This window comes from Dipodomys spectabilis, unplaced genomic scaffold (genome assembly GCF_019054845.1).
Source record: "Dipodomys spectabilis isolate Male_0828 unplaced genomic scaffold, ASM1905484v1 ptg000075l, whole genome shotgun sequence".
In the NCBI taxonomy this organism is placed as follows: domain Eukaryota; kingdom Metazoa; phylum Chordata; class Mammalia; order Rodentia; family Heteromyidae; genus Dipodomys; species Dipodomys spectabilis.
The window spans coordinates 6,952,035-7,096,213 of NW_024870752.1; the positions used below are offsets into that span (position 1 = coordinate 6,952,035).

General features: G+C 34.2%; 1 pseudogene; it reads right to left on the reverse strand.

The window, feature by feature from the left end:
* Positions 1–225, reverse strand: part of LOC122110152 — a 900-nt pseudogene extending 675 nt beyond the window's left edge.
* Positions 226–144,179: the final 143,954 nt, after the last annotated feature.

Genomic DNA, 144,179 nt, shown 5'->3' on the forward strand with positions numbered 1-144,179 from the left:
CAATCATTCTGCTATCTTGGCCTGCTAGAGCAGGCCGAGCATTTGTCTCATTAAGATAAGGCACAAAGGCAAAGCCCTTATGAACAGAGCAACTCACAGTTTTGCCATACTTCCAGAAGATTGCTTTCATGTCAGACTTCTTGACCACAAGTGTATTGAGATTCCCAATAAATACCGGGAGTTCATGGAATGAGGATTTGTCTTGTTGGTAACATTGCTAGCCATTGTGTCTGATAGTCTGGATCCTCACAAAGCTGAAGGCAGAGGGAAAGAGAGATTCGATTCAAATCTCAGACTCCCAGGTTCTGTGAAAAGTCTACTGCTCCTTGAGGTCGACAACAAGGAAACAACCATCCAGTCTCATCTCTTCACCAAAATCTCACACACTCTTACAAACTCTTATACATATTCTTGCCAGCATGTGTTATTTCCTGATTACTGTCATTCTGACTGGGGTAAGATAAAATCATGTGTAGTTTTGATTCAAGTTTCTTTTATGGCTAAGGATATTGAACTTCTTTTATCTGTGTTTATTGTAAGAACTGTCTTATCGATAAAATTAGGTTAATATTAATAGTAAATTAGGTTAATATTAGTAAATTGGATTGATTTTTCTATTATTATTTGGTCTATTATTTTTGAAGTCATTGTTTATTCTGTAGTTTAATTATAATTCCTTGCTGGATGATCTGCATAAAAAGAAATTAGCCTTGGCTAATACCAACAATACTGCTTTCTCAGGAGGTTGAGATCTGAAGACAGTGACTTAAATTCAGGCTGAACAGAAAAATCTTAGAGATTCTTACCTCCAATAAACCCCAACTATTTTGGATGTGGAGGTGTGCTTCAAGAGATAAAGCACTGGCCCTGATCAAAAGAGTTCTGTCCCTGAATTCAAACCCCAGTCCTGGCACCAAACAAAACAAGCAAACAAAATGTAGCATTCAGTCCTACCCAGGAACAGTCACCATACCTTTGGATGAGGGACTCTGAGGCTTCCTCCACAGAGTACAAAGCTAATAACAACGCAGCCTGTCATTTCCTGAGCAAAGACCTCCTTACTTCATCTTTCATAGTAGCTCTATATCAGTCATTCCCCTCTACATAACACTCATTGTATCCATTCCCCAGATACACTCTGTATCTAGATGCTCTTCTGTCTCCTTTGTTTCTTCTTTGTTTTGGGGACCCTCAAAGAACCCAGCCTACAGCAATATGCACCTTCTCAAGAAAATATCTAACTATAACACTCTGAGATTTGTGGAGCTACAAAGTATTTTTCTTCTCTAATACTAGTCTTACCATGAAGAAGTAGTCACTGTCTTACAAAATCCTCATTCTACACTTTGTGCTTAGCCTATAGCTACAATCATCAAGTTTTTACTAAGGCTTTCTGGCTTACCCTAAGTTGCCTTGTTGACTTTATTTGGCCCTTGGGAGTCAAGATGGGAACTGTGGCTTGTTTCCTGCTTTATGCTGTTAGCTTCTTGGAACTGCTTGCTCTGAGACAATCTTTTTGCTCTATGTTATTCATGATGGTCTACCTCTCTTTTTCTTCTCAGAATATATTTCTTCCTTTGTTTCTCTAACTGTGCTCATGCATAGAATCAAAGGGAGAAAACTTCTGATCTAATACCTCAACTTACATCTTGCTATACTTATACACACGTGTTTCTATTGAAAATTCTTTACAATTTGGTAATGACTTTATTTGTTTATATTGTCATATTTTAATTTTGAGCATATTCATTATGTATAATGTAAAATATTTATGTAGTGTAGTTAACATAGAAGTTGACTTGAGGACATTTTTACTATTGCTTTTTGTATGTATGCCATGCTTTTGATTAATTACTTAAAAAATTGCCATGCTGGGGATCAAACTCAAGGCCTTGCACATGCTAGGAATTGGTCTAGCACTTGGCTAAGTGTCCACTATTTTTGTATTTCTCATAACATGTTGAAAACCAGACATTTTAAATAACACAATAAGAAATTAAAAATAGTATAATGATATGGTCTTTATATTGTGTACAATTTTTCTTTGTTATATTGCTGCTATTGTTATTTTTATCCATGACTGCTGAAGTTGCTTAGTTAATTGAGTTCCATCTAATTCCTATACAGAAATTGCTTCAAATTTCTCACTCTATATTGGTTATTCTTCATTTTTAAAATTTTTACTTCTTTATTGTAAAGGTAATGTACAGAGGGGTTACAATTATGTAAGGTAATGAGTACATTTCCTATTGAGCATTGTTACCCCCTCCTTTGTTTTTCCCCTACCATCACTTCCCTCCCCAACTCCTTCTTCTCCCTGCCCCTGACGTTGTAAATTTCGTTTTCAACATAGTGTCTTATACATCTTATTGTTACAATGGGTCAACCTATGTCTTTCTTTTAGCATTTTGTTATTTTCCTTCCCCTCCCCAAATTAGAAAAATGTGTATACAAGATGCAGGGCACCGGAATCAAATACAGTGATGATAGGCTAGTGCTCTACCACTTAAGCCACAGTTTCACTTCTGGCTTTTTAGTGATTCATTAGAAATAAGTATCTCACTGACTTTTCTGTCTAGGCTGTCTTTGCATTGTGATCTCAAATCTCAACTTCCTGTATAGCTAGAATTATAAGCATTCGTTTCTGTCACTAATTCCTTTTATGCAGATAATAAAACAGTAGTGAAATTGTGGAATATATATTTCCTTCTTACTTATCTCTTCATGTTTATGTCTGAAGAGACAGGAGTATATTTTGAGCTTTCAAATCCCTCTGAGTTCATCTAATTTCCAGATGTTACTTTTGACTCTTTTGACCAGTTTATTATTTGATGTAAGAGTGTCACAGCCAGGGAGAGCAGTAAAGTTAAATAATTCCTTCTGATGACTTTTGATAAACACTGTGAGGATGTGAATTTTCTCACAGAGGGAATTTTGAGTAAGGTCAATGAAGACAATTCTTATAAATGGAATGTTCTCAGAAATCTTATTTCCTCCTGGTAGGTCAAATAGGAAAAAAATTCTCTGAGCATAGAGTTTTTCTAAACTTCTAAACTCAGTCCCCCAGCTCTAGTGGATGGCTTTTACAATATAAAGGCTTGAGATTTCTGAGTGTTCATCCAATGTTTAAATTGGGAAGTGGATCAAGAGATGGAGCAAGGTACAATCTTACAAATTTTGCCTTTCTTCAAGATACTGGCCAATGTGATTGATGAAAGCAGTTATTGTTGGGATTTTTGTTTAATTTCCAAGACTATGAATGGTTGACTTAAAAAATATGGTTACTTTTGTATATTTCTCTTTGCCTCACAGCTGTTTGTAATCTATATGGTTCAGACAACTATTTTTCAGACAAGTCTTTTGATATACTCTGGTTTCAGTGCATGTTTATACCCTGTGCTTGTTTGCATGGTTGAGAATGATGTCGCTCTGAATTGACATAGCAAGTAATTCTGAAGTAGCTCCCACTACCATCATTAGGTTTAGTAGCATTACAGAACAACAACAACTAGTATTACAAGTGAAAAGTCTGTATTCATTGGCTTTAAATGCTAAGCATGTATTTAACTCATAAATATAAAGCTTCAAGTCTCATACTAGATCATCCAGACATTTGTTAATCTTGTCAACTTAGCCAGGTCACTAGTGCCTAAGTCATTTCATACACCTGGCAAATTTCCCTATAGAGTTTGTTTGGCCATTAGTCAATCTGAAAGAAATATGTGCCATGCGGTATATAGTGGGCACTTTTCACATAGTGGAAGAGTTGAAAGGGAAAACACTGCAGCAAGAAAGAGTTACACTGAGTTATTTACATTGAGTTACTTATTATTGACAACAAGCCATATATCCAAGCCTAAAATTAATGTAGGTAAGGAAGATTAAACAGAAAGCACAGCACATTCCAATAGCCAAGGACACATCTCTGCCTTTACCATGCAGTATTTAAGATATATGTGTGTGTGTATATATATATATATATATATATATATATATATATATATACATATATATGTATATATATATATGAATCTTCTTCACTACACAAGAGGAAAAAATCCAACAAATGCAATCTCAAGTAACACATTCCTCTGCAAAATAGTAAATACTTGAAGGAAAAATAATACATTCATCTTATTTTTAGAAGACTAAAATACTTATCTAAGATTATAATTAAGCCACTTCTTTAAAACTCTTTATGTCTTCACTTGATTTCAATCACATCGAATGAGATGATATCTGCCTAGTTTCCATCAAAATGGCATTTTCAATTGCTTCACCTCGGCCAGACAACCACAAGACCACAAGACTCAAATCTGACAGGTTGGTCTCTGAATACACAATGGTGGAAAGTGACAATGAAGCTGTGGGAGAGAGAAGCATTTCAATAATGCAGGGAATATTATTTTTTTTCTTTAAAGCTGCTTCTACCTCCCTACAGGGAAGAAGTTTAAAATGTTCAGTGTGGGAGAAAAGCTATTTTACTGTGTGGTTTTGTTTTTGTTTTTGTTTTTATTTTTCTTTTAAGCTGGGTATTTCTTCTAACTTGAAAAGTTTCATGTCACTTTCAAGCACACTATTAAGAGAGGTAGAGCTAGATTAAATTCATACTGTTCCTTCTCACAGCCAAATCTTCTGCAATTTAAAGCGCCAGGGTGAAAAGGAGCTTCTCTGAAAGAATAAACTGAAAGGACCTAAGTGTCCCCATCTTCGTAATGTTACCTGTCTTGTTTCATGGCTGTCACACTTAGATGAGATAGAACCACTACAATTAAATCAAAAACTGACGGTATCACGGGGAAAATGTCAAACAAATATTTTTCAATAGTCCTTGCTGACTGTGAGAATCTAAAGTGAAGGTTCAGGCATTGGTGTGGATAAAGGTTGCCCTACATGATATACATTGAACTGAAGAGCATTCCAAGCTTGATTAGAAAATTATCTCATAGAAATTTTTATATCACAATGATTATAAAATAATGACCCTCAGAAATTATCTTATAAATAATGAGACAAAAAAAATCATGGAGACCTACTTGCAGTTGACTTCTCTTCATTGAACACCAGGGCTGTGTAGATTTATGTAAAAGGCTACTGGAGTTCAGTGGAAGAAAAATGATTATTTTACTAATGCTTCATTATCTTCTAAAGGGAAATCGTTTCCAATTTGTCAAATAGAACAAATCTTAAAAATATTTCATAGTTATGTTTACTTTTAGATTTCATAGAACAATTATCTTTTTGAATAGATAATTGTAAATGATATTGAAACAGACCATATAACAAAACTGAAAATTGTTTGGAATGCATGTGTTTTATTTCTTTTTTGTTTTTGTTTTTTGTCGGTCGTGGGGCTTGAACACTTTGCACTGCCCCTGAGCTGTTCAGGGTACTCCAGTGCCACGTCCTGTTTTCTGAGTGGTTTATTGGAGGTAAGAGTCTCAGGAACTTTCCTACCCAGGCTGGATTTCAACTGTGATTTTAGCCTCCTGAGTAGCTAGGATTACAGAATGAGCCACCAGTGCCCAGCAACTTCTTAAAATTATCACCCTGAATTTCACAATTACTTTAAAGTTAAGTGTAGTCTTATGAAATAATTACACAGATATGGTGAAAATAGATTGTGTTTTCTTCCTCCAACTACTATTGTCTTAACCAAGAAACATTTGCTGAAAGTCAGAAACTATCCTCAATTACTACAGTGTTTTTGGTAGGCATCATCTTCATTTGTTAAGATCATTTTAATCTCTTAAATCTATCTGCTACAGGTATGAAAATTAACACAAATTCTTCATGTTATCTTGCACATAGTTGTGTCAGAAGTTACATGATACAGGAAAACCCTAGTGAGTTGAAGGTGTCTAGTTTTTAAAGACACTTCTTCCTGCTACCACCTATCCTTGGTCAGCCATGGGTTGATCAAATTAATAACTGTTCCTTATTTGATGAATAGACTTGGTCAAATTTACTCATCTTCCTAAGACCAAGAAGAAGAAATCAATTCCCTTTCAAAGTGGTACTGAAAAGACTCAATCACATTTTACACATATAAATTCAGACATGATTCTTGAATCAGGCTGTGGCCAATTAACCCTACCACCTGCCAATCTACATTATATCAATAATTACTGCCTCATAGGTTTAAAGTATGTCAACATAAAAATATATGGGGAAACTCAATTGCAGTTATACAGCTCAGTGCAGAACACAAAATTCTAACGTGCGCATTAATTTTCCATTCTGTGAAATATCTTAGAATAAAAGTCATGGTTTGCATGTGCATATATCAGATTTCTCCCATTCTGTGATTAAAAAATTATTGCCTGGAGCATAGCAAAATGATTTGTAAATGCTTATGATGTTCAGTAAGAATAAAATATTGATATCCTATTATGAGAAAAATCATGTTTTAACATGAGGCATGGATGTATTTGAAATAGTTATGGCTTATTAATTATTGAAATTTTTAATATAGAAAAAACTTAGAGAATTTCTTTTTAATATTCCAAATCATTGAAAAATCCATAGCTAAACTACTCAAAATATTGATATCCTGGTCATTAAATTGCTTCTTCTACTTTTACTAATATGCCATAGATTTAAGTGAATTGATACTAAATATATTAAAGATCTTTATTATCAATATTAAAGATAGATTTGCATATTCTTTACACAAATATCTTAAAGCTAATACAAAGGCCATATTAAAATGAACAAAATCTATATTAAAATTATAAAGTCTCTTCTTAGAGAGGCAATTGTTCAAATTTATAATTTCAAGGTTTTTATATCAGAATTGATCAAAAGATATTTAAGATAGAACTCAAATAATATGTTTAGAAACAAAATAGTGAAATTTTGTGTATAAAATGAGAAATATTTCTGAAATGATTAACATACATTTATAAAGTTTCACCAAATTCATTACAATATACAGCACACAATCTTCTATGAAAATTTTCTTTGCAAAGAATCTAAAAGTCACGATATTTATTTTTAATTGTTTTATTATATTTTCTGGTTTCTTTTTTCTCTTCTTTGTAACCATATACATCAGAGAGGATGCAAAGAGAAATACAATCTAGTATAATTATTACCATAATTATTATTTCAATAGGAAGTGCTCGAGACTGAATAATAGTGTAAAAAAGGAGATGGAGTCAACTGTGGGAGTGGTGTATGCTTAGATTATTCTAAAAAAATTACAGTGTAGCAAAAAATTGCAGCATCTAGAGAAATTGTTTTTAATACTTTTTTACTGTAAAAATACTGTATAGAGGGGTTACAGTTACATGAGCAAGTTAGTGAGTACATTTCCTATCAAGCATTGTTACCTCCTCCTTTGTTTTCCTCCTACTCTCCCTTCCCTCCCACCTCCACAACTACACTCTCCCCTTCCACCTCCCCCAAAATTTCCCAGGACAAATTCAAATATGAAAGAAAAAATAGCAATTTCTTTTCCAAACATAATGAAGAAGTGGAGAGGTCTGCAGAAGTTACTCCACTCCTGTTTTGGAGAAAATTTAGAAATGGAATTCTGGCACATGCACATTTCTTAGCAGCCATCTGTCAGTTAAGAAAGGTAAGAGTTTGTGTTTCTATGACTATACTGTATATAGATACACATTATCACAGATATAATGGGAGATTTACTAAGATAATTCATCAACATGCAAACCTCTGAAGTACAGATTACTGCTAGTCTGGATAACATTTTGAACCTTTGTGACAGCCCTTTCAGAAACTCTGTGGTCAAACTGAGTATGTCATCTTACAGTAAACAGCAATAATAACAATAAAAAGTCAGTGGAAGAGTCCAGGGCCCTACAATGGTGATTTTCACAGTATCCAATCATGTCTGTGCATTCATTGTAAAATCTTAAAATAATCTAAAACTGAGAAATTTTAAACTATTAAGTCACACAGGTTAACAAAAATAAGAACATACTGATGCAGAAGGAAAGGAAAGAAGGGTTAGAAGACAAATTACCTTGACTCACACTCATTATAATCTAACATAAGAAGGACGCTTCGTTGTGTCACTGGAAAAGTTCTAATTTTACATTTCTAAGACCAGCATTTCAAAATATGACCATTTTAAGAGGATATATCCCATGAAATCTGAATTAGGCTGGAGACAATCTTCATAGACATCAGTTGACTGAACCAACCTGATATCTTTTTAATAGAAGTGAATTTGACATTGAAGATGAAGGAATATGAGTACCTGGGATAAAATGGCCAGCTACAAGCCAAAGACAGAGGGCATGATCAGAGCTTTCTTCTGCCCCTAGAAAGCACCAATCTGCCAGCACCCTGATCACCTTTTTTCTAAAACTCTTTTATTATAACCCTAGCAAACTAAACTGGGGACATGTTCACTGATAGGGAGAATTTTAAGTTTCAGTGAGAGATTGCCCATATATGGCTGTAGTAGGTAATATTGAATGGGTACTTGAGGTTAACCATTTTGAAGATGTTGTTGTTCTGGAAAATAGTAAGAACAAAAGACAATGACAATAGAAATGCCCTGACCTTCATTATCACAGCAAAGGGAATGAGAGGTAGACATAGTCTGCAAAGAAACGGCCACTAAATTCACCTAAAATTATGACATGACAACATTGTAAAAATATTGATGATGACTCCAACCTATATTCTCACAGGAATTAGAGTGGCAGTTTTCATGTATTCAGTGATACTCAGTAATTTCCAAAGATGTGTTCTTATAGAAAGGCAGGGTAGTTCTAAGAAGAGGTATATTTGGGAGAAATAAGACACTACTGTAGTATATGCAAGAGATAAAAATTTTGAGACTAAATCTTGGCTTTAGTTAAAAGAAAAAAAAGAAAATATTCAAAAATGTGAAAAGCATTAACTGTCAATGAATGATCACTTCCAGAAATCACATAGATTAAGTTCAAACTAGTGGAAGTTGGGAACTGAGATTAGACAAGTGGCAATTATGGAGTTTGTACATGTAGAGTGAGGTATAAATGATCTGAGGGTCCTGGGGAATCTTAGATGACTAATACAAACAGTTATGTAGGTCAGCTCTCCTTATCTGACACATTGTGTTAAGCTGTTTTCTTTGTATGTTATCTAAGACACATTGTGTTAAGCTGTTTTCTTTGTATGAAATCTATGAAAAACACTAAGCACATACACATTCTCCCATGGGTTCCCTCCTCTCTCTCTCTCTCTCTCTCTCTCTCTCTCTCTCTCTCTCTCTCTCTCTCTCTCTCTCTCTCTCTCTCTGCCTAGTATATTCACAGATTTCTGTGCTTGCCACATATTTCCCCTTGGGCAGTGAATTCTGGCTAAGTTGCCATAGTGACTATATATGTGGATTTATATTTTAAAATGTTATTTAATGGGAATTAATTTCTAGAAATTTACCAAATAATAGGTTAGTTGTATGAGAGTTGTATGACAATATGAGAGTTCAAGCTCTCATATCGTCAATATTTTAAAAAAAATTCCAATTTAAGTTCTTGGATTAATTGAAGTAATAAAAATAAGTTATCTAGTAGAGTATTACTCTTAAAAGATAACTTATTTCCAAGTTAACTATGAGAGAATTACCATACTAGTGTTTAAATTTGTTTTAATTAGTAAAATATGATCTTGCATAATTAAAGGTTACAATATAATGCTTCCATCTATGTATACATTGTAAGAAGTTCAGGCAAGCTGATTATCAAATGAATCATATTGCTAACATCACTTTGTAAGAGTGTATGTTAAGAACATAAAAAAACTATTAAAAATTTGAAATATACATCATATTATTAACTGTGGTTATCACTTAAGTCAGTATATAACTACAACTTATTCTTCCAGTGTAACTTAAATACTAAACTCTTTGATAACATTTTCCTTATCCTGTTTTCCCTCCTGATTAACCTCTGATAACAATATTGCTATGTCCTGTTGTGAGATGGACTTTTTTCAAATTCACATAGACATGAGATCCTAAATTTTCTATTTGTTCTTGTCTTATTTTACTTGATAAAATGCTTCCCAATCTCATGCTTTTTGTGAAATATAGAATGTCTTAACTTTTAAAATTGCATAGTGTTCCATTTCATATGTGTGTGCAATTGTTCATACCCATTCATCCATTACGATTTAGATTGTATAGCTTCACTGTTATGAGTAATGCTAACATTACTCATCTTTGAGAGTGACTTCAGCTTTTTGGTTACAAAAAAAACGGATGCCAGATTAATGGATGTTTTTGTAATTCTATGTTGTGTGTTTGCCTATTTTTCCACACAGTATTTTCCAAAGTATTTGTGTTAACATACATTTCTACCAGTAGTGTACATAAGTTCTCTTTTATCTATATTTTTCTAACACTTGATAGCATCCTTCATTTTAATCAGCATTCTAAAGTGTAAAGTGTAATCTCCCTGTACATATAATCTGCCCTTCCTTGATTGGTAACTATTCAGAAAAGTTTTACGCTTGTTGACATTTATGGATTCCCTTTTAAGATATGTCTGCTCAGATCTATTGCTCATTTTGATACAATTGTATTATCTGTTCCTTCTTATTGAATTGTTTGAGTTCCTCACATGTTTTAGATGTTAGTCTTTTCTCAAGATGTATGTTTTGAAATATTTCTCTTCTTCTGAAATATTTTCATGTCTCTTTTTTACTTTGTTAACTGCTCCAAAGTTTTTATCCAGTTTAATTTACATTTGTATATTCTTTCTTTCATTGCTTTTGCTTCTATAGTGCCAAAAAGATATCCACCAGATCAACATGTAGGATTTCCCTTGTATTTTCTTCTAGCATCTCTACCATTTTTCTTCTTATGTTTTTTTGGAAAGCAACTGAGTTTATAGTTGAAAGGATACTCAACAAAGAAATGTTTTTTTTTAATGTGGGGAAATTGAAGGGTTTATACTTTGAAAATAAATGGAGTTCTGCTTTGTCTCCTTTGGTTAACAAGGATAAAAGCCCTCCATTGAAAGTATGATTTATAGAGTTCCATTACAAAACATATTATTCAAGGTTCTACTTGAACTTAAGGTGATTTATTAGCCTTAGAATAAAACTGGGTTAATGAGTCATGGCTAGGTAGAATCTAGTGCTTTCCAAAATTAAGGGTAAATATGAAAGATCTCTGAAGTAAAAAGATATATAAGTCATGTAATCCTTAATGATAATTTATGTCCCTGGAATGCTTTTATGCTCTAAATTAAATCTTACTTTCATTCTAGGAGGAACATTGTTGAGATTCTAAGAACCTGTCATTATGATAACCTGAAAGAACCATTAAATGCATGGAAAAATAAATTAATATGGTTACTTTCCCACCCACTATTACATTTGTAATTATAATATATTCTACCACTATGCATAAAGGAAAGATGCAAGTTGCAAGACATGATTTTCATGAAAGCTTGTTTCCTAGAACTTGAGTACTTTCTACAGCTGTGTTATAACAGATTGTAATTAATAGGACAGTGTAATCTGACTGATTGTATAGCACAAATTGTGTGCTAATTGTACTAGTTTTGTTCTATTTACGTTCCTCATTTCCTTTAAGAAGAATTTCTCTTTAACAATAGAAATGCAAAGCCATTTAAAATGGATTTAACCAGAACTATTTAGTGTAATCTGTTTGTGGCACAATTAACTGTAGATAATTATAAATCATATATGACCTTGAGAAGAATGGGTAACGAATAGCAACATGTTCATATAAACGCTCCTTTTCATAAACCACTATACATATGCATTGTAAAACATTTTAAATATTTTTTTAATTTAAAACACAATGTCACCGCTCTTTTTGATAAGCCAAATTATTAACTCACTTTTGTTTTCTTTGGAGAATTTCATTTGGAATATGTGCAGAAATAACCATCAGGATGCTCTAGTGTTTCATTACTCCCATTGTTTCAGAATATAAAGAATTTGAATTAGCCTAGTGAATATTAGAGATTCCTACTGAGAGAAGAAATCTAAGCACAGGAGGAACCTAGGCAAAGTGGGTAAACCCCTGCTGAAATGTTCAAACCTGAGCCAGAATGCAAGGAGGGCATTAGTACCAAATCATCTAATTCACACTTCTAAATATGATTCCTAACATTCACTCTTCTTGGCCTTTGTTCCAGTGTTATTTGAGGGAGATGGATTAATTAATCTTTTGTTTGTCAGTTACTCATCATACATATTAAAATGTCTCCTGAATGTTTTATAATCTGCCATGACTAAACAGTAAGAAAACAACCCAAAGAATGTCTTAGAGAACTAACGAACTCTACTGTCATATGAAATACATGTTACAAATTTTAAAAACTCAACTTATTAAGGATGTTTATTATTATGATTTTTATGACACTGACTTTGTGATCCTAAACACACATTAAAATGAACACAATAATGACAGGAGTAAGTAAGACAAGAAGCACAATTGCTACAATAAGGCCTTGACCAGGCTCATTTATCATATCAGAATCCACTCTATGTCATACTCCTCAAAGACAGAGCCTTCATAGTGTGGTGAGTTAGATATGGATAGCTTTGCATAGTCATCTTATAGAAAACATGAGTAATTTTTAATACCTTTTAAAAGGAATAACAGCCTTCTGCGTGTGAGGAACCCCTTATAATATCTGGGAAATAGGACATATGTCAATAAATAGTTAAAAATAAAAGATAATATAACCTTTAATAGGAAAATCTGTATCATACAGAATTAATGCTTATAGAATTCCAAAGTAGGCCATTTCTGACTGATATGGGACTTTTCCTAAGTTTTTTTCCAGGTAGCAATCTTGGAAAGGCATGCCCAACAGTAAAACTCCACTCATTTTCCTTTCTCTCAACTCTTGTCTAGCAAATAATCCACACTCATGCTTACCACAATTATTTTGTATCTATTTGATTATATATGTGTGTATAATGTATATTATATATACATATGTATAGACCATATATAGTAAATATATACTGTGTAGACCCTATATAATAAATACGTACTATATGATCTCTACATATGTATCATATATGTATGCATATATGTATATATGTATGAATATATTCCTAGTAATCTATCATATTACTGATAAAATATTCTGACTGACTTAGACTGTTTTATAAAACTTTGTAAATAGCTTATATCATTATCTTGATTTCAGACTCTTAATTCCTATCCTGATGTTTCAGGGAATTGTATACCAAATTGCATTTATATTAATTGTTTCTTTTTTATTCTAACATTCTGCAGGCTCACAGTTGGAAAACATATTTATCCTAAATTGAATCACAATGAACACAATTCATTTTAAGGGTGTACTATTCCTACTTTGTTGTGATACTAATATTTAAAATAAAAACCGAAGCCAGGCACAGTGGCTCATATCTATAAATCTTGCTACTACCATTGCTAAGATTGAAAGGATTAAAATTCCAGGCCAGCCCAGGCAACGAAGTTAATGACAAACAAAATATTGTGCACAGGAATACATGTCTGTCAGACTATTTGTGTAGGAAATGTAACAAAAGAGGATCTCACTCAGGGAAGCCTAATAAACAAACAAACAAAACAATTAGAACCTTTCTGTAAATTAAAACAGCAAAAAAAAAAATACAGTTATGACTCAAATGGTGTCCTTGCCTACCCAAGTGCAAACTTGCATTTAAACCCGACTACTGTAAAAAATAACATGCAAAAATCCATAGTTTTATCAAGAGAATTCATGCATTATCAATAATAGAAGAATGCTACATAGCTGTTTATTTGATGCTGATAACCATTAGATAAATATTCAATGTCATATCTTTATTCTCAGGTATATAAGGGACTTTATCTTGAAGCTGTGGTTTAAAATATTGGGATTAACAGTATTTGGTATGCTTATTGCTACAAAATATGCTTTATTATTTCTCCTGAAGTATACATGATGTATATATATATATATTCCTAGAAATTATATCTGTCAGCTTTGCTTTGATTAATTTAACAGACATGCTATTTTCTGGCACTTTATTTTCTTTTACACTAAAGAGAATATACATTCAGAATGGAAGGAAATTTCTAAAATTGACCTATGTGCCATCTTAATTCTGATTTTATAATGCAGGCCTCTTAATGCTTTCTGAATTTGTTTAACTAAAATACTGACTCATTCTAAAGGTCACATCAAGTTTTATTTGAAATCCTCTATTGAAAGAAAGGAGAAGAGGGGGAGAGTGCACTCGGGAATCCAATATGTAGCCTATGAAATTAAGAGGAGTAAAGAAAGAGGTAGGAAAGGCATGGGTGAGAATGTTGAAAGAGATGACATTGATCAAGAAACATTGTACTCATAAATTGCTTGGCAAATGACAACTCCTTGTACATCTATTTCAAGATAATAAAAATGTTGAGATAAAAGAAATGAAAACAAGAAAGGGTGTTTTATTTGATAATTATCAGTCTTTATCACAGATTTTAAATGTGAATGCACATTCTCAAAAGTGATGGTTGGAATTGCTGTTTACCAATACACATAATTGGTAGTTAAGAGACCCATGAATCTTGCATAGACTGCAGATATACATGTAAAGAAATCACCTATTCTATACTTAAAATCTTAATATTAATAAAAAAGAATAAATGGATTGAAGGATCTTTGAACTCCTAAAATGCACCAAAGACAAGAAAGTAATATAATCATGCATTTTCAATTATTAAAAAAGGTTTAATTACATAAGTTAACACTATGAGCTATTTAAATTTTCCCAAGACATAATTACATCTAAATAACTTCTTTGTGACTTGACAAGTAATTGCTATTTTAAATTGAGTTTTAAAAAATTATTTCTCTATCTCTGTGTATTTCAGAGATTTTTGTTATGTTCTTCAGTTCTCTCCTACCTTATTTCCTTTCATAATTTTGAAATGTGACTCTGTGAAGAGATTTAATGTGGACAAATTTTAAGTATTAATTAATAGTGATCTTTAAAAATATATTAGATTGTAAAAGAATCTAGAGCACTCAAATAGTATAAATCTTTACAAAGACTAAGTCAAATTCTAACTAAATAAGTATCAGAAATGAGTACTTTACTTAATGTAATTTTTTCCAAGACTTTACATTTCCTAACGAATGGAGCTTTGTCATTCTTTCTGATGGAAGCATAGAATTCATAGATAGATAGATAGATAGATAGATAGATAGATAGATAGATAGATAGATAGACAGACAGACAGATAGATAGATAGATCACATTTTCTTGATCCATTCATCTACTGAGGGCCATCTGAATCTGGGCTGGTTCCATATCTTAGTGAGGTGAATAATGCTGTGATAAACATACTTGTGCTGGTAGTTTTAGTATGGGCTTGTTTGTGAAGTAAGCCAGACCAAAGAAACATAGGTCCCATGGATTCCCTTTTTGCAATAACTGGTATATGTCTAAGATAATCTTACCAGACAAGCAGAAAAGGAAAAAGCTATGTACATATGACCATATAAGATGATGCTAAGGAAAATGAATCTCAAGATAGGGACACAAGAGGCTTTATCTTTGTTGCTCTTGTTTTTAATGTACTGTGTGATTTTTTGTTTCTTTTCTATGTACTTCTCTAATGGTATAACCCCTGTTTTCACTATATTTGATTCTGGTGCCCTGCATCTTGTATATATGTTTTTCTAATTTGGGGAGGGGAAGGAAAATAACCAAATGCTGAAACAAGGATACAGGTTGACCCGTTGTAACAATGAGATGTACAAGACACTAGGTTAACGAGTTTTACAACTTTGGGTAGGTGGGAAGGAGGAGTTGGAGAGATGGGGAGGGAAAGGATGGTAGAGGAAAAGCAAAGAGAGGGTAACAATGTTCGACGGGAAATGTACTCATTACCGTACTCATGTAACTGTAATCTCTCTTTACAGTATCTTTAATATATATATGTTTATATATATATATATATATGAGTACCTAATATATATACACGTATATAAATAAATACTTAAATGGCAGGAGGGGTAGCATCAAGGGGAAAGGGTCACATAAATGATGGGGTGAAGGGAAAAGAATGTAGTTAAAATACTCAGAACTCAAAAAATTAAGTCACCGCCAAAAAAATTCTCAAAGAAACAATCACCCCATTAATAAATGGGCTAAAGACTTAAAGAGAGACTTCTAAGAAGAGGAAATGAGAATGGCCAATAGACACATGAAGAAATGCTCTACTTCTCTGGCCATAAAAGAAATGCAAATCGAAACAACTTTGAGATTCCATCTCATTCCAGTTAGAATAGCTATAATGAAGAAATCTAATAACAACAGATCTGGAGATGATGTGGCCAAAAGGTAACCCTACTGCAATTGTTGGTGGGAGTGTAAACTTGTTCAGCCATCTGGAAAGCAGTATGGAGGTTCCTCAAAAGACTACACATAGAGCTCCTCTATGACCCAGAAATCCCACTTCTGGGCATTAACCCAATGGATTACAAACAGGGAAATACTAAAGCTACCAGCACAACTATGTTTATTGCAGCATTATTTATCATACCTAAGATATATAACCAAACCAGTTGTCTCTCAGTAGATGAACAAATCAAGAAAATGTGGTACATATATACAATGGAATTCTATGCTTCCATCAGAAAGAACAACACTGCCCAATTTATTAGGAAATGGAAAGACTTGAAAAAATTTATATTAAGTGAAGTTACCCAGTCCCAAAGAAATTTAGGTTCCATTTGCAGTAATTACATCAATATAGGATAATCTTATCAAGATGAGCTGAAAAGCTCAAAATCCATGTACAAATGACCATAAACGTTGATGCTAATTGAAATTAACTCCAAGTTATGGACACAAGAGGTCTGTCTTTATTGTTAAAGTTTAACATGTACCATGTGATTTTATTATTTTGCTGTTGTTGTTGTTTCTGTTGCATGTTCTGTCCCCTATGGCATATCCCCTGTTGTCACTGTACTCGATTTTGATATCCTGCATCTTGCATATACATATATCTAATCTGGGGAGGGGAAGGGGAATAACAAAACGCTGAAACAAGGACACAGGATGACGTATTGCAACGAAGATACCTACTGGATAGTATATTTGAAATGAACCATACAACTTTGGGCAGCAAGGGAGGGAGGGTAGATGGGAGTGTGGGAGCTGGGTGAGGGAAGCGATAGTGGGACAACAAGAAAAGGAAGGCGTAACAATGAACCACAAGTAATGTCCTCATTGCCTTACGCATGGAAATGTAACCGCTCTGTGCAACATCTTAATATTAAAATAAAACAAAAAAGAATGTAGTTAAGAATTTATTATATACCACAAAATAAAGAAAAATGAGGGAAAGGGTGGATCAAAGGGGGGGGGTGAAAATGTTGAAGGGGTAACAAAGATCAAAATATAATGTACACATAAACTGTTTTGTTAAATGACAAAGAAACAATTCAATACATAGCCTACAAAATTGAGAAAAGCCAAGGAAGGGGTTGATTGGGAGGGATGGGTGGTAATGTTGAGAAGGGTGGCAATGATCAAGGTGCATTTCATTCATAAACTGCTTTGCTGAATGGCAAGTAGCTTGTACAACTTCTTAAAGGTAATAAAAATAATTTTTTAAAAAAACTTTCAGATTGTGGCTGGGAAGGTGGCTCAGTGGTAGAATGCTTGCCTTGTATGCATGAGGCCTTGGGTTCCATTCCTCAACACCACATGAGCAGGAAAAAAAAAAAAGCCAGAAGTGGAGCTGTGGCTCAAGTGGTACAGCACTAGCCTTGAGCTGAAGAGCTGAGGGACAGCACCCAGGCCCCACAACCGGACCCCTCCTCCCCAAACAAACCTTTCAGATTACTTGATTTTTATTTGTGAATTCACAATATTGTCTCCCTCAAAGTTCCAGTGCCATCCAAGAAATCTGAAGTAGAGTTGAGTCAGCTTATGTATGGGAGACTTTACTATTCAACTCTCCTGAACTATTTCTCTGTCCCTGCATTTCATGTGTCCAGACAGCCAGGTTTTACTGAGTAGTGTCCCAGAGTAGAAACCCTTAAAAATGAATATTCCAACAATTAGAAAATGTGGATATTTATGTTTTATTATTTTCAATTATTATTTCATTACTATCTCATTTTAATCTATTTACTTTAATGTCTATTGTTGCAAATTTAAAATGTACTTTTTGCTTTTGTGCCACTGGAAAAAAAATTAACCACTTCATTCTGAATCTAAAGAAAACACAAATGGAAAGTGTGTATTAAATTAATAATTTAAAGAGACCTAAGGATTTGTGATCTTTTGTTTTGAACTTAGACTAAGTTGAAATGGAAATAAAATATACTCAAAACTCAAGCATGAAACTATCTGAATGCATGGTAGAATGTGTGCAGGTGGAGGTAATATTACTAAAAAAATCAGCTATCAAATAGTGTGTATCTGTATTTTAATTTGATTAAATTTATATTTTCCTATTACTCTTTCTTATTCCCTCAACATTTCCCCCTTTTAAAACAAAGTTTTAGTATGCTTCATTATGATTTATAATTGGATTTTGTGTGAGTACCAGGGCTTGAGCTCAAAGATTCATGCTCATGTTCAGTTTTTATACACTCAGCTGGCAATCTGCCACCCAATCTATGTTTCCACTTCCACATTCTGCTCATTAATTAAAGATGAAATTTCCCAACCTTTTTCTGACTGAGTTTACTCTGTACCACCATCCTCAGATCTCAGCCTCCTGAGTAGTTCAGATTCCAGGCTTGAACTAACAGTTCTCAGCTCTCGTTATGGTATTTTCTTCCCTGAGAAAAAGTTTCCTTGTTATAATCAAGGAATGGCATTAGTATAATTCTAGATGTAATTTCCACCTGTGAGAGAAAGTTTGTGATATTTGTCTTTATGAAAGTGGCTTATCTGGGCTGGGAAGGTGGCTCAGTGGTAGAGCGCTTGCCTTGCATGCGTGAGGCCCTGGGTTCAATTCCTCAGCACCACATAAGCAAAAAGAAAAAAGCCAGAAGTGGTGCTGTGGCTCAAGTGGTAGAGCGCCAAACTTGAACTGAAGAGCTGAGGGACAGCGTCCAGGTCCCAGAGTTCAGGCCCCACGACCGGACCTCCCCCCCCAAAAAAAAGAAAGTGGCTTATCTTATCTTAACATTGTCATCTCCAGTTTTGTTCTTTTTCCTGTACACACTCCATTGTGTACAGGAACTAAAATTGTCCTTCCCAACAACATTATATAAGGGCTTCTTCCCTGAAAAAAAATGCCGATTATACTCATGAAATCATATTACTATAATTCTAGATGTATTGTCACCTACAAATTTCCTTCCCACCAACATTATATGAGGGTATAAAGGTTCTTTTTCCCCTCACAGACTTGCCAATATTTCTTGTTTCTTTTAACTAAATTTTAGTGTATAATGACTGTACAAAAGGGATATAACCTGTGAGATACCTGTAGATTTGTCTACTCTGACCTAGACTGCCTATTTTGTACATTTTCTTAATGGACAGGCCCTTGGCATGTAGCACAGGATGAACTAGAACTTAGGATTCTAAGGTTGTTCCACAGGCTGGAATTACAATTATATGTCACTATATTAGGTTTTTTAAGACTCATAGACAGAAGAATTTCATCCAATTACCTTCTGATTAATCATCATTTCTATGGAACATTCTGAGTTGTTAAGTTCAATGCTATAATTTAAATATCTGCTAATATCAAATAGCTCACACAATTAAAATGTAAACTGAAGAAAAACAATTACATGTTTTCCTTTGAAGAAAATAAGGCTAATTATAAACTTAGGTGTGAAGTTTTATTTATATGTGCCTCAAAAAGGTATGACACTCAGAGCAGGGTATGTAGCTGAAGGGTAAAATGTATTTTGCCATCTGTGAGGTCCTGAATTCAACCCCCAGGAGCAGAAAAGGTAAATTTTGTGAGTTCTTAATGTATATTTGTAAAAGAAAAATTCTAAAAGTAATTGGAGATTATATTTGTATTTGAAACTAAATACAAGAATAAGTTTAAGAATCCAGCTATCCCCTTTTATTGACATAAGGTAGCATTCTAGCACTTTAATTTTAACAAGATATTAAAAACTTCTTATTCTTAATCTGTGATTTCTTGACAAAACAGCCTTGCTTGTACTCTCCAATTTCTTCAGCTATACATTATATATAATAATTTTCCTCTTGAAAATAACTTGTCTGGCTTTGCATCACTCTGGTCATTATGAAATTATTATTTTTATACTTATGATTATTCAAATACATCTAACTACATTTTTTGTTGTTGGTCATGTGGCCTGAACTCTGCACCTGGGTGCTGTCCCTCAGCTCTTCAGCTCAAGGCTAGCACTCTACCACTTGAGCCACAGCACCACTTCCAGCTTTTTCTGCTAATGTGGTGCTGAGGAATCAAACCCAAGGCCTCATGCATGCAAGACCAAGGACTCTATCACTGAGCCACCTTCCTAGCCCATCTAACTACATTTTAATTGTAGTTTTGTCATAAAAGAATTTTGCTTCGAATGTTAAAATGCATACAGTAAAATAATAATTTAAAATATTTCTGGAACTTTTTGAGTACACAACCTTAGGAAAAATATAGAGTCTGTTTATCTATTACAAATAAGGCCAAGAAGTTAATTTTGAATGTTTCAGATAAATTTTGTTTGATCTAACAAAGAAACCAAATGCTATGTTTTTACCTTGTAAAGTAATTATTATACTAAATCTTACAATTATTTGAAAATTCACACATAGTAGCTAATTCTGTTGAATCTAATTCTGATCTTGAGGGCATCTAAAAAGGGTTAATTAAGCATAGTTGGGACACATGACATTTTAAGTATTGAAGTATTTGACTTGTTTAATTAATTTGCTGCTAAATAAATGGTGGATCAAATTTGAACTTTTGGCTATTTTTTCAGCTATTCCAGAAGAATAAATCTAAAAAATAAATTGATATCCAGCCTCTGCTCTACTGTGTAAAGAACTAGGAACTCATCACTGTGTCCTTCCTAGAAATCAATGACTCCTCTTAGACTCCTCAGTGGACAGAGGCCCTCCTGCAATCCACCCTTCCATCTGCGTGCCCGGTGCAATACAGCCACTCCCTGGAACTGAAGCCAGCAGCTCAGAAGTGCAGTCTCACTGTACATTTGATCAATTGTTGAATGTGGAATACAAGTTAGTAAAAAGGACAAAAATGTCCCAATCAAGTGAGGTCAATGGTCAAACAGCTACTTCGTAATAAAAGAGATAATCAGGTGGATATAGAAAAAACCATAGCTTATTCCCCAAACATCACAGCAACAACTCTAATGAGATTGAAAAAACTGAACCATCACAGATTTAGGGCCGGAGCTTTGACAGATGATTTTGAGTTAAAAACACAAAAGTGACTCAGTGGCCTGCGGTGATCAGCTTTTGTGTTTTCCTTTCAGGAACTTGACTGGTTCCTCACAGATTACACTGGAGAAAATTCCACTCAAGCAGGGGGAGGAGAAAGGTGACATTTAATATTATTCAGAGCACTCTGTTTCCTTAACGAAGGACTGACTTCAGGAGAAACTACTTAAATACCTTAAAGTTTGACTCCATAGTGATCTACATACATTAATGAACAACAGATCTGCTGGGACCTTCGATTTCCCAGCCTCCAAAACTGCAAGAAATAAAGTTGTCTAGTTTATAAGGTAGTGAAGTTCTATAGTTTATAAGTTAACTAACTAGAAACAGCTCTCTATTGTTTGTAACATACCAGTTTATTGTAATAGAATATTGAAAAGATGAAGAGTTGATTTAATTTCTAGGAGATTCAGCGTGGAAAAGGATCACCAATGGGAAATTTTACAATCAAAGAAATATTGTAAAATTTTTCTCAAGATAAGAAATTAAGGCTAATGTCAATAGTCACAAAAGCATCTTGTTGGATTCAAATACCAGTATGTTCAGATTGTATTTGAACATAGGAGAGAGAAAGAAAGAAAGAAAGAGAGAGAGAAAGAGAGAGAGAAAGAGAGAGAGAAAGAGAGAGAGAAAGAGAGAGAGAAAGAGAGAGAGAGAGAGAGAAAGAAAGAGAAAGAAAGAGAAAGAAAGAGAGAAAGAAAGAGAGAGAAAGAAAGAGAGAGAGAAAGAAAGAGAGAGAAAGAGAGAAAGAGAGAAAGAAAGAAAGAAAGAAAGAAAGAAAGAAAGAAAGAAAGAAAGAAAGAAAGAAAGAAAGAAAGAAAGAAAAGGAAGGAAGGAAGGAAGGAAGGAAGGAAGGAAGGAAGGAAGGAAGGAAGGAAGGAAAAAAATCACTTCTAAGAAATGTATGAAGAAGAAAGGATGATGTAAATCAAGGAGAGATCTTTGTAGCCCACAGATTATGGCAATAATGAAGAGCTTGTCAACCAGAAAACACATCAAATTGAAAAAGTATATAACAAAAAACAATTTGATGTTTCTCCAAATATACCACAAGTGCAAAAGCATCCATATATTCAAAGCAAAACAAAACAAAATAAAACAAAAACTGCTGAAATTTAGGAAGAACATTACCACCATTTGGCCTAATGCCTGGATTTATTCCATTTGGTTGACATGTCACCCTCCCCCGTCCCTAGTTCAGATGACATAGCAGTGTTACCAAGCCAAACAGGCTGTGAATACCAGCAGCTTCCAGCTGGAAATGTCTGAAATGATTCGGGTCATGGCACAAAGATTCATGCTCATTGATGTTGTCAGTAGTAACAGCAATAGTGATAGAAAACAGGGTAAACCAACAACTCCTTAAGCCTGAGTTTTTAGCCACATATGATGTGAGCTACACATCAGCAGGGCAGCCATACATTTAAGTGAGATACCCTGAAAACACAGCTTCAATTATCTCTCCACATATCCTTGCCTACCCTGGAAACCATGAAAGAAAACTTGAGAAAGGTCAGTACAAAAATGAAATCTTGAGAAAACTTCAGGGAAGATACAAACCTCAAACCAGCATAGGGGAAGACATTATCCTTAGGTGTGAAAGACATACTGACTAGCAATTGCTGACTATTCATCTGTGTGTAAACTGAGCAACATCTGGGAAGGCAGGCTAATTTTAAAAACTAAAATAAAAGTAAACAGATAGATGAAGATTATGTATTTGACAAATTAAGCAAATTACCAATTCATAAAAACCAACAATATTCCAAAGAAAAATAGGTCCTATGGTTTCCATATTTGCAATAACTAGTATACATCTAGGAAATCTTACCAGATAAGCAGACAAGGTCAAAAGCTATGTACATATGGCCATATAAGATTATGCTAAGCATAATGAGCCCCAAGATAGGGACACAGGATGTTTTATCTTTGTTGCTATTGTTTTTAATGTACTTATAATGTACTATGTGATTTTTTTGTTTCTTTTGTATGTTCTTCCCCCATGGTATAATCCCTATTTTCATTGTGTTTGATTCTTGTGCCCTGCATCTTGTATAAACATTTTTCTAATTTGGAGAGGGAAAGGGAAATAATATTATGCTGAAACAAAGATACAGGTTGACCCATTGTAACAATGAGATGTACAAGACACTATGTTGAAAAAGAGCTTTACAACTTGTGGGGGGGGGGGAAGTTGGGGCAGTGAGGAGGGCAGAGATGGTAGGGGAAAAACAAAGGAGGGGGTAACAATGCTCAATAGGAAATGTACTCATTACCTTACTCATGTAACTGTAACCCCTCTATACAATATCTTTAAAATAAAATATATATATTAAAAATTAAAAAACATCGATAGCATTCTTCATCAGAAAAAAATACAAATAGAAATCAGAAAATTATATAGTATCTGCAATATGCATGTCTTAGGAATAAGCTCTAAGACATGAAATAAATAAATGTAAATGCTTTTCAATAAAGCATTTAGATTCAAAATGATTTCATATATGGCATAGGTGGACAAAATGTCAAAGAAGATATTGATAATAGCATTCAAATGATTATAGACAAATATTTGCTTTAGGAAAATGGAATCAACTCAAAGAAAGTATGGGGGCAATCACTCAATAATTAAGGAAATATGATAAAGCAAAAGAGCAAAATATAATTTCTGCAGTTGAAATTATTTTAACTGAAAAATAAAATATGGGCTATTACTCTAAAAATGGAAGAAAAAAAGAATGAGTAGATGTTTTACTCTATTAATAAACTTATTCAAAACTAAAAATGAAGAAAATTAATTGAATTAAAACAAAAACAACAAATAAAAATATATCTCTGGAACCTGTATGACCATGTACTTGTGAAATCCTGAGAGATAAGAAATAAAAATGTATATGAGATAAATGGCCACAAGCCTGGTGTTGATATAATCCCTCAGTTTTTCTGTGCAACTTCATTTCTCATAAACAGCCTCCTTTGGTAAAGAATTCTTTGTTAATGGTTTGATTTTCCTGAAACACATTGAACATATTTCCCCATTCATGGCTTATAAGTTCTATAATGAGACATCTACAGGTAGCCACATTAATCTCCTTGTATTTTTATTCGCTGCTAGTTTATTCTTTCGCATTGATGTTTTTCTATTCTTTTCTTTCTGAAAATTTCTGAAGAATCTCATTTTTCAAACTCTAATACTTGCGGTTTTCAGTTTTATTTTCTTTCAGTTTTTCACTTTAGATAATATATTTTTTTCTGAGTTCTGAAATTTTTGTTGCTAAGACAGCCAGCCACTAGACTCATGGTAACTAACCCCAAGTAATATGTAGTATGTTTGTACCCATATACAGACATGTGCACTCATATGTACACGTATACAGGTACACAAATATAAAAATCTGATATATATATACATCCATCTATCTATCTAACTAGATATCTATCTACCTATCTATCTATTCAACATTTTTACTCCATTATGCCTTGGTCTAGCTTACTTTTTGGATAGGATATTATTACATATCTGTAAGTGTATATGTTTCATCATTTTATATATTTATATTCATTTTAAGTAATTCTCCTTCATCGCTACTTCATCTATATTTTCTTGGTTTATGGTAATATATTCTTTTTTCTTTTTTTTTTTTCTCTACAAAGCTTTTTTTTTTTTTTTTTGGCTCCGGTCGTGGGGCCTGAACTCTGGGCCTGGATGCTGTCCCTCAGCCCTTCAGCTCAAGGCTAGCACTCTACCACTTGAGCCAAAACGCCACTTTCAGCTTTTTTTTTTTTTTTTTTTTGCTTATGTGGTGCTTCATGCATGCAAGACAAGCGCTCTACCACTGAGCCACCTTCCCAGTCATCTACAAAGCTTTTATTTTAAATACAGTTGATGATTGTTTTAAATAAAATAATGTAAATAGTTGAGTATTATAATTTCTTTCAAGGTACATTGATAGTTTCTTTGTTTCTGAAGATCTAATGTACAATAATTACTGTAATCTAATCAGATACTGAGCTGGATAATCACTATCTGCAATGATCCCAGAGTTCCATATGGTTCTTTTTTTCTCAGCATTATCTGGGAAACTGTATTCCAAATGGTTTACAGTAGAGCTTGAGATGAATTCTGGACTCTGGCTTGCCAGCTCTCACACTTGATTTTTATCTTTTCTGGATTACAAGACTCTTAACAATTTTGGTTTAATCATCAGAGCTTGTTAACATACCTTTATAGCATACTGCTCAGTCTGATTTACATATAGGAAACCACTGGGTGGCTGAGTGTATGAGTCCGTTTACTTATTTCCTTTCTATACTGGACCTTGCCCTGATATTTGGTTTAGACTATTAAGCTTTCATAAGAATGCAAATGTCAGCCAGGGCCGGTGGCTCACGTCTATAATTCTAGCTACTCAGGAAGCTGAGATCTGAGGATCCTGGTTCAAAGCCAGCCTGGGCAGGAAAGGCTATGAAACACAAATCTCCAATTAACCACCAGAAAACTGGAAGTGGTGCTGTGGGTCGTCAGCCTTGAGTTGAAGAGCTGAGGAATAGAGCTTAGGCCCAGAGTTCAAGTACTATGACTGAGAAAAAAAGAAGAAGATTTAAAAAAAGAAAAGTATGTATAGAATCATGCTTTTCAAAGCTGGACATAGGTAGCAATTTTGAGGATGAATGCTTTTTCAAGTGCTTGTAATCTACATCTCAATGGCTTTAGCTTATTGGTTTTTATACTTGCTATATGTACCATCTTCCTACATGAAACATGGATATATTTATAGAAGTCTCACTTGTAACAGATACTGGAGAAATCAAGTTTATCAGATAAACACTGAAGCGACTACTTCCAATTAATATGGGGGTGGAAAGAATTATAAATACAAATTCATAATGCTGAATTTTCATTTATTTATTAAGTCATTATCATACCACCTGGGACATTTGCCTCTAGTCCTTGAAAAATCATTAAAGTAAACAGAGAAAAATTAAAAAAAAAAACAGGTTCAAGATTATCCTAAAGCTATTTGTGGCTGTGCACCTACATTCATAAATATATACATACATACACACACTCATATACACATGACTTTTGTTACCCTTGGAAACAAGGAGGAACAATGGTGTAGGGCCATAAATTCCTTTTGATTGTGGTGTCACTTCTGACACAATATTGTCTTGTTGAAGCCTTCATGCAAAAGATTGCATCCACACTCTGGGCCATGCTTCTTCATTGAGGCTCTGCCCTAAGCACTATTTAGAGTTTATTTTTCTTTATATTTTAAATTTTTATTGTGAAGGTTATATACAGCGGGGTTACAATTAAATATGTCAGGTAATAAGTATAGTTCTTTTGACCAGTGTCAGTCATTGTCTCCAATTTTTTCCCTCCCAACTCCCCGGCCTCCAGTTGTATTCTTCATTTCCAATGTAGTGTCTAGTGAGTATCCACTGAAATGGTTCACCTTTTGACCCACCTTTCTGTGCTTCCCCTTCCCTTCCCCAAGCAGATAAACATATACAAGACAAAGGATCCAGAAATCAATAGCAAGGGGAAAAAAAGGAACAAGCAAAAGAAAAAATGATATAAAAATAAAACACATAGACTGTAATAATAAAATTAACCTCTTGTTTTCATTTCTTGGAGTTCATTTCCATAAGCATCATTTTATATGATCATATGCACATAGTTATTGAGTCCTTGTGATCCTTTCCTAAGAATATCCTCCTTTGCTATGTGTGAATGTTTAATGATTAATGAACTTACCTTCATGTTCAAATAATAGAGCAACTTAAGTTCCTAGTGATGTTCCTCCAAATTATGTTCTTGGTATTTCTTTGCTAAAGCACTGATGTCATATGCAACATTTGGTCATAAACTCAAAATATACACAGACATGACTCAAAACCTCACAGGGTTGTAAAACAAAGTGTCCTAATTGCTTACTTTAAGGCACAAATTTACTTATTTTTCTTCAATCTCTCACTTTCTCTGACCTATAACAGTTCTCCCTTGTCTCCTTACAGGGATTTTATAAATTTCTACATACCTCTTTGTCTAAAATGATTTTCCTTACAGAACAAAGGCAAGCATCTGCTGGAACAGTGAGTTACTGTTGCTTATGACACTAGGAAAGAAGTAGTCCTCAAGTATTTAGGCTGATGAAACCATTCACAGAAGGAAATGAATCTTCCTCTGGGGAGTAGACATGATTCTGCTGTTCTCAAAAAGATGACTTTTTAATATAACAAACTTGACCACCACTATTGGATGAATAAGCTGCTGGATGTCAAAACATTTTGGTAAATTTCTGAAGGATATTTGTATTTTGAGCCAAACATAGCTTAGCATATTTTGAATTCATTCTGTGAGATATAACTTGAATCAATCCTTACAATTACATTAAGTGTAGAAATTGGTGAAAGTTTGAGAATATTAATATTAAGGATGAGTTCTAATGTCAAGAGACCTATCCATATATACAATTTTTTTGCCTGATGTAGATCACAATTTACATTTCTGTGAAATTTTAATGGATCAATGGTATAGAAAGAGTAAGATATAATACATATTTTTATGGTAAAACAGGTATGTATATACGTATTACATATAATGAAAAAGTCCTAATGATGTCTTGAAAAAACAAAACATCCATGTGTGTGTTATCATTGCTCTATTTAAATCATTGACTTATACGCATCTATAATACCCCAAATAATTTATGAATAGACTTAAATTTGTCAACTTTTAAGTAACTTATATGTGTGTGCATTATATGAGATTATATTCATAATGAAAAAGATTTAGATAAATGTCAGGAGCTGGTGGCTTAAGGATATAATCCAAATTACTCAAGCAATATAGATCTGAGAACCAAGGTTTTAAAAAGCTAAAAGTAGTGGTCTGGCTCAAGAGGTAGAATGAAAAAGTTAAGAGAGATCTGGAGTTCTCAGTTCAAACCCCACAACCAGCACAAAAAACAAAAAGGAAGGAAGGAAGGTAGGAAGGAAGGAAGGTAGGAAGGAAGGAAGGAAGGAAGGAAGGAAAGAAGGAAGGAAGGAAGGAAGGAAAGAAGGAAGGAAGGAAGGAAGGAAAGAAGGAAGGAAGGAAGGAAGGAAAGAAGGAAGGAAGAAGGAAGGAGAGAGGGAGGGATGGAGGGAAGGAAGGAAGGAAAATACACAGAGAGAGAAAAAGAAAAAAGAAAGGAAAGAAGAAAGAAAAGGCAAGCAGAGTGAATAAATAAATAACAAAACCTTTTTGAAAGACATAAAAGAAAAAAGATAAAATTTGAACTATAAAATATATGGACATTCTATGAGATCATGTTAAAAAGACTTTAGAAAAAGTATTTTTTCATGCTCTTAGTTCACGTAGTTCAAACCAAGTCAATCTAGAAGAGAAGATACTCATTGGCAAATAATTTACATTAAAAAACCAGAGAAATTCATATGAGGTTTTTTTAGGAGTAAAAATATGTTATATAATATTGTTGGTATAATTTTATTTAAGGGCAACGTCTTGCCAATACATGAAACTTGTACTCACCACCACTGTTAAATTGATACTATTATCATAATAGAATAAAAGAAAAAAGTAAGTAAATTTGACTTGTTGATGATATCCTTAGATATTTAGATATGCAAAAATAAATATTCTTTAATTTTGCAGTTTTTTAACTGATAAAGTAGCTGACTAAGTGGCAAAACTTCAGATTTTTTAAACATAAGTTATCATTAAAGTAGATTACCAAAAAATTGCTCTTAAACAATTAATGCAATCCTTAAAAATTAATATAGAACCAAATTACAATAATGAATATGGACAGTTGTAGACTAGACTTCTCAATGCTGTGGCAGCATGTCTGATAAGCAAATGTCTTAGTGAAGTCCTGTGTACAAAATTAGGTAGGAGCTGGAGCACTGTTCTCACCACCTCCTATAATTATGACCCTCTCCAAATAAATTTCTTGTTGTCTCACTTCTCTCTTTAATAAAAATCATTTCTTCTTCTTTAAAATCCATAGAAGTGAAAGAGTTATTAACTAATGAAAAGAGTGTTTGCAAAGCTGTTGTAACTATACAGAAATAGCTTGTTGTTACCTGATTTACATAACTGTAACCCCTCTGTACATCACCTTTACAATAAAATTTAAATTAAAAAATAGCCTACCTTAAATTAATATTAATTATTATCTAAGAATGGTATTGAGGGAATGAGACAAAATCTGGAAGGACAAACTATGAAGGTGCTTATTCTTTTCTGTCATATTTTTATTATGTTCCTGACATGCCAAGATCATATTAAAGGAACACACATGGGTGTATAAAACCGAGTCTATATAACTGCCACTGTTAAGGACAACTAAAGTGATAAGCATCTTCATAGTCTGTCCTTCCAGATTTTGTCTCATTCCCTCAATACCATTCTTAGATAATAATTACTATTTTTTTTAATTCCTTCTTTAAAGTTTCTTCTTTGACACCCATTATTGTAGTGATTATTTTAGAAGACCAAGTCACTGGTCTTGTTTGTGAATAATAGTTGTATTTTTTACTTCCTAATATACATTTCAAAAATGGTGATTATATTTTTCCTACATTTCACATTTCACATTATCTTATACTTATGGTAATTACATTCTTATATTTTTTTTTGTTTTTTTGGGGGGGGGTCCAGTCGTGGGGCCTGAACTCTGGGCCTGGACACTGTCCCTCAGATCTTCAGCTCAAGGCTAGCACTCTACCACTTGAGCCACAGCACCACTTCCGACTTTTTTTCTTTTTGCTTATGTGGTGCTGACGAATCGAACCCAGGGCCTCACGCATGCAAGGCAAGCGCTCTACCACTGAGCCACCTTCCCAGCCACATTCTTATAATTTGTGTTAGGCATCATTTTAAATTTTATACTATTCATTGCAGTGTGTGTATGTGTGTGTGTGTGTGTGTGTGTGTGTGTGTGTGTGCTGTATTCTTACACACACATACACACTGACACACACATATGCACATTCTTACCATTACTGTCTACAGTCAGTACTTTCTTCCATAAAACCATAATTATTTAGCTCAGGAATTTTGTTAGGGGCAGCTCTCAATACTTTTAGTCATCTAATTAGTGTGGGCCGATATCTCATGTTTTAATGTTTGTCAAAGTGTCGACATGTTGAATCTTGCTATGTGCATTGACATAAAATTTGGCTTTCTGTCATAGGAACATGATCAGTATAGAATATTTTTCTGAAGGAACATTGAGTTTTTCTGCTTCTTTTCACATAGGTAGGCTGAATAATGTTTATCTCCCAAGGAGAGTGCCATTAAAATAATTAAGTGACATTTCTAATATCCTACTGAACTGCTGTCAAGTAGACAATACAAGTATTCTGAAATCTAGCTCAGTGCTGAAGGTCACTTTGGCACAGGGTTTCTATCAAAATAATAAGAATGATTATTTTCACGTTCATATTTTCAAGGTTTATACATAAAGTGTTTGAACTAAGCAAAATTGATGTAATATATTTCTGTGCATTATTTTGCAATACTTTCCTTTTAAATATTTTTTCTTCTGTCCAAAGAACATTTTACTAGTATCAAGTATTTCCTAACTTACTCACCTGAACAATCTGAGAAACTAGGATAAAGGAAAAACCCATTACTTTTAGTAACTTTATTCTGAGGTTTGGATATGTTTTAGACCAAAATATTGTGGTCAAACTTAACACTATGACATAAGAAATTTAACTCTAAAAGTGGATGGTTTCTACTTGTTTTAAACATGTTGGACCACATCAAGAAGATATTAATGTTCAAAGATTTGCTTAATAAGTTATATGAGGGGTGTAAGCTACACTGTGAACCTCTAAAAAATAATCCAACACTGAATGAAAATCTACTTCTAGAAGAAAATTATTTTTATTCTTTATTATGACTTTATTGAATGCTAGACAAGACTACGGCTTAAATAATCAAAAAATGTTTATTGGAAAGTACGAAAAATGTGTTCTTCTTCCATTTCAGATATAACAACACATATATAATACTGAATATCACAAATACATACGACTTTTTCCGTTTTTCATACATTTATAAAGCTATGGAATTCTCAGTCTTCCTAAAGATTTCAATGTACTTGGTTTTATCTTTCTGAATACAGAAGGCTGATCATTTTCTATACTCCTTTTTCCAGTTGTTTATTTACAGAGAAAAATTGTACAGAACTCTAATAGAAAAAGTTCAATATCTGCTCATTGTTATGGTTCCTGGTAGCTTGTTTCTTTTTCGTTACACCACAATATCATTTTTCATGAAACTACAAAGTGTGCACTGTTTGAACAGGAAATTATGTTTCAGAATATTAGTTGTAATATAGTATTTAATTTCCTTTAATACAGAATTATCTCTATTTCCAAATACTAGTGAGACAAACTTATCTTGTGCTCTTTATCATGTTTTAATTTACTACTTTATTCTCTCTAAGATATATGATATAGCTTCTGTATTTTTAAAAAGTTTCTTTTGAAAGGGGACTATTTTGCAATTTTATGGCATACTTGTATAATTACTTCTCACTCATATATCTTTATTATTAATTAAAGTAATCCTTAGATGAATTCTTATTATACTACTTTAAAGTACCACCCTATTACTAAATACTACCTTACTGAAATATTCTGCCTTCTGCACAATATTCATTATTATAACATAAGGCTGTCTTAGTTAGAAAAATCTTCAATTTACTGACTACTGTTTTTCTATTTTGCTTTGCCTTCTTAAAAGTAATTTATTGCATTTCAAGAATGAAAACATCTTGGGAACTCAGTGGGGCAAAGCGCATTATGATTGCGCTGAGTATTTCTTGCAGCAAAACCATTAAAATCATATATAGCTACTGAGTCAAACTGTGCTAATCAGCCTGCATGTGTTTGCCTAGTCTATGTTATTTATAGATTTGTCTGTTCAAGAGCCACTTCCCTAAGAGTTCTGTTTGGGAGAATGTGGTAGTCTAGGACAAAAGAAAAATGATATTCCCCCCTTTCAAGCATGTTACTTATTAAATATTGTGTAAAATGTTGATTTGATTCAACCAGCATTAGACACTCTGTACTATGCAGTATATTATTGAGTTTGGAAATTGTGAATATGGGGTGTCATGTTTTGTACAGAGGGAGAATTTTTCATCTTCAATTGTTTGTCACCTATGAAATTAATTTTATTTTATTTTTGTGAACATACTGTACAGAGTGGTTACAATTACATGGGCAGGATAATGCGTACGTTTCTTATCAAGCATTACAGCCTCTTCCTTTGTTTACCCTTCACATCCCTTCCCAGCCTCCCCACCCCACCTCCTCACCCAATCCTCCGCCCACCCACCAACGTTGTAAAGCTTGTTTTCCATGACATGACAACCTGTACTTCTCATTGTTGTAACAGGTCCACCTGTATACTTAAACGACTTGTTTTTCCCCATCTCCTCCACAAATTATACTGACATCAAATATAGTGAATGCAGGGGTTATACTGTGGGGGAGGGACATACAAAGCAACAAAGAGATAATCTTATAAATGCGTTAGAAAAAAATGCATGGAAGAAAAAAACATTAGAATACATATCTAAGGGTTCATTTTCCTAACATCACATTTTTAGATTGCCTCTTCTATTTCCTTGAAGAATGAGGTTGGAATTTTGATAGGTATCGTGTTGAATTTGTAGATAGCCTTGGGAAGTATTGCAATTTTCACTATGTTAATCTTTCCAATCCAGGAGCATGGGAGGTTTTGCCATTTTTTAAGTTCTGTGTTGATTTCCTTTTTCAAGATTTTAAAGTTTTCATCATAGAGGTCCTTCACTTCTTTGGTTAAGTTAATTTCTAGGTATCTTATTTTTTGTGGGGCTATTACAAATGGAGTTGCTTTCCTAATTTCAGCCACACTTTTCTCATTGTTGGCATACAGAAAAGCCATTGATTTGGGGTGGTTAATTTTATACCCTGCTACTTTGCCAAAGTTTTGAATCAGCTTGAGTAATTTGGGAGAGGCGTCTATGGAATTCTTTAAATACAAGATCATGTCGTCTGCAAAGAGGGAGGGTTTTATTTCTTCTTTCCCTATTTGGATCCCCTTTATGTCTGCATCTTGTCTTATTGCTGTAGCTAGGCATTCTAATGGTGATCTTTCCATTCTCATCTCTGAGTTTATTAATTTGGGTGTGTTCTCTTCTTTTTCTGATAAGATTTGCTAAGGGTCTGTCAATTTTGTTAAGTTTTTCGAAGAACCAACTCTTTGTTTTGTTGACTCTTTCTATAGTTTTTTTGGATTCTAATTCATTTAATTCTGATTTAATTTTAATTATTTCTTTCTGTCTGCTCTATTGGGGTTTATCTTGCTGCTCTTTTTCAAGGAGGTTTAGATGTGTCATTAAATTGTTGGTTTCAGATCTCTCCAATTTGTTGATATAGGAGCTCAGAGCTATAAACTTGCCTCTGAGTACTGCCTTTGCTGTGTCCCAGAGGAGCTGGTAATTTGTGTTTTCATTTTTGTTGAATAGCATGAACATTTGAATTTCCTTTCTCGTCTCTTTCATGACTCACTCGTGATTCAGCAGTGTGTTGTTCAGCCTCCATGTGATACCGGACTTTCTTTGGTGGCTTTTGGTGTTGAGTTCTAATTTTATTCCCTTGTGGTCAGAGAGAATGCAAGGTATAACTTCAATGTTTCTGAATTTAGACAAGTTTACTTTGTGGCCTAAAATGTGGTCTATTTTAGAAAATGTTCCATGTGCTGCTGAGAAAAACGTGTATTCTGATGCTGCTGGGTGAAATGTTCCTTAGATGTCTGTTAAATCTAGTTGATCTATGCAGCTGTTTAGATCTGCAGTTTCTCTGTTGAGTTTTTGCCGAGTTGATCTATCTAATGGGGAGAGTGGTGTGTTAAAATCCACAACGATTAATGTCTTTGGATCTATATGGGATTTTAGGGAAAGTAGTGTTTCTTGGATAAATTTGGGTGCTCCATTGTTTGGCGAATAGATATTTAGAATTGTAATATCCTCCTGAAGGAGAGATCCTTTAATTAGTATGTAGCGACCTTCTTTATCTCTTCTCACGAATTTGAAGTTTATTTTATCTGATATTAGGATTGCAACTCTCGCCTGTTTATGGGGGCCATTTGCTAGGTAGATTTTGTTCCAGCCTTTAACATTGAAAATGTGTTTGTTTTTACTGGCAAGATGTGACTCCTGAAGGCAGCAGATAGAAGGGTCTTGTTTTTTAATCCAACTAGACAGTCTATGTCGCTTAATTGGAGAGTTCAGTCCATTAACATTAAGAGAAAGGATTGAGAGGTATTTGGGAGTTCCTGCCATGTTATCCACCTTCTTGGGGGCTGCGAAAACTGGGTTCTTCCTATGGTTCTTGGATTCTCAGTTTGGGTGCAGTTTCTGGGCCTTTATTGTGGTCTTGTTGGTTTTCTATGTGTAGGACATCTTTAAGAATCTTTTGTAGGACTGGTTTGGTGGAGATATATTGTTTCAATTTTTCTTTGCTATGGAAGGTTTTTATTTGGCTTTCAGTTATAAAGGAGAGTTTAGCTGGGTACAGTATTCTTGGTTGATAGTTGTTTGTTTTTAGGGCATGGCATACACCATTCCAGGCTCTTCTTGCTTTGATTGTCTCTGCTGAGAAATCTGAGGTGATTCTAATTCATTTCCTTTTATAGGTGATTAATCTTTTCTCCTTGACAGCTTTAAGGATCTTTTCCTTGGTCTGAATTGATCCTGTGTCCATTATAATGTGATGGTGGGATATCCTATTCTGGTCTGGTCTATTTGGCGTTCTAAAAGCTTCTTATATGTGAATAGCCCTACCTTTTTCCATGTTTGGGATATTCTCTGCTAGGATCCTGTTAAACAAATTTCCTAGACCATTAACTTCTGTTTCTAGGTGCTCCTCTACACCCATTATCCTTAGATTAGGCCTTCTGATGGTGTCTTCCAGGTGTTGGATAGATCTATCATATTTCTTGGACTTGTCTTGGACGGTTGTATGTTCTTTCTCTATAATATCTAGACTGTCTTCAATCCCTGAGATTCGATCTTCTGCATGGTCTAACCTGCTGTCAAGACTTTCTACTTTGTTTTTTATCTCTTTTCCTTCTAATTGGTCAGCTTTGACGGCTTCAAATTCTTTGTTGAAGCTTTGTTTTAGATCTTGTATGAACTTCTTTACTTCCTTAATTTGGTGTTCAGTGTTTATTCTCAAATCCCTTAGTTGATTGGCTATGGTTTCTTTGGACTCCCATTCCTTCTGTTGGGTTACATTCAGCATTCCCTTCGTGGTCTCCCTGACTTCCTTCAGCTCTTTGTTAATGGATTCCATGAATGCCTTTAGTGATCTTTGTGTATTCTCTTCCTGCTCTCTCAATTCCTGTATTACTCTTTGGTTAGCTTCCTCCCCCTGTAGTTCTCTTTGAGTGTTCTCTGCCCGCTCACGCCATTCCTGCCTTTCTCTTTGAGTATTCTCAAGCTGCTCATGCAAATCCTGTATCAGATTTTGAGTAGCTTCCTCAGGTTTATGATATTCCTGTATAAACTTTTGGATTGCCTCCTCTCTCTCCCTATCACTCTCATACAGAGTCCTTTGTATGTTTTCAATCTTTTCATTTTTCATGTTTGCCAGCAGTATTTGTAGAGCTATTTGGGAACTCTCCTCTGGAATATTCATTATCTGTTCTGTCCCCTGATTATCAAGATTGGGAATTGAGATACCCGGATTTGCCATTTTTCTTGTGTCTTTCCGGCTTACTCTGTCCATTAGAGATGAAAATAGCACCAGTTTTGTGCTAGAACTCTGTCTTAAGGCAAGCATCAACCCAAGTCTGAATTTGCACAGTCAATAGTCTACAGATACAATCTAGTTCAACAGATATTTCTATTCAACATCAAACAACTATATGTTAGTGGGCTACGAACCGCAAAGAAGAATTTGGAAAACCAGAAATTATTAGGGTAAAAAATCGGAATAGATTGATGTGGGGAGGCACAGGGAGAGTTAACTAAGTCCTAATCTCAAAGCAGGAAAAAGGTTGGGTAGGATGAAAGTAGAGAGAGAGAAAAAAAGAAGAAAGGGAAAGGGACAAGAAAAGAGATCAGAAAAAATAGAAAAGTAAGAATTAATAATATTATGCAGAAACGAAAACAATCTATTTACAGAAGAACGTGAATATATTGAGAGAAGGGGAGGGATATAAAGGCGATGTGAAAAACTTAAAAATAAAAATGCTTAAAATATTATATAGGTATAAAGAGGTCATACTGCTACTAAGGAATTTAAGTCTCAGAGGTTTTGAATTGAGTAATAAATTTGTGGATTAAGTGTGTACACAATGGGGAATAGGGTCTAATAGTCAACTATGGGTTTATCTGAGGATGTGCAGGACAAGAGTTAAGTCACATAAAGAAGAACGAAAGAGAGGAAAAGGTGAAAGGATAGGAAAGGAAGAAAAAAAAGATCAGAAGTTCAGTAGAGCTAAACAAAAAACAAAAAGATAATTAAAAAAGAAAAAAAAAGAGAAAGAAAACAAAAAAGTAAGAAAAACTCACACTCACGTATCCCTAAAATAAAAATTATAAGAGGAAAAAAAAATTACTGGAAAACAATTTTTTTTCAAAAAAGGCAAAACTTAAAGATTAAAAAAAGTTTTAGAAAAGAAAAAAAAATTTTTTTATATAATGTACCCCCTCCCCCCAAAAAAAAGAAGAAGAAGAAAAAAAAAGTTCTTTGATTTTTTTGGGAGGGGTGGGAAAAATCCTGTATCTCCCTTGTGTCCGTAACCAGCCTCTTGTTGGAGTCTCTGGTCTGCTTGTGGTCCTGTGGCTTGGTTGGTTTCTTAAGTCAGTTTGATCAGACTGGCAGAAAAAAGCTCTGCTTTACCCAGAATTTTGCAATCCTCCTCCCAGGCTAGTTCAATGGGAGGCAGATCTGCTTTGAGAGTCACAAAAGAGGGGGATGCAGTGATGAGACTAGGTTCTGGGTAGAGCTGAGGCCTTTCAACAAACAGTAGCTTTTCCCGGGGGCTAGTTTGTGAAAAATTCACAGAGCCCAGCCTGGAGTCATTCTCAGGGTTTCTGTTTACTGAATTTCAATTGCTTGTCGAGGCTGCTAGAGGGAGGAGCAGCCTCTGGCTCTGATTACCCAGTGAAGAAAGCCACTCCTAGGGCTGGTGCCCGAGCTGGGTGACTTTTCCCTGGGTGGACCTGAGTCTGCCAGGTCACTCCACCATTAAGTTCTTGTGACCTGCTAAATGACTCGTTTTATTCCAAGGCTTGAGTTGGAGCTAGCAGCTCCGCCAAGCTTTGTCGGTATCCAAGATGGAGATTTCCGGTAGGGGGGGAGGGGGGTGGCCTTCCCTCCTCTGCTCCCTGAGAAGGAGTGAGGACGTTGGGCTTCTACTCACGCCGAGTCTTGGTTCCTGGGTCGTCTCTGGTCTGTGAACTGCAGGATGAAGATGTACGCTCCTTGTTGGTTCTTGCTGGTGTTGAGTAGTATCTGCTTGCCCGCTGTGTCTGGCTCCTTCGTCCCGCACTCTCTGTGGCTCAGGTATGGCGCCTGCGATTGCCGCCGCCACCGCTGCTGCCGCCTCAGTGGCTGCTGGCAAGAGCTCAGATGTGTCTCCTTGCCTGGATTTTCCCTCTCTGGCCTGACTCTCTGTCCTGTGATGGCACACTTGGTGTGATTCTCTGGCTTAGGACTGTTCACTGGAACTCTAAAACTGCTTTCTATGTGAGAGCTTGTTTAGACTCCAGCTTCTCCTCCGCCATCTTCCTGTAACTTCTCACCTATGAAATTAAAAACTTACTCAATTAACCTCTTTATGTTGGTGGAAACTCGTTATTAGCATTTTATAGAACAAAAATAGTTTATAATACATAATTTTTTTCTTTTCTTTTTAAAAAATTTATTCTGGTTAAAATATGTGTTGATTGGATGAATGATGAATAGTCCAGGGTCATCAAAGTCTGTGAGAGATACTTCACATCCCCATTCCTTTCTCCATTAGATGCCAAAAAGTCCTGTCAATTTATTTTATTTGGACATCCAGAAAGATGGTGGAACCAGACATGAAAACATAGACTCACTCTAGGGATCAAAATTTTCCTGAGTGCCTTCAGTGAATTTGGCATATAATGTATCTTCTCTCCTCATTATCCACAAAACTCGCTGGAATAATATTCAAGATTTTTGAACTTGCATGACTGAAGGCAAACACTTGGATTTCAACAGGCAAAAGCAGAAAGAACTTATAGAGCCTTTTCTCATTTAGAAGAGACTGAAAACCATGCATGCAGTGTACAAATATGCTAGTCATAAGTAGTGACTACTTTACATTTTCATAAGCAATCCTAAATCTAAATGTCAACACAAGAAAATATTCTGGCAATAAATTAATTGATATGACAAAATCAATGTCATAGCATTAAAGGAAGATACTTAAGTTCAAACACATAACAGTTGTAATATACAAATGGAATATAAAAAAGGAAAATGACTAAACACATGAAGAAAAATATCACAAGAAGAAGCAGCAACACTGGGATAAATCTGAAAAAAAAACATTAAAAAGGAAACATTATAATTCTGAGATTACCAAACCCAAGATATAAACATTTCATATTTCTTCACAAATGTGAAGGAAAAAAACCACGAATAAAATGTGTGAATAAATGTTGATTTTGATTCTTAAAACACAAAAGAACTACCTAGAAATTTGACATCTAGCTAATAGAATGGAAACTTCAGAACAGCAGTACAGGAGAAAGGACTAAATAGTTTTAAGTTCTTGAGAAAAGAAATGTGCATATTTTTTTAAAGGTGGCTTAGTGCTAGGCTCCAGTGGCTTGCACCTGTAATTTTCGCAACTCGGGAGATTGAACTCTGAGGATCTCAGTTTAAGGTGGTAGCTAGGAAATTTTACAAGATTCTATGTCCAATTAACCAGCAAAAAGCCAGATGTACAGCTGTGGCTCTAATAGTAGATCCGTAGCCTTGAGCAATGAAGCTCATGGATAGCACACAAGCCCAAGACCTGGGACACAAAAAACGAGACAGTTTTGTGTAATGTGAAATATTAATTATGAGTACTGACTTTGCACCTCTCCATATGCTAGTCTACTTCAGATATCCTGCTTGGAATTACAGGTGTTAGTAGGTAGATTAAACTAAGAATCTGGTATCAAGACAATAGTACACATTTTAGAAGATGAGCTCTATTAAGGACATAAACTATTAAAGACATAAACTTTTCAACAGGAAGTGGATTCTGTTGGGGAAAGTCGATTATGCTTAGAGTTTTTCAACCCTTACTTAAGATTTAAGTCATGACTTTCTTAGGTTACATGCATATATGGACATGACAAAATGAAAGCATATAGTAAATTATTGATGCTAACTGAAAACACAAAATAAAGACAATTCATGTTGGGCCTAGGAACATCTCAAGATCAAGAAAGATGCTTTATAGACCCTCTCAGGTTTATCACTTTATATGGGAATATCTTGTCTGTTTCAAGACAGTGTACTTTCTTTGTTCTGCTTAAGCTTTGTAAATCAATGGTTCTCAGGCTTGCCCCAAGCTCTCCTTATTTCAGAGACAGGTCAGAGTCCTTCTTCTTCTTCTTCATCACAGGAATGCATGAAGAACAATCTCCCTGGCTTGGCTGCCTGCCTGGGGATTTACTCTCCATGAGGGCCTGCAAGAATCTATTGAAGTCTATATTGCTCTCTCTTCTTCTCTGTAATAAAGTCAATTTTCCATCTAGTTCTTGACTGTGTTGCATTTCTTTCTGTGACTCCAATATCAAGATTCAATTGGCACAAGTGCTTGGAATCTTGCCCTGACATTAGTAAATGGTGCCAATTGTTCTACCTTAGGGAGAATAAAAAGGGACAGAGAGCTGTGAGATTGCAAGGTACAGCTGACTTCTCTGAAAGAAAAGAGAAACTAGACTGCACTGCAGCAGTGTGTGTGTGTATACACTCTATCTATCTATCTATCTATCTATCTATCTATCTATCTATCTATCTATCTATCTATCTATCCATCTATCTTTTGTACTTACAAACTATTGTATGGTAAGTCAGATATAAATTCAGTCATGAGAAAACAGAGAAGCCACAGTTTCAGAGGTTCAATTTGGAGTCTTTATTAAAAGGCCGGCAACTGCAAATGGACTCTTGTCTTATGGCCCTACAGCCTTGAAAAGAGCTTTCACCAAGATTTAAAGACAACAATCACATGCTCTGGGTAGAGACTAAACCTTAACAAAAGCAGACTTTATATGGACATTCTCAGGTACAAGCTCAGTATATATGCATTAGCAAAGGAAGTAGAAAATCCTGAGCATAAATCATCCATTGGGGATTCTTAAACTTTATAGTACTGGGCCTGCCAATACATCTTTGACCCAGTCCATCCATTTTTGAAACAATCATGGAAGCCTGGTTTGGGCATTACAGTAGTGATTGCTTCTGATTTCAATAGCTGGGGTGATGGCTCATTTAATTCCACCAATGTAGAATACATGTGTCTCCCTTGGTGGATTGGTGTTTGGGGGGATACCATACAAGCTAATGGCAATCCAAAGTCACAAAACGAAAAGAAAAACATCCATATATGCTAGAAAGCATTAAGAACCATCGAAGCCAAAAAGGATTGACAGGCCGGGATCCCAGAAAATGTGGTAACAAGGCAGGGTGCCAATGGCTCACACCTGTAACCCAAGCTGCTCAGGAGGCTGAGATCTGAGGGTCGTGGTTCAAAGCCAGCCCAGGGTAGGAAAGTCCATGAGACTCCTATCTTCAATAAACTACTCAGAAAACCAGAAGTGGTGCTGTGGCTCAAGTGGTAGAGCACTTGCCTTGTGCTGAAGAGCTGAGGGACAGCTCCCAGACCCAGATTTCAAGCCTCACAACCAACAACAACAACAACAAAAATAAAGGTGGCAACATAGTGATGAGTCCAAATATGGTTGCTGCCCACAGTGAACTGAGAAGTCTTCAGTAAATCTTTAGTGAGGTGGAGCAGAAGCGGGAGATGAGATACTCATAATGTAAACAGAGATTTCAATACTTTGAAAAGCTCATGAAAGAATGTGTAAGGAATCCAAATTATCAATATTTGGAAGGAATGTTTATGAAAGTATGGAAGTATGAAATTAATGAGAATGTGGAAGATTTTGAACATGTGTACACTACATATTTGACAAGGCGTATGAAACAGACACTCCCTGTAATGTGGCTCATGTCCACACATCTAACCTTCCAAAATGACATGAGATTGAAAATATGCACATTTGTGTAGATGTATATATGCATGTGTATGTTTGTGCACACATTTGCACACATTCTTATATGTGTACATAAATACTATGTGTATATGTATGTGTTCATATAAATATGCACATGTACATGTAAAACTTAAAATCTTCCCAACACTTAAAAAAGGATACCTTTACTGGTGAAAATTCTGTATGTCTGAAGGGGAAAATAAATGAAACAAAGTTACCCTGATAATAAGTAAAAGAAAAGAAATCTTCTCTGGTATTTTTTAAAGCCAATATAATTTTACCAACTGAACCTGCAACGTATAGTCCCTCTGTACATCAACTTTACAGCAAGTAAATGATCTCTATCTATCTATCATCCATCTATCTATCTATCTATCTATCTATCTATCTATCTATCTATCTATCTATAGTTTATATCAAGAATTCAATGTCTTTTACATTTATGTAACAGTGTCATATAAAATCCTAAAAATGTTATTTTAATAAAGATGATATACAGAAGGCTTAAAGTTATGAAAGTCGTAAAGAACACATTTCTCTTATAAAATCTTAAGAAAAATATACCTGGAACTAAAGACACATTAACAAATTACCAAAAATAAGGAGAACATACAATGGTAATTTATGAGGAATGCAAAGTAGTTTTGAAAATATATCACAAGTGGAAAGTAATGAGTGGTCCTAACTAATAAGTATAAATTGAAATATGGCTTATTCATTTCCTTTTGGGGGGGAACAGTACTCAATTCTTCTTGCTTTCTTAACTTGCTTGTGGAGCTGGTAGTCTAGAAGTTGAGTCATAGATTCAGCCCTGAGTTTTGCTGGTTGTTTTGAAGATGGAAACTAGCAGACTTTTCTGTTCCAGCTGGCCTTGAACTGCAATTCTTCATGTTTGTCTTACAAATACCTATGATTATCATTGTTAGCCACAGATGCCTAGTCAATGGCTGATACTTTGATACAAGTTAACTGTTCCCTTGATAACATGAAATTTACATGAAGTTGACAAAAATGGCAAAGACCAAAGCTCAACCATCTGAAGCTAAATAGATGGAATCTGTTTTCTTTCTGAGACACAAAAGTGCAACTGTCTTTAATAAATCCTTAAAAAACTAGAATAGTGCAACAACTGCTTACAGAATTATTGCCACACATAACACAAACAGAAAACTGCTTACCATACTCAAAACCAACAGTTGGTTAGCATTATGGTCCCACAAAAAGTGGGAAAATTGAAAAATTTGAAGAATTATTTTACTGATCTAGAGGAATATAACCTCATTTTATACAATATATGAAAATTCAGAGAACATTTCATAGACAACAATTTTGAATTGGAATTTGTATCTTTACAAGTAGGATTAGAGGACGAAATGATCACGTGTATCAAACATTAAGGAACTTTAAAAAGTAACAGGTATGTCTTAAATGAAATAGAAGTGAGAAAATGGATCCCAGGTAATGGAACTATGTACAAGATTTTCTGTTTATATTTAAATATAAATGTAAACCAGAGATGTGATCCTCTTTAAGATAAATCAGACTAGCTGAGTGCTGGTGGCTCATGTAATCCTAGCTTCTCAGAGGGCTGAGATCTTGAGGATCACAGTTCAAAAACAGCTCTCCCAGAGTCTGTGAGACTCTTTTTTTAAATTTATTAATTTATTTTTTTATTGTGAGAATACCATACAGAGGAGTTACAGTTACATGGGCAAGATAACGAGTACATTTCTTATCAAGCATTGTTGCCTCCTCGTTGTTTTCCCCTTTCCATCCCTTCCCATACAGCTGAAGAGCTCAGGGACAGGACCCAGGCCCATAGTCCAAGCCCCATGACCTACCAAAAAAAATCACACTTAGAACCCTAATACCTTCTATAAGTGAGTGTGTTAACCCCTAAAAATAGTTCTATTTCAGAATAATATATGTCTGCAAGGTTGTGAATAATTTGTGACCAAAAACCTTTTCTTAGAAAAAAGAATCAGCAGAAAACAATTGGAAAGTTCAAACTTTCCATGGTAGAAATTTATGAAACAATAGTGGGAAACATGATCATTTAACTTAATTAAGAAAAAGTCATTGTTCTGCAAGTTTATTAAGTAAATTAAAATAATAGTTTGTCTTTCTATAAATAAAACTACAAAACTGCCTGACTTCAACAATGATATTTGCTAGCTATTTTATTGTAATGAAAAAAATTATGATATGTATAAAAATGTTACTGCTACCAAAGCACATTTAATATGATACTATTACAGACTAAGTTTGTCTCCATTTGAATTCATAGTTTGAATCCCTAACTGAAAATGAATGTGTTTTGAACTTGGCCTTTATGGAGGTTGCTAGAATTAAATGGAATCATAAGAAAAGATTACTAATCTGAGAGTATTTGTGTCCTTATAAATGTAGGAACAGATTCCAATTCTCTATTAGTTAACACAGAGAAGACAGAGTCTGTGAGGAAGGAATCTGACTAACTATACAGCAAGAAGAGAGGACTCATAAGAATCCAATTCTAATTCTCTTGATTGTCTAGCCTGCAGAAGTGTCAGGGGAAATTCTGTTGGTTACAGTATCTAATTTATGGTATTTTGTTTTGTCAGCCCTAGAAAGATAATATAGTTAGTTTTTTTTATTAAACTGTTCATATTTAGAATTGTTCTTACTGCTTCTATAAAAACAATTCATATAGCTCTTTATTCTTAAAACTCATCTTTATTGTGATCTTTCTTCATCTCTATTTGTCATTTTTTTCCTCCCTCATGTACTGGTTGCCTCAAAAATGGGAATATACTGCAAAAATAGGGTGCTTACAACTTTTAAAAGTCAAAACAGTACATACCACAAACAATTGGACAGGACATCTGTCCTGTATACTCCTGTTGTAAGAATTCCTATAACAGAATATCTAGATTTGTATTGAGAATGTATCAATGGACATTGCTTTATGTAATACAGTCTAAAACTTAAGGAACAGGAAAAAATCTATATAGAAAAGAAGCATAAGTCCTATCTAAGTAGAATTCCCTAGACATTCTCATTGAGCTGTGAAATTTCAACATAGATTTGTTTGCAAGTGACTAAATGTTAACGTAATGGGTTTCAGACAGCCCTAGATAGACAGACACCAGAAGGTGGTTGAAGTAAGAAAGGACAACATAGGTCTAATGATGCTTTTAAAGGGGCAAAACTGTTTTGTATCGCTGTCCAGGCAGATGCCAACTTGAAATCACATAATAAGCCAGAATTTCCCTGTGTATACACAGTCCTAGTTAACACAGTATCTCCAATCTTGATAAATCTAATTTTAATGTTTATCTTAAATATTTTACACTATATTTTACAGTATATTTTAAGAATTTAAAGAATTCTAACATTATTTTGTCTAACTGGGTTCTTTGAATTTTTATACATTTTAAAATAAGTTTACAGTTCTCTATAATTAAACCTTGAATGGTTAGAGTTGGAAGTGTCTTTTTTCTACATATAAAATTCTTAAATATTAATGTAATACATCCCTTTCAGAATTGTTAGCTTGAAATAGCTATTTATAATCATTTATGTTAACTTTCTCAAGGAAGTTTTAAATTTTCATTACACAGTTCTTATGCCTATATTAAAATTTATATCTAAATAATGATCATAAGTATATTTAATAATAATTATGTCTAATAATTATATCTAACCAATGTACTTAAGTGATTCTTTTATATATTTAAAACTCAGGCTTCTATTGTCAACATACAAATAATAATCATCCCATAAGTAAATTCAAATATGAATTTCAACATGGTTTTCTATTAGTTACTTTCATTACCTATGTAAATTTCATGAATTCTGCAACCAAATAGAAATTTTTCTTTCTGTGAAAATCTGTTTAATTGTATTGATGTAAAACAAATTGATGCTAAGTTTTATTTATGTTAGGTTTTATTGCTAGATTTGTAAACAAGTTAAATTCTTACATTCCTGAAGTAAAACACACTTTATTATGCAGTCCCCTAAATACTAATGTAATGCTAATTTCAATTTACCAGATTAAAAAAGAATTTGTAAATCTGTTTGATCAGGGAATAATTAGCAGTAGTTTTTGTTTACTTGTTTCCTTTTCCTGGTGAAGCCTTTCTGTGTGTGTATGATATCTGACTCTGCCAGAGAAATCTAAAGGCAATATGAGATTTACGATCAAATTTGAGAAATGGTTACACATCAGCTATTTTCTGGAAGCACTTTCACTGAATCATTATATTTTCCCTTAAAATAGGTAGCAAATGCCATTGTTGAAGTCTTGCAGTCCTATAGTTTATTTATAGAGAGATTGAAACTATTATTTAAGTTTACTTAATAAACATAAGTACTTGCAGAACAATGATTTTTTTCTTAATTAAGTTAAACATTCTCTATAAATGATCATGTTTCCCACTACTGTTTCATAAATTTCTACCATGGAGAATGTGAACTTTCCAATTGCTCTCTGTGGATTCTTTTTTCTAAGAAAAGGTTTTCAGTCACAAATTAGTCACAATCTTGTAGATATATATTATTCTGAATAGAACTATTTTTAGGGGTGAATAGACTTAGTTATAGAAGGTATTAGGGTTCCAAGTGTATTTTTTTCAGAAAACATGACTGATACCATAAACTTTACTATAGCTTTCATATATATTTGTCAGCCTCATGAGTGTACTATAATCTAATGCTTTTGTAACTTCCCTGAAAGCAAATTAGTTCATTTACACACTGACAGGGCACCAAAGCAAAGTCTGTAGTATATAGATACCTTTCTCATTGTGATTTTCTATTCTCCCACAATCTACCCTTTCAAATATGTTCATTTTAATGTTTTAATTACATAAAAATTAAAAGAGTTGAAATTTGATTTGCCTCTATGAAGAAGAGTTTGAATTCTTTGAGAATAAAACAATTGACTATGATCTCTGGGTAGGAATGCCTTGTTTAGTTTGATTTTTCATTCCTAATGCAAGAAGTGAGTTCCTTTCACTTTACTATGTAACAGTTTGTGTAATTACCCGCTGCTTTATCATGAAAACCTCATCTAAAGTTTCAAACACCAGGAAGTGGGTGACCAGAGTGGCATAGTGATTAAAATTGTCATTTTCTGTTTTCTAAGGATGAATGCAGCCCTTCACTCTGCCAAGATGTCATGTCCTGCAGCAAGTCCTGTAGAGCTGACCAGAACAAAGAATAGAGAGGATTTAAATAAATATGCCATTGCAATTATTGTGCATCTTTAAATCTTTAAATGGATAAGGAAAAATGTCAATGTTAATGACATTTTATAGTGACTTCAAGACTAACACCACACTGGCACAATGAAAAGGACTTCAGCCTATAAAACTTAATACTAGAAAAGAAAACAAAATAAAATCAGAGAATGTATCATTTAATTATGTCTATGTATAAATTGTACATATATACTTATGGTACTGTTTTTATTGGCATACATTAACAGTAAAATGGAGTTTTCCAAACAGCATTTGATACAGTTTGTTATACATATATGTACATATTGTCTGTAAAATATATATTTATACTCTATAATCTTCCTATGTAGATTTCAATATATTTGTATTAATATTAATTACTTAATTAGTATTAATTATATATATTTATATTAATATTAATTACCCATAGTCTCAATCTTTCTTGTAAGTATGTATCCCTTTATTAGTATAATAACAACCATCATCCACATCCTCCTCCTCATAATATAACATCTGTCTTCTCCATATATGGTACTTGACTGAGCTTGGATTTTCTCAGGCTTTCCAGTCAGACCCATTTATCTGCAAACTATATACATTCATTCTTTTTATTGGAGAAATGATTTTCTGAGTCCAGTTTGTCATATTATTTTGATTTTAAAGGAAAAAGGTATGACTTAAGATGAGTGTACAAATCCTAGCTACTGAGGAGGCAGACACTTGGAATATGGATGTTTGAACAGAGAGCAATGTAGGAGAAACTTTCTCATTAATTGGTCAAATTTCTGACTGTTGGCATACTGAGACCATGAGGACATGAGTTCCAGCACCCATATTGCATATAGACAGACAGACAGACAGACAGAGACAGACAGACAGACAGACAGATAGATTAGAAAACTATAAAGGATAATCTTGTTCAATGCTTCAAACATTCAGTGGGTTCATAAGGTCTTTAAAAGGACAGGGAATTTTCTTTGGTAGTCTACCATTGCCAGTGTCTCTTCCAATGCTTCATTATCATACACACGGCTGTCATCTTATAAAGCAGCATATCTGAAAGTTGGAAGAGAATGGTTCTCAAAGATCTTTTTAAAGGTCTTCAACATTTTCTCTGCACAAATATTGCTCAAAAAGCTGTACTTTCCTCCAATCTATAAACTTTGCCTTCTTGTTTTCAGAGGATGAATTAAAATTAGTAACTTTTCATATATTTCAAATTGTTAAGAAATCCCCAAAATCAGGAAATCCAAAAAGTACCTAACATCACTGAAATGTGTTTTTAAACAATTGATTGGTTTTATCAGAAGTTAAATCATATTCTGTATGATTTTTAGTATTTATGATAATATAAAATGTTCTAAATTAGTTTTTCTGTAAACAGAAAGTACAAAAAATGAAAGACTCATTAAAAGTTGATGAATATAATGTACATTCCCATAGTTAGAACTTTTTGTGGTCCTCATACCAAAAAACTTTTCACTGGTTTTAACCTACCGAAATGTGTATGTGTGACAATTAACAAAGTTCTTCTTTACATTTCGAAGCAATGATCCCATGAATAATTATATTATTTTCCTTAGATGTTGATTATTTATTAAATATTGGATGATACCCAATTATACTTAGTGAGAATTATTTGGAGAAACTACAGAGAAAAATCTTAATAGGACCCATGATACTAAAATACATAGCTGAGACTATTAAAATGAATTATATTAAAAATCAGTTCAATTATGTAGCTACTGATTACTTCACTACCAATATGAAATAAATTAATAAATAAATGTGCTTATTAACAACCTCTTCTGTAAATTAATTTGAAAATAAGCTCTTTAGTGTCTCTAAGTTTTAGAGAAGAATAGAAAACTAGCATATAACTTTTTCTCTCCTTGAATCAAATTGCATTTTATATTTTCTCTCACATGTAAATAAAATTCTATCCGAGCATATGGTGAACATTTGTACACTACTGTTCCTTTCTTCTTGTTTCATGCATTCCACGTCTAAGCAGACATTTTCTATATACTGACTCTGCTTCTTCTCCATATTATATCTTTCTTATGTTTGCCCTTATATACATTTTTCTACTTTTGGTAAATGTATGTATTCAACCTTTACTATGACCATTTTTTTTACAACTGTCCATTATTTTCTTTACAAAACCTCTAGCTTTCTAAACTCTGATGTTACTCTTTCTTTAGTTCATTTATAAGCTCCTTCTTTTTTTTAAATCTATTTCTCAGCCTATTGCCTGAATACCAAAGCAAAATAATTTTAGCTATTGTCAGTCTCTGAAATTTTAATTCATATCCAAATTATTTAAATTTTCAAAATGTATACTTCTGTGTTTCCAACTTTAAGTTACTCTCTTTTGCAAATATTATTTTTTCTACTTAGCTGTCTTCAATCCTCATTATTCTTCTGTTAAATGATAACATACAACCTTTCTTCTAAAAAAAAACCTATGATTAATTTTCATTGTTAGAGCACATACTGTAAGATAGTAAAATAACAGCAATGTCACAAAAATTTCAAAAGGATATAATACAGAACTTTGCATGCAGGAGAAGAAATATTTACTAAGTTCTTTGGCTCATAATATTTACAGTTTGTTAATACAGAAGTTAATAAATAAAAGATGGGTTCAATATTTCACTGCACTTAAACCTTCTACCTACCTTCATAACCAAGAACAGGTGGACCCATTGCAACAATGAGATGTACAAGACTTTATGTTGAAAAACGAACTTTACAACTTTGGCACGGGGAGGAGGGGAGGTCAGAGTGGGGAGAGATGGGAAGGGATAGTAATGGAAACAAAGGAGGAGGCAACAATGCTTGATGAGAAATGTACTCATTACCTTGCTCATGTAATTGTAACCCCTCGCAGTATTTTCACACACACACATAAAAAACCAAAAAGAAACGAATATCTCAAAATCTAATGTTTCTTATAACACAAGTTTAACTCACCATTACATTTGTTGTGTTTCACTATCTATGTACTAGGTCAATTTTATTATATTTTTGGTACATTGTATAGAAAATAATGAATATAATTTTTGGCATTACTGTGATTTGAAGTTAAGGCCTTGGATTTAATTAGGCAGATGATCTACTTCAGCTATGGCCTAAGTTAACTGTTTAGTAGTGATTCTAAATGGGGTCTCACATTTTTTCCAGGGCTGATCTTGTAATGCAATGCTCTTATCTAACCTACTGAGATCTATCATACTATAGGTTTAAGGAAATTCAATCTGCCCAATATATTCTTGAGTTATTCTTCTATAATCTTACTCAGGTATCCTCAAAAACATCCCATACAACACATATTGTTATGAATATCTTGAATATACACTATTAACTGTTTTAAATAAGTTATTTTATTTCATTTTAAACAAAATCAAATACCAACTGTAACATTGTTGTGTATGGAAAAATAAAACAGTGTTCTATATCACATAATAAATAAGGAAGCTAGATTATCTTACAAAGAAGATACAGAGAATATAAGGATCAGAAGACAGATGGTCAAATAAGCATGAAGAATCTGCATGACTATTTAATATGGCCTTATTTTTATAAAGTCTGGGTATGCTTTTATCTCAATCCCATTCCATCTGCTTTTTGATTAGTTGCAATTACACTCAGATTTTGTTATTAATTGCTTACAAGTTTTAGCTTCCAGTACTGTTGAAAAAGTTTGTTATTTTCAGTATTTGTACCATCAGTAACAACTGACTTGCCATAAACAGAAATGAATTCATTTCCATTTTAAGCCTATGCAGAGTCATATTCCAAATGTTAAAAGATGAGTAAGTACTTATTCAAGAATACAACACAAATTATTTATTAAAGACTGATGTCAGGTTAAGATAACCTCACTCCTTCATTCTTCCAAATGTTAGTCTCAGTGGCTACCATATATAACAGACATATTCTCATTTTCATGGTAGATCAAGAACATTATTTTTGTTTGTTTGATTTTGATATATATTGAGAGAAAAAAATAAAATGTAACCACACAAAATCTAGCTTACCTTTGATAATTCAACAAAAGAGGATTTTAGGTGAGTTTGTGTTTTATGGCCAGAGAGGTTCAATATTTCTTCATGTGTCTATTGGTCATTCTTACTTCATCATCTGTTATATTGAGCAAACTAATGTGCCTATAAAACTACATGTAAATCTACATGGATGCTAAAGAATAAAAACTTACGAGACGTAAATGATACAGATCTCTAGATATTCACATAGACACCAAAGGAGGATATTCTCAGGAGAGGATCACAAAGGCACAATAGCTATATGTATCCAACCATATAAACTAATATTTATTAAAATAAACTCCAGGAAATGGAAAAAATAGGCTTTTTTTCTTTGCTACTGTTTTTTTTTGTTTTGCTTTCCTTTTTTATTCTTGTTGCTTTGTCTTTGTGAGGGACAAATGGTGGGACAAAGGGTGAATAAATGCAGCCTTGAAACTCTCTAGACATTATGTTGCAAGTGAACTATGCAACTTATCTGTGGGGGACGACAGGAATGAAAACCTGGGAAAGAGTGAGGAAGGGTGACAGTGTTCAAAAAGAAATGTATTGTATCTGACTAATATAACTGTAATTGCTCTTTATAGCACTTTAACAATAACAATAAAGAAATTTTAAGATATATAAAAAATAAGGAATTTTGTCCACAGGCTGAAATAAATCATCCTTGCTTTAGGAGTTGTCATCAAATGGCTAATGCAGAAACAACATAGCATTTCTCATCTAATTCTGAAAATTTCAAGTGGACACTGTGTACTAAAGATGTTGAACAGAAAAATCCCTCTGAACATATAAATCTTAGCAGATAACACTATTGTCTTTGACATGTTTGTTTTTTAACATGAAACATAAAAGGAACAAAATGAATGAAGAAAAATGATCATGGTTATAAAAGGAAGACTTTGGAAGACATTCATGTAGAATTTAAACTTTCTGGGTTTTTTTTTAAGGTATTCACAAAATCAGAACAGTAATTTGAAAGTTAACAACAGGACATGTACCTTTCAGAAAAACACAATCCAAAGAACAGCTGCTATAGTCAGTCATCAGAATGCCATGGAAGTTGGTAGCAGAGGGGCCTTGTCAACAGTCTATGGCCTGTTCTGTTTGAACACAGCTGCGGCAGGGATTTTCAAGCTGCCCCCATCTGGGTAAGCCTAGGAAGCATCTGAAGGATTTTCATCAGAGCCCAAATGACCAACAGAGCAGGTCAAACAGAAGGACAGATGGCAAAAAGAGTGAAAAACTCTTGGTATTATTAATTCTGAAAAAGAAAAATAGCCTGACTCTCATGAATCCCCCACATTATCCTGGTATCTGAAAAGCCTCTTAATAAAGAACATGTTTATGATTATGGTTTAAAAATACATATGTGTCAATTAAAACCATTGGAACATGTTCTTTTATAAATTATATAATGAGACTGTGGCACTATTTCTAATGGTAGGATTTGACCTTAAAAGCAAGCGAAGTCATTAAAAATTCTCCCAGAAGATGATTGTTTATTATCTACTAGCAACTAGAAATTAATTTCCAAATAGTTTCAGGCTAGACACATATCTTGATATTTTTAGTAACAGTTTCCAATAAAATATAAAAATTAAATATCTTAAAGAATTTGGATTTATTTGTTCTCAGATCCTGCAAAGGAAGTGCAGTTCTGACAATTAAGAAAAAAAAATCTACATAGTGAAACATAGGTCAGACTACTGAGCCCCAGAATTCTAAAACAAAAAATTTGCATCACTTTAATCATGAATTGACTGGTAATTTGTTGTTCACAACAACAGGAAATTAAGGGACATGTCAATTTTTTTTACTATCATTTAATTGTAAGATTAAATTTTTACTACGATTTTAGTCACCATATAATGGCATGCATTTTACCTTGGATATAGTTTGTATTTTCATCTCACTTTTTCCCTCTTCATTTATATCTTCCCATCTTCCACTGTATCTGCTAGCATTTGGTTATGTTGCATCCATCTTTGTAACCTCAACGGAAGGCATTCAACAATTTTATTTACTTTCTTTGATTCGTTTCTTATCATTTTCGACTCAAGTATCTGGAACTTATAACCCAGTGTTCAGAGGCAATAACTAGTAGTAAGTTAAGGACTTAAGAAGACAATTCTAAATCTTACAGACTCTAAAGTGGCATTAGTGACACTGAAGAGCATATTCACTGAATATTCTGATACATATTCAGCACCCATAGCAGGATTCAGGACAAAATAGTGTTCTAGAGAGATAATATATAAACAAATAACTTTTGATCAGTTCCCATAAAATCATTACGTTATGAAAAGTATTTTGTTTCCCAAGCTTTAATATGTTTTCCTACTGCTTATGTAAAAAGATCAGAGATCTCTTTTATTTTTGAAATATTTTAAAGTACCTTTGTACTTAATGTCAAAAATATGTGTGAGGCTCCCCTCTCTCTTATTAGTTCAATATTAAAGAGTGGGATCTTAAATGTCACCTTAGAATTCTGTTATATTTTCTTCTATCACCTATCATATTTTTACTGTTGATTTAAAATTAAATTAACTTTCACCTCCATATATAGCTAAATACAGCCTATGGCTAGTTGTGAACTGAAACTCACACGAGTATATATTCGTGAAACAAAGCACATTTCTCATCACACCGTGCCCATATAAGGGGATGTCATTATTTGTAAACTGTAACTAATCAAGCTTATGTGTATATCACTTTATCTTCTCTATATCAGTACTGTCCATGTACGTTACTCAGGGGAGGTCTCTGAACCCCTGCTATTCAAGACTGCTGCCTAATTCTTAACTCATCATTACTCCATTAAACTCTACTGAATTCAATTTACTTAAAGTACATGTTTAGCTATTGCAAAGTTTTGAGACACAATTTTATGTAGCAGAATGATCCAACAATGTTAAGTCTAAGTAAATTCTAGATTCATGAACTTTAAAATTTTAAAACAAGCCAGCTTTAAGTTTATTTCAAAATTGTTTTGACCACATACAAGCTAGCATCTGCTATTGTTAATTTTCTCAGTAATGGCCATTCTAACTGGGGTGAGGTAGAATCTCACTGTTGTTTTGATTTGCATTTCGCTATGTTTAAAGATAGTGAAGATTTCTATTGGCCATTTTTACTTCTTCTAAGAAGTCTCTCTTAAATGTTTGGACCATTTATTAATTGGAGGTTATTTCTTTCAGGGTTTAATTTTGAGCTCTAAGAATATTTTGGATACTAGATCTTGGTCTGATGCACAGCTGGTGAAAATCTTCTTCCATTTTGTGGGCTTTCTTTTTTTCTTTTTTCTTTTATTTATTGTGAAAATACCATACAGAGGAGTTACAATTACATGGGCAAGATAAGGAGTACATTCCTTATCAAGCATTGTTGCCTCCTCTTTGTTTCCCCTTACCATCCCTTCCCATACTCCCCCTACCTCCCCCCACCCAATACCCCCCCCCCCCACCAAAGTTGTAAAGTTCGTTTTTCGACATAACGATTTGTACATCTCCTTGTTCCACTGGGTCCATCTGTATCCCTATTTAAAAGATTTGTTTTTTTCCCTTCCCTTCCACAAATTATACCAAAATCCAATACAGTGAAAGCAGGGGTTATACCGTGGTGGAGAGACATACAAAGCAATATAGAAATCATCTTGTAGATATGTTAGAAACAATTGTATGAAAGAGAAAAAAAACATTTGAAAACTTATCTTGGGGTTCATTCCCCTAACATCAACTTATCTGACTTTTTCTGCTTGACTAAGACATATACTAGTTATTGCAAATAAGGGACACCATGGGACCTATGTTTCTTTGGGCCTGGTGTGGGCTTTCTATTTAGCATATCAGCTATATCCTTTGCCATGCACAAACTTTTAAGTTTGATGTAATCCCATTTATTCATTCTTTCTTTGATTTTTTTATTGTTTTCACTAATAAGAAAATGTGTCCTAAGTATGTTTTAACCTCCTAACATTTCTAGCCTTGTCTTTGTAAATTTTGCTTAGTTGAATTTTTATGTTTAATATTTCTTCCAAGAAATTTGGGAAAAGTAATTATTTCAGGCTACGTGCTTGAAGTACAGCAAAAATACACTAATTGAGAGTCATTGTAAAAACTATCACTCAAATAAATAAGCTCATCTCTTAATAAAGAAATTAAGTTTTGTTTATTTTCATTAATTAAGCATACAAGAAAAATCATGTCAGTGATTCTAGTAAGAAAATAATATTAAATTATTTTGGGCCTTTCTGTATATTATTATCTATTTGACAAATTGTCTTGTTAAAACATACTCTTTGTATTTTTGTAATTTACTTTTTCTTTTCTTACAGTGATGCATCACAACAGAGAAATTAAGGAAGTGAAACAAAGAATATTTTGGGTTAAAACTAAAGGTCACCTTTAATAGTTTTGAAAATTTAATAAAACTTTTGTTGGAACTTGGGAACTCCTTTTATGTAGCAGAAATTGAAAGTTTTATATTCACAGACAAAATTTGAAACATGTTTTCCCTAACCACAAGGATCTCTGTTAGTTTTGTCTTTCTGGATAAGTGTGTTTTAATATGCTGTCATTAAATATGCTGATTATTTAAATACATATTTTCACTGATGATATACATTTGGATGGATTTTAAATATTCTAAATTTTATGTAAAATGACTATGGAACTAGATACCTGAAATGTGTTTCTAAATAAGAAAATATGAGAGAAAAATCCCATTACTGAATTTTAAGATATAAAAATATCTCTCAATAGCCACCACAAAAAAAAAGCCAGAGGAGCTGTGACTCAAAGGGTAGAGAATTATCCTAAGCAAGGAAACTTGGAGACAGCACTCTTGCCTGAGTTAACGCTCCAGGACTGGCATGTGCGTGAGCATGTGCACGTGCACACACACACACACACACACACACACACACACACACACACACAAAACCTCAGGAAGAGTTTCTGAGCTATAAGAAACAAAGCATAATAATGAACAACTTCTAGTTATTCACAGACAAACTAAAGTGTTGTGTATCAAACTACACTAATTTTTAATATGATATAATAGCAATTTCAATGCTTTTTATATCTCCATTATTTGTACTATAATCCCTTGAATGCCTGATAAATGATATTCATATATTACCATAAAATTTAAAGTGGAAAAGGTACAAAAATATCAACCTTTTATAAAAAGATAATTTTTATAGATGAGGAGAGTCAAAAAGAAATAAGGGATGTAAAATAAGCATAACCAAAACTTTCACCACAAATGTATAAAATCTATAACCTAGAGAATGATCTTAATAATATAACCATTTTCACTAAAGACTATGAACAACAACAAGGAAAGCAAATAACATAAAAAACAGTAACTCGAAAGTTAAAGTTTGAGAACATACACTTTGTAAGTTTATCTGTATTTCTGGACTATGTATTTAAATTGAGAGGATTTATTTCAAAAAATCCTTAAAAATTATTCCAAACAATAGTAAATAAAAATAGCTTTATGCAATGTTATGCTTCATAGTTTTCTTTTTTTTTCCTTTGGGTTTGTAACTCAAGTTTTCACTCCATAAAATAGGCTAACCCTAGAACTTAGCATGTAAACACACTCATATTAAACTCCCGACTTCCAAAATTCTTAGATTACATTTGTGTACCATCACTCTTAGCCTCTACATTTTTTCTATTTCATATGATATTTTCAATATTTCTTGAGTATTCCATATTACAAAACATAAAATTTTCAAATGACTGCTTTAAATTACTGTCTCATAAACTTGCATGTATGGAAGCATAGAGCTTTATATCTATACAGAAATAAATTTCTAATTACTAGTATTGTAGGGCCCTTCATGTTTGCAGAATAAGTTTGGGAACTTCATTGAAAAAGACAAAGGAGATATTTTTGTTTTTCTGTTTTTTAACAGGACCAACTGGTTTATATTTTATAATAAATTATTGTTGAATGGATTATTGAAAATATTGAAATATAATATTAATTTGCAAAAATAACAACCATTAATTGTTAAAGTTTACTAATCATTTCTTAGTACTACATCACTAGTCATCTCAAATACTTTATGACTTTATCATGAGATTTTTAATCATATTTGCACAGATTTAATGACCTATAAAATCACATTGTAAAGGTAAAGGTGACAAGGGATATAGAAATAAATTATTTAACCTATTAACCTTCTGCACTTATTAGAATTTAGTCATGATTTACAAGTATTGTTTGGTTTCATTGGAGACAAGTTTAATTTAACACAATAAGATATATATATATATATATATATATTTTTTTTTTTTTTTGTCGGTTATGGGGCTTGAACTCTGGGCCTGAGCACTGTCCCTCAGCTCTTCAGCTCAAGGTGGGTGCTCTACCATTTGAGTTACAGCACCACTTCCGGTTTTCTGAGTGTTTATTGGAGATGCCACTTCCGGTTTTCTGAGTGTTTATTGGAGATAAGAGTTTCATGGACCTTCTTGCCCTGGCTGGCTTTGAACCGCGATCCTCAGATCTCAGCCTCCTCAGTAGCTAGGATTACAGGCGTGAGCCACCGGCGCCCAGCAACACAATAAAATCTTTATGATACATTGTGATTAATTTTTTTTGAAAAAGAAAGCAAGTACAAAAAAGTCATTGATGAAATGAGAAAACTCAACATTATTAAAATTAAATAAAATTTTATATAATTTGTCATTTAGATCTCATGAATAGGGAGAAAAGGAGGCTTGTTTCACTATGTCAATATTTCTACATCAATAATTGTATTTTCCAAATTGATTTAACACTTTCTGTTTGGCAAGATTATACTTCTTATTCAATCAAGATAAATGTCCAACTTCTCTTCTGAGAATCAGAGAAGAGCATTTCACTAAATGCTTGAGTTTTTCATCTTTGATAGGTCCCATGGTTTCCCTTATTTGCAATAACTGGTATATGTCTGGGACAAGCAGAAAAGGTCAAATGTCATATGTACATATGACCAGATAAGATGATGTTAAGCAAAATGAACCCCAAGATAGGGACACAAGTGGTTTTTTCTTTCTTGCTATTGCTTCTAACATATTTATATTGTACCGTGTGATTTTTTTGGTTTCTTTGTATGTTCCTCCCCCACAGTATAACCCTGTTCTCACTATATTTGACGTTGGTGCCCTGCATCTTGTATATACACTTCTCTAATTTGGGGAGGGGAAGGGAAGAAAACAAAATGCTTAAATAGGGATACAGGCTGACCCATTGCTGAACAATAAGATGTACAAAAGATATTTTCTTACATGTTGACATTAGATGAATATTTGACAGGAGAAGTCTGAGTGTACCATGGCTAGAAGGGAGGTTTGGAGCAAAGCAAAACCAGGTAAAGCATTGAACAATAGAAAAGGAAGAAATCCATCAAACTAACCTTTACCAAAAACTGATGTTGACAGAACTTGAACATGCAATTTGCAGGTTTTCAGAACATTACAGATGCATAGTTGAACAATTCTTTCAAATAAAAATGTATCAGAAGCAAAAAAATGAACAAATTTGTATAATGTAAAAGTCACCAGACAAAAATTAACAGGTTTTAATATAAATGAGATTAAACTGCAAATCACTTTTCTAGAGAAATGATAACACATATGGATAAGTGCTAAACAACGTAGCACAAATCTATTTAAAAATGGCAGAATGCCAATATAAAAGTTTGGATGTTATATCTGAATGCAAACAACAAAAACAACAAAAACAAGTGATCTTTTGTGAAAATTATATTTTATTTTATTTTTTTGTGAAAATACTGTACAGAGGGGTTACAATTACATGGGCAAGATAGTGAGTACATTTCTTATCAAGCATTGTAGCCTCCTCCTTTGTTTACCCTTCCCATCCCTTTCCATCCTCCTTCCCCCCCCCCACCTAATTCTCCCCCCACCAAGTTGTAAAGTTCGTTTTTGACAAAAATTATATTTTAGAAGAAATTATTATTCCCTTACTTCCTATTCCCATGTTTCATGGATGAGTAAAACTGATCTCATCACAGCCAGGCAAAAGATTAGTGGATAATTCTTCAGAAAGTAAATCAGAGATACCAGAAACAGGTGGAATTAAAGCAAAGCTGTTGGATTTTTCTAGAGAGGCAAATTGAATGACATCCAGCATAGTGAATGTTAAATTTTTTTCAACCAACCTCCTAACTGCTTCTACCTGTCAGAAAGGTATTATGATAAACTTCAACCAATAGAATCAAAAGACCCATATATGAAATACAAACTAAAAGTCATAGGAAACAGAGAAAGTGTAAATTATTTTTTAAATAATGCTCCCTATCCTTCAAGCTAAATGATAGTCATATCAGAAGATTAGTAAGACCATACATTATGGATGAAAAGTGTTTGCCTAAAGCTACATCATTCAAATATTTATGAACTATAGGGATATAAGCAGCGCTCCTCTCAAAAAATGCACAGGAATTTTAAAAGTATGAATGTGATACCTATAATAATGTCAAATTCTTAAATAGTGTTGAAAGCCAATATTATATATATATATATATATATATATATATATTTCTTTTAATAGTACCAGTAATAATATTGGTAACAGTGATTCCAAATGAAATATTTAAAATAAAGTATTTCCAAATGTGTTACAGAGAAATTGTCTGTTGAAACAATATACTTGGCATTATTTAGAGTTGCTTAATATACACAGAATTAAATTATGATAAAATATATTTGCAATGATGTTGACTTTGCTTATTAAGATTCTGAAATTAACATGCACCCCAGGCTTTGTAAAACATTGTAAAATTATCTCTGTAAATTTATCTTTAAATTGCAGATACAGTATTGCCAGCTCTGTGTATAGATGAAATTGTTTCTACTAAAACCACCTGAGGATGAAATTTAACTGTGTGTTGTGCCCATGGGAGGTCTCTGAAGACTTTGTTTGTATAAAAAATGTATGAATTGTTTTCCAACCTGCTGAGCTGCTCCTTGATGATGACCTCTATTGTAGAAATAGTAAGAGCTTTGCAACTTCCCTGAACAGTTTCAGAAAAAGTAAAGTGAACAATATAAAATAAGATAAAATATAACCTCTAAAAGGAAACCAAGTGAGAGGAGTTTCTTAATTTGTTTTAGTTACTTAAACTGTTAACTATTAATAAAGTTTGCTTTAAATAAACAAGAGAGGGAGTAACAATGTCCAACAAGAAGGGTTCTCATTCTCTTTCTTATGCAACTGTAACCCTTCTGTCCATCACCTTTATAAAAAAAAGTAAATAAATATGTAATTAAGTAAGTAAGTAAATAAATAAATGAGGTTTTCTGTATGTATTTGTAAGTTTGTTTGTTCATGAGGAGAAATTTTTCAGTCTGGTGTTATCATGGATATTGGAATGTAAACATTCATTTAAAATATTTATAAATAATATATCTACATATTTTAATATTTCTTACAAGAATATAATACTTTTATTGCAAGAATAATATTACACTTTGGAAACAAAATCAAACCTTTATGGTGAATAATAAATATAACACTGGACCTATCAATTTTGGTTTTTGAAAAATTGTGTCATTAGATTCAAACCAAAGATACATTTCCTTTGTATTACCTGAAATATAGTTTATTCTCAGTCAGAAAATAGTTATCACAATATTTTTATATTATAAATGTAAATCAATACACATACACTATAAGATTATTATTTGATTATATGCTTATTTATTATCCTTACCTTTGTTAAATTTAATGTTCTATTACCTTGGTTTCTACTTATAAATTGAAACATTCATTTCTAGTAATATTTAATATGTTATTTTCTGTATATAATAATATACATGGGAAACAGCAAAATACGAATTCCAATTTAAATATGTTGTCTAGATTCTATAGTCCTTATTCTTGAACACTGAATGATCATTTAATTACAAGTAGTGAAAAGATGTTAGGAAACTTTTGTAGTTAATGGTTAATACAGTACTTTGACTAGAAAATGATACTTTCATGATAAAAATCATAGAAGCTCTTTTATGGCTGAACATCTGTAACATTTTACTGAACACAAAAGTATTCTTAGCATACAAATATAAATAAGTAAATTAGCAAATAAATAAACAAATAAATGATTAAACAGTACAAGGAAGAATACTCTCTGGAAGTATAGAATTGAAGCTGTGTGTATTGTATGTGTACCAGTGCTATGAAGTATGAGTCCATACTTCAACACTTTTACTCCTATTTATTCTTATTCCTATTTCCATTGATATTTAAATTAAAGGTGTATGTAAGTTGAACTTTTGCACATGAATAAGAGCATCAGTTGTCCTGTAGCTTTCATCAGCTTTTCACAGGTCACATACTGCTTTTTGGTTGTTGGAACTAGTGATTTAAATTTTCCTTGACAATAAAATAATATTTTTAGGTATGGGGCCTCAGATACTTCCATAGCTTCATATTTCATGTGGCAAAGTGTGCTAACAATAAAGAAAGCGAGAGCTTAGGTCTTAAGAGAAATGAACATTTGCATTCCAGTTAAGAAAAATTACGTGAAAAAACTAAACTAGTTGAAACATACTGAGGGATTAAAAGTACTAAAGTAGACAAGAAATTAGATGAAATTAGATGAAAAAGAAGTCATATATTTTTAACTCATTCTTTGATTTTTCAAGTCTTCAAATTCAGCAAAATCTTATTGAAGAAAATTTTGAAACAATTTCAAAGAGCTAGAAGCCTACCAGCCCTGTTCTTATCAACTATTGTATGGAATTCTCTTCTCCAAAACTATTTGAAATGAAATTTGTGATTTAACGAAAGTCTATGAAGCCTTTTCCTATATAAGAATTCACAAGTAGGATATGAAAAATTATGAATTATTACAGTAAAAAAATTCTTGGAAATTTGATCAATATTTTTGGACTCTAATTTACATTCAATTAAATTGTGAGAAGCAAAATGATTGAATATACACAATGGATATTTGCCTAGATGGATTACATCTAAAGTGACAAGTATTAAAATAGATTACATTATTGAATAACACTAGCTTTCTAGGCTCTAAATCTCACAATAAAAAATGAGGCCTATTATAATAATTGCACTATTTTAATTTCCACTGTTTTGTTTCATCTTTTAATGTTAATAGTGCAAACTTATTTAAATGCAAAATAAAGAAAGAAAAAGTAGTGAAGTTCTTCACTTGAAGAAGGGCCATAAAGCAGTCATAATTCATAAGTTTTAACGAATACTATGATACAAGTTATAGTGCTTCTGAAAAATCCCATTATCGAAGTTAAAATGGTTTCCTTATGTAAGAGTCATAAAACATTTTGTATTTATGAGACTTTCCCCTCATACAAAGAATATATTTCCCTGAGACACTATTTTGTCCTGCAATGTGATACCGCTACACACATCTATAGAATTTTGTATACAAGAATAAAAAGGGGTGAAATTAACTCTTTATATTTAGCTTTAATGTTTTATATGAGGCCAGATAGTAAATACATGTAATTTTGGATTATGTGAGTTCACATACTGCGTGAAAAGCCACAGATAATATATTCTCTAAGGGGTGGCGCTCTTCCAGTAAAACTTTATTTAAAAAAAAAATTATCAAGTCAGATTTTACCTTTGGGCTATAGTTTATCAGACCCAGATATGTCTTGGTGTTCCAGTGGGTTGAATACACATTCAATATTTCCAATTGTTCCATGAAGAAATAGGCTGCGATTAGTGGAGTCAGTGGGGAGGATTGAATTAGATGAGACCGAGAAAGTCTTGAACCATCAGGAGCACATTATTTTGAAAAAAAAAAAAAAAAACACTTGGGTCATAGGAAGTCTTGAACAAAAGGATGAGGTTAGGAATGAAACTGTATTTTTCACCTTTGCCCAAAGTAAATAATGGTAGGTCATAAATATGTATTCCTATTTCTGTTATAATAATTACTGAAACTTAATCAACATGGCTGCTTTTATAAGAGTTATTTCCCTCGTCTCTCGATTCATTTTGTTACGGGACCTGCATCCCCATGACTGTAGACATTTCAGTCTAACATGAAAATTGACTGCTTCGGCTAGAATAGGATACCGTGGTTAACTGGGATGTAGCACAGATTCAGTGATTCATTTTCTTCTCATACCTTCAACTGGAGCTCACTTTTTAGAGCAAATGTGAAGAGAGAGAGAAACAAGTTTTGCTGTGCAGGGTTCTGCCAGAAAGCATAACCTTCAGATTAGATTAGCACAGACAAGAAGTACATCATATATCAGCAGTTATACCAGGGAAAGGTCACCTCTTGGTAATAAATAACTGGCCATAGTGCGATATTTAGAGGAAACAACCTTTCTAATACAATTGTGAAAATGCTTATCCTTTTAGCAAATGCTGGACAAAAACAAGAAACAAAAGAGTATGAAATCTCTGCAACAAGACTTAATGACAATGACCACTGACCTCTCTGAGGGTCCTGATAGAACGCCCAGGCATCATCCTCTGAAGAAAGGATGAAGGAAGATACCCTGGAACAGAAAAAAAAGAGAGCCTTGTGCTGGTGGCTCACGCCTGTAATCCTAGCTACTCAGGAGGCTGAGATGTGAGGATCAAGGTTCAAAGCCAGCCCAGGCAGGAAAGTTCCCAGGACTCTTATCTCCGATAAAACACCAGAAAACTGGAAATGACACTGTGACTCAAGTGGTAGAGCACTTTCCATGGGCTGAAGAGCTGAGGGACACGGAGCACCACCCCCCCCCAATAAAAGTAAGCTTAATGTGTCCACAGGCCCTGAGCAATGGTTTTATTTCTTCCTGGCTCTGGATTTTGATTTCCCTTTTTCTTTGTTTTAGTTCTAAATTAAAATTTCTCAGGAAGAAGTATTGAATGTAATTTCACAAGGAGCATATATTTCAGTATGTACACGAAGGGGAAGAAAAAGTGTATGAATCTAAACCACTATAATTAATAGCATAAGATGATAATGGCTGTGCAAAAATATTTTTCCAAAACCCTTTAATGAGACTATATTCTCCAGTATGTTGAACATAAGTGTAATTTTATCTTTCATTTGCTTCTTTATGTTACTATATGAATTCTTCAAGTTGACCCAGAAATGAAAATATTTTTTATTCCATATAGATATCATGGGAGTTATTGTAAAATATTTTACTTTTCCTGTTGCCTTTCAAAAAACAATACAATAAACATATTTTTATTCATTTTATTTTGGCAGAACTAATAAAAATATGTATTCAATTAAATAAGTTCTGCCTCTGTATGTCCAAAGAATATGCAAAAATGTTATGACTTTTCGATTAAATATAAATGTAAATATAAATGCACACCATATGAGTAATCATTTATCAATTTCTGATTATTCTACATGTGCACACATTCTCTAAGTTTTCCTAATTGCTCCAGAATTGTTGAATTTTTAATTACAATTTTTTCAAATAAAAACATATAGATGTGGAGAAAATAAATATAATATGTACTACAATTAATGAGGTAGACGAAGCTATTCATGTTCCCATAGTAACAACATGATGAACCAGTTGTGGTAGAAGCATGGAAACTGAAAAAGAAAGCATAGGGGTACATAGAAAATAAGCATAAAATTAAATGGTTTGTATTGGTCAAGTTGGCATCTGAATTATACACCACAATTTCTAAACTATGCTTCCCATCAGGAACCTCCTTAGTCTTCTAGAATCTGGTAATGGACCACTGGAGAGTTCTATTGTCTAGTTTTGTGGTTGTTGATTTTTTGCTTGTTTTCTGCCAGTCCTGGGGCTGGGTACTGTCCCTGAGCTTCTTTTGCTCAAGGCTAGCACTTTACCACTTGAGCCACAGTGCACCCTTTCCAGCTTTTTCTGTTTATGTGGTACTGAGGAATGGAACACATACATACATGCTAGGCAAGCAATCTACCACTAAACCACATTCCAGCCCTATTGTCTAGTTTTATGAAGACGTCTGTCACTGTTGAAATGGCTGGCTTCCTTAATAACTGTAGCAAGTAAATACAACACACCAATGTCTGACAAAGTGTTCTGTACATTGTAAAGAGTTATGAAATTTCATTAATGCAATTCTTTCAAGTCCAAGCAAGATAAGCCTGATACTTTTCTTGGTACTTTTTTATAGAGAGATACATGTCTATGAAATACAAAAAAGTCATTGAGTTGGTGTTTTTTCACCTTCAGAGTTTGTTTTCTTAAGGGGATTTTTTTTCCAGAATATGTAACCCTAGAGTTATCTTTTTACACTACTAAAAGCTAAAATTTAATGCATACTCTATAAGGAACACAAAGCAAATTACGTCAGTGCTTATCTAAAGGAATATACATGGCAGCAAATGTTTCTTAATCTGGTAATTAAATTTAAAGACTATCTATCACTTTGTTTATTTCTGAAAATTTATGTAAAATATAGTTGAATACTCAATGCCTGATGATGTTTTTTGCCCCAATTTGAAATACATAGAAAATGTATAGTTAGTTCCACTGTCATGATCAAATGTTAGTGTATTTATAGTTACTTTGTTCTGCATGCTAATATCAAGAAATATAGGTCAATTTCCTAAAAGAGAAGAAAATCTAATCAAAAGTTCCATTTCTTTTTAATGACAGAGAAGCATACAGTAGTGTTTAGATGTACAGTACCAGAGAATTCATTTCCTGACTTCCAGTTCTTGGAAATGCTATTGAACATTTCTAGGATGGGGAAAGTTATTCATATACTTTGCCTCTGTTTGGCATTTTCAAAATGGTTATTTATTGCCATCACAAGTAATTTGAAGTGTAAATGAGCTGTAGTATGCAAAACTATTAGAATGGAATACAGTCTTATAAATGCATAGTGTTTGTTAGCAATTGCTTTTAGGAAAACTTTATTAATCTTGTTGGCTTCCAGGTACCAGTAGATAACACCTGTAATCCTAGCTAGTCAAGAAGCTGAGATCTGAGGAAGCCAGCCCAGGCAGTAAAGTCCGTGAGACTCTCATCTCTAAGTAACCAGCAAAAAGCAGAAGTAAGCCGGGTGCTGGTGGCTCAGGCCTGTAACCCTAGCTACTGAGGAGGCTGAGGATTGTGGTTCAAAGCCAGACCCGACAGGAAAGTCCGTGAAACTCTTTTTTTTTTTTTACAGTCATCATTATTTATTGAATATAGTTTTGTGCCAGGTAAGGCTAGTGCTCTACTACTTGAACCACAGCGCCACTTCTGGCTTTTTTCTTTTAGCTTATGTGGTGCTGAGGAATCGAACCCAGGGCCTTGAGTATGCAAGGCAAGCGCTCTACCACTGAGCCACCTTCAGTCTAGTCCAAAAGATAACTTACTTGTAAAGAACCACTACTTTGACTTATAGACAAATGTCTTTTATGTTGTTCTTACAAATATCTTCCAAAAAGTAAATTACTTTTGAATGTCTATTTGACATTCCTAGGGTGGAACTGCTATCATCAAAGTAGTATTATTTAGAAATTTTGTGGACCATTAAAACTTTTAATAACGTTATTTTAGTTCATTGATATGTATTAAGTATTTTATGGTTCTCTCTGAACTCCTGGATACCTCCTTGCTAATTCTAACACACCACCAATGAAAGGTAAGATCATTATTGTTTCTATCATGTTTTAATGAGTTGTTGATCATTCGAGATTTCTGTTCATTGCATTTACTAGTTATTCCCAATGTAAAAGGGAAAATACAAAAGACCATCTTTGAATGTATTTGCACACCACAGTTAGCTGCATATCAAGTTATTTGCACTTTCTGGCAGCTTCCTGGAGTATAGCACTGTTGCTTCCTACCACCCACAGATGGTGTCTCAGTGTGAGAACTGCTACTGTAAAACCTGCAATATGTTAGGTTAAAGATTAAGTGAAATCAATGTGAGGAGGTGCTATCATATTACATGTTACAACTGTATATATGGTGCCAATTATAAGCTTCATGAATTTACTTATTAAAGATGAAGAATTATGATAAAACTTCCACATGGAGAAGGTACTATGGAAACAAACTTACATCCCTGATATGAGTGGCAGATGCTGCAAAAGCTGTGCAGTACCATGCTTCCCTGGTTTTCAAATTAAAGATGTAAAAAACAAGAACATTTTTATGGGTTGCTATTAAGGTTGATGAACCAAAAATTTGACAGCTTTTAAAATGTTTTAAGTACATAAAATTGTGTACATCACATCCATCATTTTTCTTTCTCTTTTTCTTTATAAATGGCTTAATATCAAACAACATTTTCTTGACATTCCTAAAGGGTATTGAGTAAATGGCCTGAAATATACTGGGATGAGATACCCATTTTATATTTGAGTTTAAGCTCCTTTTTAAACAAGGCTATTGATTGTATTATTTGCCAGGATAGAAACAGTTCAGAAATTTTCCTCATTTTCAATAATAATAGTTTTTAATGACTTAAGCAATAAAGCACTGATGAAGCATAGAGAACTCAGATTTCTTTATTTATAACATCAAACATATAGTCTTTGGCCTTGAGCATAGGTTTCTAATAAGGGATTTTCTTCATTTCACACAACATTGAGCATATACATTATAATAGATTTTCTTCACATTCTAGATTCTCTAACTTGGCTTAGTATTCTAAGGAAAGATACTTCCTAAGTCCATAAATTCTATACTTCTAAAGAGCAAAGCTAAACCAAGGACATATTGTTCAAACCATTTCAAACCAAGGGCCTTTTATCCACACATATATAATTTACTGTCTATTTATAAGTGCCTGATCATAGATAGTCTGTGAAGAAGTTATGTTGAGACATCTGTTTTCATTTCTTTCATATAGCACTGTCCAGAGTCAATCTGAGATAAAGATCAGAGAATATGTGTTCTAGCTTCTTCTGTAACCATAAGCAAGTCAGTGATACATTCTTAAAGAATTCTGTAATCATAGAAAAAAGAAAGCTGGTATCTCTCTCATATGATAAAAGTCTTGTACATATTACAGAGAAATAAGGAGATAACAAGTTCTAAATTCATATGAGTTACCTAGTTATTTAATTACATTTAAATAGAATAAAATATTTCACATAGATCAAATATTTGATAAATTTATTTATATAAAAGCAGAAACATTTAAATAATTATATAGATAATTAGATAGTTAGATTTTATCAAAATCCCTATAATGTGATAGATTTTATAAAACCCATGGTAGATTTTATAAAAATCCATATAATTTGAGAACAACAAATTATGTTGATATATTTAGCAATGCTTCAAGTGAATTAAATTGAAGAAATGACCTTATTTATTTGAAGAGGGAAGAATTCTCAAGTATGTGAAAGATAGTCATTTGGAGAGAGAGAAAAACACAGATCTTTTTCTTCCTGTATATAGCACAGACCTTGGAAAGTACAGTACAATTTGCAATACTGGAATACCAGTGAAGCATTTCCACTTATTTTGGCACTATACAGACTTGGCAACTGTAGTGCAGTCTCAAGAAAACCCCACTGATCAATAGTTCTCTGTGATTGTCATCTTGAAATTCTTAGTAATTTTAAATATTCATCTGTGGTGGGTATGAGGTAATAGCTGACTATAAAACCCATGGGACTTGCAGCATTTACTCACATATTATCCACATTTTCCTTCTCTTGCTGAGCCTGATTCTCAAATACATTGATTCTGCACTCTAGAACCCTCTTCCCTGTCCTGCTCCATCATCCCTGTGATATTACCAGTGTGCACCAGCTAGAAGCTGGTTTATGTGTTGTTGTTTGGGATTTTTTTTTTTTTGAGAGAGAGATAGAAAAAAAAAGCTGGAATGAAAGTTAAAACAGAGACTCCATGGAATCTCTATTGTCTTTGTTTTACTATTAAATTTGGTTCAATGAGGTTACCATTCCATCAGTCAGGTTAAGAGGATAATGCATCCTTATCAACGTGATCCATTCTGCCGTACTCCATTTTCTCCCTCCTGATTCTACCCTCAAGTTTCTTACTTCTGTTTTTCATACTGTCCATTAAATGTAATGACTGCATTTGCTTACCCTTTTATCCCTCCACTTATGTATCCCTCCCATCCCAGCACGTTCTGCATCTTCAGTCTTCATACCCATTGAGTTATTCAGGGGAGTGAAGTCAAACCAGAAACTCTATTTTCTTTTACACAAATGGAGGGTCTCTGTGCTTACCTGGCTTGCTGCTATGGTAGCTTCTAGAACAAGAAAATTGATCAAATGAGAGTCACACAGGTAATCATGTGCCTGCCTTTAGCACAGGCACAGCAGCATTTTCTAGTCAAGTCCATCACAAAGGTAGGGAGAGGGCAAATGCTTTTCTATTGGAAAAAGAATTAACCTTAGTCCTTAATTTACTCCAATAAGCAAGAGATTTATCCTCTAGTTCATGGCAAAAGACTTTGCCAACATAGTATCAGTTATTTGACTCTTTCCACCAGGCATCGATATTTCTTCATTCTCAACTCTAGTTAAAATTTACCAAGTAAGAGTCATAATTTAATACCAAGATAAATCTGCCCTTACAGAAATAAAAGGTGCTTATGACCTTTAAAAATTTATAATCTAGCCCTTGACTTCTCTATCTAGAAAAGGGACAAATTGTTATAACCATATCCACAAGGGTTTCTATTACCCAATTAGCATTAATGTCTCTTCAGTCCCCTGAACAATTAGATTTTCTTTTGGCTAATTAATTTTTATAGAACCCATAACATCTTCTCACTAGAAAGACTGTAGACATCAAACAGCATGGAAGACAAGAAGTACCACAAATACTGATTTAATCCTGTTTCCAATTGCTTCTTATTCAATTACACTTTCTCACTTATTCACTTATCTAATTGAATAAGATAAATAGGGAAAAATATTTCTGTCTGAAGCTATGGTACCATGGTATTCCCATACCCAAGGTAAACATTAATGTAATTGATTTGGGTCAATATTTCCCCATTAAGACTATCCTTGAAGATCCTTATAATCAGCTGGTCATCTGCTACATTCATCTAATGTAAAATCAATTTCTAACTTACTTGTCAAACTAAGTTTGTAAAACCATATCACTTTCATGAAATGTTTTTGTTAAAAAATAATACTTTAATAACAATTAAAGCAATATATTATCTGGGCATTGGTGGCTCAAATTATAGTTCTAGTTAGTCAGGAGGCTGAGAGCTACACAAAGCCAGGACACTTTATGAGACTACATCTCCAAAGTAACTATCAAGTAGCAAACCTGGAGGTGTAGTTCAAATAGTACAACATCAGCTGAGCAAGCAAACCAAGCAAGAGCAAGGTACTGAGTTCAAACCTTCTACTGGCCAAAAGAAAATCCCACAAAACAATATATTGAAGAAATTCACAACATACTTAAGGATGCTCATTGAACAGCTCCTTGTCTTATCTTGTCCTATCTCTTCAATAAAGACAGCTCAACCTTTCTGTTTACTGTAAACAGTGTTAAAGAGGGAATAACTCTAAAATATTTCAGTTGATTTGTTTTTGCTAACTATCGTTACATAAGTAAACTCCTACATAAGTAAACTTATTTTTACATAAGTAAACTCCTACAATGAGATCCTGGAAATGAGTGAATGAACATCACTGCCTAGATGCCTGGCTTGGACACTTTACTGAGTGTACAAAGATGAACTAATCCTAGAATAAAGAAATCTAAATCTATTATATTTGGAGAAGGAAATGGCTGCTATGTGTGAGTATGTGTGTATATATTTGCATGTGTTTTCTTGTATGTGTGTTTTGCAGGTGATTGAAGAACCTTGTAAAGCTACAGTTTTTCTCAACTAGGTTTTATAAAAGTAAGAACAAAGTACTGAAGTATTTGTGAATCAATGCACAAAATGAGGCAATCTTGTCCAGTGCAATTATGAAGTATTACTGTGTATTAATCCTAATGGAATGTAGAATGTTCCACTTGCTACATGATTGAGTCTCTCTATGGCTTAAATTTCTTGCAAAACCTTCCCCACTAGTTAAGAAAGACTATTCTAGACACTAAAGTAAATATCCTTAATGTATCATATTCCAATTAAAATTAATGACATGAAAACTTACATGTAATATAAAACAATACATAAAATAGTGAACATATCATGTTTATTTTACATATTCAGAGATTTTTCCCTCTGCCTGCATTGCAAGGGACAATACAATTGTCATCCTGATTGTGAAAATAATGTTTAATGATGTTACAAAAGCATCAAGTATATTATTTGCTTATATACACAGTGATAGGCATTCTTCAGTGTATATACGTATATACTTCAATATTTATGACATAGGCTTGGTTCCTTTCTTGTAGAAAAGAGATTGAGCATTTATTTATTTCAGGTCTACTGATCTCAAGTCCTCTCAGATATTTGAATTATTGGCAAATGTCTTTATTTCTATCATTGAAGGTACTTCATTATGTTTAGGATTCTGAGTTTGTTGTTTTACTGTTCAGCCACTAAAAAAAGTGTGTGTTTTTACAAATATTTTTATTGTGAAAATACGGTACAGAGGGGTTACAATTACATGAGCAAGGTAATGAATACATTTCTTATCAAGCATTGTTGCCTCCTCCTTTGTTTCCCCTTCACATCCCTTCCCATCTTCCCCTCCCCAGCCAAAGTTGTAAAGTTCGTTTTTCGACATGATGTCTTGTACATCTCATTGTTGCAATTGGTCCACCTGCATCCTTATTTGAACAATTTGTTCTTGCCCTTCCCCTCTACAAATTATACGAACATCAAATACAGTGAAAACAGGGGCTATACCATTGGAGAGGGACATACAAAGCAACAAAGAAAGCATCTTATAAATATGTTAGAAACAATCGCAAGGAAGAAAAACCATTTTAGTCCTTATCTTGGGGTTCATTTCGCCTAAAATCAACTTACCTGACCTTTTCTGCTTGTCTCAGACATATATTAGTTATTTCATATAAGGGAAACAATGAGACCTATGTTTCTTTGGGCCTGGCTTATTCACTTAATATAAATTTTTCCAAGTCTTTCTATTTCCTAACAAATGAGGCAATATCATTCTTTCTAATGGAGGCATAGAATTCCACTGTGTATATAAACCACACTTTCTTGATCCATTCATCTACTGAGGGTCATCTGGGTTGGTTCCATATCTGAGCTATGTTAAATAATGCTGCAGTAAACATAGTCGTGCTGGTAGCTTTAGCATTGTCTTGTTTGTGATCATTCGGGTAAATGCCCAAAAGTGGGATTGCTGGGTCATACTTTGGAAAGTAGTATGGAGGTTCTTCAAAAGACTCCACATAGAGCTCCCTTATGACCCAGTGTTTTGTTTTGTTTTGTTCCATTAAACCTCTTTACCACAATTTCTAATGAGAAGGCAATCATGATGGATTTCAATATTGTTCTGTATGGCATGTGTGTTTTTACACCATTTCAGAAACTATTAATATTTATTTTCTTATGCTCAGATTTTACATAAGATCTGTTTAGGTACTGCTTTGTCTTTATTTTAAATGCTTTCAGATAATCACTCTGCTTGGAAAGATTCCTTCCTGATTTATTTTTTTAAAAGTAGGAGAATATTCTGACTTGGTTTCTTTATTTCTCTGATTTCCATTCTATTCACTCTTGGTGTCTGATCATTCAATATTCTCTACTCATTTAAATTTACTCACTATTCACTCTGTCACCTACAGACTTCTCTTCTTCTACCCAGTAAATCTTAGATGCTAGATACTCTTCTCATTTATTTTTAATAGATTTTTTATATATTGAAATTAAATTGCTGAAGTCAATAGTCAAAGTCTTGATTCTTTGAGTATGAATGTTGTTTTTAGCAGACTTTCTTATATTTGTTCTTCTATTTTTATCCATATCCTGACCAATACCTATCTTAATATCTGTAGTTTAGCTATACACCTTATTGTTGTTTTCCCAATAGTTTGTTATTGTTTGTGTACTTCCACTTTACATCTAACACTAATCATGGGTTCCTCTTTTTTGTCCAATTTGACCTGTTATTAGAGTTGCAAAAATAGTACAATGGCAATAAAAATGTCACTGACCAAACATGTCTGTGTTAGGTTCCCCTTCTGTGTGCCTAACAATTCTATATGAGGCACTCTGATTCACACTTGGATTTCATTAATATATTTTTTCTCTTCTTGAATATTTTCTCATCAGTACTGAGTGTTGTGTCCAGTTACTATGTGGACTGATGAAGTCAGAAACAGCACCATCGCTATGTGTTTGAATCAAGAGTTTCTTTTCCTGAATCTCTCACTGCTCCTATTAAGGATTCTGTGTAAATGGTAGAATACCACAGCTACTGTTTGCTCATTCTCTTTGAATCTCAAGTACTTTTTCTTCTGGTGTGCCAGTGATGGGGCTTGAACTCAGGACCTGGGTGCACTTTCTGAGCTTTGTTTTTTTCTTCTCAGAGTTATTGTCCAAACACAAAACACAGCTCCAGCTTCATTTCTGGTTTACAAAAATTGTGCTTAATTGAAGATAAAAAACTTCAGGAACTTTCCTGCCTGGGCTGACTTTGAACCCTGATCCTCAGATCTCAGTCTTCAGTGTAGCTAGGATTAAAGGACAGAGCCACTGGTTCCTGGCTCACCTACCTTTAAAGCTCCTTATCTTAATAAAATTATCAGTTCCCCAGAATTGTAGTAGTATTTTCTGCGTTCCATTCATAATTGCTCATCTTCTTTGGTAAACTGAACTAAGTTTTTAAAAAATTTTCTTTAGCAAGGCAATGTCAGTGTTTTTACAATATAACTTCCAGTGGTTTAAGATATTCTATCATGGTCCCTAAAATTCTTGTTACCTATGTGTACTTCTTTCTCCTTAAGGATAGCCAGAACCTCTAAATATTAAAGAATAATCACTCCTGTTAGACAAATTCCATTGATCTTAGCAGACTACCAGAAAAGTCCGAAGTTTTAAAGGAGTAAACTTCTCCACAGTAAGAAATGCATGTGGCTTGGACATGTCTTTCTGAATTTGGAACAGTCCCTGACCAACAGCTATCAAGAGACAATGACCTCAATTTCATGATCAAAAGAAAGAAAAACCAGAAAAACATGGAAATGGATATTGAAATTTGGATAAGAAGTATAGAGAATTGAAATAGTAAGATCCTGAGCAGAAGATTCTGCTAACCTGTCTCTAAATTCATATAAACTATTCAAGAAACTCTTTTTAAAGAATTTTTTTTTGGGAGGTCCGGTCGTGGGGCCTGAACTCTGGGCCTGGGCACTGTCCCTCAGCTCTTCAGCTCAAGGCTAGCGCTCTACCACTTGAGCTACAGAACCACTTCCGGCTTTTTTCTTTTTTGCTTATGTGGTGCTGAGGAATCGAACCCAGGGCTTCATGCATGCAAGGCAAGCACGCTACCACTGAGCCACTTTCCCAGCCCCTAAAATTTTTTTTATTGTGAAAATATGGTACAGAGGGGTTACAATTACATGGACAAGGTAATGCGTACATTTTCTACATTGTTGTCTCCTCCTTTGTTCCCTTCCTATTTTCTCCCCCCCACATAACGACTTGTACATCTCATTGTTGCAATGGGTCCACCTGTGTCCCTATTTAAACGGTTTGTTTTTGCTCTTCCCCTCCACAAATTATACCAACCAACATCAAATACAATGAAAGGAGGGGTTATACCGTGGGGGAGGCATCAAGAAACTCTTATATAATGACTATGGGCATTCTAGGATGTTCCAGGTATAGTAATGCTGTTAATCTATAGAAAAAAATAAATGCACTGCCCCTTTGCCTCTATTAGAAAAATCTAAAAACATTGCCAGTGTTCTTCCTAAATTCCAGTTCTTGGTTAAAGGTGGAACACATTTAGGAGACATTATAATTTTTCCTTTTAATTGACATTATTTCAATATTACCTATATGCTCTTTTGTGCTGGTCTCTATCAGATTTAAGCGATTTGCTTAGCAATGCTTTAGTCTGCTCTACTGCGTAGATAAAATACTGTCTGTGTTTAATAAATTACTACAATTTATCAGCAATTAACACCAGCCTAAAATAGAAGAGAAAGAAACCTGTGGGGATTACAAAGAAGAATTTCACTTTCTGACCTTCCAAATTGTACTTAAAAGGCAAGCTTTTAATTTGTATGTTTCTGGAGCATTTTAAATAGAGTCTTTCATTTGAATAGTATAAATTTATATTTGTATTGTAATTTGAACATTAATCTTCACTATACAATTTTGAGAAGTCATAGAATATATTATTATCTCCATATCATCATTTATTTGATTTCTCCAAGGTTATGTAAAGGATATTGGAAAATATTTTCAGGCAGGAAAGCTGTTACTATGTATTTCTTTTTATATTGTTCAGATATCCTGCTTGCTAAGAAAATATAATCCCTTTTTTAGGTATCATTTAAAATTTTCTCAATATTAATAAAATTCTTACTGAGGGTCTGCCTCTTTTGAAAAGTATTTATTGTTTTAGAATAAATACAGCAAATCTGGAAGAATTTTAAACTCAGATTATATGCCCTTCAATATTCTATCATTGACTCTGTGTGTATGCGTGTGTGTGTGTGTATGCGTGTGTGTGTGTGTGTGTGTGTGTGTGTGTGAGAGAGTGAGTGTGCACAAACATGCATGTGTGCTCATTTATGTTGGTCCTGGAGTTTGAACTCCAGGCCTGTGCATTATTCCAAAGCTTTTATGCTTAAGTCTAGTATTCTACTACTTAGTCCCAACTCATGTATAGTTTTTTGTGGTTAATTGGAGATGAGTCTTATGGACCTCTTTGCTTGGACTGGTTTCATACCTTGATCTTCAGATCTCATCCTCCTGAATAGCTAGGTTTATATATAGGCATGAGACTGCAGACCCAACTATCAGTGACATTTTATTGACTTTATTTACTATATATCCTGCTCTTCATCTAGTTCTCTCTCTCTCTTTCTTTCATTCTTTCTTTCTCTTTCTCTTTCTTTCTTTCTTTTTTTCTTTCTTTCTTGCTTACTTGCTTTCTTTCTTTCTTCCTTTCTTTCTTCTAAGATCTAAATAATATTGCTTTTAAAATTTAAATTTAATGTGAAGTTGATGTACAAAGGGATTACAGTTACATACATAAGGTAATGAGTACATTTTCTCCCATTTTCCCTCCCTTCCACCGCCCCCCCTTGCACAGGGCATACAGTTCATTTCCAACATATTGTCTTGTGAATATCACTCTTGCATTGGTTCACCCTTTGTCCTTTGTCTCACTATTTTGTTGTTCCCCTTCCCTTCCTAATTCAGATTAATATATTTACAATGCTCTGGGTACCAAAGTCAAATACAGTGACAACAGGGGATAAACCATAGGAAGGAAAACACAAAAGAAAAAAAATACATTGAACATTAAAACCATCAACAAAGAAAACCTCTTATTTCCGTCTTGGAGTTCATTTCACTTAGCATCATTTTATATCGTCATATGTACAAATAATACTAGGTTTTGCTGCTAAGCATGTGCTCTACTGCTGAACCATCCTCCAGTCCATTTTTGGAATGGTTAATTTCTTTTTGAGATGAAGTCAGGTAGATACTTGGACTGAAATCTGTCTGTAATCCTGCAGTCCTGTTGTATAAAGGATGATAGGCCCATAACATCGCATCTAGCTATTGGGTAACATGAGAACAGGCATCATTATGAAGATTTTTGTTTGCATCATTAGGTATGTCTCTAGGTTTTGGCATCTATTAGTTTTCTTTACCTGCTAGTTGATTTGATTTAGGAGTATGTTCATGGAAAAAGCTGGTTTATTTTGTAATCACTTGATATTTAACACTATGTTAAAAAGAAAAGATGTTTTCAACTATCTTTAAGTGACCTGAAATCATATGTCAGGAACTGATTAGGGCTAAATATTTGAAAAGGACTGGAACTTTCTATGGGAAAGCAGAATTTTTTACAGAACAAAGTAATGATATTATTAAAATTAAATATTACTTTTAATGATTGAATTGGAAAGTAAATGTATTCACCTACAAGAAACTTATTTGACAATTACCATAAACTTCATCAAACATAACTATCTGTGCAGTACTCTAAGTTCTTTATAGAGAAGTTACATCTCAAAGATACTGTAGCTCATTGTCCAGCCATAGGGCTTTCATGAATGTCAAACAGCTTGGATTCATCACCACTGAAAAGCAATCCTTGCCTAGGAATACACACACCTTAAAACTCAAATATAGTACTTCTGAATATTTACTGAAAAAAAAAAGCAATGCTCTGTTGATTTTGCTTCCAGTCATGAGCAAAAATTTGGAAATAAAATAAAATGTAGCGAGTGGATACTCTAGAATGATCATTTAATCTCACTGAGATGTATGATATCTCAAAGGACAAAACCCACACTGAGAATCCAACCAAAATACCAGGGAAGAGGCTGAGCCTTCTGATGGCTTCAGCTACCACAAATCATTCCTGCGCTGTAGTTTGTCTCCCTTAGTCTTCCCTGAACAAGGAAAGACTCTGGATTTTTCTTTTATTTTATGTTTTTTATTGTGAAAATACCGTACAGAAGGGTTACAATTACATGAGCAAGGTAATGAGTACATTTCTTATCAAGCATTGTGGCCTCCTCCATTGTTGCGATGAGTCCACCTGTATCCCTATTTAAACAAATTTGTTTTTTGCCTTCCCCTCCACAAATTTTACCAACATCAAATATAGTGAAAACAAGAGTTATACCGCAGGGGACTGTCATTTCATCCCTGTGGTTCATGCTCCTGATTGCAAGTAAGAGCTTAGGCTGAGTCAGTATGGCCAAGTGAAGGGAAAAAAATTCTACTCAGCTTGTCATCTGGGGAAGGGAATGGACCAGGGTGTCAACAGAGCTTCCTATGAGAAAATACCCTGTTTTACATGATGGTTATGTGAGCAGAAAGAAATATGTGTTTGGCCAGAATCATAATAACTCATTCTATGCCTGCCTTGTTTCACCTGGCATTATCCGCTGAGAGGCCCCACGTTGACACATTATGGGACTTTTTTATGGCTAAAGAATATTGCATGCCGGGCGCTGGTGGCTCAGGCCTGTAATCCTAGCTACTCCGGAGGCTGAGATCTGAGGATCATAGTTCAAAGACAGCCTGGTTTATTTCCAATAAACCACCAGAAAACCAGAAGTGGCGCTGTAGCTCAAGTAGTAGAGCGCTCGCTTTGAGCTGAAGAGCTGAGGGACAGTGCCCAGGCCCAGAGTTCAACAACCACCAAAAAAAAAAAAAAAAAAGAATATTTCATGATCCTTTCATTTTTTCCAATTCCCTTTATATTTTAATTGTTATTCTAAAGGTGGTGTGTGTGTACATACATAGAGTTACAATTTCATAAGTGAGGTAAAGAGTACAAATTGTTTTAGACAATGTCACCCCTTCCCTCACTCTCAGTTTTTCCCTCCTGTCCCCACCCACAAGTTGTATAGTTCATTTTCAATCTAGTGGCACTCTAGTGACACTTCTGCATTAGTTCACTCTTTGCCCTTCTATTTCTGTACCCCTTTTATCCTCCTCAAAACATAAAATGAACAAACAAGACAAAAAGAAAAGAAAAGCAAAAACAGCATCAAAGGAAAAACCTCTTGTTTCCATTTCCTGGAGGTCATTTTGATAAATATTGTTTTATATGATCATATGCACATAGCTTTGTGTTTCTCTCCTAAAAATATCTTGCTTTGGTCTCAATGTGTGTGAATGCTTAGAATACTATATAGCTTATCATATTAACTTATAGATTTATAGGCACATTCTAGCTACCTCAAGTGAGGTAGCAACCTATGTTTCTCTGCATTTGGCTCATTTTGCTTAATGTAATTTTTTCTAGGTCTTTTCATTTCCTTATGAATAGTACCATATCATCCTTCCTGATGAATGAGTAGGATTCCATTGTATATACATAGTACATTTTATTGATCCATTCTCATTGAGGTGCACCTTGGATAATTTTTGATTCTTTAAATCTGATCTCAGGGAAGTTCAGAGTAGGACAGTGGTCACCAGAGGCTGTGAACTGCAGAAGGTGTTAAAGAATGAGAGATTTTTCAACTGACAAAATTATAGTGTAATAGAAGAATACATGTTGATGATCTCCAGAAAAATGAGAGGATGTAGCATTGAAAACAACTAGAAGACAGTACTTTGAAGTTTTGTCCATGAAGAGTGAATAATATTTGAGGCATGCTAAACATTCCAATTTAATCATTGTACAATGTGCACCTATTTGGTATATCACATGGTGTACCATTAATATAAAGCAATGTCATGTTAAATAAAATTGTCAAAAGTCAACAAAACAAGAAGAAAGTCTGAGTTACTATTTTGCTCTCACTGACTTCCACTCCCCCTTCCCCTTCTCTCAGCCTCCTAAGTAGCCAAGATTTCAGGATTGATCGTCCAATCAAAAACCAGTAAAGCCTTTATCTCTGTGAGTGCTCTTGGAGGAATAGGAAGTAGACTTTATTGCAGGACAGTTTGAAAAGCTGAACATAAAAATCTATGCTTTAGATCACAATAATGGTACCACACTATTACAAACTGAATGAGTAAACTAAATCTAATTTACAAAAACATGGATAGGTGGTAGAAAGTTAAAAGAGTAGAAAGATGCTGCTGCTGCTACTGTTCTAGATAGATAGAGAAACAAATACATATACAGATAATATTTTTACCTAGGCATAATTCTGTTCATGTTTTGTCTTTTTACTATAGGTTTATATTAGGTCTTCTGATAAATATCATAAATATATAAATATACAAATACAGAGGAAAACACTGAAAGAGCACAAAACCCTTTCCAAATGCATAGAACCCTATTGTACATCATTCTTCATCTAGGATGCATGCACCTAACTACCAGAAATGGACATAATCCTCAAACAATGGTGAAAATGATTACAAAATAAGATAAAAAGTCTCTTTCATGAATCAATTTTCATATCCTGAACAGGTCATGCTCACATAGTTTAAATAAATCAGATCCAACATAAGTGGATGTCAAGGCAACTGACAGGAACTAAAAATGAGTGGTTTGTTGAAAGCTACGAAGTATGGAATGAAGGCAAGATTGCACTGAATTGTTGTAACAGGAGCATAGCAAGTGCATGGAAGCAAGACAATTTCTATCACCAATTAGAAAATAATGAAATTGTTTGAAAGTATTGTACAAAAATGGCCATACATTCTCTGATGCATTATAGTTAACATTCTTTGACACCAGGTGAAAAGTTACACTCTACTGGTTGCTTTTATTTATAGAGTTGGTTGATATCCAGTGGCAGAACCTGAGAACAAAGGGTTAACTCAATTTCGAGTTTGTCTTTGATGCACTTCCAGATCCCTTCTTGTGGGAAATGAAAGCCGATTGCTTTAAGTGGTGAACAGTGGAAATAGATCAGAGCACTCAATCTGTGGCCTTGGGAAAAAGGGTGGCTTAGCTTATTTTTTGGAGAGCAATGTGTCTTGGTTGATTGTCTGTATCTGTGTGAAACAAAAGATGTACAAATATCTCAAGCAAATGCATCATTCAGGAAATGCATCATTCCATTTTAGTAAGAAAACTATTAAAGTGAGATTCTATGGTACAAGGCCAAATGTCTTCACATTTGCTGGGGGAAAATATCCCTGAATAATACAACTCAGTTTCAATTGCATCTTTCTCAATACTAAAAGAGATGAATAAAATTTAAAATCTGGCTCTGTGTTATTATACAAAGTTATAATTGGTTTACACCAGAGAATATATCACAGTTGGGAAAATAAATTTACTTTTTGTAGTGGGTGATAGATAGAACATTTTTAATAACAATACTGTCTCATTAGTATGGCTAAATATGTACATAATACCCATCAGATCTATGAAGATATTTATCATGCTTTTTTTTAAAACATGACCTTTATATAAAATGAGAATTAGACTAAAGACAGAGCAAGGAGTTATTTCTGCCAGAGATGAGCCTGATGTAATGAAAAGTGGAAAAGTTGTAGCATCCTCTATGTATATGATTCATTACTGCACTACTTAATATTCCCACTTAACCATCATACAAACAACTTCAAATACAATCAAGAGTTAAGGCAAGAAGTTAAGAAAAAGGAGAATAAAAATCTAAACAGTGCATTCTATAATGACATATCCAAACTAAGTGACAAATCTTCAAAAGCAGCCAGAGAAATTTAAAACATTTTTTGCTCAAAGAAAAACACTGATAAAAATGATGACATCCTTCTCAAAAAGATACCAGAATGTAAAGCAATGGATAAGTTTAAAGTTCAAGTTAACATAAAGTACTACAGCCAGTAAAACATGTAAAGGTGAAATAAAGACATTTACTGATAAGAAAAATTCAGTGAATTCATTACCATAGACCTATGACACTAGAGATGCAAAAGAAAATTCTTCAAGTTGAAGGAAAAAAATAATCTGTAAAAAAGTACAGAAGATCAAATATAATAAAGTTATTAGATACAGATTATCATTTTATCTTATTTTCTTCAAGAAAGTAACTTTCTAAAGTAAAATCAAAGCCTAGTATACCTTATAAATACAAACTTTTAGTTGATTGTAAAATATTAAATATTTTATCCCCAGACTAATTATTAGGAAAATATATAAAAACAAGCAATTTTCAGATATAGTGCTTAAAAATAGCTCTGTATGAAAAAGTCTTAAAAATCATCTTAAACTCATCAGTATTATTTACCTTAATCAAAAGAATATGTATAGAGATGTGAAATGTTTGAGATCTGAAGTAACTATATAGACAAAACCCTTTACAGATAGGTCTTTCTTTTCTAAAATGTTTTTATAATTAATAATTGTGCAAAAGGGTTTTAATTCAACGTAATAGTCAATGAGTAAAATGCAATGATATCCCTTTTCCATAATTCTTCTCCATCTCCTTCTTTGAAAAATTTAGAAATCTCTGTAACAAATTTCAAACTGAATTCATAGTGAGCTGATTAATGTTTTTAATAAAATGCCAGTCAAAATAACCCCAAATGTTTTCTTTTTTTCTGACATCAGCTTTGGCTTTGTATGAGATGATTTAGGATTAAGAGTACTTAACTTTCTATTCAAAATTTCTTGTAAGAAAAAAAAAAACAGTTTCATGGACATATTGATTTTTGAATTTAAAAAGTGCTTACTACAGTTTTTCTTCTAAGAAGACAAAGTAATAAAGGAAACATGGTTGACATTGAGATAAATATTTTAAAAAGAATCACAGCCAAAGAAGTTTTATCTTTGAAGGCTGCTAAGAAATGCTTACCCATAAATAAATACAACGAGGTGATCACAGTGTTACAGCACTCAGAAGGCCGGTTGCCAGTGTGGACAGCACTGCCCTGGCCTCTCTGGAAAAAGCAACACATCACGGCAAAGGTGCTGAAGTTCCCATCAAGCAGGTGAGAACCCTGCCACTCTCCTTGACTTTCCTTTCTCAAGACAGTTTAGAAGTGATTGAAGTAGGTAACATTTTGTCAAAACAGTAGATTTGAAAGGAATTTCTTCAGACAACTGGCATGCCACATACCATTTCTCCACCAAACTTCTATTAAGAGTTTGCATGTAGCACTATTTGTGGATTTACTGAATTATCGCCATGCTTAATCAGCCAACCCATGTGAAATGCTACATTCTTTTAAATACACAAGTTTCACCAAATGTAAGGTTGTGATTCTATATTATTTGCCTTCATGTGTTCTGGATGAAGCAAAGAAAGAAATGATTGCCACTCCAACTTTTTTTTTCCAGATGTTTTTGAAAATACAGATAATGATGTGGATTACATGGTTGACTGGTCATATTATTCAAACACTCCAGAAAAATACATAATAGTTATTTGTCACACACCTCCTCTATTAGTTCAGGTAAGTTTATACAGTTTTCTCTTCTGTGTTGAAAGGTATTCATTATGGTAGAAGCCCAGTAGTGTAGGAGGTAAGTTACTGTGTTTTTAGCAAAATCTGTTCTTGTTCTCAAGTCTAGTGAAGATTCTTTCCAAGATTAAGGTATATGTGCTCTAGAATTTGGAATAGCGCAAACTTTACCACACAGATTTAGAATTCTTTGAGTAGTAGGACATGCTGATAATAGTTATTGTTTCATAAATTTAAAACGAAGCAAGGAAAACAAAACATCTTTCCTTTCACATTTTTTACAGTCTTTTCTCAAATGTGTGGGTATTTTTTAAATAAGTATAAGAAGATGGCTCAGTGGTAGAGTGCGTGCCTTGAATGCCCTGGGTTTGATTCCTCAGCACCACATAAGCAGGAAAACCAGAAGGGATACTGTGGCTCAAGTGGTAAAGTGCTAGCATTGAGCTAAAGGACAGCACCCAGGCCCAGAGTTCAGGCCCTATGACTGACAAAAAAATTAAAAAGTATATCTTAAACTAATATCCTGTAATAAATAAAACCCCAATAATATACTCTATTGTTCCTAGATCTAGATTAGAATATAAATTCTACTCAGAATTATCTGCTATTAAGTATGAAAATACTCATAGCAGGCACTGTAATCCCAGTGAGAAATGATTCTTGGAGAACAAAGATTTTTGGGGCACCATATTTATATTTACCTAGGAGAAATATGATGTCCACAATTACTAATTTTATACATGCTGAAGTTGAGAAATAGATAAGCAAGTAAATGAAAACTAACTCTGTTATCATGAAGAGTTTACAAGTTAAAATTATACAACCCACTTAACACAAGATGATACATCAATAAATAACGGTCTAAGTTCTTCCAGACAGCCTCCACAGGCTTCAGGGTGATTTCTACCTAGGAAAGAAAGCAAGGATGTGTACTTGCATTCACTCCAAAGATTTACTAGGCTGCTTCCATGACTTTGTTTAAGCTTACGTTGGCAGCTAATTCTTTCTGTACATTGAAATTCGATGAGCTACTTTGGCCCTGTGTCACTAGTCAATGATCTTTGAGACTTGCAGGCAACTTGTATATTAGAAACAGGAAATGGAATGCTGGGTAACCACAGAAGTAGTCCTGTAAGAAAACTATGCACACTTTTGTTTGATTTACTGGTAATAATGCTTCCTTTCCAGGCTATACATATTCACTGAGTTTTCTGTTGTCCCTCCAACCCTAAAGATTGTGCAGGTTAATTTCTAGGTAGAGAACCTCAGTTCAGGTGTATTAAAACGCTGTTTTTAGGTAACTCCTCCCCTTTTATCTGTCTTTTTTAGTCTTTTGATTAATTTTATTATCTTAAAGTAGTTGGCACTTTGATCAGTGTCAGCCCTTTCAAGATCCTCACCCATCCTTCCCAGCCTACCGCTTCCCTTACTAATATGAATTTTAGTTTATGTATTAACTTTTTGCCATTTAGCAAAGCAGTAAATGTGTATGACGCATCTTGATCTGTGTCACCACTTCAAAATCTTCACCTTCCACCTCTTCCCTTATATTTCTTAATCCTGTGAAATAGACAATAAATGCTTGATTGTATTCTCCCCTGTTTCATTCTTTTTAGTCTTCCCCCTTTCATTCTTCTACTCCTCTCCTTTTGGCCCGACCTTCTCTTGCAAGTGCCCATTTCCTGGTACTTGTTTGTTCAACTCTCACATAGTCTTTTTAAAGAATTTTACTTTCATGATTGTATGGCTTCTTTTATCCCAATCAGTATCTTTATTATTTTAACTCCCAGGTGGTATTTTGCACATAAATGTTGAAGTATTAAAGACATGGACTCAGAACTTATCATCTGGTCTCAGGGGCTCTCATAGCAAATGAAGATGAAGAGTGAACCCCTCTCATAGTTCTTCTCAAATGAAACATGCACTCCATCAAATAACTTTATAATTTATTATAAATTCTCTTAAGAAACAGCTGGGAACTAGGGAAGGTTCCCATCTAATCAAAACACAGCTTGATATTCTGAATTTCATATTAAAATTGTATATATATATTGATTTTGACATATAGATTTGTATTTGTGAAAAGGAAAATAAAGTTTAACCATTTATCAGCATGTTTCGTGTGGCAAAAATATTTTATTCTACTTTGGCTGTCTTTTCTCTGTTGACTGTTTCATTTTCTGTGCAGAAGCTTTATAATATAATGAAATGCGATTTGTCAGTTCATAGGCAATGCTTTTCTGAATAGGATTCCAATAGCTCCAGGATATAAAATTTATTTATTTTTTCTTTCGAAAGAATATTGTAGAATAAAATTAGAGATAAGAAGGGATAAAGAAAAAAATGAAAACCCAACTCCAATAATCATCTTTGTGGTTGTTACCTTAGTCAATCTGTCTCATTGACATTGTGTGTCCAGGAGGACATAGTGTCCATAGTATCCAGGAGAAGGCTGTATTCCTCCTTCTCATTTATCATTTTTTCTTATTGTTTTCACTCACAGAATCATAATTTATTTGAGAACAATCTGACCCTTCATTAATGTGATTATTACCTTTGACTAGGTAATTTCTCTCATAATATTTTTACATGCTCCCTCCAAGACCTCATGATCATCTTCAATGTGTTTACAGCTTCTTTTATAATAGACAGATGTTCCAAGTGTTATAACTAGGGAGTCAACTGTCAAATTATCATATTAGAAATATGATGCTGATCGCACCAAACTCTTTCCAATAGAAAATTTTCCCTTGACAAAGCCTATATATACTTTCCAGGTATAGACAAAGCATCTAATTGAAATAGATTTGTCAACATAGACAGACAAATCAAGTATTCATCCACAATCAGTTATAATTTTTATCATTGCAACATAAAAATAAGGCTTATAGACTGTCTTTATAGTTTTTTATGATGAAAAATAATTATTATAACCATTTCATGAAGCAGAATCATGCATAGATAGCTAACTCTAACACAATAAATACTACTGTAATCTTTACTTTCAGTACTGATATAATCTAGTTTTCCATATTTTGTATATTTTTAATGTGAAGGTGATATACAGAGAGGTTATGGTTGCATAATAAGGTAAAAAGTATATATCTTGTCAAACTTGTTAGCCCTTCCCTCTATCCTAATTTCCCTCCCCTCCAATCCCCCCAATTTGGACAGATCATTTCCAACATAGTGTCTTGTGAGTATCAATGTTGCATTGGTTCCCCCTTGTCCTTTGTCTCACCATTCTGTTGTTATCCTTCCCTTTCCTAATAAATAAGATAAGAAATATTATGATTATAATTAGAGTTATGACCCTAAGGAAAACCTAACTGATTTGTGATTGAGTATTTAGGTCTCAATGAGGGAGAGTGATTAATGCAAATCTCAACAATATCTGTACTTTGGCTTGCATCTTTGTATTCAGTTCCTCAACTAATAAGAAGTAAAAGATAGCTGTCATATTCTTTCAGGTCAATTTGATTGTATAACATCAAAGATGAAAAATTACAGCACAATTTCTCATCTGTATGATACATAAGGTTTTCTATGTAGTTGTAATGGAGTTAAAGCCTCATAGAGATCTCAAAATTAAAGAATTTAAAAACTCATTATTTTACACTCAAGAATTTAAAAAATGCTTACGGCTACTAGTATTGTTCAATAAAATATACATAGCAAAATTGGTTAATCAGTAAGATAGACAGTTCTGTGATATTCCATATTGTGCTATTTCTTACCAACACTACCTCCCCCAAATCAGTAATATAGTTTTAAGAAGCCAGAGAAATCAAAGAAAAATGGTGGAATTTAACCACTTTTCTGAGTCCTTTGAAAATTTTGCTGCCAGAGCACAGTCAATATTTTGTCTGAACTTTCAGTTTTACAAAAATCTCTGTTCTCAGAATGTGGTAATATCTTTTATTTAAGTTGAGTAATTCAACCTAGCTATGGGCTAGTGAGAAAGAATAAATCATGCAAAAGTAAAGCTGGGGAGTTCAGCCATCTACTTTCAATATTAAGTTAAAGAACTAAGTCAAAGTTTAGCAAATAAATAGAAGATACAGTAACATTACAACCTTCACTAGGCCTAGCAGACATGCCTAGAACACTAGGCCATACCAAAGCAGAATGCATATATTTTCTTTTTTTTTTTTTTTTTTTAAATTTTATTTTATTTTATTTGAGAACATACTGTACTGAGGGGTTACAATTACATGGGCAGGATAATGCATACATTTCTTACCAAGCATTGCAGCCTCCTCCTTTGTTTACCCTTCACCTCCCTTCCCAGCCTCCCCCCCCCACCCAATCATACCCTCCCTCCCCCCCCCCCCGACATTGTAAAGCTGGTTTTGACATGACATTTTGTACTTCTCATTGTTGCAACAGGTCCACCTGAATCCTTAAACGACTTGTTTGTCCCCATCTCCTCCACATGTTATACTGACATCAAATATAGTGAAAGCAGGGGTTACACTGTGGGGGAGGGACATACAAAGCAACCAAGAAATAATCTTATAAATGCATTAGAAACACATGCATGAAAGAAACAAAAACATTAAAATACATATTTGAGGGTTCGTTTTCCTAACATCACATTCTCTGACTTTTTCCGCTTGGCTCATACCTATACTAGATATTGCAAATAAGGGAAACCATGGGACCTATGTTTCTTTGGGCCTGGCTTACTTCACTTAATATAATTTTTTCCAAGCCTTTCCATTTCCTAACAAATGGGGCAATGAGAATGCATATATTTTCCAATGAGCATTTAAAAATTAAATCAAAGTTTAGCAAATAAATAGAAGATACAGTAACATTACAACCTTCACTAGGCCTAGCAGACATGCCTAGAACACTAGGCCATACCAAAGCAGAATGCATATATTTTCCAATGAGCATTTAAAAATTCCACAATGGGTTCCGGGAAGATGGCGGAGGAGAAGCTGGAATCTGAACAAGCTCTTGCATAGAAAACAGTTTCAGAGTTCCAGTGAACAGTCCCAAGCCAGAGAATCACACCAAGTGTGCCATCACAGGACAGAGAGTTAGCCAAGAGAGGGGAAGCCAAGCAGACACATCTGAGCGTCTGCCAGCAGCTGCTGCTGCGGCGGCAGGGTCACAGCGGTGACCGCAGCCGCGGCCATACCTGAGCGCTCACACAGAGAGTCCGGGACGAAGGAGCCAGACGCAGCGGGCGAGCGGATTCTACTCAACACCAGCAAGAACCGACAAGGAGCGGACAACTTCATCCTGCACTTTGCAGACCAGAGACGACCCAGGATCCAAGACTCGGCGTGAGTAGCCCCACTTCCTCACTCCTTCCCAGGGAGCAGAGGAGGGAAGGCCACCCCTCCCCCCCCCCAGCACCGGTGATCTCCATCTTGGATACCGACAAAGCTCGGAGGAGCGGCTAGCTCCAGCTCAGGCCTTGGAATAAAATGAGTCATTTAGCAGGTCACAAGAACTTAACGGCGAAGTGACCTCACAGACTCAGTTCCATCCAGGGAAAAGTCACCCAGCTCAGGCGCCAGCCATTGGAGTGGCTCTCCTCACCGGGTAACCAGAGCCAGAGGCTGCCCCTCCCTCTAGCAGCCACCACAATCAATTGAAAAACAGAAACCCTGAGAATGGCTCCAGGCTGGGTGCTGTGAGTTTTTTTCACAAAATAGCCCCAGGGAAAAGCTACTGTTTGTTGAAAGGCCTCAACTCTACCCAGAACCTAGCCTCATCACTGCATCCCCCTCTTTTGTGATTCTCAAAGCAGATCACCCTCCCAGTAAACTAACCTGGGAGGGGGAATCTCAAAATCTTGGGTAAAGCAGAGCATTTTTCTGCCTGTTCCAACAAACTGACTTAAGAAACCAATCAAGCCACAGGACCTCAAGCTGACCAGAGACTCCAACCACACTCTGGTTACAGACAAAAGGGAGATACAGGACTCTTCCCACCCCTCCCCCCCCAAAAAAAAAAAAAATCAAAGACCTTTTTTTTTCTTCTTCTTCTTCTTCTTCTTTTCTTTTTTTCTTTTTTTTTGTTTTGTTTTTTTTTCTTCGTTTTTTGTTACCTTATATATATAAAAAAAAAATTTTTTTGCTTTTCTAAAACTTTTATTAATCTTTAATTCTTGCCTCTTCTGAAAAAATAATTGTTTTCCATTAACTTTTTTTTTTTCTTTTCTCCTCTTATAATTTTTATTTTAGGAATACGTGAATGTGTGTTTTCCTTTCTTTTCTTGTCTTCTTTCTCTTTTTCTTTCATTCTTAATTATCTTTTTGTTTTTTGTCTAGCTCTACTGAACTTCTGATCTTTTCTTCTCACTTTCCTATCCTTTCCATCTTTTCCTCTTTGATCTTCTTTATGTGACTTAACTCTTGTCCTGCACATCCTCAGATAAACCCATAGTTAACCAGTAGACCCTACCCCCCATTGTGTACACACTTAACCCACAAACTTATTACTCAATTCAAAACCTCTGAGACTTAAATTCATTAATAGCAGTACTACCTCTTTATACCTATATAATATTTTAAGCATTTTTTTAAAGTTTTCCACATCTCCTCTATGTCCCTCCCTTTCTCTCAACATATTCATATTCCTCTATAAATAGATGGTCTTTTAATCTCTAAAATAACATTAATTTTTACATTTCTATTTTTTTTTCTGGTCTCTTTTCATTCCCCTTTCCCTTTCTTCTTTCTCTCTCTCTCTCTACTTGCATCCTACCCAACCTATTTCCTGCACTGTGATTAGGACATAGTTAACTCTCCCTGTGCCTCCCCACACCAATCTATTCCTATTTTTTACCCACATCTCTCCCTAACCCCAATAATTTCTGGTTTTCCAAATTCTTCTCTCCGGTTCGAAGTCCTTTAACATATAGTTGTTTGATGTCGAATAGATGTATCTGTTGAACTAGATTGTATCTGTAGACTATTGACTGTACAAATGCAAACTTTGGTTGATGGTTGCCTTAAGATAGTGTTCTAGCACAAAACTGGTGCTATCTTCATCTCAAATGGGCAGAGTAAGCCGGAAAAACACAAGAAAAATGGCAAATTCGGGTATCTCAATTCCCAATCTTGATAATCAGGGGTTAGAACAGATAATGAATAATCCAGAGGAGAGTTCCCAAACAGCTCTACAAACACTGCTGGCAAACATGATAAATGAAAAGTTTGACAATGTACAAAGGACTCTGTATGAGCATGACAGGGAGAGAGAGGAGGCATCCCAGAAGTTTATACAGGAATATCATAAGCGTGAGGAAGCTACTCAAAAACTGATACAGGATTTGCGTGAACAACTTGAGAATACTCAAAGAGAAAGGGAGGAATGGCGTGAGCAGGCTGAGAACACTCAAAGAGATCTGCAGGAATCACACGAATGGGAGGAAGCTAATCAAAGAGTAATACAGGAATTGAGAGACCAGGTAGAGAACACACAAAGATCACCAAAGGCATTCATGGAATCCATTAACACAGAGCTGAAGGAAGTCAGGGAGCCCACAAAGGGAATGCTGAATGGAACCCAACAGAAGGAATGGGAGCCCAAAGAAACCATAACCAATCAACTAAGTGATTTGAGGACAAACACTGAACACCAAATGAAGGAAGTAAAGAAATTGATACAAGACCTAAAACAGAGCTTCAACAAAGAACTTAAAGCCATCAAAGCTGACCAACTAGAAGGAAAAGAGATAAAAAACAAAGTAGAGAGTCTTGACAGCAGGTTAGACCATGCAGAAGATCGAATCTCAGTGATTGAAGACAGCCTAGATATTATAGAGAAAGAACATACAACCATCCAAGACAAGTCCAAGAAATATGATAGATCTATCCAACACCTGGAAGACACTATCAGAAGGCCTAATCTAAGGATAATGGGTATAGAGGAGCACCTAGAAACAGAAGTTAATGGTCTACGAAATTTGTTTAACAGGATCCTAGCAGAGAACTTCCCAAACATGCAAAAAGATAGGCCTGTCCAGATACAAGAAGCCTTTAGAACCCCAAATAGACCAGACCAGAATAGGACATCCCACCGCCACATTATAATCCACACAGGATCAACTCAGAACAAGGAAAAGATCCTTAAAGCTGTCAGAGAGAAAAGGGTAATCACTTATAAAGGGAAACCAATTAGAATCACCTCAGATTTCTCAGCAGAGACAATCAAAGCAAGAATAGCCTGGAATGATGTATCCCATGCCCTAAAAACAAACAACTATCAACCAAGAATACTGTACCCAGCTAAACTCTCCTTCATAACCGAAGGCCAAATAAAAACCTTCCATAGCAAAGAAAAATTGAAACAAAACATCTCCACCAAACCAGCCCTACAAAAGATTCTTAAAGATGTCCTACACATAGAAAACCAACAAGTTTTCTACATGTAGTTAACCAGTTTTGCCAGCACCATTTACTGAAGAGGCTGTCTGTCTTCCATTCTATTGTTTTAGCTCCCTTATCGAAGATTAGATGGCTATAGGTCTGTAGGTTCATTTCTGGGTTTTCAATTCTATTCCATTGGTCCTGAGGTCTGTTCTTATGCCAATACCAAGCTGTTTTGATTACTATGGCTTTATAGTAGAGTTTGAAATTTGGTATTGATATTCCTCCAGCAGTGTTCTTTCCATTGAGGAGCGTTTTTGCTATTCGGGGTCTTTTATTGTTCCATATGAATTTTTGGATTGCCTCTTCTATTTCCTTGAAGAATGAGGGTGGAATTTTGATAGGTATTGCGTTGAATTTGTAGATAGCCTTGGGAAGTATTGCCATTTTCACGATGTTAATCTTTCCAATCCAGGAGCATGGGAGGTTTTGCCATTTTTTAAGTTCTGTGTTGATTTCCTTTTTCAAGATTTTAAAGTTTTCATCATAGAGGTCCTTCACTTCCAGATCCTTATATATCACCCTGCACCAGAATCAACTCCAAATGGATCAAAGACCTTGAACTCAAAGCAGACACTCTGAAAACATTACAGGATGGAATAGGAGAAACCCTGGGTCTCCTTGGCTCAGGCCGAAATTTTCTGAATAGAGACCCGGAAACACAACAAATCAAAGAAAGGCTGGACAAATGGGATTGTATAAGGTTGCAGAGCTTCTGCAGGGCAAATGACATAGCTAGCAAGATCAATAGAAAGCCCACGGACTGGGAGAAGATCTTTACTAGCCATACAACGGACAAGGGTCTCATATCTAAAATATACTTGGAACTCAAAAAATTAAACCACCCAACAACAAATCCTCAAAGAAACAACTGCCCAATAAGTAAGTGGGCGAAAGACTTAAAGAGAAGCTTCTCTGAAGAAGAAAGAAGGATGGCCAATAGACACATGAAGAAATGTTCAACATCCCTAGCCATAAAAGAAATGCAAATCAAAACAACATTGAGATATCACCTCACTCCAGTTAGAACAGCAAAAATCAAGAACTCTAACAACAACAGATGCTGGAGGGGATGTGGACAGAAAGGAACCTTACTTCATTGTTGGTGGGAATGTAAACTTGTTCAACCACTTTGGAAAGCAGTATGGAGGTTCCTCAAAAGACTCCACATAGAGCTCCCCAATGACCCAGCAATCCCACTTTTGGGCATTTACCCAAATGGCCACAAACAAGGCCACACTAAAGCTACCAGCACAACTATGTTTATTGCAGCATTATTTACCATAGCTAAGACATGGAACCAACCCAGATGCCCCTCAGTAGATGAATGGATCAAGAAGATGTGTTATATATACACAATGGAATTCTATGCCTCCATCAGAAAGAATGACATTTCCCCATTTGTTAGGAAATGGAAAGGCTTGGAAAAAATTATATTAAGTGAAGTAAGCCAGGCCCAAAGAAACATAGGTCCCATGGTTTCCCTCATTTGCAATATCTAGTATAGGTATGAGTCAAGCGGAAAAAGTCAGAGAATGTGATGTTAGGAAAACGAAACCTCAAATATGTATTTTAATGTTTTTGTTTCTTTCATGCATGTGTTTCTTACGCATTTATAAGATTATTTCTTTGTTGCTTTGTATGTCCCTCCCCCACAGTGTAACCCCCGCTTTCACTATATTTGATGTCAGTATAACATGTGGAGGAGATTTGGACAAACAAGTCATTTAAGGATTCAGGTGGACCTGTTGCAACAATGAGAAGTACAAAATGTCATGTCAAAACCAGCTTTACAATGTCGGTGGGGGGGGGGGAGGGGGGGTATGAATGGGTGGGAGGGAGGGGGGAGGCTGGGAAGGGAGGTGAAGGGTAAACAAAGGAGGAGGCTGCAATTCTTGGTAAGAAATGTATGCATTATCCTGCCCATGTGATTGTAACCCCTCTGTACAGTATGTTCTCAAATAAAATAAAATAAAATTTAAAAAAAAAAAAAAAAAAAAGAAAACCAACAAGACCGCAATAAAGGCCAAGAAACTGCACCCAAACTGAGAATCCAAGAACCATAGGAAGAACCCAGTTTTCGCAGCCCCCAAGAAGGTGGATAACATGGCAGGAACTCCCAAATACCTCTCAGTCCTATCTCTTAATGTTAACGGACTGAACTCTCCAATTATGCGACATAGACTGTCTAGTTGGATTAAAAAACAAGACCCTTCTATCTGCTGCCTGCAGGAGTCACATCTTGCCAGTAAAAACAAACACATTTTCAATGTTAAAGGCTGGAACAAAATCTACCAAGCAAACGGACCGCATAAACAGGCGGGAGTTGCAATCCTAATATCAGATAAAATAGACTTCAAATTAAAATTCGTGAAAAGAGATAAAGAATGTCACTACATACTAATTAAAGGATCTCTCCTTCAGGAGGATATTACAATTCTAAATATCTATTCACCAAACAATGGAGCACCCAAATTTATCAAAGAAACACTACTTTCCCTCAAATCCCATATAGATCCAAAGACATTAATAGTTGGGGATTTTAACACACCACTCTCCCCACTAGATAGATCAACTCGGCAAAAACTCAACAGAGAAACCACAGATCTAAACAGCTGCATAGATCAACTAGACTTAACAGACATTTACTGAACATTTCACCCAGCAGCATCAGAATACACGTTTTTCTCAGCAGCACATGGAACGTTTTCTAAAATAGACCACATTTTAGGCCACAAAGCAAACTTGTCTAAATTCAGAAACATTGAAGTTATACCTTGCATTCTCTCTGACCACAAGGGAATAAAATTAGAACTCAACACCAAAAGCCACCAAAGAAAGTCCGGTATCACATGGAGGCTGAACAACACACTGCTGAATCATGAGTGGGTCATGGAAGAGATTAGAAAGGAAATTCAAATGTTCATGCTATTCAACAAAAATGAACACACAAATTACCAGCTCCTCTGGGACACAGCAAAGGCAGTACTCAGAGGCAAGTTTATAGCTCTGAGCTCCTACATCAACAAATTGGAGAGATCTGAAACTAGCAATTTAATGACACATCTAAACCTCCTTGAAAAAGAGCAGCAAGATAAACCCCAATCCAGTAGACAGAAAGAAATAATCAAAATTAAATCAGAATTAAATGAATTAGAATCCAAAAAAACTATAGAAAGAATCAACAAAACAAAGAGTTGGTTCCTCGAAAAACTTAACAAAATTGACAGACCCTTAGCAAATCTTATCAGAAAAAGAAGAGAACACACCCAAATTAATAAACTCAGAGATGAGAATGGAAACATCACCACGGAAACAACCAAGATTCAGAACATTATAAGGGAATACTTCTCAAAACTTTATGCTAATAAGTTTGAGAACTTGACAGAAATGGACCCCTTCCTAGCAAATATTGACATGCCAAAACTAAACCAAGATGAGTTAAACTATCTTAACAGGCCCATATCAAGCACTGAAATAGAAACAGCAATAAAAGACCTCCCAGCTAAGAAAAGTCCAGGACCAGATGGTTTTACAGCGGAATTTTACAAGGCCTTCAAAGCAGAGCTCACACCAATTCTCCTCCAACTCTTCAATGAAATTGAAAGAGAAAGCTCACTACCGAACACATTCTATGAAGCCATCATAACCCTCATCCCAAAACCAGGCAGGGACTCATCAAAGAAAGAGAACTATAGACCCATTTCTTTGATGAACATTGATGCAAAACTTCTCAACAAAATTTTGGCCAACCGACTTCAACAATTCATCCAAAAAATCATACACCACGATCAAACAGGATTCATTTCAGGGATGCAAAGCTGGTTCAATATACGCAAATCAATTAATATTATTCATCACATCAACAGGAGCATGAATAAGAACCACATGGTTATCTCAATAGACGCAGAAAAAGCATTCGACAAGATCCAACACCCCTTTATGATGAAGGTTTTGGAAAAATTAGGAATCCATGGAACATTCCTCAGTACAATAAAGGCTGTATATGACAAACCTACAGCCAGCATTATACTCAATGGTGAAAAACTAAAGCCATTTCCTCTTAACTCAGGAACAAGACAAGGATGCCCACTCTCTCCACTTCTCTTCAATCTAGTGTTAGAATGCCTAGCTACAGCAATAAGACAAGATGCAGACATAAAGGGGATCCAAATAGGGAAAGAAGAAATAAAACTCTCCCTCTTTGCAGATGACATGATCTTATATTTAAAGAATCCCATAGACTCCACTCCCAAATTACTCAAGCTGATTCAAAACTTTGGCAAAGTAGCAGGTTACAAAATTAACCCCCAAAAATCAATGGCTTTTCTGTATGCCAACAATGAGAAAAGTGTGGCTGAAATTAGGAAAGCAACTCCATTTGTAATAGCCCCACAAAAAATAAAATACCTAGGAATTAACTTAACTAAAGAAGTGAAGGACCTCTATGATGAAAACTTTAAAATCTTGAAAAAGGAAATCAACACAGAACTTAAAAAATGGCAAAACCTCTCATGCTCCTGGATTGGAAAGATTAACATCGTGAAAATGGCAATACTTCCCAAGGCTATCTACAAATTCAACGCAATACCTATCAAAATTCCACCCTCATTCTTCAAGGAAATAGAAGAGGCAATCCAAAAATTCATATGGAACAATAAAAGACCCCGAATAGCAAAAACGCTCCTCAACGGAAAGAACACTGCTGGAGGAATATCAATACCAAATTTCAAACTCTACTATAAAGCCATAGTAATCAAAACAGCTTGGTATTGGCATAAGAACAGACCTCAGGACCAATGGAATAGAATTGAAAACCCAGAAATGAACCTACAGACCTATAGCCATCTAATCTTCGATAAGGGAGCTAAAACAATAGAATGGAAGACAGACAGCCTCTTCAGTAAATGGTGCTGGCAAAACTGGTTAACTACATGTAGAAAACTAAAGCTAGATCCTCATATATCACCCTGCACCAGAATCAACTCCAAATGGATCAAAGACCTTGAACTCAAAGCAGACACTCTGAAAACATTACAGGATGGAATAGGGGAAACCCTGGGTCTCCTCGGCTCAGGCCGAAATTTTCTGAATAGAGACCCGGAAACACAACAAATCAAAGAAAGGTTGGACAAATGGGATTGTATAAGGTTGCAGAGCTTCTGCAGGGCAAATGACATAGCTAGCAAGATCAATAGAAAGCCCACGGATTGGGAGAAGATCTTTACTAGCCATACAACGGACAAGGGTCTCATATCTAAAATATACTTGGAACTCAAAAAATTAAACCACCCAACAACAAATCCTCAAAGAAACAACTGCCCAATAAGTAAGTGGGCGAAAGACCTAAAGAGAAGCTTCTCTGAAGAAGAAAGAAGGATGGCCAATAGACACATGAAGAAATGTTCAACATCCCTAGCCATAAAAGAAATGCAAATCAAAACAACATTGAGATATCACCTCACTCCAGTTAGAACAGCAAAAATCAAGAACTCTAACAACAACAGATGCTGGAGGGGATGTGGACAGAAAGGAACCTTACTTCATTGTTGGTGGGAATGTAAACTTGTTCAACCACTTTGGAAAGCAGTATGGAGGTTCCTCAAAAGACTCCATATAGAGCTCCCCAATGACCCAGCAATCCCACTTTTGGGCATTTACCCAAATGACCACAAACAAGGCCACACTAAAGCTACCAGCACAACTATGTTTATTGCAGCATTATTTACCATAGCTAAGATATGGAACCAACCCAGATGCCCCTCAGTAGATGAATGGATCAAGAAGATGTGGTATATATACACAATGGAATTCTATGCCTCCATGAGAAAGAATGACATTGCCCCATTTGTTAGGAAATGGAAAGGCTTGGAAAAAATTATATTAAGTGAAGTAAGCCAGGCCCAAAGAAACATAGGTCCCATGGTTTCCCTTATTTGCGATATCTAGTATACGTATGAGTCAAGCGGAAAAAGTCAGAGAATGTGATGTTAGGAAAACGAACCCTCAAATATGTATTTTAATGTTTTTGTTTCATTCATGCATGTGTTTCTAACGCATTTATAATATTATTTCTTTGTTGCTTTGTATGTCCCTCCCCCACAGTGTAACCCCCGCTTTCACTATATTTGATGTCAGTATAACATGTGGAGGAGACGGGGACAAACAAGTCGTTTAAGGATTCAGGTGGACCTGTTGCAACAATGAGAAGTACAAAATGTCATGTCAAAACCATCTTTACAATGTCGGTGGGGGGGAGGGAGGGGGGGGGTATGATTGGGTGGGGGGGAGGGGGGGAGGCTGGGAAGGGAGGTGAAGGGTAAACAAAGGAGGAGGCTGCAATGCTTGGTAAGAAATGTATGCATTTTCCTGCCCATGTAATTGTAACCCCTCTGTACAGTATGTTTTCAAATAAAATAAAATAAAATAAAATAAAAAATTCCACAATGGACCAAACAATCCTTTGTAAATAGACAATGTCTGCAATTTTACAAACTCTACTGTGAAGTATAGTAATGAAGATAGGATATTTCTGTTATAAGAATAGACCTAGAGGTTAATACAATGTAGATGAAGTTTGAAAAATTAATTTCTAATTATAATCAATTGCAGTCAAAATGTGCCAAAGCAATTCAATGGAAAAAATTTAATCTTGTCATACATGACAGGAAAACTAAAGTTACAAATCCACAAGAGTAAGTTTAGTACTTCGATAAGGGAGCTAAAAAAATAGAATGGAAGAAAGACAGCCTCTTCAGTAAATGGTGCTGGCAAAATTGGTTAATCACTTGTAGAAAACTAAAGCTAGATCTTTGTATATCACCCTGCACAAGAATCAAAGTCATAGTAATCAAAACAGCTTGGTACTGGGACAAGGACAGACCTCTTGACCAATGGAATAGAATTGAAAACCCAGAAATGAACCCACAGACCTAAAGCCATCTAATCTTCGAGGGGAAAGGAAATAACAAAATGCTGAAATAAGGATACAGGTTGACTCATTGTAACAATGAGATATACAAGACACTATGTTGAAAACGAATTTTGAATTTTTGACGCCGAGGTCTTTTATCCATTTGGAGTTGAATTTTTATAATTTTTTTGTTGCTTTGTTTGTCCCTCCCCCACGGTATAACCCCTGTTTTCACAGGATCAAGAAAATGTGGTATATATACACAATGGAATTCTATGCTTCCATCAGAAAGAATGACATTGCACCATTTGTTAGGAAATGGAAAGACTTTGAAAAATTATATTAAGTGAAGTAAGCCAGGCCCAAAGAAATATAGTTCCCATGGTTTCCCTTAGTTGCAATAAGTAGTATATGTCTGAGAAAAGCAGAAATGTTCAGACAAGTTGATGTCAGGCGAAATGAACCCCAAGATAAGGACTCAAATGTTTTTTTTTCCTTTCTTGCTATTGTTTCTAACATATTTATAAGACATTGATTTTTGAGGGTTAATTTTATACCCTGCTACTTTGCCAAAGTTTTGGAACAGCTCGAGTACCTTGGGAGTGGAGTCTATGGGGTGCTTTAAATGCAAGATCATGTCATCTGCAAAGAGGGAAAGTTTTACTTGATCTTTCCCTATTTGGATCGCCTTTATGTTTGCATCTTGTCTTATTCTCTAGCTAGGCATCCTAATACTAAATTGAAGAGGACATTCTTGTCTCGTTCCTGAATTTAGAAGAAATGGCTTTAGCTTTTCACCATTCATTAAAATGCTGGCTGTAGATTTGCCATACACAACCTTTATTATATTGAGGAATGTTCCACAGATTCCTAGTTTTCCAGAGCTTTCATCATAAAGGAGTGTTGGATCTCGCCAAATGCTTTTTCTGCATCTATCGAGATGATCATATTTTTCTTATCTTTGCTGTTGTTGATGTGATGAATTATTTTGATTTGCATATATTGAACCAGCTTTACATCCCTAGAATGAATCCTATTTTATCATCATGTACGATTTTTTTTGACAATTTGAAGATTTGTTGAACTCAATTGGCCAAAATTTTGTTAAGAAGTTTTGCATCAATATTCATCAAAGAAATGAGTCTATAGTTATATTTATTCGATGAGTCCCTGCCTGGTTTGGGAATGAGGGTTATGACGAAACCATCATAGGAAGAGTTTGATAGTCAACTGTCACTTTCAATTTCATTGAAGAGTTGGAAGAGTGTTGGTGTGAGTTCTGATTTGAAGGCCTTGTAGAATTCAGCTGTAAATCCATCTGGTCCTGGGCTTTTCTTGGGTGCAAAGTCTCTTATTGCTCTTCCTATTTCAGTGCTTGATATGGGTCTGTTCAGTTGGTTTAAATTCTCTTGGTTTAGTTTTGGCATGTAAATATTTGCTAGAAATCCTTCCATTTATTCCAGATTCTCAAACTTATTAGCATAATGGTTTGAGAAGTAGTCTCTTACGTTCTGAATCTTGTTTTTTTTCTTTTTTCTTTGTAGTCATATATGTATAATATATTTTGTTTTTCAGATGGCCTTGATAATAAATTATGTTGAACATTTTTTAAATAAGTTTTTTATTGTGAAAATACTGTACAGAGGGGTTACAATTATATGAGCAAGGTAATGAGTAGGTTTCTATCAAGCATTGTTGCCTCCTCCTTTGTTTTTCCCCTACCATCCCTTCCCTCCCATCTCCACAAACTACACGCCCCCTCATCTACCTTGTCCACCCCCCCTCCCTGCCTAAATTGTAAAGTTCGTTTTCGAGATAGCATCTTGTACATCTCATTGTTGCAATGGGTCAACCTGTATCCATATTTAAACAATTTGTTTTTTCCCTTCCTTTCCCAAATTATACCAACATCAAATATAGTGAAAACAGGGTACATACAAAACAACACAAAAAAATCACATGGTAGGGCTGGGAAGGTGGCTCAGTGGTAGAGTGCTTGCCTTGCATGCTTGAGGCCCTGGGTTCGATTCCTCAGCACCACATAAGCAAAAAGAAAAAAGCCAGAAGTGGCGCTGTGGCTCAAGTGGTAGAGTGCTAGCCTTGAGCTGAAGAGCTGAGGGACAGCACCCAGGCCCAGAGTTCAGGCCCACGACTGGACCCCCCCCAAAAAAAAAATAACATGGTACCTTATAAATGCATTAAAAATAATAGCAAGAAAGAAAAAAAACACTTGTGTCCTTATCTTGGGGTTCATTTCACTTAACATCATCTTATCTGACCTTTTGGAAAAAATTATATTAAGTGAAGTAAGCCAGAGCCAAAGAAACATAGGTCTCATGGTTTCTCTTATTTGTCTTAACTAGTATATGACTGACACAAGCAATCTTGGTTATTTCTGTGGTCATGTTTCCATTCTCATCTCTGTGTTTCTTTATTTGGGTGTTCATTTCTTTTTCTGATAAGATTTGCTAAGGGTCTGTCAATTTTGTTAATTTTCTCGAAGAAACAACTCTTTGTTTTGTTGATTCTTTCTATGTTATTTGGACTCTAATTCATTTGATTCTGATTTAATTTTAATTATTTGTTTCCATCTGTTGGATTAAAGTTCTCCTTGTTTTTTATTTTCAAGGAGCTTCCGGTGCCTTGTTAAATTGTTGGTTTCAAATATCTCCAATTTGTTGATGTAGGAACTCAAAGCTATAAACTTGTCTGAGTACTTCTTTTGCTGTGTCCCAGAAGAGATGGTAGTTTATGTGTTCATTTTTGTTAAGTATTATAAACATTTGAATTTCCTTTCTGATCTCTTCCATGACCTACTGGCGGTTCAACTGTGTGTTGTTTAGCTTCCATGTGTTACAGGATTTTCTTTAGTGGCTTTTTTGTTGAATTCTAATTGTATTCCTTTGTGCTCTGAGAGAATGCAGGGCATGATTTCAATCTATCTGAATTTGGGAAAATTTGCTTTGTGACCTAAAATATGGTCTATTTTAAAGAATGTTCTGTGTGCTGCTGAGAAGAACATGTATTCTGATGCTGCTGGATGAAATATTCGAGAGATGTCTGTTAAGTCTAGTTTATTTATGCATTTGTTTAGATCAAGGTTTCTCTGTTGAGTTTTTGCTGCATCGATCTATCCAGCGGGGATAGTGGTATGTTAAAGTTCCCAGCAATTAATGTCTTTGGATTTTTGTGAGATTTTAGGGAAAGTAGTGTTTCTTGGATAAATTTGGGTGCTTCGATACTTGGTGAATAGATATTTAGAATTCTAATATCCTCCTGAAGGAGAGATCCTTTAATTAGTATGTAGTGACCTTCTTTATATCTTCTCACTAATTTTAAGTTGAAGTCTATTTCATCTGATATTAGGATTAGAACTCCCATCTGTTAATAGGGGCTGTTTGCTTGGTAGATTTTATTCCAGCCTTTCATTCAGAATATGTTTGCTTTTATGGGCAAAGTATGTCTCTTGAAGGCAGCAGATAGAAGGACCTGGTTTTTGATTCAACTAGACAGTTTATGTTGCTTAATTGGAGAGTTAAGTCCATTAATATGGAGAATTAGGACAGACTTTTGGGGCTTTACCAACACCTTCTTGGGGGCTTTGCCAACTGGGTTCTTCCGTTTTTTCTTGGATTCTCTGTTTGGGGTTTTTTTTCTTGGTCTTTATCATGCTCTTGTTGGTTTTCTATGTGTAGGAAATCTTTAAGTATCTTTTGTACGACTGGTTTGGCGAAAATATATTGTTTTAATTTTGCTTTGCTGTGTAAGGTATTATTTGACTTTCCTTTATGAAGGAGAGTTTACCTGATACATTATTCTTGGTTGAGAGTTGCTTGTCTTTAGGTTGTGGCATATGTCATTCCAGTCTCATCTTGCTTTTATTGTCTCTGCTGAGAAATCTGAAGTTATTCTAATTGGTTTCCCTTTATAGGTGATTGATCTGTTCTCCTTGACAGGTTTAAGGATCCTTTCCTTGGTCTAAATTGATCCTGTGCAGATTATAATGTGACTGTGGGATGTCCTCTTCTGGTCTAGTCTATTTGGGGTTCTAAAGGCCTCTTGTATCTGAATGGGCCTCTCTTTTTGCATGTTTGGGAAGTTCTCTGCTAGGATCCTGTTAAATAAATTTCCTAGACCTTTCACTTCTGTCTCTAGGGCCTCCTCTACATACATTAACCTTAAAAAATTAGACTTTCTGATGTTGTCTTCCAAATGTTGAATAGATCTATTATATTTCTTGAATTTGTCTTGAATGCTTCTATGTTCTTTCTCTATAATGTCTGGACTGTCTTCAATCCCAGAGATTCTATCTTCTGCATGACATAACCTACTGTCAAAACTTTCTACTTTGTTTTTTTTATTTCATTTCCTTCTAATTAGTCAGATTTGATGGCTTCAAATTCTTTGTTGGAGCTTTGTTTTAGATCTTGTATGGACTTCTTTACCTCCTTATTTTTGTTTTCAGTGTTTTTTAGTTGATTGGTTATCGTTTCATTGGATTCCCTTTCCTTCTTTTGAGCTTCATTCAGCATTCCTTTTGTGGCTTCCACAGATTCCTCCAGCTTTGTGCTTGTAGATTCCATGAATGCCTCTATTAATCTTTGTTTATTCTCATCCCACTCATGCAATTCCTCTATTAATGCTTGATTAGCCTCCTCATGCTCATGAAATTCCTGTATTAATCTTTGGTTAGCTTCATCATGCTCAAACAGAGTCCATTACGGGCTTTCAATCTTTTCCTTCAGCATGTTTGCCAGTAGTGTTAGTAGAGCATTTTGGGAGCTCCCCTCTGGATTATTCATTAACTGCTCTGTTGCCTGATTATCATGAGAAGAGATTAGATACCTGGACTTGCCATTTTTCTTGTGTTTCCCAGACTTGTTATGCCCATTTGGGTATGAAACCAAAACCAATTCTGTGCTAGAATACTATTTTAAGGCAAGCATAAACCAGAGCTCTGTAGTGGCACAGATTTTTGAGGCAGTCAGAATGAGTACATGTACATTCTAGTTCAACAGATACAATCTAGCTCAACAACAAACAACTAGGGATCAATGGACTAAGAGAATTACAGAAGTAGTCAGCAAACCAGAAATTAATAGCTTTAGAGAGGAGAAAATAAAATTTGAGGAATATGGTGAGGAAAAGGGAGAGAGGGAATATTACCAAGACCTTAATTCAGATAGAGGAAAATGATAGAAGGAAAGGAGGAAAGAGATAAAGAAAAAGGAAAAATGAAAAATAAAACTTTTTAAATGAAACATTTAAAATTTTATAAGTATAAAGAAATAATACTATGATTAAGGTAGTTAAGGCTTAGAGTTTATGAATTAAGTAACTGATAACTGAATTAAATATGCTCACAATGAAGGATAAGGTCTAATAATAGAAGATAGGTGTATATCTGGGAATGAACAGAACAGCAATTAAGTAAAGCAAAAAACCAAAAAGGACCAAAAAGCAAAAGGATAAAAAAAGATTAAAAAACAAACAAACAAACCTAAAATAAAAATGATGAAACATAGAAAACAATTTTGTAATTAAATAGGTAGAAAAAAGAGTTCTTTGATTTTTTTTTTTTTTTAATGGGGATGGTGGGTCTTGTGTCTCCATTGTGTCCATAACCAGTCTCTTGGTGGAGTCTCTGGTTTTCCTATGGCTTTGAGTAAGCAGAATGAAGCTCTGCTTTACCAGGGACTTTATGAGCTTACTCCCAGGCTAATTCAGTAGGAGGGTAATCTGCTTTGACTATCACCAAAGAGGGAAAAGGCTGTTTCCTCTAACTTAGAGTTGCTGTGTTGGGGCTAGGTTATGGGTAGGGTTAAGGCCTCTAAGCAATCAGTAGCTTTTACCGGAGGAGTTAGCTCCTGAGACACTCACACAGCCCAGGCTGGAGCCATTGTCTGGATTTATGTTTAGTGAGTTTCCAAATGTTTTTCTTTTACCCTCCTTCAACTGGGTCTGTGGCCTGTGGTACAGTTGGTTGGGGCATGCTGTGGCTCTGTTTACCCATGGTCTGAAACTGTCTGTGGTCAGCAGGACGAAGTTTTCTGCTCCTTTTCAGTTCTTGCTAGAGGTGAGTCGTATTCATACCTTTGTGCCGGGATCTTTCTGATGATATGATGGTCCTGGCAACAGCCACCTCTGTTTCTGCCATGGACACCGGTGAGTGCTTGAATCTGTCTCCTTAACCAAGCTGCCTGAATTCTTCCTCTCTGGCCATACTCTCTGTTCTATGATGGCACACTTGGTGTGACTCTGTAGCCTGTGACTTTTCACTGGAACACTAAAACTGGTTTCTAAATGAGAGCTTGTTTACCCTCCAGCTTCTTCTCTGCCATCTTCCTCTGGACTCCAGAAGTAATTTTTGTTTGTTTTTGTTTTTGTCTTTTTGTTTTTTGTTTTACTTTTTTATTGTGAAAATACTGTACAGAAGGGTTACAATTACATGGGCAAGATAATGAGTACATTTCTTATCAAGCATTGTAGCCTCCTCCTTTGTTTCCCCTTCCCATCCCTTCCCATCCTCCCCCTGGCCCACCCCCCAATCTGGAAATTGGAAACAGATGAAGTGGGAGAAGGAGAAGGAGAGGTAGAGAAGGCAAGAATGGAAGAAGTATCAGGAAGAATGGTGGAAGAAAGGAGGGAAAAAGACAGAGAAGACAGTACATTTTACAACTGTAAAATGAAAGAACTTATTTTTGAGTCACTTTATTTGTTCCAATTTATACTCCTCTAATTATATATAACTAAAACTATGTCCATTTTTATTTGTATTTCTGCATGTTTATTTTTATTACCATAAATAAATACTCCTCTAAATTCTGATTTCAATATAATTGTTGAACTTTTATTGAGAACCATCACATGTAAATAAAAATGACAAAACAAAGGAACCCACAGAAAAAATAAACATGTCTCATGTACTTACCTACATGCATTAAGGAACTGAAATTTTTAAACTGACTTTCTGTTTTTTATATGTATTATGCCATGGATTTTTTTGTTTTAAAATAAATACCGAAGAAATGTTTGTAAAAACTCTTAAATTTGTTAAATAAGGATACGGGGGACCTATTGCAACAATGGGACCTACATGATGTTATGTGGATAAACGAACTTTACTTTGGCGGGGGGGGGGGGGGGGGGGGGGGGGGGGGGGGGGGGGGGGATGGAAAGGGATGGGAAGGGGGAAACAAAGGAGGAGGCAAGAATGCTTGATAAGAAATGTACTCATTATCTTGCCCATGTAATTGTAACCCCTCTGTATGGTATTTTCACAATAAAATTTTTTTTTAATTCTTATAATGTATAGCAATTTTGTGTTATTTTCAGAGAAGTTGTTATATTAAGTGATTTTCTGGGCTCCCATCATTAGTTGTGAGTCTCTGTCCTTAAGTCATTTCCAGAGGTTAAGCATTCTAAGTTACAGCTTTAGTACTGTCTACTTACTAAAATATTTGTGCTCATGCAGAAATGAATTTGCAAATGTAGGAGAAGTAAAAATTCCTACAAAAGGAATGAATGTTTTTGCTATAGATAGAATTTGTATCAATTGAACTTCTTGTTCTAATTATTTACTCTTGAAGGGTCTCACACATCCATCCCAGGGGACCATGCAGAGGCAGGCAGGCACAGGAGAAAGATTATTATAAGGTTTATTAGAGGAGCCATATTTCCCCCAAGAGGGAGCACATCTGCCACCATCCAGGTAGTAGGAGGGTCTGAGAGAAATGATGTGAAGTAGATGGGAGCTCAGGTGAGTCTGGGCAGAGAGAGGAAGGGGCCAGCTGTATGATGGGAACTCCAGGAATGGGAGGGACCCAGGTCTGGTTGGAGCTGAGGACCAATTGTGAGCATAATACTAATAACTCTTATTTCTGTGTTCTAATGGAACAACATTTTACCTAATGCTAGAATTATGAGATAATTCATGTAAATGTCTTAACTGTAATTGGGTAATATATTGACCGTGGACTATATCTTTTACAGAATATAAGTTTATATTTATCTGTACATAAAAATTAATATAAATATTCAAAAATCCTCAAAAAATTCACTATGTTCATATTAAGACATCCCTCCCTTCCTTAGCTGTGGAGTGTATATGTACACAATGTAATTCTATGCTTCCATCAGAAAAAAATGATAGTGCTCCATTCATAAGGAAACTGTAAGACTTGGAATAAAAATATCAAGTGAAATAAACAAGATCCAAAGAAAATAGGCCATGTGGTTTCCCTCATTTGTAGCAACATCCAACTTCAATAATCATATTTTGTGCAGTTGAGCTGATTTATCTATAGGTATCTAATTAAATCAATTAACCATTTATTCTTTCCAGTAGATAATAAATATAAAATACCACAAAAATATATCCTCACCTAGATTTTAATCAGATAAAAACACTAAAAACTATCAAAGCTCATTGCATTTTTTTGTTCTTCAGGTTAGTTTGTTGAATTTTGAAAGGCTGGTGATAGATATCTGTAAAAATCCCAAGTAAGATGGATAGAAAATGACATCAATACAAGTGGGAAGTGTTTTAGCTTTTGTCATTTTTAGAATATTGATATTCTTCACATTTTCATTCTTCATATTTACATGTTTTTATATATATATATATACTATGTATTATATATGGTATATATACATATATATATATATAAATATATATATATATATATATATCAACAGGGAATTATTAAATGCCAACTTGTAAGGCTTTCTTCCATGTCCTGAAACTTAAATCCTAGAAGAAACTAATCTGAACTGTGAAAATCCTCATTTCCACTGGGGTTTTTATTTTTAGACTTTCACTCTCTATCCATCTGCCTTTGAGCAATTTTCTGTGCTTCAAGCATGAACAAGCAATATTAATCCAATTTCTAGTTTCTGTGAAGCACATTATGTTAGATCACACAGACTCCAGTGCTTCTTCTTAGAAACTTTGGTTTACTTAACTGTTTCACCATCAATCATTATCAATGTGATTAACAAAGAAATGGAAAAAAATGAGGTAAAATATAGTTTCCTTCATTTGACAACTTGAAGATCCTAAGCAATCAATAGAAATAGAATCTCATGATGAAATACTATGTGACACAGAGGAATGTTGCATGTTTGATAATTGAAGAAAACGTTAATAAACTGTAAGAGGCAGTCTCTTTTAATATAATCAGTTCAACTATGCTTAAAGCAGCATGTCAACTCCTCATTGTTAGAAAGACAATACTCATGATTTCTATAAATGTATTTCCTTCTCTTCAGAATTATTAAATATGAAAAATCTCTATAATGAATATAAAATTATACTAGAACTTAAGCAATCTGCATTTAACAGAGTAAATGACTCAAATGTAAGTAAATGTTGTATGATTTTCCAACTATATTCACTGCTTCTCCCAAAAAAGCAAGGCCTGCTATCATGTCTAGAGGATGCAAACATGATATGTTTGAAGTTTCATTTATATTACATTATATTAGTATAAATGTAAAATGAATGAGCTCTAAATATTGTCTAAATTTCATAGATAACACCATGGTGGTTAACCAATACAAGTGCTTTAATTAAAGAAAATACAATTTAGGCAGTCTATATTTGAATTATTTAAAAAAATTAAAAATAAATAAGTACTTTTATTGTTTCTAAATGTAAAGTCAGAGAAATTGGTACTATAGAATAATCTGTACTAGTACTTTTTTCCCCAAAGTTTTACTCCATTGTAATATGAGAAAAAAATAAATACAGCTTAAGACAGAAGAAAACTAAGGCAATGTGCTTTAGAGTTGCAAACTACTTGCTTTAGAATTATAATGATCTTTTTAAAAATATTAAAACATTCAACGAGCTGTAATTGATTGTATAAGATTCTTTTCATTCATTAAAAATATTGTAAAGTGATGTACAGAGGGTTACATAAGTCAGGCAGAGTACATTTCCTCTTAAACAGTGTCACCCTCCCCACCTTGCTCACTCCCAGTTTTTTCCATCCTCTCTTCTCTCCCCTTCAAGTTGTGTAGTTCATTTCCAACATAGTGTGTAGTGAATATCACTGCTGAATTTGTTCACTGTTTGTCCTACCGTTTCTGTGCTCCTCCTTCCCCTCCCCAAATCAGATAAACTTTATACAAGACAAAAGACACAGAAATCAAAACAGAGACAAAAGGGAATAAGCCAAAGAAAAAGGGAAAGGAATTAGAAATAAAAAGAAAAGAACCACAAACAGTATACCACCACCAACAAAAACCCTCTCGTTTCCATTTCTGGGAGTTTATTCCAATAGCTCTGTGTATATGAACATATAAAATGATCATTATTGAAATTACAATCAGGCAATATCATTCTTTTTTATGGAGGCATAGAATTCCATTGTGTATATATACCACAATTTCTTGATCCATTTTTTCTTTCTTGCTATTGTTTCTAACATATCTGTAAGATATTTTTTGTTGCTTTGTATGTCCCTCCCCCACGGTATAACCCCTGTTTTCACTGTATTTGGTGTTGGTATAATTTGTGGAGGGGAAGGGAAAAAAACAAATTGTTTAAATAGGGATACAGGTGGACCCATTGCAACAATGAGATGTACAGACATTATGTCGAAAAAAGAAGTTTACAACTTTGGCGTGGAGGGGGTGGGGAACGGGGAACGGGGGGGGGGGGGGGGGGGCACAGGAGGGGCGCAGGGGGCGGGAGATGGGAAGGGATGGAAAGGGGAAACAAACGCTGAGGCAAGAATGCTTGATAAGAAATGTACTCATTTCCTTGTCCATGTAATTATAACCCTTCTGTATGGTATTTTCACAATAAAAAAATAGGAAAAAAAAACAAACTGATAATAAGATTCAATTAGTTGAATACTACTGGAAGCTAGGAGGCAAGGAGGTTCAAAAAAAAAAAAAGAAATTACAATGAGTTTTTGTTACCATATATTGTCCACATGAAATATACTTTGAATTCAGTGTTTAATCACTTTTTTAAAAAAAGTTTCCAGGTCAGTAAATATCTGTATTCACCCACATGTAAAACAGATACTTACTAAATCCTTTCAATAGGATCTGTTTCCTTCTGTTGCAGAATTCTTCCCAATGCATTACCACAGTTCAGTGGAAATATGAGATGATTACTTAGAAGCTAATCTTAGATCTATGATCAGCTATTGTCACCCATTTGAACCTGGCTGTGGATTAATATAACAGATAAGCTTGCAATAAGTTTCAGAAAAAGAAAAAAAATACTTTTAAAGTGGAGGTTAGGAGACCGCAAAGGCTAAGCACAAACTGGACATCATGTCCTTGACAGACATAGGCCGGGAGGCCGGGTGTGAACTAGAGATGCTAAACTCAAACCACAAACATCTGTATAAGCATCAAAATGAAAAGCTTCCACCAGCAAAAATAGAGATATAATTTTAACTGGCCACAGTAGTGGAAAATAATTAAAATTTATCCCATTTAAGAAGACTGCTCAAGAGCTGTAAGCAGGACTAAGTGAATTAAAAAAAAAAAAAAAAGTTGTGGGATATCCAGCAACTAGTATCATGAAAAGGCCATTTCTATTTGTAGAATGGAAAAAATCACACATTTTCTCCCAACCCCCCCACCCCACACCACCACCACCACCACCACCATCACACACAATTTCTCAGTGTAAACTTGTAGAAAAGTGACACTTGAAATCTACATGGAACCTGGAATCTAAGTAGATACAAGCATAAATGCAACCCCAGTCATCACAAAGCAGAAGAGAATGGAACATCTCTTTCTTTCTGTTCCTCCAAAGTCATACAGGTGGTACTAATTCCTTAAACCAGATCAAATAGCTGGTGGCATTGTGACAATTTTTCTCCCCTGAAACTGTTTAGTAAATACTGAACTTTGGACTGAATTATTACTGCATATATTAGATTTAGAATATTAATATATAATATTTTTTACTATACTACTTAATATATACTACTTAATATATACTTTATATCTTTCTCTCTCATCAATACCATCAAAAGAGACCTACTCAGCCCAAGTACCAGCGGCTCACGCCTGTAATCCTAGCTACTCAGGAAGCTGAGATGGGAGGATTGGGGTTTGAGACCAGCCCAGGCTGAAAAGTCCCCACGACATTCTTATCACCAATAAACTACTAAAAAAAAGCTAGAACTAAAGGACTGGGAATGTGACCTAGTGGTAGAGTGCTTGCCTTGCATACACGAAGCCCTGGGTTCGATTCCTCAGTACCACATAAACAGAAAAAATCAGAAGTAGCACTGTGGCTCAAATGGTAGAGTGGTAGTTTTGAGAAAATGAAGCTCAGGGACAGTGCCCAGGCGGTGAATTCAAGCCCTAGGATTGACAAAAAAAGAAAGCCAAAAGTGATGCGGTGGCTCAAGTGGGTAGAGCACTAGACTTGAGCACAAAGAGGCTCAGTGATAGTACTAAAGGCCTGAGTTCAAGCCCCAGGACCAGAAAACAAAATAAGAAGAGAAACCTACTCACACAACTCTATATCCTGTTATGAAATAATTGCTTGTAGTGCTAATATTTATTAGTTTAAAAGAGTTTAACTTTTATATTTTGTTCATTTTAAAAATTAATATTCTTAAAGTTAATTTAGAAATTCAATGTATGACTAATTTACACATTGATAGGTTAAATCTAAAAAAATATTTCAGCTCTTAGTAATTACCCAATAAGCTCTCTGGGAGTTTCAGTGGTGACAATAGGAGAAATATTATTAATGGTGATAAGTGAAACATGATGAAAAATTTTGCTGATGATCTCGAAGTTCCTTCACTCTGGGTGCAACCACAAGTTTCTCCTCTAAGGATTATTTATACAGAAGGATCTCATCTCTAATTAGCTATCAATAGTTTATTCATATTCAGACCAAAGTAACACACATAAACCTGTGTGGAATAGGTAGGAATTGCCTATTTTTTGAACTTTCTTCACACAATTAAAGAGTGACTCTGTACATTGCATGTCAAATTTGGCCCTTTAATTATTTCATAAATGTCAGATAGTCTTGCAAACATTTGGATATTTCACTTTCCATATTATTATTTATTATTTATTGAACTGGTGTATGTCTGTGCCAGCTTTATCTTATTTTTGGTCAATTATGGGGCTTGAACTTGGGTGCTGATACCTGTCCCTGAACTTTTCTGCTCAAGGCAAGAGCTCTACCACTTGACCCACAATGCCACTTCTGGTTTTTTGGTGGTTAATAGGAGCTAAGAGTTTCATGGATTTTCCTGTCCGGGCTGGCATTGCACATGGATCTTCAGACCTCAGCCTCCTGAGTAGTTAGGCTTACAAGCCCTGAGGCACCAGCATCCTGCTAGTGCCAACTTTAAACTGGAGAAACAAAAGCTGCACTAACTGCCTTATAAATCTCAAGTTCACATAACTGCAATATAGTTAGCATGGTTTCATTGTTATGTAGTGCTATGGTGCTTCATGTCCCTACTTGCTTTTTGAGATATGCTATTTCAGGTCTACCTGGAATAATAAATGGACTAATACTGAGCCTTCCATCTCTTACAACCTACACATGAGCTACACTAAGGCCAGGTGGAAGTTTTGAAATTACTTTATAAGTACCTGATTAAATTCTTAGCCAAGCACCATTTTTCTCCCCAATCTCTCTATGGGGATGAGACCTGAATCAACTCCTTCTAGTTTTAAGAGCTTTTGAAGGAGAAACAAGTGCTCTGTGATTTTGATTGCTATAGGGAGGACAAGTTGCATAAGGACTTGGAAGAGACCATTGAATTTGTTAATTAGTGGGTCTGTGGTGAATTGCGCTCTCAGACACTCTGCCTTCAGAAAATTGTAGCAGGAAAAAATAACAAGGAATAAGTTGAGATAGAAGAAATAAAAATGGAGGTGACAATTCAGTTTTGAGAATTTTTTCAGTGAACAAATAGAAAGAAAATAAAAAAGGGAGTTTGCTGAAACACTGGTTAGAAAGATACTTGATACACATTTTAAGAATGTTGGCTGTGCATAACCAATGAGCAATTACATTTTATATTAAAAAATCAAAACCAAAATCTCGACTTGTAGAAAATTATTATTAGAGGAGACAATTCATCTTTAATCCTATTTATCTTGTAAATAGGATTTACTCCGGAGCCACCTTCCCAGCCCAGGAGGGATATGTTTATGTGCTGAATTCATAGTTAAACTTCTGGAACTGCTTAGGTTAGAGTGTCTGTTGTATCTCTATCATTTTTCCCCAGACTTGAAGATGTTTTTTATATTTCTGTACATGTCCTAAAGTAGCAAGAGACACAGAAGAGATGGGAAACAAGAGTGCTCATCATACTGGCAATATGCTAAAGGCTGATGGCTGATTATGTTACAAAGTCATCTTGTATCTCATAAAATGGAACTCTTCTCAGCTTGTCCCCACTGTAGCTACAGCCCATCCAGCAAAGATACGTCATGAGTAGGCATAGAATTGAGCAGGCAATTTGAAACTCAAAAATCTTATCAACAGGGCTGGGAAGGTGGCTCAGTGGTAGAGTGCTTGCCTTGCATGCATGAGGCCCTGGGTTCGATTCCTCAGCACCACATAAGCAGAAAAAGAAAGCCGGAAGTGGCGCTGTGGCTCAAGTGGTAGAGCGCTAGCCTTGAGCTGAAAAGCTGAGGGACAGCGCCCAGGCCCGAGTTCAGGCCCACGACTGGACCCAAAAAAGAAAAAAAGAAAAAAGAAAAAAAATCTTATCAACATACCAAGCCACAGACACCCTCCCCCTCATCTTTTTTTATTGATTCATGTTCACTATATATTTCTTTTTAAATCTCTACTAAATGTCTTTTATTATAAGTTCTGGTATGCCAGATACTCTTGTCTCTATGAACTTCACAATGAGAGCCAGTGTGAAGCAAGAGATCTCCTAGAGATTTGGAGAGCAAACCATCTTTAAACAACATGGAAAAATCAAAGAGATTAATTTTGTGTTTACTTTTATCTAAATCCCACTGTGCAAGCATTCCATAAAATGATAGAATATTTTAGAGTTGCATTCCTGAACAAATAACTCTTAAGTATTTACTACATGTATGAAACTATGTCTTGGCTTAGAAGCTTACATGGGAGAAAGTGGCAGCTAACTGAATAGTAAAATAATGAAGAAAAAAGACACCAACAATATGATCAGCCACACTGTGCTTTGTACACATCAGTATCCAGGTTTTGAGAAAAAGCTAACTTGTAGCAAATCTCCAATATATTTTATATAAGCCAAATACAAATCTATTCTGCTATTCTTCCTCAGAAAGTGTTTCCTTTTTTTCTTCAGGTAAAATTTATGGATACTATGCAATCTTTTCACATTCTGCCATGAAGAGAAGGGATCAGGAAGACCTGAAGTCATCTGCTAGCTGTTATTATTCTGACTCCATAACCCTGGGTGAAACTCACCATCACAGACGTCTCCATGCTGTGCTATTACACTGCAATTTGACACTGCTTTGTGGGAAAAGAAAAACAAATTATATAACTGTGCTTTTTAGCAAGTGCATTTTCAAATATAATCCCTATTGATACATTCTATACCACAGTGATTGAAATGTTTGCAAAATCCATTTTAAGCAAAAGCTCTTGGTTATTCTTTTTTTTTTTTTTTGCCACCAATTATAACCCCGAAGGCTGTCAACGTATTTCTTTCATCATCTTGGATATTGAGATTGAAAACTTCTTTTGAAACCTCTAGAAATTTAGTTGAACTTTAATTTCCCTTCCAGTGTGTCATATTGAAGTTGACTATTTTACTCTCTAGGGGAAAAACATGAATATAAGACAATTTTCTTTTTTTTAAAACAAAAGGAATTGATTTATTTGTACCTTAATCTTAATCACTGTTCCATGATTTATTTCACTTTGATTAGATAAATATAATGTCCAGATCAGTAGAGGAACCAGACTTTTAATAAACATCATTGTAGTGAAGCCCACAAAGGGTCATAATAAGAAAATGCACCAAGGATAAGAAACCCAGGAGTTAGCAGCGCTGCTCTCTTCAATGGGAAAAGAGGTGAAGATAGGCATGGGATGGATTAAAACTAAAGCAAATTTGACAGTGAGAATTTCTAAATTACGATTTAGTAAGTGAGTGACATTTCTAATAGTCTAGGATAGGAAAGATGGAAAACCACAGATCTATAAGAAACATATAAAAATGTCAATTATCATAATATAAACCATTGGTACTATGATATAAACAAGGTTCATTCAAATAAGACAAAAGGAAAAGGAAAACAAAACAACAACAAAGAAAACAAAAGCCTTTTGTTTCCATTTCCTAGAATACTACTTTATATGATCAGATGCACATAGCTCTTATGTATTGTGATCCTCTCCTAAGAATATCCTCCTTTGGTCTCACTTGTTGTTAATGCTTTATTTACCTGTCTTGGGAAAGTAAGCAGGGGGGAACAGAAAATGAACTATACAACTTGTGGGTGATGATGGGAGGGAAGAAGTGACAAGTTCAAAATGAATTGTACTCTTTATCTGCCTTATATAGCTGCATCTCCTCTGACACTACCGTTACAATAACCCTACAAATGTTTAAGAAAAAGAAAGTTCATCAATTAAAACTAACATAAATTAGATAAATCTGCATAATATTGAGGTATTAGATAAATAGCTCCAGGTAGACATATATATTTATCAAAATCATTAATTTTGTGTATCATTGATTTGACAAGGCTTTGAAATTACTCATTTTTAATCATCTGAACTATTTATGTTGCAAGGCCACAATCAGTTCCCCTTCACTCTGATAATTACTTTATATTCATTTTCACTGATAGCTATATAATCCTTGTCTGGATAAAATAATTCTGAAAGATTTGATTCAATTTTCTTTAGAGTATACAAATAAAAATTGTAAAGAAATAGGAAGTAGTATGTTTTGTAAATTTTATTTTATTTTATTTCTTACTTATTGTAAATTTGATGAGCAGAGTGTTACAGTTACATAAGTAAGGTAATGAGTACTTTACTTTTTGATCATTATTACCCCTCCCTCATTTTCTCTTGCTGTCCCTTCCCTACTGCCCTCGCCCCAAATTGTAAAGTTCTTTTCCAACCTAATGTCTAGTGAGTATCATTGGTTCATTAGTCCATTCTTTGTCCTGCTGTTTCTGTGATTCCCTTTTCCTTCCATGGATCAAATAAACATATATAAAATCATTCTTCAATGAAGTAGGAGAAACAATCCAAAAATTCATATGGAATAATAGAAGACCCAAATAGCAAAATATAATCCTTAGCAGGAAAAACAGTATTAATACCAAACTTCAAACTCTATTATAAAGCCATAGTAACAAAAATATCCTGGTACTGGAACAAGAACAGGCCTGAGGACCAATGGAATAGAATTGAACATGCGGGAATGAGCCCACAGACCTATGGCCACCTAACTTTGGTAAGGGAGTCGAAATCATCAGATGGAAGAAAGATAGCCTCTTCAACCAATAGTGCTGGAAGGATTGGCTAGACACAGGTAGAAGATTGAAGTTGCATTGGTATATATCACTCTGTACTAGAAACAACTCCAAATGGATCAAAGATCTAAATGTAAGATCACATACCCTGAAAATACGTCAGGAAGAAATAGGGAAAACACTAGGGCTCACTGCCACAGGAGGTAGGTTTTCAATAAAAGAAAGAAAGACATTCACACATTAATGTTTACATTGAGCTGAGCTAATTTCTAATGTGCTGCTTCCATCCAAAAAAACTGAGCTATTCCTAAAATGGCCTTAAACAATAAAACTTCTAAGAGATGGACACAAGAGGGTTTTCTTTGTTGTTTTTGTTTTTAATGTGCTATGTGATTTTTTAAATTCTTCTTCCCCTTATGATATATCTCTGGTTGTCACTGTATTTTCTTTTGATGCCCTGGTGTTGTATACATGTTTATTTGAGTTAGGGAAGGGAAGGAGAACAACAGAACGGTTAAGATAAAGGACAAGGGAGGAACTTTGATATTCATAAGACAATATGGTGGAAATGATCTGTACAACTTTGGGGTGAGGAGGGTGTGGGGAAGGAAAGTAGTAGAAGAATAACAGAAGGGGTAACAAGTTTGACAAGAAATGTATTTATTACCTTACTTCTATAACTATAACCCCTCTGTACATCACCTTGACAAAAAATTGAGTCTATATCTACCACTATGAATATAATGGGGAACTACACAGACCATCACATAGGCCTAGATAGTCTGCATAATTGAACATTCCATTTAGTTCCCAGCCTAGACACAGGCAAAATTGTTATAGTGGTTTTATATAACATTTATTGTTTAATAGAAGAAAAAAATCAATACCTCTAGATTATTACTATTATTTCTTAGAAATGCATTTTCAACAGAATCCATCATTGAAGTTCTTATTCAATAGATATTGAACAAAACATCAGACAATGCAATTAGACATATTTGCAGTTGAATAAAAATTTAGTTGTCATGTAAAAGTGGACATTGGATTTAATCAGAAGCTTACATTAACAGAGAATGATGATGGAAGAGGACTCTCCCATCCTGTTTTGCAGTTCAGAAAAAAAATAGCCTCTGGAGAATTACCCTACTCACCCTCAACATAGCTTCTTTTTGAAGACTGTTAGTCCTTTTGGAATTGATTCGCTTGTTTACTTCCTTCTGGAAAACCCTAAATATCCTTCCTTTGTTGTGGTCGTCTTTATTATGATCATTCTTCCTGGGTAATAGCCTGAATAAATTAATGTATTTGATTATACTATATGCTCTGACTTTCACATTATAGGAGTTTGAGTTTAAACAGTTCAGATTTGTTTTGTCTAGAGTCTCTTCTTTGTTACTTGGCTAGTGATTTTTCCTGTTAAAGGAAGTCTAGACATTAGGTTAGATAGCTAAATCCTATTGCTTACAAAAAAAGTTTTATAATTACAGTTATTCTGTGAATCTCAGTCTTTAACAATTTCTAAAGTTTGACCTCTCTGTATGCATGTACTTATTCTAAATAAGAGAAAAAGTCATGTCATTACTACAAAGATTTAGGTATAATCAGGTAAAACTGAAGAGAACAAAGGGAAAATGAATAAGAGGATAGCTAAATGGTGTTCTCTATCTCTAGGCTTTTAACTTTGATTTCCTAAGATTCTGAGTGTACTCAATTCATGAAGTAAAGATTCTGGGATGGTCCTCTCCATAGAAACAAAATGTTTCACGGCACTTCCAGTTTGTTGCTTGTACTTCCTGTACTTGTCTGATGATAATGAAGTATGAAACCAAATAATGCAGGCCTCTAATCTGTAACTTTAAATTTCCCCATTGTGGTTCTTAAGCATAGCTCTGAACTCTGTTCTTTACTTCATTGACCAATATGGCCAACACTTCTTTCCTCAATAAAAATAGCGGGTTAGTTTGACCGTTGTTGTTGTTGTTATTTTACTTTATTTACATCTAATCTGAAACTAAGTGAACTATTTTAGAAAAATATACCTATCTCTACAAAAAAACTCGATAGTTAAGAAAAACAAATCATGTTTTGAGTTAGGGCAGGGTTTGAAAAGAGGAGTGGTCGATGCACATAGTGTAAACAGAAGGAAGAAACTCGAGGAAAGCAGCACTGAGGACTAGATGGTGCGGAGAAAGATGGAAGGGATGCCTGATTAAGATTCAGTGTATACATACATTAAAATATTAAAATGAAACCCCTTTACAGAGCTATTACAATATAGTAAAAATGAAAAATAATGACGCTCAGTCTCCTACTTTTATTTAGTTTTCTACTCAAATGACTGAAACAAGTACATTCCGATACTAATAAGCAGCTCCATATTTTCTTCCTATGAAGTCTCCAAACTGACTCCCAGAAATTTAATAATTATTCACAAAAAAAACTAAAGAAAATGAAATAGAACCACTGCACAATTCAGAACATCCCATGTGTTACTATAGAAATAAATTTATGATCAACATATTAAATCTTTGTTGGACTAGGAATAAGAATTATGTGTTATCGCCTACCTTTACTATTAATCCATACTGTGAGATCTTACTGCATGACAGCCAATTTATTACTTATATTTGGTGAACTGTATTTGCTGAGATGAAAGGAGATATTTCCTCTGTTTCATCTTGACACTTATTAGTTCTCTGCTCTATATTTATTGTAAATGATTTTAACAGCTTTGAAAGAAAATAAAAACAAGTAAAATTGTGCATTATGTTTTCTTCCATTCTCATATTGTTGTGTAAAGAGTTATAATACAAAACAAAACACAAATACAAAACAGCATATTCAAAATATTGAGATTTTAGAAAAATTTCCTGTATCTAGAATGTTACTATATGTAAATATTTTCATGTAAATTGGTATTTATTTCATTTAAGTGTTTTCTTACAGTGTTGAAATAAAGACATTTAAAAAGAGGGCTATGTTACTATACATACATACCCACTTCAGTTATAGTATTTAAATGTCAACTCATTAATAGAGATTATTCCTAGAAAAAGTGACTCATCATAGGTGTTCAAATATTTACGTTTATTGATCATAGTCTTATCTTAACAGCAATGGCAGAAAGAGGAATATGAAATATTAGACCGTTGCCAGTTTAAATGATTATTTTGGGAGTTGGGCTGTTAATAGGGTTCAACTCAAGGCCTCATGACCTTTCTTAGCCTTTTTGCTCCAGGCTGGCATTTTACTACTTGACCAAAGATCCATTTCCATTTTTTTCTTGTTAGTTGGAGATAAGAGTCTCACAGACTTTTATGCCCTGGCTGACTTTAAATGAGGGAAGATGTGACACTGTTCAACAAGAAATATGATCATTACCTGACTTAGGTAACTCTAACCCATCTAATAAAATATTCCATTTAATGGGTTGCTGTAACTCATTTAATAACAATATTTAAAAAAGAAATTGTATGAATCTATTATGATCTATTTCATAGAAAAATGAAGTTTGTGTCTGTGTGTATGTACTTCTGTATGTTTAGATTTCTAAGAGTGGATAAAAACCTTTACTTCAAACAAACTTAAAAACATAACTAGCCAGGTGCCAGTGGCTCATGCCTGTAATCTTAGCTACTCAGGAGGCTGAGATCTGAGGATTGTAGTTCAAAGCCAGCCCTGGCAGGAAAGTACATGAGACTCTTATCTCCAATAAACCACTCAGAAAACCAGAAGTGGCACAGTGGCTCAAGCAGTAGAGCAGTACCCTTGAGCTGAAGAGCTGAGGGGCAGAGTTTAGGCCCAGAGTTCAAGACCCATGACCGACATAAAAACAAAAACAACAACAAAGACGTAACTTTAAAACTCTGTGATTGAATTTAACCTATATATTTTAGATGGTTATAATATCAGTCCAAAGTTCATCAGTAAATCTTGCCTACTTTCTTTCCTTAGGTATTTTGTCTGATCCTCGGATATTCATTAGACACAGATAAAGACAACCCTTTTTCCTTGACATCTATCCACCAAAAAAAAAAAGTGAGAATTTCTTCATTATGTGCTCATTATCTGATTCTTTGTTGTAATTCCAAACAGAATTTATGGCTCCTTTGACTAAGACAGCAAACCTCTTAACAAATAAAAAAAATTGTCTCAGGAGTTACCAGAATACTAATCAGCATGGGCAGTGACTCACCTCTCAGAATTAAGAAAAGAAGAGATACATTTTTTCTTGATAAAAACAACTTAACAGTAATTCATATTAGTTCAAGCCAAGATGGGTTTGGGGGTGGGGGGGAGACAAAGAATTTCCATATGATTACTGCTAAAGACCTGTTAGTAATGAATACAGGTTTAAAAAACAGTTGGCAGTTTTTTTTAAGCACAGTTCCAATTTTCTTAACATTGATATTTTAATATCTATTTGTTATTGTAAAGATAACAAAGGGATTACAGTTACGTGGGTAAGGTAATGCATACATTTCCTATCAAGCATTGTTACCCCCTCCTTTTTTTACCCTACCATCCCTTCCCTCCCCACCTAAGTTTCATATTTAAAAAATAAATTGATAGTTTTGCTGAATGTTGTTATGGTACTTTTACCATTTTAAAGGAAAGTTTAGAACCACACCCCATCTTCAGGAACTGGTACTGAGTATTTTAGCTGCCAGATTGGTGGTCTAAACTTATTACATAAAAATGCATATAGCTATTGTCTATAACTTAGAATTTCCTAATTAAGAAGGAGATTTAGAAATAATCCTCGACTCCTGTATCTCTAAGTCATTTCAGAAATTATTAAATGGGAATACTTACATAACCTAACTTCAGAAGATACAAACCAAACCAGAGTTTACTTCCAGTTTTGATCACCAAAACTTCTGAATTTAAGGAGTATGAAAATTAAAATTCTTAGCATTCTAAGTATCCTTTCCTTTTCTAATACCAATGCTTTAAAAATATTTTGATATTGACCTCTATTTATGTGCATTTAATAGGATGCAATCACATGTGATTCACTAGCAAGTAAACTAATTTTTTTGTTCATGTAACATTCTATTTATTATGTTAATCTTGGTCTGATAGAAGGAGAAAAACAGGGAAAGTTTTTGATCAAGTTTTTATTTGTGTCTTTGTCCTCTCTCATCACCTAACTTATTATACACACCTTTGTATTAGACCAAAGTCCTTTAAAATATGGCTAGTAAGAATTTGTCGAAGTTTGATTTTTATCCTACATCTGAGTTGAGGAGATTTAGCTGCTTCAGAAAGCAGACACTGATGTAGTGTCTAGTGCAATGAAATGCTCAGAAAAAGAAAAGGATGGGGTAATACTCTGAAGATAAAATGGAAAACCTATGAGGAAGCATGATTTGGCAGAGGGAGAATTAAACACTGCCTCTGATCTGGTCAATCCAGGTTGGAGCTCTATAGCAGATTGTTTTATCAGAGTAAAAAGCAACAGATATGGTCAGATCCTAGAACACTGTCAATCCTCAGTCCTCATCTGAAAAATCTTGGGAAATGTGTGTCTTGGGCTTAAACAGACAGTTTCATCAGGGCAATGTAGGCAGAGGCTTGTCAGGAGTTAGAGACAGTCAGCTTTCTATGCTGCTTATAGCAGAAAGGCAAAGACATCCTGGAAAACCCCTTATCCAGATGTGTAACTGCCATGCCTTGATTTTCTTTCATTCTTCAAATACAGCTTAGGAGTCATTAAAAGTCATTACATTTACAACTGCCATGTTCTCTATACAAATATTGTCATTTTATTTAACATTTAAAATTTTATTAATATGCGGGAACATTTTCCATAACTATACAGATCTTCTTATTTGCAGGAATACTACATCATATAATAACTCACAAAAGAGAAAATTATGTTACTAAATTTAAAAATAAATCTCCTCTTCATACTTTCACTGATATTACTGATGTATTTCCGAATAAAGAAACAGACCTGTGGAAACACTTAATCTGTAATCAACTAGGCTTACTCCAGTAGAGAAATAGCTTTCACATATTACACTCAAGAGAACATGTTTAAATATACTCTATAGTAAAATAAAGTCTGTAGCTTCTCTTGGTAATTTCAGTTGTACTAGGCAGCTACATAATAATTAAAATATTAAATAGTCTGAACAGTTTTCAATACAAAGAAAATTTAAGAGTAGTCATATATTAGTATTTTCCATGCATATATCTATATATTCTACATATGCATATATATAGCTGTCAGTCAAAAGAGTCAATGCTCCTCAGTCTTTACTTCTCAGTACATTTAAAGTATGGAAAAAATAAAGATAGTAAGAAGTTTGTTCAATAGGACTTCCCTATAACAGTATTTAACAGTGCTCTCCAGGGAGAGGTGGGTCCATATCATCTGCTCCAGTTTCATTTAGTAATATTATATTCATTATTTTGTACAAATATATATGTATATACTGTACGTATTGTATATGTATGTATATATATGTATGTACAGTATATGTTTACAGAATACATATATACATATATACACATATATCCATATATCTATATATACATGTATACATATATACAGTATATGTACTGTATATATACTATATATAGTGTATATGTGTGTATGTACTCTATATATTATATGTAGAAATTACATACATATACTATATACATATATACTAAATGTACTGTATATATACTCTATGCATGGAATAGATATGATGTATATGGATGCATATAGATATATATAAAATGTATATATATATATGTGAGTAAAACAAATATGAACTAGATGAGAATCACAAAGGTAATTATTCTTTGCTTGGTATCACTAGGAACTCAGCCACTCACATTTGGAATTTGTCAGAACCTCAAAAGTAGCAGGAAAGTGTTCCAGGGCTACACAATGCCCTGATAAGTGGTCATGGGCATGAAGATGCTAGAAGTGGGTTAATTAGAAGATCATCCTATAGGCTCAATCAAGTGTGCTTATTTGGATGTCTGTGGCTAGTAGTAAATTAAAACAGAGTCTAAAATTGGGAAAACTGACAGTTTTTGTTTAAGGTATAGCCTTATCAGTATGGTTGATAAAAAAAAGTACTTGTTTAGTTTTCTGAATGGGCACTGGAAATAATGAGTTGTTTTCTTGGGTAGACTGTTGACAGATGTGAATCATATACACATAATACATTTTATTACACAAACATCTGCATCCCTTTTCTAGTGAGTTATGAACCCGGCAACATTTTGGTTCTAAAATATGACTACAGCATCAAGAAAAGAAAATTCAGAGGGAAGCACCTCTCATAATTTTAGATGAAAGTATTTGTAATGCAGAGCAATTAAAAATCAAAATCAAGTGACTTTTATTCAAGTGATGCAAAAGGGAAAATAATCCTTTAATTTACCTCATCCACAAAAAAATAGAAAAAAATATAATCAGTTCAATCTAAAAAATGATATATGGTAATAATGCTCCTTAATTAAAAAAAAAACTTTTCAACCAAAAGAATCTAGATTCAAGCTTAATTGAAAACATAAAAGTTGGCTTATGCACTTATGGGTCAAGTGTGGGAGCTTTATATTTAACAAAGGAATCTAACAAACTAATGTCATTATTCAGCATAGAGGTAAAATATACAAAGCTTCCTCATTAAGACTGGGAAGGAAATACAAGCAACCATTTGACGAACTTTATTTCAAGTAATAACTCCTACTGTATTCAGTAATGAAATGATTTTAAAAACTCACAGGAATAAAAGAAATGAAGTAATCATGTTTGAAGATTTGTGACTTCATAAATATTAAAATTGTCTCCAAAAATCAGTAATTGAATTTCTGAGGTGTATTAAATAAAATATCAATATATGCAGTTCAAATTTATTTTTCCATTCCATAAACAAATAATGAATGTGATATTACTAACTGAAACTGTAGCAGATGGTAAGAATCTACCTGTCCCTTGAGAGTACTGTAAAATATTGTTATTGGGAAGCCATATTAAATAAACCTCTTATTTTACTTTATTTTTCCACAGCTTTAAAGTGCTGAGATGTGAAGACTGAGAAGCATTGACTCCTTAATTGATAGCTGTTAAAAATCCCTAGAGCTCTCACTAATTTGGATATGAGGATGGCCACTCAGAGAGCTGCTTGTCCCCACCATTAGCCATCCAACAATATGGCCGCAGAAGTATAATATTTATGTCCTTAACATGTGTTGTTAATCGCCCGGGACTGTAGCCAGTATGTAGCCATAGATATCAATTCACCTTAGGAGAACCAATGACACTATAGGACATTTTCTGACTCTGAGAATTAATAGTCTCAAAGGTCCTGTTCACCAGAGGTGCTTCTACCCATGATATCCATCAAGTTAAAGAGGAAGGATCCCAGTAATTCAGTTTAGGACAAAACCATCTACCTGCAGAACCATCACAAATTTGTGTATCTAGTATCAAAATTGATAAACATTATTGAATAAATATTCTACCAAGACTATAGCTAAGATATGGAACCAACCCAGATGTCCCTCAGTAGATGAATGGATCAAGAAAATGTGGTATATATACACAAAGGAATTCTATGCCTCCATCAGAAAGAATGACATTGCCCCATTTGTTAGGAAATGGAAAGGCTTGGAAAAAATTATATTAAGTGAAGTAAGCTAGGCTCAAAGAAACATAGGTCCCATGGTTTCCTTTATTTGCAACATCTAGTATATGTCTGAGTCAAGCAGATAAGGTGATGTTAGGGAAATGAACCCTAAGATATGTATTCAAATTTTTTTTTCTTTCATGCGATTGTTTCTAACACATTGATAAGATTATTTCTTTGCTGCTTTGTATGTCCCTCCCCCAAAGTATAACCCCTGCTTTCACTATATTTGATGTCGGTATAATTTGTGGAGGGGAAGGGGAAAAACAAATCATTTAAATAGGGATACAAGTGGACCCATTGCAACAATGAGATGTACAAGTCGTTATGTCGAAAACGAACTTTACAGCTTTCGTGGGGGGGGGGGGGGGAAGGGGTGGGGGGAGGGAGGGGAGTATAGGGTGGGAGGGCGAAGGGAGGATGGGAAGGGATGGGAAGGGGAAACAAAGGAGGAGGCTACAATGCTTGATAAGAAATGTACTCATTATCTTGCCCATGTAATTGTAACCCCTCTGTACAGTATTTTCACAAAAAAAAAAAATTCTACCAAGATAAAATGCTATAAAGAAGAATACAGTAAATCCTGTAACTTCCATGTTTCTGGAGTAGAATGCTTAATGGTATGAATGTCAATTCTCCCAAAATTGCTCTATTTAATACTTACTCACAAAAAATCCTGAACTTTGTTGGTTTTGGAATGAAACAAAATGATTCTACATTTTTATGAAAATCCAAAAAAGAAATTCAAGATGCTAACACAGCAGTAATTAAAGTCATATTGTATTGCATTCAATTATATATGGGTGTGCATGTATATATGTATGTGTGTATGTCTATATGTATCTATATGTATCCATGCAAATACTCTTAAGACTTTAAATCATAATCATAAGATATACAAGCAGAAATGGCCCAACAAACAGAAATTGAGTGGTATTATGCAGAATTGTAGTAATGCTTATAGTTAAGCTGTTGGGTGTCATTTAGGAAAATAGTTTGGCAATAGATGGAAAATTATATGCTATTTATTTTATATAATAAAAATAGCATGCTAAATCAGAAAAAAATTTCCACATATAGATAATATTGCCCGAAAATGTCAGACCAACAAAGAAAACTTGTAAAAGGAAAAACTAATGCATGATTATGTAAATTGGGAATGAGTGAAATTAGAACAAAGATGTGTTTACAGGGCAGCTACAAGTCCCTAGGAGAGTATATTATTTCTTATCACTATGTTAATTACAAGGGATATATATTTGAGAAAAAATAACTACATGCTTAAGTTTTGTCAACTCTTCAATATATTTAATAGTCTAATTTAATCTAATTTTTAACAGAAGTGTTAAACATGAATGGAATATTCTTCTCTTTCTGTTTTTGTTGTTGTTGCTGTTGTTAATTTTTGCTAGTTGCATGGCATGAACTCAGGGACTGAGGCCCTATCCCTGAGCTCTTTTGCTTAAGGCTAGCACTCTACCACTATTTCACTTCCAGTGAAATAGTAGTTAATTGGAGATAAGTCTTTTGAACCATGATCCTCAGATCTCAGCCTCCTGATTAGCTAGGATTACAGGCATGAGCCACCATCATCCTGCTATGAATAAAATATTCTTTTACATTTTAGTAAGATTTTTATTAGCATATATTAGTTATACAAGGAGGTTATTTTTAATCATTTCCACACGTGCATGCAATGTGCCCCAAATTAACTTCTTTCCTTGATCACCTTCTCTTATACCCACATTCTTAAAATAATTTCAACATGTTTGAATTTATTTTCCTAAACATAAAGTACATCAATTATTTGTGCTTTTGAAGATAAAGAAAATTTCATATTTAATTAATATTTCTCTACTACCTGATATTAAACAAATGTACCTAAGAATTGAAGTTTAATATCTCCTCTACCTATATGAAACCCAGTCAGGTATTTTTTCCATGCCTCCTGTATACTAAATGGTGCATCAGCTATTTCTCTGTGTGTCTGAAATTTATTCCTGAATAACATCAGCTGGCTTAAATATAAATCTATTTTTCTACAGGGAATGCTGAGAAGCACATGTCAAAGTCTTAGATTAGTTGCTAATGATGAATTCCAACAAAATGCTAGCTTATTTTATATACAATCTACAATCAAATTGGTGTGCAATCTGGTTGGAGATATCATCAAATTGTTTCTTAGCATTAAAGGCCTATATCCTAGGGGCTTTCAACCAAATCAGCATGTTGATCAAATTCAAAAGTCCTATATCTGTAATACATTCTATTTGACATGTTCAAAGATGATAATATCACAGTAATAAATTAAAGACTGAAAATATGTTCTCAGAGATGGTGGTAGTCTACTCTGAAAGTAAGAATGTCACTATCAAAACTTCATAGCAATTTTGAGTGATCATATTTATATGTGATAACACTCCAACCCTCCCCCATATGTAAGTATAATGTATCCTATCTCTGTTTCTGAACCTCTGCACTTTATATTAACAATTATTCATTGGTTTTCGAGTTGTTATATTGGTTTTACTACTTAGGATATTTAACCTGCACATTTGCTCATGGATTAATTGAATTATTTATTCTTTTGTTATTAATTTTGTATGTACTCTGCATATTAATTCCTTTGAAGATGATAGCTTTCTGAATATCTTTTCTATTTTATTGAGAAGAAAGTCAAGATGGTAGAGAAGGTTTTGGATGTTCCTGACACAAAGATATACTAAATGATGAGGGACATGCTATTATTTAAATTATTTAAATACTACATTACCATTATTTAAATACTACATATTATACACATGCATGGAAACCCAATCATAGTCCATTTATATATAAAATTATTATCAGTTAAGTTTTTTAAAACAGAAAAAATTAAACACAAAATACTCACTAAAATCCATTTTCGTATGTATATGAAATATGTATGTGTATGTTTGTGTATTTGCATGGACATGTTATACATATAATACTATCAAACTTTCAAACGTAGTCCTTTTGCCAACAAAACATTTTAATGAAAAAAATTTAGGTAAAGACAGAATTTCACAGTTACATAGTGAAATTTTGATCATCTTATGTCTTTAAGCAAAGACAGAACTTGACAGTTTCCAAAAAGTCAAACTGGAGGGAAAAAAATTATCAATGAGGTAACAGTTCTGTGCCCTGCATAATACACTGATTATCAGCTTCAGAATTTGAAAACCATCAATAATTGGCTCCTACTTGTTTCATTTTTTTTCATTCTGGCTTTCTTAGATTGCTCTGTACCTTCCCTAGTCAACCAAATTTATGATTTAAGGATGGCATCAGCTCTTAATTCAATATCCTTAAAATTCTGACGCCTGAAATTGTATTACAAATTTTGCAAATAATGATAATCTTTGCTGCCAATGTCTAATAGAAAGAGATGGAGACCACTATGAGTATCCTACCATGTCTAAGACATTGCCCCAAATGAAAGAATATTTGATGCACAATAAAAGTACCACCAGGGTTGAGGACCTATCCTAGATCACCTTGTACAAATTTAAAGTTTTTTTAATCAATAGTCAAATATCTAAGGGCAACCTAATTAGAGTTTATATGAAATTGAAGGTCACTTGTCGCAATTCATTTTACTCAAACTTTTGTTTACTTGCAATTCAGATTTGGTTTAATAAGGAAAAATCATCCAAGGGCAACCAGCCTATTCTGGTTATTTGAAGACTCTTTTCTAGACAACTCAGATCACTTGATTTTTAGGCTACAACTCTCAGTTTTTAAAAAAAATCATGTATTTGACAAGTCAGGTCATTGCAACTTGGAATTGTTATTCTTATGAAAGAAGATAAAATGTATTCCGAAATCCCTGATTCCAAGTGATAGTCACTTCAATGATGGCTTTTTTTTTTTATCATACTCTGAAATGGAATTTATTTTTAGATAGTCAAACATATCTTGATAAGATCAAGCCTTATCAAAAGAAGTTATTTTTTGAGTATCTGATGAAATTAGGAAATGTAGTATGGTGCTTTCAAATCAATATTTATTATTTGTATCTTACCTGATATAAGCTCTGAGTTATTTTAAATACATTTCTATTAATTATACAAATGCAGTAATCATGATTTCTATTTTTTGTCAAGTTAGTAAATATCACAACCATATTTATGGCTAAGCTGATCAATTTTCATTGCATAAAAATTGGTGTATTCAAGCTCATTATGGTTTGGACGTTAAAAAAAACTGATACAAACTACAGTTACTATTTGGCATAAATTTTTCTTTGTTCTTACAGTATATTTTAGACATGATTACCATAGCTAGAGTGAGATGTTCCTTTTAAAGTGAGTCATTTTCTGGCTTAATAAATGCATTCTTAAGGTGAATTGCTTGTGAGAAATACCATCCACTCTGCATGCTGCTGAAGTGGGGCTAACAGTCAGAGCAAAGCATCCAAGAAGCGGGAAGACAGATCTGAAAGAAAGCTGTATTATTCCCCAGTTCAGTCTCACCAGGAATTGCACTGAAGTCAAACTGACCTCAAGCCATTCAAGTAGAAGACCCCAAAATAATAGAAACTCAAGTCTGCTGTGAGAAATTCCTGAATAAAGCTTACAATTTATACAGTCTTTGCTATTGCTTTCTTTTTTTCTTCCTTGAAGAACAAATGCAATGGCATAGAATGTCCTAGCCTTTCACGAGGGCAGAGATTCCTCTGCAGTGCAAGCTCTGTATGCTGGCTTGACTCCATGTCAGCATACTGTCAAAATAAGGAATGATATATAAATCTGAACATTGTGCCAACTACAGCATATAAACTACTTGGAGTTCATCCAGCATTGCATACAGGTCACCTTCCTGTAGCAAACCCAGAATACTGGTATGATGTCATGTTATTGAGGAGGCTATCAAGGGAAAGGCTTTGTTCAATATTTGACAGTGATAGTTAGCAAATCTTTCTGATTGTATATACCAAGCATACAGAAAAAAGGTGTTTTATGCTCTTTTGGTATCATTTTTGCCTATGAATGTACTTCTGAGCATAAAGTGGTACTTAATTAGAGATGCCACATGGAAAATGTCAGAGACATGAAATGGCACTTGATTTAAAGTGGCACCCAGACTTAAGCAAACAGACATGAACAATGTAAGACAAGGAAGTTAGAGCTGAGAACAAAATCTCAGATCTGGGGTCAGGTATTTTCTGTTATTTTTTTCATTGTACACAGAATAAAAATGCAATCTTGGGTTACTAGAAACTATCACTTGAAAAATTTCTCTGTGTTTCTGGAAGGCATTTCATTTAAAACAATAATAAAGTAGAGTAACTCTGGGAAGGTGAACACTCTATCTAGAATTGGATCTGGTTTCAGCAGAGAACTGATAGAAACCCAAATATTCGTGTATAGAAAAGCTAATGATATACTGCCTATAGTGATCTTCTTAAGTAGAGTTCTGATTTGTGACTTCCTTCACAGTGATACAGTCTGATACAACTTCTGAACACTCCAGGGAGCTATCTTCCTAACCGATGATCTCAGAAGTGGAGCAAGGGAGAGCAAAGAGTAACGCTAAACAAGAATAAAGAAGTATTCAGTAGTAATTCCATATGACTTCTCTGTGTGAACTTAATTCAAAAATCACCAGTGTCTGAGGGAATCGTGATAGTTCAAATATTACAGTGTTTTACATTAACTTATAATCACTTAAAAATATTAGAAGCCACAGAGAGAAAAAACTGAACTACCCATGAGCCTTCCATCCAGAGGTAATTATTGCTTGTAATTTTTGCCTAAACTTCCTGCAGCTAAAATGTAGAAACTGTTTAACTCTTCCACAAAACACTTTTGTTAGTAACCCTTTGGGTTTTTTTAAACAATAATTAACTACATTAGTGTTTTAACTTATTTACCAGCTTAATGTTCTATGATACATGATAATAGCAAAAATGCCTTTATTAAACAAGATTGTAATCTATGTTCATTACAGAGAGGGTGTTCTGGTTTATGCAAGAAGCATTTTGATATTCTTAGTGGGAAAATGAAAAAATGTACACATTATATGAGGGTTTTTTAATTGTATATATTTAACTTAGACTTTCAAATATACTCTATCACTGTTTCTTTCTTTTTTTTTCTTTTCAGGGCTGAGGACCTTGAGCTCACCAGGCCAGCGCCCTTCTGCTGAGCTAAAGCCCCAGCCCCCTATATCACTGTTTCTTGATGTAGTTCATTAAGTATTGATCCAAGACAGAGTGATTAGGCACGGAATGAACACACTTCTTTGGTAGAATCCACATTTCATAATTTGCTATAAATAAAAATAGCAAGCCAGGCGTCAGTGGCTCACGCCTGTAATCCTAGTTACTCAGGAGGCTGAGAGCTAAGGATGACAGTTCAAAGCCAGCCGGGGCAGAAAAGTCCATGAGACTCTTTTTTCTTCTTTTAATTGTGAAAATACTGTACAGAGGGGTTACAATTACATGGGCAAGATAATGAGTACATTTCTTATCAAGCATTGTAGCCTCCTCCTTTGTTTCCCCTTCCCATCCCTTCCCATCCGCCCCTGCCCCTCCACCCCCAGGAGACTCTTATCTCCAATAAACCACTAGAAAACTGGAAGTGGCACTGTGGCTCAAGTGGTAGAGCACTCACCTTGAGCTGAAGAGTTCAAGGACAGCGCCCAGGCCCAGAGTTCAAGCCCCATGACCCACAAAAAAAAAAATAGCAGTATGTGAATAAACACCTTATACACATGTATATTTCTATTCTTAATATAAAGGAATTTTCAATAATATATTCATCATTCATATATTTTACTTAGACTCGCTCATTCCAAATTTATTATAATATTTGATATTTTGATAGACTTAAATGAATAACATAATTAAAATATCTTGGAATTGAAAAGCCTTTCATATCAAGCAGAAATTTTTGGGAGAGCATTTTTCATAAATTAAGACACTTTATAGTTACCAAAGTAAGTTGATTATTTCATGTTAGTATCTACTTTTTATACAAAGATTTTGTAAGATGCTATTTTTGTTAATAATGAATAATAGCTTAATATAAAAATTTACATCTCTATGAACAATACAAAATCTCTAGAAGGTTAATAAAATTTGATTTATTATATAACATCGTTATGTGAAAATAATTAGTAAGCAAAGGGAAATATGTGATTCTACATTGATACTACTCATGAAAACTTTATGCTTATAAAAACATATACTCAATAAGAAACTTCAAGGACTACAATTTTGGACATATCTCATTTTTGAAGAAACAAATTTTACTTCTCTTTTCAGATAGCAAATGAATGAAAATGTAAGAGTAAAATAATTCTCATAGGAAAAAATAACTGTCTCTTATAAAGTGACTTAATGAACTAAAACAATAAAAATAGTAGGAGGAGGACTTACAAAACCTTTTTCCTTTTCTACATATGTAATATGGATAAACTATAGTAATTAGTTAAATTTCATTTTAAGTAAAAATACAAAACCAATTAATACTGGTAACAAGGGTCAAGTAACCCAGCACCAGCCATGACCATAAAAGCCCAGGAAGAGCAAAAGGCCTTCAGTTGAAGCCCTAGTACCAGTATCAAAAAAGTAACAATGCAATGAATTTAGTAGTATTGCTTACAAAAATATTCTCCTAATCGAAAAATTTTATATCCTTGATAATAATTTAGTAAAGAATATAGAGAAAACCTTACTGTCATATATCATTCATCTACTCATTTCCATATATCCAATTTGTATCTCCTGTTTTCTACATATCCATGAATTACAGTATGAGAAAATTTCAAAAGAAACCCTGTAAATATTTCAGTGCATACATTTTATAAAATTATGGGGTAAAAATTATACTGAAATTAGAAAGACTATGTGTTACTGCAAACTCACTACATTGTGTCAGTTTTATAGAGAAAAGTAATAACCTATACACTAAACACTTGTCAATACATTCATACAGATTTACAAATGTTGATATTAATTCTTCCTACACCTAAAATTTTTGAAGTTAAGATATTCATTTTATTTTAATGGATGATTTTTTTTCTGTTCTGTCAGAGATAAAAATCGAAAGAGATAATCTGCCTCATGAACTAAAATTTTATTTTATTCACAAATTGTTTTGCTTACTATGAAACCTCAGTTTGAAAAATCACTTTGTTGTGGTACCTGAAAAATATCTTTGACTTCAAAGAACGCTCTACTTCATAACCAAACAAATGAATATTTACTTTAAATATTTGAAAACTAACTTCTGTATTAATCAAAAAATGAAGACATAAGTACAGTTTCATTACACGCTTGAAAAAATGCTGATCATTTAGCTCAAGAAAATTTACGTTTAAATTGTATTCTCACCCATGCAATACAAAGAAATGGTCTTCTTAAATTTAACAAAAAATATTTATATACTCTTATAATCTACATTAAGCAAATACACAAACCTTCTTATTTGGATTCTTCCAGCTACTGAACTGTAAATTACAAATAGCAAACTCATTATAACACTTCAGTTTGTTTTTGGAGAACTATTAAAACTTAGTGGACTGAAGAGTATCAATGGCAGAATAAGGCAAAACTACCAAATGTCACACCAAATAGACACTATGTACAAAAATATAAGTGAGACTTTCTCACTGTTCTATTCAGTTTACTCTTAAGAAAAGCAATTTTAAGCCTTATAATTTCCATAATATATTGTTTAAGTAATCTAGAAATTTTTCTATAACTTCTTAAGCCAGCAAGCTTTTCTGCCCAACAACTGTTAAGTACACAAAATAGGTTTTGCTTTTGGTTATGTTTTGTTTTGGCTTTTTGCAGTTAGATGAACTACATGAAGATTTATTCCTAAATTTACCTTGCCTGAAGGTAAAAACTGTAGCATGATGAAATTGCCATTTTCCAAATGTAAAATTACATTACTCTGATTAAAACTGCTTCTTCATTTTATATAATAATGCAAAAAGCAGACATTTATTAAACATCAACACCCTTCTAGACTTTGAGCCTATGTATTTTAATAAATGTCTTCTCAATAAACCTCAGAAATGAATAATTAGCAAAATCTTTTCTATCTTTTTCAGAGTAATGGTATTCACCCATGTTGAAAGAGTTGCAAAATCTTTTCTGTAAAATATATTATATATACGTAAACCTTTCCTAACAGCAAAGACAAAGCCCCATACAGACCATTTATTTTTTTCTGGCAATACTGGGTTTTGAATGTGAAGCCTCATGACTGAGAAAAAAAATAGTCTACCATTTGTCCCAGCTCTATGGGGATTTGTTTCTTTTCAGATGGACTTTTGAGCTTTCTTGTGTAGGGCTGGTTCTATACCAAAATCCTTCTACTTATGCATCCAACATAACTAGGATTATAGCAGTTGACCATACTACTTTTTGCTAAGATAAGGTTTCAATATTATTATTATTATTATTAATTTATTTTGTCCAGGCTTGTCAAGAGCTATAATTCTCTACCTCCTAATCTATGAACAAAAGATAGCTTTGTATTTTTCTCATTCTCTTGAATTCCTTTCAGTGGTTTATAATTTTCATTGGTTTATAAATTTCTTGGGTATTTGGTTATATTTATTACTTTTCTTTTGGTTTGGAATTTGTTTATGCATTATGAGGGATTGAATTCAGAACCCCCATCTCAATAGCAGGAGTAATTCCACTGGAGTCATATACTCAATTCTTTTTTGTTTAATCCAGTTTTTCAAACAATAGCTTGCTATCTTTGTTCTGAATATCTACTTACTATAATCCTGCTACCCTCACATTTGGAATATCTTGGGCTACAGGCCTGCACCCCCATGTCTGGCTTTTTTTCAATTGTGAAAATGCCATACAGAGGGGTTACAATTATATGGGCAAGGTAATGAGTACATTTCTTATCAAGAATTCTTGCCTCCTCCTTTGTTTCCCCTTTCCATCCCTTCCCATCTCCCTTCCCCCCACCCCCCTAAGTTGATGTTAGGTGAAATGAACTCCAAGATAATGACTCAAATGTTTTTTTTCTTTCTTGTGATTATTTCTAACATATTTATGAGATGATTTTTCTGGCTTGTTTTTGAGAAGAAGTTGCTAACGTTTGATCAAAGTGGCTTTGAATCATAATATCTTCCTGTTGTCAACTGTCAACTCCTGAGTAGGTGGGATTATGACTGCCTAACACCACAGTCATCTTGGCAAATTTTTGTATTATTTTGTTTATTTTAGCTATTGGAAATTGGAATAATGTCTTGATTGCTATGTCAGTTAATCCTCTATTAACATGTAGCAAACCTTCCTTTTTTTCTGTTTTGATGTTTTTAATCCTACAACTCAGCTGAGTTTGAAGATTAGGTTGGTTGTACTCATAGTGGACTTCCACATGTACAATTGTCATCTGTAAATAGTGATGAATAAGACTGAGAGAAGAAAAACAAAATTAAAAATAAATGCACCAATGTTAAAAGAAAATAAGGAAAGGAGCAAAGAAAAATGTGTCAGTGACTTAGAGCAGAGAATGAAAATATAAAATTTTTGTTAATAAATGGAAAATAATAAATATATTGCTTACAATTAAAGTTACAGTAGAAGAAGCAAACACAGGAATGGTCAACTATCTTTATTGGCAAAGAATAGCATAGGACTTTAGAGGTGAGTTCTCAATGTTATATGTTTTTTTAAATGTTTATGAAAATTTTAGAACTTACAGATTACCAAAGGGATAAAATAAGTTCTTATTTTATAAAACAAAGGTAAAATAATGAATTCGGTTAAATAAATTTACATGTTCTTTCTCTTAAGCAATTAAGTTTATTTACTAAGTAATCAGCACTCAATTTTAAAACTAAATGTGGTAACATTTATCTCACATTGTTAAGTTATCCTCAGAATCATTACTCCTTGAAAGCTGTTATGAACATTGATATGTGAAATCACTCATTTCCTAGGCTAGAATTTTATGTGCAGAACAGTGGCTGCATGAGCAGCTGTCCACAGAGAATGCAGAAGAATGCTAAACTGCAACACGCAGGTGTGCCTCTGATAGGCATGGTGTTTAATTCTGAGACAAAACAATTAGAAATAGAATAAATGTCTTTCTGTATCAGAGGAAATATTCTTGAGGTATGACTCAGCCTGCATGTGTTTCCTTTTTGACAAAAGTAGGTCAATTTTTTATCTTTCCTTCTAGAATTGGAGTCCAAGATGAAATTGCTCCTTTGTGATCACAGGCAGTTATTGCAAGCCCCGTTTTATCAAAACTGTGCAAGGGAGATATTCACCATTAAGTTTCCAAAGTTTGTGAAGTAAATAGGAGACAAAGAAAGCACTTTAATCAGATCCTTAGAAATTCAAAGAATGAAGAATCCATACTCATTATCTGAGCTTATTTTAAGTTTAAACAAATAAAGTGAGAAAACTGGATATAAATTAAACAATAAATTGGATTTTTTTCTGATAAAGACTTTAATTTGAGACAGATAAATGGCTCACAATTTAGAATCAGGAAACACAAGAAGAAGAGAAATATCAAATACAGATAGAACTGCAAAGTTTCTATTGATTTACATCCTCAGAAGAGAAATATAAATTTCTAAATGAGGCCTGAAAAATTAAAGAAGGAACTTCATTGTACTGACACTTGCATATAAAATTTCAGGATATAGAGATGAGAATACATTTGGGTGTGTATTTGTGTGTGTGTGGTTCTGAGTATGTGCTGTGTGTTCTGATCATAAATTACCTATTGATCACGATTATTCACAATTGACACTAAATGTGTCTAAAGTTAATAAAATACATAACATTAAAGACATAAAGTGCAAAACAATATAAGTTGGCATTTCAAGTCAAATTCTCTGTACAAAAGTGTGCAATGGCTCTTTAATAAAGGTGTCCCTGACCGGCAGTATAATATCCCACATTCCAATTCTCAGTGCTCAGAACACATGACCTTCTTAGATGACAAAAAGGAACCTTGCTGATGAAATTAGAATAACAGATAATAAAATGGACAAAATACCCTTCATTATCTACATGGGTCTGATAGAACCTGTGATCTTACTTAATGAAAGAAGGTAGGAAGTGAGTGAGAGAGGTGTGGCAAAAGAGACAGGAGGGATTAGGAATGTGGCAGACACTCCAACTGTTGGAGCTGGCTTTGAAGATGGAGAAAAGAGCTTAAAGCTGGGAAGCGTGGGCAGTGCCTGGAAGCTGAGAGCAAGCCTGGTTTCACAGCCAGCAAAGGAACAGGGACTTTAGTCCCTCAGTGGCAAGGGACTGCATTCTGCCAAGGACTTATGTTCAGAAATAGATGTTTTTTTCTTGAACATCCAGAAAATGGCACTAGTTTGCAGGTGCTCTACATTTTAGACCAATAAAACCTGAGGTGAGCTTCAGAAATACAGAAGAGTAAAGAAGTAAGACAGTGTTTTTTAAGGTGCTAAATTTATGATAATGTGTTATGACATCAATAAAACCTAATCGTTTGCAAGCCATTAATTCATGCTAATTATGTGCCTAATTATATATTTCCCATGAGCTTATTAAGTGAGTAATACTAGTAAAGGAATTTCATATCATCTTGATCTTTACAAATTCCTAAGTTTCAAGTATTAATCTCGTTTGGTGGACCATACAGATGAATTTTAAAAGCTAAATTTAAGAGTAAGAAACTCTCTAAACTCAGAACAGGTGGTAAACTTGGCTGAGTAATCATAAAAAAATAAGACCTAAACTCAGAATTTCTAAATTAGATATAATATGTATGTGTGTGTGAGTGTACTCTCCTACACATCGTTAAATGTAACCATTGCACTTCCATTGTGTTTGTTAATCTACTTAGATAACAATATTTTATTTTATGGAATATAGATCAAATATGTTATCTATCTGAGTAAAATTTTAAATAAATATTAAATGAATAAATATTTACATAAAACACCCTGCTTAATTTCTTTGAATATATTTGCCTTAAAATTTATATACACATGTTTAGTAAGCTGTGGTTCAACATGTACCAGATAAATTTTAAACTAACTTAAAAGTAATTTTAGCTATAGTAAATAATGCTGCAATAAACAAAGTTGTGCTGGTAGCTTTAATGTGGTCTTGTTTGTAAACAGAATGGATCAAGAAAATGTGGTATATATACACAATGGAATTCTATGCCTCCATCAGAAAGAATGACATTGCCCCATTTGTTAAGAAATGGAAAGACTTGGAAAAAATTATATTAAGTGAAGTAAGCCAAGCCCAAAGAAACATAGGTCCCATGGTTTCCCTCATTTGCAATATCTAGTATATGTATGAGTCAAGCAGAAAAGGTCAGATAAGGTGATGTTAGGAAAATGAACGCAAAGATATGTATTTAAATGTTTTTTTTCTTTCATGCATTTGTTTCTAACGCATTTATAAAATTAATTCTTAGTTGCTTTGTATGTCCCTCCCTCACAGTATAACCCCTGCTTTCACTGTATTTGATGTCGGTATAATTTGTGGAGGGGAAGGGGAAAAACAAATCATTTAAATAGGGATACAGATGGACCCGTGGCAACAATGAGAAGTACACGTTGTCATATCGAAAACGAACTTTACAACTTTGGTGGGGGGGGGGGGAGGATTGGGTGAGGGGGCGAGGAGAGGCTGGGAAGGGATGGGAAGGGGAAACAAAGGAGGAGGCTACAATGCTTGATAAGAAATGTACTCATTATCTTGCCCATGTAATTGTAACTCCACTGTACAGTATTTTCACAATGAAAAAGAAAAAAAGTAATTTTAGTAATGTAAATAAAATGTATGAAAATTATTGTAACATATGACTCAAAAGTAAATGAAGCTTGGAACTCAGTAATAACCTATCCATAACACTAACTCTGGATCAAAATCATAAGAATATTAAAGAGAATTAAGCAATTTCAGATATAAAATTTCTCACCTTATTTTTTTTCTGAAATATACATTGGCTTTATCACATTGTCACTCTGTCATTTCTCCTTTCTACTCTAGAGGACTGGATGTAAGGTGATTTGAGTGGAGTGTCTGTCGATGGGGATAGGGTCTTCAGACTCAGAAAAAATTAATTGTTCCCTTCCTGATATGAGGTATGGTAGCAGAAGAACTGAGTCCTATGGTAATAGAGATGACTTCTAAAGTCAGAGATATGTACTAAATTATTGAGTAAACAAAAATAGGAGGCAAGGTAAAAAATGCTAGTCAGACAAAATGAATAGGGCAGTGCAAGTATTTAGGATGGACTTGTGGAGTCACTCTAATGATGAGGAAATAAACTCTCATGCAAGATCAGCATAGTAAATCTAGTAAGTACAGAGAACAAGAAATAATAAAGCGAACACAATAATGAAAAATGTGAGTGGCAATTAGTGAAGGCGTAGCAATAGTAGATAGTACTAGAAATGATTTGACAGGAACAAGATCACAAAGTAAAGTATAGGCCATAATAAATAGTTTAGATATTATCCTAAATTTAATTCATAGTCATTTTAGTCATTTATTTTAAATCAGTTATTTCCATGTTACACCAATATGTGAAGGCATACCTAATGTATTTGCATCTGATAGGTCTGGCCAGAGTATAGTAGAAGGTCCAAAGTAGAAGCAAAATATTTCCCTTGTGATTGCAGATGGCAAAGAGCTGATTTTGGTTGTGTTAGAAGATGAAGATGGAACATGCTAAGAGATCACACTGTGAGGATATAGATTAAGTTAGAATAACCTTTATTGGTCCTGATCACTGCCATGAGTTTGTTCGAAAATGAGCCTGATAGAGAATAGAACATTGCTATGGAGAACATTAAATTTATAACACACACCCACACATATTGCCTCCTATGATTAATTTTCATTTGAAATCAGCCTTTGGGATATAAGTGTCCCTAGTCCTGCTTGCATTCCAGGTTCATTACACTTTGGGCTAATAATATAATCAAATAAGTGTCTATAAAACATTGGGAGAAGGTGAATGTAACTGTAAGAAGGTTTGAATTATTGGTATCCAGTAAGAGCAGACTATACCACCCCTGGACTTCTGGCTAACAGAAACTGTGAGGTAATGAACTGGTTACTTGTGCAAAAATTTGCAGTGATTAGTTAAACAGAAATTGAAAACACATATCCCAGCAATGAATGGAAATTCTTATATTTTCACTTAAAGATCATTGACTCATTCTAGGTCCTTACTGGGCTTTCTCTGAGTCATAGTGAATCTGAATATCAGCTATTCAACCATCCTGCCTACTATCATTTTCTTAGTTTTATTTATTTTTGTTGTTGTTGTTGATTGCAATGAAACAGATGTCTTTCTCCCTGGAAAAGAGCCAGGTAACCTTGGAGCTTTCCATGGCCATGTGTCCTGTTGGATGAAGCTAATGTCACAGAGACAGAGAAAGAGTAAATGATGCCAATGGCCAAAACAAACCATAAATAAACAATTTGAGTATGCAATTGAAGGATAATAATGTGTATGCTACAATTCTAACACTTGTTGGCCCCTGAGTATACTTGATCATCAATTGCAAGAGCTGATTATTCTTTGCTTTAATGAAGCTATGCTTAAGAATGATTATATTTATATACATGTGTATATTGTTTACACATATACAATTCCTTTATATCATTGTTCTTTGATCATAGTGATCTTTATTACCTGAAACCAAAAGTGGCCTGGTTAATATAATTCAATAAAAATTGTTGACAAGCACCAAAAGCTGTGCAGCCAATAATTCAAATGTTTACTCATCTTTCAACATGTTAACAGTCATACTGAGAGCTGTTCAAACCCTTCTCCAACAAGAATTACATGATCAGATTTTCTGTCCTGTCTGCTTGTGTTTATCTTTTCTCTTTAAAATATATCCCCCATGTCATTAAACTGCCTTATACCTAATCAGGTTTTTTTCCCCTGCTTCTGGAGGAGATTTCAGTATGTTAGGGAACACTGTTTTAAAACTAATCATATCTCCTGTCTCCATTAAGGATAAATGACTTCTATTGCCTGTGGGGCCATTAGTCTCACTCATTCTCACTGTTTCATCAGTGTCTAAGCTCCTTTATTCTACCACCATTTCCTTCCTGTCCCAAAATATCCTCAGATTTCCCTTATGCCTTTCATTAGTTCTCTTAAGCCACATCTGTCTCTTCTCTAAACTGCCAACTCATTTTCCCCAAATAATTCTCAATCTCTACTTATTTCACCAATATATATTTCTCTCTGTATTGAATAAAGTCTAATCGTACATCTGAGTCAATTTAGTTATTGGAAAGAATTTGATTTAAAGAGCACATTCACTTATGAGTGGTAACCAGGAAACAAATATAGTATGGAAGTAGGAACTGTAGAAAGTGGCTATCTTTCCTAGGGCTTAGGAAGCAGAGGAGACATTTTGTGATAATAAACTCTAACAAGGTAGGAAAAACCACAGTTCTCCAAGTAACAAAGAGAGAGGTAGTAAGCAGACGAATCATTTACCATTTCCTCTTCCAGCCCTATAGCCTTTTTATATCTTCTTGTTGAAAAATCCTAACTTGTACAGTTAGGATTCAGATTCATCATAACAAAGCCAATTTGGTAGCAAGATATAACAGATTTATCCTAATAATAAAGAAAATAGCTCATCTTAAAAAATAATTACTTAAATTGTGTCTCATGTATTTTAACAGAAAATATATGTTCTTATAATGCATACAATCAATGGGCATTTTATCTGTATTTTTATGTGACTACTAGTTTTGAAGGAATCCACAATTTTCTTCAATGATAATGGAATCTTAGTTTTGTTAATATATGTATAAATATTCAATTCTTATTCTTGATTTACCATTATTTCTTACAACTTTATATACTTAAACATTAAACAAGTAAAACTGTTACCAATTCTGATGCAATTTCTATCATAAACATAAACAAAATGAAGTACTATTCAGCCATAAAGAACAGAATTGTATCAGATCCACAATAATGGATGAGACACCTTGAGCAAAATATGCAAGATTCAGAAAGCAAGTGTCACATACCTTCTCTCATATATACAATCTAGATTTTTTCAATAGAAAAGAAAATCAAGGCTGGCAGCTGGTGGCTCACACCTATAATCATAGCTACTCAGGAGGCTGAGATCTGAGGATCATGGTTCAAAGCCAGCTCGGGCAGGAAACTCTGTGAAACTTGTATTTCCAATAAACCACCAGCAAACCAGAAGGGGCGCTATAGTTCAAGTGGTAGAGTGCTAGCCTTGAGCTGAAGAGCTGAGGTACAGTGCTCAGGCCCAGAGTTCAAACCCCATGACCAACAAAAAGAAAAATAAAAGAAGAAAGAAAATCAATGGTGGATTATTTATAAGAAGAAATGTGTACTACTGGTATAAGGACTCTGCAGAAAGGGAGGGATGAAAGAATGTTTTGGGGATATGAATGTGATTGAAGTATGCTATACACATGTATCAAATGCAATAACAAAACCTATTATTTTATATAACTGATAGGTATTAATTGTAAAAGCTTATCCTGAACCAGCTACTATGTTAGTTATCAGCGAGAAAATGAGCATGATTAATGTGCAGTAGACTCGTGGCTTTCACTGGTGCATTGTTCCGAGGGAACTATTGTTGAAGAGACATCAATTCTGAGGATGCATGAATTGAAACACAACTGACAATATCCAGGGACTGACAGAGAGCTTATCTTCAGGAACTGAGCTGACTAATGTGTATAGGCTTGACCAGGCTTGGTTAAAACTGCATGTAATAAATACATGAATAAAGAGGTTTTACTATAGTTCCATCTTGTGGGTTCAATCTGGAAAACAACAATTATACATATAGTGATTCAACTGCAATTTTCATAAAGACTATAAAGACAAAGTACAGCGCAAAATCAGTGACATACAAATATAATTTCACATGCATATAAATAAACATACTATGTGTATATATATATATACATACACACATATACTCAAGTTAATTAATACATGTTTGTATTCATATATTTCTACATGTTGTATATATGTGTGTATTTATATGCTTTCTGAAGCAATAATGTCTTTAACTTTAGGATGAGTAAAACTGGGTAAAGTGATATATGAACTTGAGAAGAGTCTCCTAGTCACGGGTAAAACAACGAGAGAGCATGAAGTAGGAAAAGAAAACTTACTTTATATTGCTACCAACTTTTACATTAATTAATACATAGTTCTAATATATATGAACATATATTATAAATATGTTAGCAACATGGCAGGGGGTGTAGGGAGTGAGGGGATGGAAGAGGGAGATGGGAGGAAATGCTAAGAGGAAACAAAGGAGGAGGCAATAATGCTTGATAAGAAATGTACTCATTACCTTGCTCATATAATTGTAACCCCTCTGTACCATATTTTCACAATAAAAAATACTGAAATACAAAAAATAACATTAATATAGCATATACTATATATTGTATAGTTTGACTTAATTGCTATCTCGTACTTTAGGGAACATTTGTAACTTTTTAATCTTGTTGGAGGAGGTAGATAATTTAATTTCACATACTTACCTCTGTCATATTAGTTTGCTAGTTGGCTGACCCACTCTGACCTTTCAGGAGACTAGTTCTATTGCTTTTTTAATGATTTTGTCCTATAAAATAACAAACAATAACTTGTTTAATAAGGAATTTTACATTACCCAAACATTTGGCTTTTGTTGTTGATTCCTTGGTAGTAACTGCAAACTTCTTGGAATACCTTCAACCTATATTTCTGCATGTCTCAGCTGTACTCAACAGTATGATTTATGGTGTTAGGGTTTTTTTGTTTATGTATGTATGTATGTATGTATTTTTTATTGTCGGTCGTAGGGTTTGAACTCTGGGCCTGGGTGCTGTCCATCAGCTCTTCAGCTCAAGGTTAGCTCTCTACCACTTGAGCTACAGCGCCACTTCCGACTTTCACGGATTTTTCTCCCCAGACTGGCTTTGAACCGGGATCCTCAGATTTCAGCCTCCTGAGTAGCTAGAATTACAGGCATGAGCCACTGGAGCCCAGCTGGTGTGAGGTTTTATATTCACCCAATATCAGGTTTGTACCTGCAGAGGGCTGCAGACTGAAATTAATTGTGTGGATAGTTAACACTGTATAGGTAATGGGGCCAATAAAGACTCAGAATACCAAGATAAGTGGGGTTGCTTAATTGATTTGTCACACTTTGCTTTGAGATGTGAAGTCACAGAAAGCAGAAAAACTGGATGTTCTACAATGACTAGATCTAAAGTACCTAATGCATACATATCTTCTTCTGACTGTTTTAGAGATGTATATTTTCATCGCACTGTAAGTGGAATAAGACATATTTCAAGGAGTTCTATATTATATGGAGATTGCTTTTGCCATTCCTAAATCTGTTATGGTACAGTTAAAAGAGTAGTGTAAGTGACCATCCTGAAGTTCACACTCATTATATGATAAAATACCACAAATACTTTTAAACACAGAGAAAAGGCATTTAATGTAGCCATAATTTATGTTACAAAAATTATGATAGGGAGGACACTGTGCTTTAAAATTTCAATAATATTCTAATCATTTATTATAATTTATTTGAAAGAAAAGATTATTGCTGTTGTTAGTCACTCGAAGTTTTGTGCATTTTTTTCAGAATTCTATGATCACTAATGAAAAGGTATGAAGTAAAAGATTTCAATTCCAGAAGCTTATTGATTGTTCCTCCCTGAGGTTTTAAAAGTCAAAAACTTAGTTTTATCAGTTTTGCATGTCAAAATGGATAGAAATTAAGTGACCTAATTTACAATGGATATTGAATTTTAGTTCTATGAATAAGAATCGCTCTTAAACAAAATTCCTGTTCAACTTATTAGCAAATAGA